This window comes from Sciurus vulgaris (genome assembly GCF_902686455.1).
Source record: "Sciurus vulgaris genome assembly, chromosome: 13".
Lineage (NCBI taxonomy): Eukaryota > Metazoa > Chordata > Mammalia > Rodentia > Sciuridae > Sciurus > Sciurus vulgaris.
This window is the reverse complement of record NC_136474.1, coordinates 85529910-85674088: the sequence shown is the minus strand read 5'-3', so window position 1 is coordinate 85674088 and position 144179 is coordinate 85529910. Positions and strand designations below refer to the sequence as shown.

Below are 144179 nucleotides of genomic sequence, written 5' to 3'. Positions count from 1 at the left end.
GGGGGAGGAAAGCGAGGACCCCAGGGTTTGAAACTAGCTCCCCAAGCAGACGCAGCCACCAGAGTACCAGAGTCTTGCCAGCCCAATCAGCCATAAACAAACTGAGGTAAATATGACTGTGGCCTTTTGTTCCATGAGATTCTAAGTCATGGGAAAGCAAAGAAGGCTCATGTACATCTTTAGGATCAGCTAAATACCTACAACGCTGTCTTACACCTGACATCAGTAAATAGGCTCACCAATTTATAACCAGAGGGACTTTCCACAGTCTCTCTCCCTTCTGAGAATTTGAAGCCACTAATGAGCCAGTGAGGGGGGATTTACCCAAGTTCTGTCCTCAATTTCCAACTTCTGTTTGGGTCTTAAGAGGTACCAACCGGTACTGCTCCTTCCCTGCCTGATCCATGGCCAGGGAAAGACAAACCAGGCACTGAAGACTGCAGTGTCCACCCTACCACATTTTTGAAGAGTTAGCTTCTATCTGCGAGCAAATAAACCTCCCAATGCCGAGTCCCTTTCTCAGCAGCCTGGGTGGTGGCAGCATCCCACCTGGACCAGCCCCGCTCTGCCCCAGCCCACTCCAACTCCTGCCCCCAGAAGGCAGTATGGCTGAAAGAGAACCGAGAGAGGCAGGGCAATCACACCAATCGGTTCTCTAAATTTCCTGTTAGCCAAATCACCTGATCTCTGAGCAGGGGACAGCAAGCCAGGATGTCACATAGATCCCCTCCTCCCAAAAGAGCCCACAGATGTGGGAATGTTCCCCAAATCCAATCCAATGCCTTACTGCCCTCACCACAAGCCAGTCCCTCCCCATTCGATATGCAGTCACCCTGGGCAAAATCCTCTTTCTTGGGAATGCTAATGTGTGTGTACTCGTGTGTACTTGTGGGTACATGGGTGCATATATGCAAGGTGCATGAATGCATGATGTACCTTCATGTGCATACATATGTGAGATTAATATTTGTGTGAGTACACATGTGTGAATGTATATGTAGGTTTGCCTGTGATGCAAGTGTGTGTCCAGGTACATGTGCATGAATTGTCTTTAATGTGTGCCCATGAATGTGTACAAGTGTGCAAGGATAGGTCATGCATGTGTATACATGAGTAAACACACGTGTCTGAACACCTGCATGTAAACAGGTATGCCTGTTCTACAGGTATGTGTGTATGTGTTTGGAACCAGTTTTTTGGGTACATATTTGGATATATTCGTTTTTTTCCTCACCTCAATATTTATTTTTTCCCATATTTTTATTCGTGCATTATAGTCGCACATACTGATGGGATTTGTTGCTATATATTCATACTTGCACATAATACACAAAATAACTATCATTTTGATTAATTTTGACAAAACACTTCTGAGTACTGACAATTACCAATGACTGCAGTGACCGTAAAGAGAAGGATTACATTTCTCTGGACTCAAGATTTATAAGCTGATAGGAAAGGTAGACACATAAGCAACCATGTCCATTTTGAGACCAAAGGCACCAAACGCCATGATAGTGCAAAGAAGAGGAGAATTGTCCTGACTTGGGGGATGGCAGGAACATTTGAGGTCAGCTTGAGAGGAGATGCGAGGTGACAGACAGGAAGTCCAGGCAAAGGAATTGCATGAGGTGGAAATACAGGGCATGTTTAAGCAATAGGTCATTTATTGTGCCAGGCACAGAATTTAATGAGAGGTGCAACATCAGATCAGGTCGGGGACAATGCTGGGCCTTTCTTCACCAGGTTTCACAGGGAACGTGGTAGTGAATGATCGGAGATGGCCAACTAGTGGAGAGCTCTGGCTGCTGTGCTGGGAAACCAACTCTCCCTCTTGAGGCAATGGGAAGGATAGGGCGAGAAGCACAGGGTGGAATGGGAGTTTCAGGGAAAGAGGTGATCGCGTTGGTCTAGGTGAGACAGAATGAGGGTCTGAGCTAAGTGACAGCACAGAGGGACCAAAGCAGTGACACAGTTTTCAGACACACTTGGCAGTTTTCTACTAGGACGAGGAGGGTAGGTGTTTTCCCGATCTGGTCACTATCTATAGGTCCCAATAAGAGATGGGAGGAAGAGGATATGGGCAAGGAAGAGGAACTCAACCCTGAATGACCATGTCTTCCTGGTAATCTCTCAGGGCCACACTCTACAGCCCCAGTGCCCACAGTGATGTTGACTCTTGGGAATTGTGTCCTCTTATTAGCTAGGCACCAAAGAATGGGTGTTTCTCTAGTCACCAACCTAGAGAAAACTGTTCACTTCTGGGGGAGGTCGATTCCTGCAGCACCCGGAACCTTTGTCTCTAATGACTCCACAGCCCTGACTCAAGAAAGTCTCAGTGTGCTTCCTCAGAGGGAGCCCTGAGGCAGCAGCCGACTCAGCACAAAGGGGAGATTGCTGCGCTGCTGGTCTCTGCTGCAGACACAAGAATGTCGCAGGCTACATTCTGGACATGATGGTGGACATGTCCAGCAGCCGATGACCTGTCAGAGTGAGGAAGGGACTAAAAGTCACATCGAGAGCCGAGAGAGGACAGGCTGCAGGGTGGCTCTGGGCAGCAGGTGAGGCCCCCCTGGGGTATCTAGGATGTAGAAGTGGAAGCTCCAGTGTGCCAAACCAGCCTAGAGGGTCTGGGGCTGCAGAGCACAGCAGAACCAGGGGCTGAGGACAGGACGATGTTGGAAAGGCCGACAACAGCAACAGAAGTGGGTTCCAAGAATGAAGAATGGTTAGCCAGAAATACGTCAGGGCCCAGGCAGCTTCCAGCCAACAGGTAGATCCCCAAGGAACTACAGAGGTTGAAAAAAACCCAAATGTGGAATGATGCAGAGACACCTGGGTTGGGAGCTGTGGCTGCATCTCAGCAGGAGTTGCGGGCTCTGGGTCCCTTGCATGAAGGGAGGGTTCCTATTAACAGTGTTACAAGCTACTAGAGAATGTAGACATGATGTCTTGACTAGTAGGTAAGCAATAGATACTGCCTGTTGTTTACTTAAAGCCTCTCAATGATTCCTTTGGAACAGCTTTGATATTCTGGTTCCCCTGCCCCATTGGCAGCAGATCCTGCCTCGGCAAGCGAAAGCTATTGCTATTTCAGCCTTGCTTGTTCAGAAGGGCATCTGAACGTCTTTGTCAGGCTGAGCTCACTCATCCCGAATAATTCCTTAGATGTTCAGCATAATTTCTGGTAAAGTCACCTTTTAGTCTAAACAAAAGCAGATAACTCTCTTTATCTGTGAGTCTTTTATCAAGCGAACAAACAAAAATTCTCATCCATTCAAATTTTCATGGCAATTCAAGAAATTGCTAAAAGAAACGTGGGCTTTGGAAAGACATAGTAAGCTGGCACTTTGCTCCCCACTATCACACGGGTTCCCAACATCCTTGCAATTTCTGATTCAGTTCTGCAGGGATTACAGAAGCTTGGTGATTACTGTGTTCTCTAAGCTTCTTGCTGGTTTTAAGGAGGTGGCTGATTTCCACTTTTATTTATAGAAACTTCAAAAATGATCTCCAGAGACCAAGAGTCCAAGAAGACATTCAGAATCTTAGAGTATGAGAGGACATTTGGGATTATCTAAACCCTTCCTTTGTCAGATGAGTAAACTGAGGCTCAAAGAAGTGTGGCTTGCTCAAGGTCCTTCAAACATGTGGAAAGCTGGTACTTTGAACTGAGTCACCCAGGTTGGGCTGACAGAAATAGTGGTAGTGGATCCAGGTATTAAAAATGCATGCATAAGAAAGAGGGATTAAAATACAACAAAAGCCATCAAAACAAGAAATGCAAAAATGAAAAAAAATCATAAACAAAGAATGCTTATTATACTTGCTCCTTGGACCAAGTAATCATTCTGCTGAACACATGTATGCATCCACGAGACAAAGCACTCTTAAACTGTCTAAACATGCATTCCTTCAAAGGTTCATTATATTCTTTTTCATTATATTCTTTTTGCAAAAATGGCAAGCAGTTATAATCCTTTTCTGAGCAAGTGATTACAACCCGGAGCACTCAACATTATAAAAATTCAGGTATGTAAGTGTAGCCTTCATCTTTCTCAGTTTTTATCCCCCAGAACAAAGGAAAATTATAGTCATTGTGCTGACAGAGGATTGTAAGCCTTTTACCCCTCTGGTTTTTCGTTGCTAGGGTGTAAGACCACGTGGGCCATAAAACTCTCTCCCATCTGGCTGGTTTTTGAAACTTCTCTGGGACCCAGTTTTTACAGTTGAGCAATTAATTCTCTCTAACACTTGGGAGCTGTTGAAATAAAGGAGATTTCGGAGAGAGTAGTTCATGACCTTTTTTTGCCTTTGTGTGTTTTACTGAGAACTGACCTCTTGCATTCACTGGGAGGGAAAGATCTATTAAAATCTCTTGGGTGAATACTTCAACAGGCTGATTTCATTTTAAAACTAGTCATTTGGTGCATTTTAGAAAGCATGATAAATGATGTCATCTCAAGTATTAATATCACCGGATAACAAGCTTTGTACACAGATTCAGAGTTTTATTACAACATCTCAACTATGCCATTAGTCCACATCTCCATCATTTGAAGTCTGGTGAAATGCCAGGGGTCGGGGGAGCAACTGTGTTGATATAGTTGAATAAATACCACCCAAACTGTAATGTGTCTATGTTTAACCTAGCCAAAAAAAAAAAAAAAAAAAAATCAAATGGAATTATAGACTAAAATAAAAACTCTAATAAGGAAATATAAAAGACCAATCAAGTAATAGAAATACATATATCATGTTTGTGAATGGGCCAACTGAGCACAGAATAGATGTTAAATGTCTCCAAATTAATCTCTAAGTCAATGCAATTTTCACCAAAATCTCAAGATGATTTTTAAATTAGAAAAATTAACTGTAACATTTATAAGTAAAAGCACACATATGATAGCCAAGGGAATTCCGAGAAAGAAAAGCAAAGAAGGACTAGCTCTAACAGATAGTAACCCATATTAGAGAGCCTAAACAGGGGCTGGAGTTATAGCAGTGTAGACACTTGCCTAGTATGCCCAAGGTCCTGGGTTTAATCACCAGCACTGCAAAAACAAAACAACCACAGGAAGAATCAACAGACTAATGGACAGACTAGGAAGTTCAGAAACAGAACCAAACATATGTGCAGAATAGGTATATGATAAAATCGGCATCACGAATCAAGGGGAAGGTTATTTAGTGATAGGTCTTGGAAAATGGGACTTGCTCTATGAACAAGATAGATTTGTTTGAAAATTGAAATATATTTTAATAATTATAACTACATGAAGATATCATGTACCAAATGTAATTATATAATCATATACCAAATATTGAAAGATTTGGATGATTTAAATAAATTAAAAATCACAATGATATAAAGAAAGAAATACTGAATAATTAAAAGATCACAAAATTCTTAAAAGGAAACATAGGAGAAATAGCAACATGGGCTGGGAATGGCCCAGTAGATTGGGGAAAACGGCACTACCTTTCAGCTTCTCCCTTGAGGAGGTAGACTCTCTTTTTCCACTCCTTGCCCTTGGGCTTGGCCACAGCTTGCTTTGGTCCCTGGGTATTGGCAAATGAAGAGGAAGGGCCTGGAAAGTGTATACACCAGGGCTTGTCCTCTCCAGCTGAGGGAAGCCCTGAGACACGTATGCAGCATCCTGGGCACGCCTCCTGGAGGCGGAGAGGTCTGGTCATCCCAGGTTAGCTCCCCACCCTGTGAGTGATACCACCAGAGACTGCAGCCCTAGCCCATGAGGCCCAGTCCAGAAGAAGCACCAGCCAACCCCAGTGAGGCGTCAGAGTTGGTGTAGGCCACCATGCCTTAGAGTGGAGTGTCATAGGGCAAAAGCTGGCCCATTCCAACAGGGGCACAGAAAGAATAGATCTCAGAGGTAAAATAGATGGATGAGATTGCCATCAAAAGTAAAGTTTTCTCTCCAAAACTAGATACACTAGATAAAGGCAATAGATGGGCTGGAAGATCTTTTGTAAAAATAGGATAAAGGATTAAAATCTAAAATAACAATAGAATTCTTACAGATCAGCAAGAAAATAGAAAAGTGGGCAAATAAATGAATAAGAAATTTGTAGAAGTAAAAACTAGAGCCGGGTGCAGTGGCGCATGCCTGTAATCCCAGTGACTCGGGAGGCTGAGGCAGAAGGATCATGAGTTCAAAGCCAGCCTCAGCGAAAGCAAGGTGCTAAGCAGCTCAGTGAGACCCTGTCTCTAAATAAAATACAAAATAGGGCTGGGAATGTGACTCATTGGCTAAGTGTCCCCGAGTTCAATCCCTGGTACCAAAAACAAAAACAAAAACAAAAAACAATAATAAACACAGAAACGCAGATTATGTTTAACATGAAATACTACCTTACAACTATTTTACTGGCCAGACAAGGATGTGGGAAGTAAATGCATTGCACTACAAACTGGCAGGAGTCACCTGCTGCCGCCATTTCTGAGGGTGAGCTGAGCAGTATTTAGTGAAAACATGTATATGTATATTCTCCGTGTGACCCAGCAGTACTGTTTCTTGGTGACAACTCAGAATCTTTATGACAGATGCTCAAAGAGACTTATGTCACTGTGTTTGCAGTAGCATTAACTGCCAATGTAAACAGTTGGACATAATCTGTCTCTTGGTGGGAGTTTGGATAAGTAAAATGCAGCGTATGCATAGGATGAAAACACTAGACTGCAGCCAGAAGCAGTAAATAAGACACTTCTATCCACATGGCTAGATCTCAAAGCCATGCTGAGAGAAAAAATAAGTGAAATGAGACGGCTAGCACAACCAAGTTGTGTAAGTGAGATCTACACGGGGGAGACTGCAAGGGGACCCCGAAGGACTCGCATTAAAACCTGGAACAGTGCTCACGGGAACAGAGCAGACCTGTGTGGGTAATTGAGGGACTATAAGATGAAGTCAGAAAAATAGTTTTATAAGTGCACTTAATGCTTAAGACTGCATGGGTTTTAATGAGAAAGCTGCGATTTGAAAAAGGAGAAAAATAATGAACCGGACATGTCTCCTTCATATAGAGAGAATATGAAATACAGAGTGATCTCAGTAGCTCTGCTGCCTCTGACAACACTATGACCCCCAGCTCTAAAGAGATGTCAGAAGAAAATTAGACAAAGGCACGTTTCCTCTCCTTAAAGGAGGAATCCATGTGGGGCAAACCCTGGCTTGTTGCTAAATCTTGTATTACCAGGCTAGTGGTCTTCCCCGCTGGCTCCTGCAGGGTGTTCTGCTCTCTGGCTCTGGGCTGTGAAATGATCACCTCTTTAAATACGAAATCAGTGTCTCTGCAGGGTCTCGTAGTTTATACCACCCAAGCATAATTTCTCATCTAGTCTACATCGAAAGGTAAAAGGTAAAATTTTATATATATATATATATATATATACACACACACAGATATGTTATATATAATTTCAGATAATTTTTCATATCTGAAAAATGCATATATTTCATGTAATTATATATTAACATATATATTTACCTATATAAAAATATATATTTCATGTATATATCTGAAAAAGCTGTTCATAGAAGAATCTAGGTGTTGTCCTTTAAGTTAAGGACTTTTCCTGGCCCCTGTCCTATCTGGCTTGTGAACATGTAGAGCAACCCATGTGGAGACTATAGCAGTGGACTTGGGTGAGGGCAGCACCAGGGTTAGGCCAGGGAACCACTGAACTCATGAGGATAGAGCCCAGGGCAATCTGAGTGGGACGGTCGGGAGATTAGCCAAACAGCTCATTGATCAGGCAAAGGTCTGCGCCAGTGGTCTCCATCCTGGGGGCGGATAAGTATGACACCGGATGTGCGAAGTGGAAAGAGGCGCTGCTCAATTTCCAATGGACCTACTTACAGAAGGGGGAAATCCCTAAACAGGAACACCCCACCAACCCCAACGCCCACCCTTTTAACCATAATTCAGTTGTCTTAGCTTCATTTCCCAGAATGTAAGACAATTCCACGAGGGAAAATAAGCTCATTTTTAAAATGAGAAATAACTTAATTAACTAAAATTTTTAAAAAAAGTTTGCTCTGCCTTTTACTTTAATTCCTCAATAAAGTCCAATGGCCATAAGGTAAGACTCCTACACGGGTAAAGCTGAATGGCCAGGGTAAACATTATGATGTCCTGGGGAGTCTCAGGGCATTGGATGGGAAAAGAGGTTGGGTCTCTTCCTCAGTCCCAACAGTCGGATGTAGGAAATTTTTCTCCCCGCTTAAAATTTCCAGCATTGCTGTCATTAAATTGAGCGACAAACAACATTTTCTAAATATAAGCACTCCTTAGGGAAAAACAAAGCAACGTTCTAATCTCTCCTCCCCATCACGCTCTGGAGAAGCGTGACTGGTTTCCCAAGAGATCAGGATCCTGGTAAGCTCCCCCACCCCAGCCACCCAGTCCTCAGAAGCTTTAACTACACGCACAAGAGGAGAGGATAAATGATCTGATCCACAGTAGATGGGGAGATGGCCACCAATCCCGGCTTGGAAGGAATCTTGGAAACGCCTTTTGTCCATCCTCTGGGTTCTTGAGTCACGCCCAAACTCTTAAAGCCCTCAGGAATTTTCTGTGCTGAAGACCTCTGAGGACAATGCCTAATCTGTCTTAGAAACTCATTCTTGTGTCTAAGAATACTTACTGTCAGGAAATTCGGCTTTGTGAGTAAATTTGGGCTCCTCTCACACCCATTTCCTCTGATCTAGGGTGGAGGTGGATCCCAGCTAGAAGGTCGTGCACACTCAGTAGACGTGTGGAGGTTCTTACCAAGACAGCTGCGGCCAGTGATCCTGGCTTCTTTCATCTCTCTGGGTGGCATCCATTCTCTGAATTTAGGTCTACCTTGACTAATTTTTTTTTCTTGGAGTAACAGAAATGAATTTATTAAAAGAATAGGAAAAGGGAAAGGAGACACTCAAGGGAGAGAAGGGGTCCTCTTGGAGAGGAGATGGACAATGTGCCTCTCCTGTATTCCAGGTTTTTTTTTTTTTTTTTTTTTAACCAGGGATTGAACTCAGGGGCACTTGACCACTGAGCCACATCTCCAGCTTTATTTTGTATTTTATTTAGAGACAGGGTCTCACTGAGTTGCTTAGTGCCTCACCACTGCTGAAGCTGGCTTTGAACTCACCATCCTCCTGCCTCAGCCTCCCAAGCTGCTGGGATTACAGGCATGTGCCACTGTGCCTGGTCCTGTACTCCAGTTTTACTGGGGGGTCTCTGAGAAGTTTCCAGAGAGCCCCACCCAGGTCAACCTCTTGACTTTCGACTGACAGCAGGATGACATTAGACTTTCAAGACCCCACTACCATGACAACTCTAGGTCACCTTGGTCCATGCTGACTGGTTCTAATTGAAGTCTTAACCATAAATTCTTACAGTTTTTGTGGTTAGGAGGAATTATCCTGGTCCTCCTGAGTTCTAGGATCTGGTCTGTGGAAAGGGCCTGTGACTCATCTTTGACTAAGAGTTCTGTAAAAGCTGGTCACCCTGGCCATGGAGAGACCAATTGACCCTGTTTGCCAGGCACTTCCTAGCAAGGATGCCAGGACATGGGGCTTTCAGTGACAAAACCAGGGAAGTCCCAGTTTTGCTGGGACAAGTGGCCCCGCTGGCTCTCTCTGGGGAATAAATGCTGCCACTTCAGGAATGTCCCCCCAGTGCCAAATGGGAACATCTCGTGAGTGACTTGTCACTCACGTAGAGACAAGGAGCCCAGTCCTGAGGACATGTTGGTCATTCTGTTCTCAGCCCAGGCCTCGCCTGAAGGGGCAGACGGTGTCCATTCCACCCTGTGTGTCCTCCACCGTTGTCTGCTGAGTAAGTGGGAATGCCTGGGGACGTGGTGCCTGAGGCTGCAAAAACAGAGATCTGGAACAAAACCAGGAGGAGAAATGAAATATGTGAGGAGCAGGAGAACTGGGACCCCAGAAGGAGAGAGTGACGGGGGGGGGGGGGGGGGGGGGGGGGGAACACATCGCCTAAGGGGCACAAGTACCAGAGAGAGAACGAGGTGAGAAACCCGGCAAAGGGAGGAGGAGTTGGCTCAGCATCAAAAATATGAAAAGGAAGAACATGAGAAGCCACTGGAGGCCAAGAAGCAGAGGCCACCGCTGCCCGTGCCTGGCCTCTGAGCATCGGGCAGGATCACTGCCCCCCACCCCCTTTATACTTCTATACGACCTGCAGAGTGGTGTCCAGACCCTGGGGTTTCACGGAAAAAAAAAAAAAAAAAAAAAAAAAATCAAGGACTAACTGAAAGCTGCAAAGAACATGCAACTTTAAGTACCTTCCACCCTGACAGTCACTTCCCAAAGCAAGGACACGGGATGTCCTCAAGGTGAAGGGCACTTTTTCCCAAGACATTGGCAACTGAATGCCCCTGTGTGACACAGCATTGTCCTTATTTCTCCTGTTTGACCAAGTGCTATGGTTTGTCCCCTCTAAAACTCATGTTGCAATCCCAGTGCCGCGGTGGCTGTGGTGGGAAATGGGACCTTTCAGGGGTGACTAGGTCATGAAGGGGGATTAGTGATCTCCTCGAGGGAGTGGGTCCTGGTTCTCCAGGGACAGGAGTCGTTACCTGGAGATCAGGTTGCTACAGAGCAAGGCTTCTCCTCACATTTCCCTCTTCTTCACGCTCTTGTTCGCCCTGCTGACTTCTACCGCATTATGAAGCATCACGAGCCCCTCACCAGATGTAGTCACCTCATCTTGGACTTTCCAGCCTCTAGAATCCTAAGCCAAATTAAATTTCTTTCCTTTATAAATTGCCAAACCTCAGGTGTTCTGTTATAGCAGAAAATGGACCAAGACACTAAGGAATGCAGGAAGCTTTGTTAGATGTTGGTGCCAGGTCTCACCATGCATTTGGGAAGCGAGCTTTAGTCAGTCCAAGAACCTAGTCAGGCATTTCTGTTCCCAAACGGTAAAAAGCTAACATTTATTGAGCACTGACCAGGTGGCAGCCCCTGTACTCAGTCACCATCTCATGAAATTACCTCAATCTGCAAAAGTACTCGGGTCTCCCTGGGACTACCTTTTCTGAAGTCTGGTCCTGGCCGAGTTCATTCTGGGCTCGGCCACCCCTGCCCTGACTGATTGCCAGCTCCTCCTTCATACCCAGGGCGGAGGCCTCTTCTCTATGCTGCTATTCATATCTGTATTTGTTCAGAGGCTTCCTTCCTGCTGCCTGTTCACTTCAAGATCTTCCCTTTCAGCAGCTTTTGCCTTGATGTCTAACTCCAACCATAACTCCAAATCAGAACCACAGGACGATAACGTCAGGCAGGAGTTTCTTTCTGATTTTTCTTTATTGGAGACTTGGCCTCCGCAGGAAGATTGCTCAGACAAAAGCTGGTGCCTCTTAGGTCACCCACCTGTAGGATGAAGTGACAGGTAAGCAAGAAACTGAGCTTTCCTCCTCTTCCAACCAAGGCCTTAATAGTGTGTTAAGTTTTATCTATCCACCACTTGCTGATTCTGTTTTATTAGCAGTCTGCTAATAGAGGAAGCTTCCATCGTTGCTCTTTTATAAGCTTGAGGGACCCAGAGTCTATATTAGTTTAATATGCTGTTGTGGAAGCCTGGACATCCGAATAGTTGCTGGAAGGGTGTTGAAATGATTTCTGAGCATCATTTCAAGGAGATGACGAGTCATCCTGCTTTTTAAAATCTCTAGCAAAGAATCTTCTGGAGTCAACTATTTTAGCTCGGTCCAGTGTTTAATAATCCATATTTCCAATACAGTTTCCTTCCTTTACTGCAAATCCTTTCTGCTACAGTCTGAACACATTTCTTAAGGGTGCCCTCAGTAAAGGTGGAGACCCCGTTATCCACATTACCTTTTAGTTTAAACCTCTTGTCTAAAGGAGAAAATTCTTGAATCTTTGCTCATTTCCCAAATCTTAGGAACTAACTTTCCATTCTCTTTTTTACAGTCCTTGAATTTGGAAAGAACATCAAATCTATCTGGCTTAGCAATTCTCAGATCTGGGACTTCAAAATCACCTAAGAACAATGTGATGTCAGGTCTTGACTTTTAACAATCCCGGGTGATTCTGAGACAGACATGGTTCCATCAAGCACCTGGAAACCTTTGACTCCCTCTAGGTCCTTTGTGATTCCCTTGGGACAGGCAGATGGAACATCTTAACAAGAGTGCACTCACCACATTTCAGGAAAACCCTTTAGGGACTAGGAGGAAAGGGGCAGGGGAGAGAGGGGAAATACTAGGGAGTGACATTGGCCAATTGATATTGTTATATTGTGTGCATGTATGAATATGTAACAACAAATCCCATCATTATGTACAACTATAATGCACCAATTTAAAAAAAAAAGTGTATGAGTATGCGTGTGGGGGGAACTCTTTCCATGGCCAGAGCTATTAACATTATTAACATTATTCCCCAAATTTGCCTCTTTGAAATTTCTATCCACTGTGCTACCATGACAATTATGCCTAGCATAATTGATAGCATACCAGAGTACTTCTAATTTTCTTCATTAACTTTTCCATCCCCAGCAATAAACCACATTTCTAGGACAACAGAAAGAGAATGAAGAGTCCCTTTCTCCAGTAACTGGTCACAAACATAGTGCAAATGCATAGGCAATTGTCCAAAAGCTCCATTTAGACACCAGCATATCACTGAAAAGAGTTGTCAAAAGACCTAGCTCAGTGGTTCTCAAACTTTAATGTGAATCAGAGCCACACAGAGGGCTTGTTAAAACCAGGATTGCTGGGCCCCACCTCCAGAGGATCTGATTCAGGAGGGCTGGGTGGGGCCTGGGAATTTAGTTTTATAATTAGTACCCTGGTACTGGTGCTGGTGCTGCTACTGCTGCTGGGGGTGACCCCACACACCATACTTTGAGAACCCTTGAGCTAATTAATGCACACTTAGGGTGGCACTTATTAGCCTGTGGAATGAGAACCAACTGTGTCAGAATCTGCTGGGGAAACTATACAAATTTGTATAGGGCTTAGGAATCTGGAATGGCAACAATTTGAGAACCCCTTACTACAATTTATTAAACTTTGAGAACCCTTTGGGTAAGGTTCTGATACTTTAAAAGGATTTAGATAGGCCAGTGGCTCTCAAAGTGAGATACCCAAATCAGCAACGTCAGCATTCAATGAGAACTTGTTAGAAAGGAAAACCGAGCCCATGTTTCGACAGCCCTCTAAGAGATTCTGATGCATGCCAAAGTTTGGGACCCCTGGCACAGGCTAAGTTTATAAAAGTGCCAATCCCTATTTCCCACACCTTCACCTCTTTCTAGTTTTGTCTTGTCTTTTCCACCAGAAAATGTGCTTGTTTATTCTTGCACATTTCCTAAGCTTCAAGGAGTTGACATGCCAGATGGGAAGACAGCCTCAGAAAGAGGTCTGAGTTTGAAGGAAACTTCCTTGCTATACGATATTTTCTTAAAATGTTTTTCAAGTAGTTAGGGATTGTGTTTATTTTTTACTTTATTTTTGTAGTTGTAGATGGACAGCAGACCTTTATTTTATTTGCTTATTTTTGTACACAATGCTAAGGATCGAACCCAGTGCCTCACACATGCTAGGTGAGCGCTCTGCCATGAGCCACAGCCCCGGCCCCTAAAATATATATTTTTTTAATTGTGGTAAAACACACACAACATGAAATTTACCATTTTTAACTGTTTGGTGTATAATTACATGGCCTTAGGGACATTCACATCATTGTACCATCGTGCCGTACCGCAGCTTCCCAGAGGGAATGTCTGTGCCCTGTAAGTGGGAGCGTCCCCTTCAGTTCAGGGTGTTAAGTGCGCTCGCGTTGTGGTTCAGCTGGTCTCCAGAGCTCTTTTTGGTCTTATGCATCCGGAACTCTGTACCCATTAAACTACACCCCATTCCCCTCTCCCATCGGCCCCTGGCAACAACCTCCATTCTACTTTTTATCTTTGCAAAAATCACTACTTTAGTTTCCTCATGTAAGTGGCATTATATTGTCCTTTTATGATTGGTTTATTTCACTTAGCATAATGAGTTTTTTAAAAATTTCATTTTAGGAATAAAACTGATTTTTTCATAAACACATGATAAGAAAAAATGATTAAACACTTTGGAGTGGAATCATTTTTCCCCAGTCTACTTTAAAGGTGTAAAAGAGTAAAATAAGTTTAAGATCTAAGCAGTAAGCCAGGCATGGTGGCACACTCCTGATTTCCCAGTGGCTTGGGTGGCTAAGCAACTCAGTGAAAACCTGTCTCTAAGATGCATAATAGGGCTGGGGATGTGGCTCAGTAGGCTGGTGATTCCAAGTTCAATCCCTGGTACCAAAAAAAAAAAAAAAAAAAAAAAAAAAAAAAAAAAAAAAGAAAGAAAAAAAAAGAAAGAAAGAAAAAAAAAGAAAGAAAAAAGATCTAAGCATCATAATAATACAAAATGCATGTAAAGGAACTGTCTCTTATTGGTTTGTTTTGGGTAAAAATCTTAACTTTTTAAATATTCTAACTTATGCTCTAGAACAGGGAAAAAAGAGACTAAGGATAATGGCTACAAAAGCAAAGTATCACAAATAAATGCCAATTAGAAAGGTCAAACTGAGAGGTTAGGATATATGATTCATCTGACAAATGCAGTAACCAATTTCTAGAAATTTGACCGAAGTCTAAGGATGGCTGGTAAGATCACACAGCTAATGCAAAATCAGCACTTGTTATTTTCTTCTCATCCGGGGTAATGTCGTTTTGGGGAATAATGAAAGGCTGAGGTCTTCGATGTTCATCCACGTTATAGCATGCGTCAAAAGGAATTTCCTTCCTTTAAAAAATTTTATTAATGTATTTTAGAACTTCCTTCCTTTTGTTTTTGTTTTTGTTTTGTTTTTGTTTTTGGTAGGGCCAGGGCTTGAACCCAGGGCCTTGTGCCTGCTATGCACAGGCACTGTTTCATTAACTCTGGGCTCCTAACCCTGGGATGGTGGAGAGGGCCAGGCACATGTGAGTTTGAGTGAACTGTAGTTGGAGCCAGGATTTCCCAGAGGGGAGTGCTGGGTCACAGCATCCAGAACCAAGCTTCCAACTCAGCCACCTCCGCTCACCTTATTGGCAGTCCAGGATGCCTAGAATTTCATTTTATTAATTTATTAATGTTTCTCTCCATGTGGAGCCCTTCATGATGTCCCAAGGCCCAGACTTTTCTTGGTCACACATGCCACCTTACCTGAGCTCCTTGTCTTGCTCTTCCCCATCCTGATGACAAGCTGGGGTTCTGCCAGGTGTAGGGAGCTTCCTGGGGGGCATATTCGTCCATATTTGTCACCTCCATCCTTCAACAGCAGCAGAGTTCCCAGCAGGCTTTTGCTTTGTCCTCCAGGAGCAGTGGTTCCAGGTTAGCACGGTGTGAGTTCCCAGCAGCCTCCATTCCGCTCTGCTTCGGGTCTGGAGCTCACATCTAGTGCAAGGTTGGGAAAGAAGACAGAAAACAGACACTTGCTGGTTGATCTGCAGTTCACAGCCTTCATGCAGGCAGGAAAGACTGACTACCAGGCGGCAGAGGAAAGCTACGGCAGGTGGAGTCTTCTAGACTCAGGAGGTTTGGGTTGTGGCCAGGTGTGACAGAGCCGGGCACGGGGAAGGTGTTTATACTCTCCTAGATTCACACCACCTGTTCTAGGAACTGTAACTGACAATGGATGTCTACCCTCCAAAGGATACTTCTTCATTTGTATTGAACTTGTGGATTGAATTCTTTTAAAAAATCTTTTTTTACATATATATTTTTAGTTGTTGATGGATCTTTATTTTATTTATCTTTACGCGGTGCTGAGAATCAAACCCAGTGCCTCTCACCTGCTAGGCAAGTGCTCTACCACTGAGTCACAAGCCCAGGCCTGGTGGTTTGAATTCTTTGGTGGAGAATTAAAAACGCTAATGAATCATGAATGATAATTCCTACCAAATGAAACTCACTGCCCTGTGTGAGACCTTCTCCCCCACTGACTAAAGCCATCTAGACGTTTCAATCTAGCAGCAAAAACTTGACCTTGAGCCCTAGATCGAAGATGGCCACAGTCTCCCTGCACATTGCCAACACAACAAGACTGGCTTCTGGAGAAAAAGAAGCAGAAATCCAGGAAAAGTACTAAGTGTTGGAGGCTGTGATAAAGTCAGTAGAATGTGAAGGATTTGGAATTAAAACATTTGCCAGAATTATCCTTTGGATACCCTAGAGGATTTTCTGTGGGATATACCAGACTACTATGTAATTCCTGCAGGAGCGATTCTTATTTTCATTTATATTTATGCTATGCATTCACAGCACTGAGCTGAAAGCTCTTCATATGACTGACACACATAGCTAGTGTCTTTCATGGCCATGCCAACTTTAATTTGTACACTAAGCAAAAGCAGGGAAGTTGGTGGCTTCCAAACACCGCCCTTCAGTTGTTTGCAGGACAAAGGAATATTCTGAATTTGTCCTACAGTCGATGCTTGCTGAGGGTATTATTGCCTTTAGCTTCTATTTTGTTGCATACAATAATTATATTTTTGGAACCCATTCTCCCTCTCTGGTGCAGTTTGGAGGAGAGAAAAGTGAAGGTGCTACTTTAGGATCTGTATTTTCAAAGATTGGTACGGCACCTCTTAGTTTCACGTTTGTTCTACTTGCTGTCCTGTCCGTAGTGAGAGAACAAGCAGGAAAAAAACATTACCAGGCCATGGCGTAGGTAGTAGGAGAGGGGTGCTATAGGTTTGGTGCTATAGGATGGCTGAAACATTGCCCTTACTCTTAGGAGGCTTGCATTCCAATGAGGAGGGAGACTGAAACGTCAGAATGGTAGTGACCTTAGTTTCCAAATCCAAATTTGGGAAGCATGGTCTCAAAGGAAAAAAAGGGTAGGGACAACTGAGCCACATGTTTGCAATGTCAGGACATGGAGTGGCCATACTTAGAACAGAGGCTGGAGGAAAGCCGGCCCCTCTGGAGGTGTGTGTAGGGGAACCTAGCTTCAGCGAGGAAGGCTCGCAAGCACACTCTCCTCAACACTCCCAGGGTACATCAAGTTCAGCCCCTGCTCAGGAGCTGCCCTTCGACAGGCCCTGACTGATTAGTGGTTGCTGTGACCGCTCCATCCAGGTCAGCTACACGCTTCCCTTTTGACTTGTCATACACATTCATGAGCCAGCTCTCTGGGCTTAGGACTTGAAGACATTTCCCTGATTGAATTCAATCATGTGCAAGGAAGCTGCCGGGGAAGAGGCTCTGACACTATCAGAGGGCATCAGAAGCACGAGCTGTACCCTTAAACTTCTAAAATACAAATCTATAGCAATTCTTGCCTGGTGTGGGGTACACACCTGTAATCCCAGCTTCTGTGGAGGCTGTGGCAGGATCGCAAGTTTGAGGCCAGTCTGGGTAACTTACACTCGGCCTCAAAATAAAATATGAGATATAAAAAGGGCTTGGGGTGTTGCAACTCAGTGCTAGAGTGCTTGCACAGCATGTGTGAGGCCCTGGGTTCCATCCCTGGTATCACAGAATAAGTAAATAAACACTAAATAAAACAATTCTTTTAAGAGCTGGGGATGTAGCTCAGTGATAGTTTGCTTGGCATGCTCACAGTCTGGGTTCAATCCCCAACAAACCCCAACCCCCAACCCCCAAATTCTTTAATCTGTTATACTTAAAGGGAAACTAGTTACTTATTTATTACCAGTGATACTAAAAATTGTTCTTAGTCTTCTAGAAAAGGAATCTGATGCAACGTAACCAAGTATTAAACTCTATATCCTTCCAGTCATCAGGAAACTACCTCAAAATGGAAACAATTCTTTTTAAAAAATCCATAGCAGCTTGATTTATATGATGAACAAAGGGAAATAGCAGATACATCATAATAGTAAAGCATTAATTAACAAAATACTTTTAGCCACTAGATGTTGCAAGAATATACCACTAAATGGGAATGTGGAGATGAAATAATTAGTGAACAAAAGTAGGACATGAAATTATATGGTCACATATTGGTCACAGCTTTGTGAACTGATACGTGTACATGTATTCAGAGGAAAAAATTGTGCAAGAAATAGCTGCTTATTAGTGTTTATTAGACTTTCCTGTAAATTGCATGATTCTTAATTTTTTAAAAGGGAAGGGTAGGTATATGGGAGCGTTAGATAAACCGTTTTCAATCTCTGTGACCCTGAATGCCAGGACTGTGGACTCTCTGAAACCGCCCCTGCACCCCGTTTGTGCTGACTGGCATCTGGGAGATGCTAGCACAAAAGGCCAGCAAAGGAGGGGCTCTGTGGAGGGCTTCGCCCCCCAGAGCAGCTGGTACTTTTGCATTCCCCGGCCTTACAGTCACCCTGATCCAAAGCAACCGAAGGGGTGTTCAGACCCCCAGAGGGCTGCTGGTTTCCTGCCAGCCCCAGCCACCCTGTACCCCACCAAGGCTGGGCCCAGGAAGGGGACTGAGGGGCAAGGGACTCGACAGTGTGAACTTGAGGAAGCCGTCAGCCCCAGCCAAGCACTTCCGTCTCACCTGCGCGTCCCCTCCTCCACCAATGTGATGGAGCAGACAGTGGGGTCTCGGACCACTCCTCTGTGCGCTTCACGTGGAGCCAGGCCAGTCTGAGGATAGTAGGGCACCTCCTCCTGGAATCACCTAGCTTCCATCAGCTAAGTGTGACATGGGCAGAAACATTGCTTGTCTTCCGAGGACAGATAGGACAGAAAAGTGGCCTTCCCAGCTTCTCAGAGGGCTGCAGGAGCCACCCAGTGGGCAGCAGACTGGAAAGGTGCAGGCAGCCGACCCAACACTAGGCGCCATCTCCCAGCAGCATTGTGGGTTGCCATCCTGCCCTGTAGTCGAGGCTGGTCACAGCTGCCCTGGTTCAATGGGACATTCTGAGTTCAAACAGGCCAGTCCAGCAACTATGGCTCGGGATCTGGCTGTCCTCCCTAATTCCAGGGGCCGATGGTGCCGTGATCCATGAGGCTACTCCAGTTTCGGACCCGGAGGGGAGCCTAGGCCTGCTCCTACATCTGACTGTACCTGAAGCCTTCTTTCTGTGACGAAGCAGAGGCTTGTCCCAGAGTTTCTCTGTTGATCCTTAACCTGCAGGAATGGCACTGGCCAAAATTTCCCATGAAACCCTGGTTTCTCCGTGGCTAAGAGATGGACTTGTAGATGGTGGTGACAAGGAACACCTGGGACAGGAAACGGAATGACAGGAGGGAGAAGCAGGTGTGTGCGCGTGTGTGTGTGGAGGAGGGTTGAGGACACAGCCTGGCTGACTCCACAGCTGGGGCAGGAATGTGAGCCAGGGCAGCTGCAGGCCCTGCTGTCCCAGGGGAAACAGCACCTTAGCCTCACGGGCCATGCACCAGCTGTCTTGGGACCCCAGGAGAGAGCGAGAGTCACTTTTCCCATGGCTGCGAGCGGGGCCGAATGCTTGCGGACAGGCAGCCGCAGAGCAGGCCAGCTGGCCCTGCTTTCGCTTCTCACCTTCGCCTGCTGATGAAGCCCCGCTCAGCTGCCGGAGAGGGAGTCAGCCCAGGCCGGGCCTGTCTGCACCTGTCTGCAGCCTGCAAAGACAAGTGGGGACCCAGGGACTCCCTGTGCGATGGCAGCAGCTGCCCCTCTGAGGCGGCTCTCACCATGTTGCCTAGGTCAGTCTTGCGCTCTCAGGTTCTAACCGTCCTCCCGCCTCAGCCTCCCGAGTAGCTGGGACCACAGGGGTGTGATTCTGATCAGCACAAATGGCTGGAGAATTTCCAGATCCTGGGGAAGAGCCTGACTGGCATCCAGCCCCTCCACCAAGAGCCCTGTGGTCAGCTCCTCCCTTTCTGTCTTTTCCTGGGATTTCTCTGCCCCGCATTCACGTCCTTACCTCACCTTTCTCCCACTCTTGAGCGCCTTTCCTGCTCCTCTGCTTCCTTTTTCCTCCTCGAGTCTCTTTGCTCTTTCTCCCGCCTGTTTTCTGAGGTGGAAAACGCCTAACTGAGCAGACTGTGGTGCTTGTGGCTTAAGGATGTCCAGCCCAGGGAGCCTGGCGAAACGCAAACCCAGTGACGCCCGAGCCCCCTCAGACCTCGCAGCTGTGCTCCGGGCTTCTGCAGCCCGGAACGGCTGCTTCCGATCGGCTGCACTCCCCTTTCTCCAAATGACATCTTCCAGTATCAAAGACACTGCCAGCTGTCAAAATAAGGCTTCATATTTTCATATATAGGACAATTACTGCTGAAAACAGATTCCGCAAACAAACAAACTGAGTGGGGGATGGGCGGCCTTTGGGTCGCCTCCCTCCACATTCATTCTTTCCACAGAAGCAGGAACCGAAATGACCTCCAAGTCTTTAGAACAGCAACTGACAGGCACATCCTCCCGGTTGTGAAGCTTGCATCAAAGGAAAATGAAAAGGGGATAAAGGAGTTTGATCTCTGGAGGAGGAAGGCTGGGAGGATACACAGGGCTTGAGACAGGGAAGCTGGCATCCCCCAACGATGTGCAATGAGCACAGAAGAAAGCAAAGTGCATTTCTAATAAAGACAATGAAGAAGAGAAGACAAGGGGCCCAGGGGACTTGCAGGATTAAGCAGGGTGACCTTCTTAAGCGTTTATCAGTGTTGTCCTCCCTCTTGACAAAAACACACACATTGGCCTGCTAAAGTGGTACAGGCTGTTACCCACCAAACCAAAGGCCCAGAACAGGGCGGCAGTTAGGAAATGAAGGTTCTTAGTCTGATTGTATAACCTTGAACCAATCAGTTAAATGGCCTCTGCCTCAGTTTCCCCAGTTGTTAGGTGAGTCCCCTAAAACTGACTTGAAGATTGTTTTGAGAATCAAGTGAGATCAAGGAGCCCCCAGTGGAGGTGCGTGGTGCTTTGTATGGAAACTCTGGCCCACGGCAGCTTGCCAGCGTGAATGGTTTATTTTTAAATGTCCTTGTCCACATGACATAATGATAGTCTATAGCGTGTGTTCACAGTGCCCCACCCACAACTCCCAGGAGAAGCCGTCTAGCCCATAATCATGCAACAAGGTCAATATCAGATCAAGGAGGAAGAGCACTCAGCTTCCAAGCTCTTGTGGGTGTGCAACCCTCAGCAACGGGGAGGCACCTGTCATGCGAGGCAGTGAAGGCTTTGGGACTTGGGTCTCTGGGAGCCAGCTGCTGCTATCAGGAGCTGGCCTTTCCAAAGAGTGAGGCAATCCAGATGAAAGGAGATGTGAAGTCACTTACTGGAAACCAAGACTCCATCCGGGGAACAGGTGGACAGTCCCCAGAAGTTCTGCAGGAGCTGTGTCACCATACAATTCCCCAGTCTAATAAAAAGGGCTATGTCACACTAGGAAACTCTTACAGTCTTTGCCTGTGATGTGGCCGGGTTCCAAAAGCTAAGCAGAACTGCCATGGGTTGAATTGTATCCCCCAAATTTAGACCTAGTAGTCCTACCTCAGGACCTCAAGTAAGACTTTACACTGCAGATGTAATAAGGTTGAGGTGAGGTCATCCTGGAGTAGGGTGGACGCTAATCCAACATGACTGCAGTCCTTTCATAAGGGGGGAATTTGAACATAGAGTTGGAGGCACAGGGAGAACGATATGTGCAAAAGATCAGAGAAGATCAGAGTTATACATTTACAAGCAAAGGAAAGCCCAAGATTGCCAGCCAATCGGCAGAAGACAGAGAGGAGGTCAAGAGCAGATTCTCCCATGCATCACTCAGAAGGTGCCAACCCAGTCATCACCTCGATCTCAGACTTCCCAGCCTCCCAGATCCTGAGACAATATATTTCTGTTGTTTCAACCATTGGTGGAGCTTTGTCATGAAGCCCTAGAAAATGGCTACAAAGACCGGCCCAATTCTCTCTCTGGGGATGAGAATCATGAAACACCAGAATGAGGCCATTTGTGGTGGAAGGGGAATCTGAGAGGTCAAGGTGTGCAGAGAGCCAGAGGCTGCAGCAGTAGACAGAGGAGGCTGGCAGAGGAGCCCGGAACTCCACTGCGGGATGGCCAGGGTCAAGTGGAGACTCACAGAGGGGCAGGACCTGCTGGCCAGTCTGCAGGTCTGACAGTGCCTGCTCTAGTTATTAGTCCTCACGGAGGTCCTCAAAACACCCTCTCGCCACCCTGCCTTTTTGAGTAACTTAAGACTCTGTGAAGAGGATCTAACTCAAATAGCATGAGTCCTGTTGTTGCAGGAAAAGATAATATTCTCTATGCCTGACAGGAATCTGGTGACATTGGGCCTTCTGTGTTGTCAAAACACACGTCCTGTTTTCTGAAGATATCCAACCTGATGCATCTTAACACCCTGGAAGACAAAGGCTTTTCTTTGATGTTCCCTGTTCTTGTTATCATTAGTAAGATTAGGGGTGCTTTTATCTAGGCTACTATTCAGGAGAATTTCCAGTTTTCTAAGGTGAAAAGTGGCAAAGGGGAGAAAACAAATGGATTGTTTCCTTTACAAGGAAATAATCAAGCTTGAGATGATGGCTGGGTCTCCCAAGTGTTGAAGAAAAGACAGAATAAGCCAGGCACTCCCCGGGAGCCAGAGAGGGGGAAGTTTTGGCCAGCCAGACAACTCCAGGATCTGCTAACTTCCCAAGGGATCTTTGCAGCTAGCTCTTTGCAGAGACCTCAGAAGCCCCGTAGAATGCTGCAGGTTCTCTGTGGGCAAGCCCTGTTAGCTGGTAGAAGCCTCTCACCTCTGGTGTCTTAACACTCTCAGAATGCTGGCTTCCTCGGACAAGACGCCTTTTCTGCTCTGTTCACAGCCTAAGAGTTTATAGTTGGAGACCGTTGTTCATGTAGAAATTGGACAGCAGCCCTGGTTCCCTTCTTGGGACTTGCCCGCCAGGAGGGGAAGGGCAGAAATTCTAGCTCTACCTCAAGTCGGGCCTGGCTTTGTGGAATTAAGTGTCCACAAAAGAGGAGCCCTGTGGAGCTTCCCAGACAGGGCTAAATAGCTGGACTGATGACACAGTTCCCAAGGGCTCATCAGCACAACAGGTGACCCAGTTAGCTGCGTGGGGGCAGCAGGACACACCTTTAGAAGCCCTACATAGGGACTGAGCAGCACGTGGCAATGCCCCGTGGTCTGCTTCCCTCTCAGGACCTGGCTCACATCTGGTTTATGTCATTTCCAGTGGAACGGTGGAGCCACTTATGAACTGGACATGCTTCTGCAGCCCACTGAGGTCTGCAGGAGTGGTCAGGTGCCAGTGACGAGGAAACCAGTATTGTTGCCCATTGGTTGAGGGTTCTTTTATCAATTTGGGTAGAAATCATCAGTAGGCAAAGTGCAGTGCTCTTGGTGGGTCTGAGCTTCAAGGGCCAACATCTCTGGACTCTTAGCTATGGCAGCCCTGAGCCTCAAGGGGCAGACAGTCTCAGCTCTCTGGGATTCCTGCAGCCAAAGCTAGCCGCTCTCCTTTCCCCTCTCCCATTCTCTAGCTGCTAGCCATCCTTGGTGTTACCAGCTCTTGGTGTAACTAGCTCAGCCTGCTCTACTGAGATAGAAATCACAAAAAGCAAAATAAAATCCACCCAAAAGCAGTTTTATTAGGAATCAAGCCGCAGCATCAGGGGAAGTAGTACACGCACTGTTCCAATACAGGTGGGGCAGTGGGAGGCTGCTCCTGTACATTTTAAAAATGTAGGAGCACACATTAGCAGTATCCTACCCGCTACCACACCTTTCTACTTCACCTGGGTAAGGGAGGAGCACCTCCTGTCTTGGATTGGGAACAGCTAAAGTGGTGGTGTCACCTGGGATGGACCTATGACTCAACCTACAAAGCAAAGCATCTCTGTGCAGCACCCCCTGTTGAGGTGGGGGTGGCAGCTGATGCAGTATATTGTGGGCAGCAACAGCTGTCAACGATGGATGGAAAAAGAAAAAGTACCTCTTGGTGAGCATTAGGCCCTTCTTTCTGTCTCAGCTTGAGGTCAAAAAGGTGGTGAACTTTTGTGTGGTAGAAAAAGCTTGATAAAACTATTGCCTGAGGGGCAGATCATGTGCAGACTGAGCTGTGGGCTCTGGGGAAAAGTTTGGAAGACAGAAAGTGGATAGGATGGTTGGCATTGTCAGGTATTTGGTCAGGTGTTACAAGAAAGAGATAAGGCCAGGAAGGATTGGCCCATTTGCATGCAGTAATGAGAAGAGGAGGCGGGAGAGGGTCCAGAAGTGTGGAGCTGGCAGGGTTAGAAAAATTCATTGCTTCTATATTCCAAACTAGTAGGAGAGAGGATTGAAAAGAACTTTGAATAGCAAAGGACAGGAAGACATCTTAGCTGCCACTGCAATGTTGAATCCTTAGCTGATCCCTCTGACAAGATCAAAGAAATGATCTTTCCACCTATTGTTCCCCACGGGCCTTGAGGTAGCTGCCATTAAAGTGGAGAGGGAGGATGTGCAAGAGAAGAAATAAGAAAAGGGGAAGCTGCTTCCAGGAAGGTTACTGGACAAGGTTTTGACTGGGAGAAGAAATCAGAAGCCTACTAGATTTTTGAGAAAATTATTGCCAGATAAATCATGAAGTTATCCACCTGAAATTGTTGACTCTGGCAGACTTAAAACAACCCTTTGAATCCCATGAAGAGGACGCTCCAAAAACAACAGTGTGCCTAGAGGAAGGGTTTAGGTCCCCGAGGAATGCCTCCAGTGCAGTCGGGAAGATAAAGAAAGACCTCAACCTCCTGGAGGTGGAGCCAGTGGGTGTGGTGGAAAATGGACAGGGAGTGCGTCAGGGGTCAGGTCACAACCTAACCAGGGAAGGGACCCTCCCAGGGACCTCCCAGTACCTTTCTCACAGGGAGGATTCGGTCAGTTCCATGGATGGGGCTCCCCAGCAATATGGGGATTGTATTATTTCTACTCACTCCAGATGTTGGGTGTGGGGGTGCAAACAGATAACACATCCCTGTAGCTTATTGGTTGGTGGGAGGATAAGATAGTTAGCTGGTCCTGAGGTAGACATCTTAGATGCAATGACTGAGGGGACTCTGGGTGTCTCCCTAGAGAAGGGGATGAGTGTGTCTGTGTGTGCCAAGGAGAATGAAATGGCTTTGTGAACACAGGGTGCACAGGGGCACAGACAATGCCACTGTATTTCCTTCGGTCACTCAGGAAGATGCTTCCCAGTTTCCTGTGTAGGTGGGTGGGGCTGTGCGTTACAAGTTCGGGTTGATGTAATACAAGCAAACACGGGTCCATAAAAATGACTTTTCATCACCTCCCATGGTGACCTTGGATGGACGTGTAAGGATGTCAGTGTCACAGGCTGGAGGCAGCCTAGGTCCCTGAATGACTACATGACTCAGAGCCCTATTGTCCTTCCAAAACTCCCACCCCTCCTCCACCTCCGCCTTGAACACGCTGGACATGAAATGAAGGAGCAGCACTTTATTGTTTAGGTCACTGAGCTCTGGGGGTTGTTTGTTAGTGGTTAACCTACCCTGACTTATACAGTGGGTGCTCAATAATTATGGTGACTGAATCTAATTTCAAAGTCCAATCTTTTAACCACTACACCTTTCTTAATTGGCTTTCTGCATGTTTTCTCCCTTTATCCATAAAATAAAATTATTTTATGATTTCAAAAGTAATATATTAAGAACTCAGCAACAACAAAAAATAACAAACAATCCGAATTAAAAATGGGCAATGACTTAAACAGATTTTTCTCCAAAGATGTGAATATCACGAGTCACTAGGGAAATACAAATCAAAGCTAAAATGAGATTTTGCCCCGTGCTCATGAGGAAGGCTAGCGAAAAAATAAAGAAACCCAGAAAATAAGTTTTGGTAAGGATGTGAAGAAAATGGAACTCTTATGAACTGTTGCTGGGGATGTAAAGTGTGATAGTCACTATGGAGAACAGTATGACTGCTCATCAAAAAATTAGAAACAGAATTGTCTTATGATCTAGCAATCACACTTCTAGATATATATCCAAAAGAATTTTAAGTAGGAGCTGGGCACAGTGACACATATCTTTAATTCTAGCTACTCCAGAGGCTGAGGCAGGAGGATTGCAAATTCAAGGCCAGCCAGGGCAACTTAGTGAGATCCTGTCACACACACACACACACACACACACACACACACACACAGAAGTGGGAATGTAGCTCAGAAATAGAGCACTCCTCTGTTCAATCTCCAGTATCACCCCGCCACAAAAAAAGAACTGAAAGTCGGGTCTTGAAAAGATATTTACAGTTCAACAACATTCATAGCAGCATTATTCCCAAAAGCCAAAAGAGTGGAAATGACCACTGATGGATGAATTGATAGACAAAATATGAAATATACATACAATAGAATATAATTCAGTCCTAACATATAAGGAAATTCTGACATAGGCTACAATATAGATGAACCCTGAGGGTATTATCTAAGTGAAATAAACCAGGCACAAACAAAACACTGTATGATTCCTCTCCTGTAAGGTACCTGGAGTAGTCAAATTCAAAGAGGGTGTAGAATAGTGGTCGCCAGGGCTGGAGGAAGAAGGACCAGGGGAGCTGTTTAGTGGGTATGGAGTTTCAGATTTGAAGGATGAAGAGTTCTGGAGATTTGTCCCACAACAATGTGAATATAAATACTATGGAACTGTATGCTTAAAGAATGGCTAAGATGGTAAATTTTGTGTTATGGGTATTTTACAATTAAAACCTGCTACAAGGACATAGCCACATCAATGTTTACAGCGGCACAATTCACCATAGCTAAAATACGGAACCAACCTAGATGCCCTTCAACAGAAGAAAGGATAAAGAAAATATGGTGGGTATATATATATATATATATATATATATATATGGTGGAATATTACTCAGTTTTAAAGAATTAAATTATGGCATTTGCTGGTAAATGGATGGAGTTAGAGAATATCATGTTAAGTGAAATAAGTCAAACCCAAAAAACCAAAGACCGAATGTTTTCTCTGATATACGGATGCTAATTCACAATAAGGGAGGGGGCGGAGAGGGAAGAATAGAGTTACTTTAGATTAGCTGGAGGGGAATGAAGGGAGGGGAAAGGGTATGGGGGAGGGAAGGACAGTAGAGTGAAACAAACATTATTACCTCATGTACATGTATGACTGCACCGATGTGATCCTGCAATATGTACAATCAAAAAAATGGGAGATTACATTTCACTTATGCATGATCTATCAAATGTATAAATGCATTCTGTCATGTACAGCAAATCAGACCAAATAAAACGATTTTTAAAAAAGTTTTTAAATTTAAAAGTAATATATACTCATTGTTAAAACATGACAAAGAATAAAGGCATTAAAAATATCAGCTCAGTAGAGATGATATCTGTTGAGAGTCTTTTTATGTAGCCACAGTGAAGTTCTTTTATAAATATTTTTTCAATCTTGGTGGCAAAGCCAATCCTCTTATAAAGGGTGAGAATTAGCCCAATTTTTGCTTCCAAGCAGACTGGAATAACTCCAATATTTTTGCTAAGTATTTCAACTTGAATTTGCTGAATATTTTCTTTGTAACAGGAAGTGCAGAGCCTCAGACACAGGGCAATGTTTGGACAATTATAATCAGTTTTAATTTAATAATCAGGACTGTACAAATTAATACCTGGAGAATTTCTTCCTTTCAGTCATTAAATGTGTATTTGCTTAACATCTATCTCCAGTGTCAGATGCTGCAGTAGGGGCCCAGGAGACAGCAGTGAATAGGACAGGGCCCTTACCTTCTAGAGGGGAAGGAAAACGGAAAACAGACTAACACTGGAACTGCAAACTGTGAGGTGTCCTAAAGGAAAGGACCAGCACGAATCTGTGGAAAGGATGGGACAGGAGGTGACATTGAGCTGAGACCTGGAGGTTGGGGATGAACTGTCACAGAAAATACTAGAGACACAGGAGAACACTGGGTCTTTTATATGAACAGAGAAGATAAATCTGCAGAGACGCAGGTCGGAACAGTGGTTGCCCTGGGAAGGCAGGAGCTTTCAGTTGAACTTGGAATGTTCTAGACCTTGGTCTGGGCGATTATGTGTAAAAATGGAATGAGCTGTGCAGTTAAGGCATGTGCACTTTCATGTTATACCTTAATAAGGACAAAATCCCTCCTCTTGAAATAGAAAAGGGAGGCGAAGGAGCCTTCCAGGGCCAGGATGATAAGCACCAGGCAGGACAGTCTGGAGCAGCAGGAGCCCTGCAGGTGGTAGGCTGGGGGGTCTTGAGTGAGGTCGCCACACAGCAGGCCACAAAGGCTCTCCCTAGGCAGAGAACCAAGACTGAAGGTGGGGACAAGGCGTTTGAATATGCTACTTTATTTTTTTAAATATTGTTTATGAGCACGTCTTCATGTTTTACGTGTACTATTTTAAAAATAAATAAAAGCAGCCATCTGCTTTTGCTCTGAGTAGTGCATCCTGCCTTTCCTATCTGCTTGTTAAGGAATTAATGGCTCTGAAGGGTCCCCTGCCCCCATGGGGGGAAGATCCCTCACAGATCCCCTGTAATTTCTCTTCCTCAGGGTCGTGGTCCGAAAGTTCAGTGGGAACACAGTCATTTCTTGGTAAGAGAAAGAGCGACAGGGATCCCTGCCAGAGGGCCCTCGTTTCATTCACTCATTTAAGGGTCTTTGGGCGCCTGTGGGAAACCAGGCGCCGCTCCCAGGTCCGAACATCTGTCTCAAGTCAGGACGAAACAAGTCCAGACGTGAGGCGGAAGGGAGTGGGGTCCTGAGGAGATGCGGAAGGCAGGAAGACGCCCAGAGGGAGAGGGGTTTGCCGTCCTTAGGAGTCTGCCTGCCAGCCCGGGCTCGAGGCCGCCTGGGCTGAAGGGAGCAGGGGGCGCACTCTCCGGGACACCCGTCCCGGGTTGGCATGGACCGGGCGCTCGGCCCTGAACCTTTGGAAGGAGCCCTTTCTGGCCTCTTCCAGACCCAGTATGCTGGACGCTAAAGGCAGGGCGGCGTCCTGTGCCCCACTCCTGGGGCAGCCTGCAGGCTCCGCGGGCGCACGGTCGGGGTCCGGGCGGCGGGGAGCTGCCTGGACAGAGGAGCGCGGCTCAGGCGGAGCCAGGCGGGGACTGGCGGATGCCTACTTGGGGCGTGCGAGGGTCAGGGGCCGCACCCCCTTGTCCACCCTGTTTGCCTTTGAAGAGGGGCCGCGGTAGGTGGCGCCGTTTTCGGACTTCAGCATCCCGGGCGCTGGGCAGTAAAACGCAGCGCGTGCACCTCCCAGGCCGTGCGCCCCGGGGACCCTCTCGGCGCCTCTTGGGTTCCTAGAACTGGTTAGGAAGGGGCCGATGCGGCGCGTCGCAGAAACGGCTCCTCCCCACACCCCAGTGCCAGCTGAACAGTGGGGCAGATGGATCTTCAGCCCCTTGCTGTTCCCTGGCTTGGGGGCGCCGATGACAGCTCATTTGCAAGCAGGGAGCTTTCGGCGGAGGACGCGGGCTGCCAGATGGGCGCCCGAGGCGAGCGGAGGCGAGCGGGAGCCGGCCTCAAGGACCCTGCGCCTTGGCTTGGCCGAGGGGCCTCGAGGGACCCACTGGAGTCTTGCCGCCAGCTCGCCCAGCATCTGGGTCACCCCGACAACCTCCCCTTGTTGTGTGATTCCCAGTCCCAAGAGGGTTTGAGACGACCTGTCCCAAAGCAGCATTGAAAGGCTGGACGCCAACACATTTTTGTTGACTGGATAATTTAAAGTTGTGTGCACACACAATTTGGGGAAGGGTGCCTTAGAGGACGAACCTGATTACAGTACAGGTGAGCCTGCCGTCAGAATCAGCCCCTACGGCTTTTTTTTTTTTTTTTTTTTTTTTAAGGTAAGAGGGAACAAATGACAATTTCATGGGAGCCCCTCTTACATTACCACAATCAAGACAGTGAAGAGCTGGGCGCAGTGGCGCTCAGAGAAACTCCAGAACAGCGCAGTTCCTCCCTGTCATGTTTCCCAGCGTCGTCAGAAATGGGTATATATTAATACCGAACTACAGGAAGATCAGCAGCTATTCTGAAGCAGGAGGACATTGCATCAAGTTGTCGGGAGTGGGTGGGGTGGAGGAGCCTCCCGGAGTCCCGCAGGAAAAGCCCTCTGTGGGCTGAAGTTCCTTTCCACTCCCACATAATGATTTTCCATCCTGTAGGACACAGACAGGATTGACGGTCTGGGACTATTTTTCCGTCATGGCCCTGCCAAGGTCTGGTACGCCTTCCAAAAAAGAGGTGTATCTGCACTGGAGGGAGAACAGTCAACACCCGTAACCCTTGCTTGAAGCCTCTGGGTTTAAGGAACCTGAACACCGGTCCTTCTAATATACGTGTTTCTATAAATACACTGGGGAGGAACTCAGTCATTTGTGTCACAAATAAGGTTAAAGGAAGCTACAAGGGGAAGTGCTACAGGCCTACAATTTCTGTCCCCTGGTCAGGTAACAAAAGGGGGTCAGCATTGGTTCAGTTCCTGGGTAGTACCTGGTTGTCCCTATAGGGAGGGACTGGGAAGTCCTCAGGATCCATGTCCTCTGCCAACAAAGCCCTGCCAGCCCTGGACTGGGGACTTGGCAATCATTGAGGAATGTCACTTTTGGCATGTTGCTGAACACACAAGGAAGCACCACTAGAGACTGCTTGGCATTGTACCTAGTAAGAATAAAGACAGGATGAAACCCCCTGGTTGCTTTCTGTTTCTTCAAGTCTCCACATTTCCATTTGTTTATTTATTTATTTACTTATTTAAATAAAAAGAACAAAGCATTATGAGAATGAAAAGACAGGCCACAGGCTGGGAGAAAATATTTGTAAAACACACACCTGATTAGGATTGATATTCAAAATATACACAAATGCAGAAAACCCAACAATAAGAAAATAAACAACCCAATCAACAATTCAGCAAAAGATCTGGACACCTCACCAAAGAATCTGGCAAATAAACGTATGAAAAAATGTGCAACATGGTACATTAGGGAATCCCAAATTAAGACGTACTATTGCTACACACCTATTAGCGTGGTTAAAATGAAAAACACTTAGAACATCACATGCTGGCAAGATGTGGAGCAACAGGGACTCAGCCATCACTGGTGGGAATATAAAATGGTACTGTCACTGTAGAAGACGGGTTTCTTATGGAACTAAGCATCCTCTCACCATGTGATCTAGCAGTTGCACTCTGTATTTACTCAAAGGAACTGGAAACATATTTACTCAAAAACCTGCACACAAATGTCAACAGCAGGTTTATAATTGCTAACACCTGAAAGCAACCAAGATGCCCTTGAGTCATTGTTTGGATAAGGAAGCTGTGATGCCTCCACACAACAGAATATTATTCAGCAAAAAAAGAAGAAAAAAAGAGGGATGAAAAAAAAAAAAGAAAAAAAAAAAAGGGTTGCCAAGCTCTGAAAACATACTTGAAAAGGCTACTATTGCTTGATTCCAACTACAGGCCATCTGAACCTATGGTGATCCAATTTATGATTTTTCTTTAGAATAATGCAAAAGTGATACAAATTTAGTAGAAGCTGCACTTTAAATTTTGACTGGATCTTTTTCTGGGCTAGTGATGTGCAGCGTTATTCCCTCGGGATGCTGGGCACCAGCAGCAAAGTGAAGCCCCCAGAGTGAACCATAGTGATCTACCGGTTGGTCTGTGACGTTTGGTAGGTTAGGTGCCTTAAATCCGTTTTCTACTTATCAATATTTTCAGTTGATGGTGGAATTATCATGCTGTCACCCCACTGTAAATGGAAGAGAAGCTATATATGACATTCTGGAAAAGGCAAATCCAGAGAGAGAGCAAAAAGATCTGTGATCGCCAGGGGTTAGGTAGGAGGCAGAGATAAATAGGTGGAATACAGAGGATTTTTAGGAGAGCAAAAGCATACTGCATGACATTGTAATAGTGGCTAGATGTCATTATACATCATCAAACCCAGGAGAACTATACAAAAGTGAACCCTAATGTTACTATGAACTTTAGTTAGTAATAAAGTTATCAATATTGGCACATCAACTGTACAACAGAAAGAAAATGTGTAAATAGGATTACAACCATGTAAAATGAAAACAGCTAACACAAACAAAAGAACAAGGCACAGTCTAATCCAGAGAATGGCATTCCTGATTTTGACAGGCCCTAAAATAGGAAGGCAGGTTTTGAATAAGACATTTTTAAAGGAAACAACCATGTCTTAGTGTTCTGTGTATGCTTGGCACCACATGTAAATGCATTGTTTTATTAAGCACACACAGCTATAAGGTGGACACTACCCTTTATCCTGGTGAGTTCAGGTCTGGTGCCAGCTCTTAAGTGGCAGCCTTAGTGGTCAAACTGTTTATGCTGATATAGGGGCGAAGAAATTATTCTTTCCCCCTCTAATGGTTCAGTTTTTGAATCTATGAAATAAACAGACACTAGTCAGATTTGCAGGAGAAAAGGCATCCAAATACATCATGAGCAAGTGCACAGGATACCAAGCAAAAATGTGAGACTCAAAGAAAGGCTTGATGAACTTACATTTTTATGCCAGACAGGGACAGGGCTGTGGGGCTCCTGGAAGGCAGGAGGTATGTGAGGTGGGGGAGGTCACACACTGAACAAAGGTTTTTATTATGCAAAGTCTCCTGGGTTAGAGCCCTCAGAACATGTGTCAAGACATCCTGTGGTCATCTCTGGGCAGGGGTGTCCACATACAATGAGGGAAGGCAGAGAGGGGGTGGCAGGAGCAGGCCTGCTCACAACCCTATTTACTTCTAGACTGTGCATCTGCTTTCGACACCCATTTCTGTTACAAAAGGCCTTCTCAGAACTGTTCCTGTGTCTGCAGTTTCTCCGAATAGCCATCTCCAAATGTGCAGAGGAAGTGTATTTTGGGGTGGCATATTTTAGCCTCCCACGCCAATGACTTCCATACTATTTTGCTGCTTAAAAAATGTAGCAAGCAGGTGGGGTTAGAGAAGAATTGCAGGGTCACTTATTCGTTAGTTCCTAGATCCTTGTGAAGTGCTTGGAAGTCACTCATTCCACTGGCTCAAACACCCCTGCCCCCACCCCCAAAGTAGAATTTATGCTCCTATGTTTAGCGAGCTGCTCTTCCCTCACACCCACCAGCCGAGGGAGGCTGACTTCAGACACTCACCTTCTGCCGCCTGCGCACCAGCCAAGCCCAGCTGCAGCACTCCTGCAGGCTCTACCGCCATGCAGAGCCTGCAGATGTACCACGATCTCTCCTGCAGGCTCTCAGTGCGATGCCTGGCGCATGCACACTGCAGAAAGACAGCTCCCCACCAGGGCCTGGGACTCTTCTTCCCCCGGTTTGACGTGTAACCAGGTTTACTGACTCATGGACAGAGCTTGGTTCTCCTGAGGTAAGTCTCTACTTATTTTGGAACAATATCCTGGAAGCTGGGACAGGAACCTAAGCTTGAAAAAGTGAAGGCTAGAGAGGTGGGAGGTAGCAGGATCCTGGGCCCAGGGTGGCTGTGGAGAGAGCGGATTTCTGAGTGTGGGAGCCAAGCAGGAGCTGGCCCCGTCTGGCAAGGCATTTGGGGCTTGTAGAGGAGACAGAAATGGGCTCTTTGGAAGAGTGATGGAAAGGACAAGGAAAAGTCCAGAAGAGGTGGTTGAAATGAACACAGAATCTTCACAGGGAATCTGAAGATCTCCAGCCTAACCCTTCTCCTTCTCCAGCTTCTTACATCAACAGGGAAAAACAAAAAACAAAACAACAGAAAAAACTATGCTGTGTGGTCACACTCAAAGCACTTGGTTGTGACCTATGCTGGCCCTCAGGGCTGTTGGCCTTTGGCTCAGTGCCCCTCAGCAACTTGCTCTATGCAGCAGTCAAAATTCCTCCCTCCTGCAGATCCCACTCCATTTAACTAAGGAAAAAAATGGTCATCAGTTCATTTTCCTCCTCTCCCCAACAGCAGTTAATTCCCCCTGCCTGGAGGCTTCCTCCAGGTCTGCTCAATCCCCTTCCTGGATACCGTCCCTTCTGCAACTGTCTTCACCAGTGACAGAGTATTCCCCAGCCAGACTGCATATGACAATGATAGCCAAAATCAGGGCACATTCTCTTGATCTTCTCCAATGTCTCTGAATTATCAGTCTCAGTTTTGAGGCTTTCTCTGAAACCCCTTTCTCTACAACTTAGCGAGATCCTGTCTCAAAATAAAAAAAGGACTGGGAGGTGGGTCAGCACTCCTGGGTTCAATCCCTAGTGCTAAAGAACAAAACAAATAAAAAACTCCTCTGGCTCCTCTGTTGGTTAAGGAGGATCTGCAACCACTTCCCCCGCTCACCTGTCTGGCACCCACACCCAGCCCTGCTCCTTCCTGGCTCTTCCAGTGCTCTCTGGATTCTCATCCCTCCACTGGATATATCCCATGTTTTTCAGAAACACAGCTTTGATGATGCCATCTTCCCCCCTTGTACTAAGGAAAAAATTTTCCTTCTTCCTTTTGGCACAAAATGTGTCCTTTGGAAATCCTTGGCAATTTTCTGCAGGAAGCACTGACCTTTCACCTTGGCAACCCCGGGGCATGATACTATGATGCAGCTAGCTGGCTGTGCTCCTCATTAGGCTGTGCTTGCAGCCCATGTTTGCCAAGTGACCCAAAGTGTGTAAGTACCAGTAACTTAAGCACCAATGCTGTTTTACTGTGCTAAGAACCCTAAGAAGGGAGCAAAGGAAGATGCCAGAGATTGGCTAGTTTTTTTTTTTTTTTTTCTTTCTGTAAAGGGACACACAATAAATATTTTGGGCTTTGAGGGCCACACTGTGTTTTGTCATATCTATTCAACTTGGATGTTACACAAGGCAAAAGCAGTACCTGTGTTCCAAAACTTTATTTGTAGACATTGAAATTTAAATTTCATATATTCTCACATCTATTATTTTCTTTTTCAACTATTTAAAGATGTAGGAACCATTCTTAGCTTGCAGGGCCATAGTTTGCCGTGGTAACAAATACGCTGGCTATCTGTTGTCAATCCTGAATCCCATGCCCTTCAGCATGATTTACATCTATGAGTATTATTTGACTGAACCCCCCCCCCCCCCCCCAAAACTACATAAGCATAGAAGAGCAAAATCATGGAGCAGAAACTGGTCCAGCTGACAGCCATGTGTAGCGAGCACTTTGCTTGTGCTGCCACCTAGTGACTGACTGACCTAATTTCAGCCTTCTCTCAAGGCCTCAACACTGTCTCGTATCAAGCTGTTAGGAGTTGAGGTTTGTGCTCCTGACCACACCAGAGGACTTCAAATCCGTTAAAACAAAAAGAAGCTAAAGAATTATAAACCTTGAGAAATAATTTAAAGTGAATAAGCAAGCTTCAAGTCACAGCATTTGTAACTCAAAGGAACTACACAGATCATATAACTCAACTTCTACCACTGTTAGTGACAATCTGTGTAGCTTTCAGATGAGATGAAAGGCCCAGGAAGGCCAGTTGTTCCAGATGGTGATGTCCAAGTCAGGACCTGCCTGATTCCAGTGCAAGGCTGACTGTACCTCAGTGACAGACCTATAACCTGACACAAAGATGTGGAGCAGCATCCTAAAGCCACACTACCTGGGCTTAAGTGCTCTGTGCCTCTTAGCTTTTGTGCCCTAAGATCCCTAATTGTAAAATGGGGTATTGGACCTACCTCACAGGGATATTGTGAGGCTGAAATGAGTCAAGTGTATGGTCTATAATGGGCATTCGAGTGATACCTACTGTTACAAATTTACTGGGGAGGCTGGGGGGCATGACTCAATGGTAGATTCCTTGCCTAGTACATGTGAGGCCCTGGGTTTGATTCCTGGGGTGTGAGCATGCATGCGCATGCACACACACACACAAAGAGCCTACTCTCTCTCTCTCTCTCACACACACACACACACACACACACACAAGCCTACTGTGTGTCAGGCATTTAGTGCTTATATACTTCACAGATTTAATCCTTGCAACTACTCCACCAAGTGTTATTATCCCCATTCTGTAAATCAGTCTGAGAAAGGTCACACGCGGGTAAGATTTGGGAAAATCACAGGTGATACTGCCTCTTTGATCTTATGAAGGCGTTCAGAGTGACTCAATTTCCATGTACCAAATATGCCTAACTTCAACCTAACAAGGAAGAGGAGCTTTCCGTAACTACCGCGTCATCTGTTGGCACTCTTAGTACTCAGCAAAGCCTTTGGGTGATTTTTCCTGTTTCTGCATGAGAGCTAGTTTGCCACCATCATTCTTTGCCTTCAGAGTGTTTTCTTCGGTAAGTGGGTGCACAGAAAGGGACAGTGTGTGTGTGAATGGTGGAGCTTCGAGGTTATCAGTCAGTACTTTTCCTTTCTGCTTGCACCACTGCTTCATTTCTGAAGTCTTCAAACTAATGGAACATTCACTTCATGCTTAAGACACACAGGGATAAGACAAGCCTTCGTAGAGCCAAACTGTTTTCCAACAAAGGGTATTTATGCATGTTTAAACCTTCAATACAGACAAGCACTGAGACACCTTGGATTTATCTGAGATGGATATAGGCTTAAAGGTTAGTTCTGAAAGTCCTAAGGTTTCCTAGTTGTGGAAACTTTTCCCCATAACCATTTGAAGAAACCCTTCAACAGAGACACCCTACTTGATTAGGACATGGCCTATGTGCCCGGTAGGCCCATGATGTGGCCGAACCCTCTCAGGAATCAGAAGCTGCAAGTTCTGTGGGTTCTATGTCTTTAAGTCTCTGCACTTGTTCCAGCAGAGAAGCAGCTGTGAGCATTAATCTGGAGTTGGAGTCCAGCCTTCATCACTGGCGTTATCTGCAGCATTTAATCTCCCTGAACCCTGAATTCCTAACCTGTAAAATAGAGAGGAAGAGCCCATCCCCTTCACAGCTGTGATGAGCACATGAACACAGAGGAAAGTGCAATGCAAACTGTGAAGTACTGTTAATGCCTTTAGGATATTTATAGGCTTTCTACACCACTGGGATAGCAATGGCTGAGACTATTCAAATTGATTTTATGGCCAGCTGCCTGCATTCTTTAAGGGTTGGGGCACAGGCTTATAATCACAATTTTTTTTCTCTCTCTTGTTTAATTTTCTCTAAATTTGGTCAGTAGGAAATACCATCTGCTTGCTTGCACTGTCCTTGTCTCCCACCAGGTGTCACTGCTTTCCAATCAGCAATTTCTTCTGGTGAGAGGCTGGCAGAAATCTTCCACAGTGGATCAAATTGGAGCTGCAAGAGTGAAAAGAAAAATGATGAACCACCACCCCAGCCCCACCTCACCCCACCTCCCACCCACCAATTTCAAAGAGCAAACAGAATTTTGGGATGAAGAGCTTCTGGTAAACAAGTCCCCCAGTCACTGCAGATGGAGGTGTGATTGTGGGAGGGAAGAGTCTTTGGTCCCCAGGAGTGTATGTGCTGCATTTTCCACAACAGGAGAGAACTCTAACATCCCTGTGTTCCAAGATTGATAAATGTTTACGTTAAAAAAAAAAAAAAAAAAAAGAGGCATGTGTACCTATGTTCTAAAAGAGAGGGCTTGTTTTTCAAAAAAAAAAAAAAAAAAAAAAAACAGCACTTAAGAATTACAAAGCTTTGCATGTATAAACCCAACACCTGTGATTTATACACAGTGATAACACAAAATACCTTAAGAATACAAACTGTGCAAGTGAATGTTAATGGGGTACCTGGAAGACAAGGATGCCCACCATGGTGTGCCCTCTGCGCTCAGGGTTGTGTTGAAGGGTCAATAGTACTGCAGCTGAAACACACCCTTGGTCCCCAGGTGACACCTGCCACTCAGTTCAGACTACAGAGCCCCTCCGTCTCGTCCCAGCTGGCCTCACTCATTGAAGCTGAGGGTATGCAGTGACCATGTTTCAAGCACACACCTCAAAAACTTCTCCTAAAATAAATGGGATCTTTTTTGTGGGGTGGGGAGTTGACATTTGCTTCTTTCCAGAAAAGATTACAGAAGGGTTGTGGGGTTGAATTACTGCCACAGCTTGCCTCCATGTGGCTTCATCGCCTCAATCTTAGAATGCTTCTGTCATCAGTATGCAGAATTGGAAACAGGTGTCTTCCAAGCTCAAATGAGGATGCTCACAAGTACCAGATGGTCCCTGTTGAAAAGAGAAAAAAAGATATTTTACACCAAGCTTTAATCTCTTTAGAACCTTCTCAGAAAAATTTGATTTGTAGTACATACGTTAAAAAAAAATTGAATGTGGATTTGCCTTGTGAAGGACTTATTTTACTTTGGTATGGAGTAATCAGGATGCCACGACTTGGACATGTACGTATGTAAATACAGCCATGTCTGCCACTACTTGGTAAATTAAACTCTGACTAGATTGCATCTTCGTGGATAAGGAAGTTTTTTAATGAGTACATGGAGCAGAATTAACTAACCCTAACAGAATGAAGAAATTTATTTATGAGGTCCCTCCCCGCCCAAAGAACCATTATCTTTACCCCTGGACTCACACATTCTCTTCTACACTCTTTCCATCTTATAAAACAGGAAGTGGATGGAACTTTCTGTTCATCAAAATTGGATTTGCCTCCTTGGTGCTATTTCATTATGTTGGGCCTTTCCTATCTACTATCACATTTAATTGCCAGACAGGATTCAAAATAAGTGATCTCATTTTACATCCAGGGGAAATGAAGCTCAGGCCCCAAGGTCCCTTCTCCTTGTCTTCAATCCCTTTCTAAACTGGCTTCACTATGCCAATTCTCACTCTTGGATGGACCTTTCCCACTGCCAACACTAGTCTAGACGACTATCTCAGGCTACCCATTCTCTGAAATCTCCAGGCTTTCTTTCCTCAATCAACCAACTTCCCTCAAATACTACAGTCAATGTTTTTCCACCACTTACAACTTGGTAACTTCCAATTTTTTATTCTATAAATTCCAAATTTCCATTCTAAGTCTATTTTATCAACTGCACCCAAACATCTTGTAACTTTTAAATATGTTCCCTTTACTAATGTACTGCACTCTCTCCCCACCGCCCCAACCACACACTACTGCCATGTGTGTCTGTGTTACATGCGCTTTCTGCCTATTGTACATCTCCTTCCCCACGTGGTGACCATTAACCCTGCTCACGCTGTCCTGGCCTCAACTCACCTCCCCTCTGGGGCCAGCATCTTCTGGCTGCACATCCCTGGCCTTGCCTTCCATAGCTCTATGACATCTTCTTGGGAGGGTGTCAGGACATGGATTCAGGAGCCTCTGGTACATTGCTGGTATGACTGTGAAATCACTTGGAAAACAATACAGAAAATCTTGGAAAACTGAGTATCTGAATGTCCAGCAATTGCTCTCTTAGATGTACACCCTAACAAACTTGCAGGAGATACAAGAATGTTCCCAGCAGCCCTGCTCATAATAGAGAAAAAATGAAAACCATCCAAATGTCAGTTGACAGAATAACAGATAAACTGTTTATCTATATTCTCTTCCTGCCACCAAAAGAACATTTTAAGGTAGTGAAAATGAATACACGTGAGGAACATCACATTGGAACCATAAAACCAGATAACAGAGCCAGATCCAGAAGACTAGGTATGGAAAGGCACCCCTTTTATAAAGCTCAAGAAAAGCAAAAAAAAAAAAAAAAAAAAAGTTGTATATTTTAGGGAAAACATCAGAGGTGAGAAAACAGACAAAAGCAAAAGAATATACAATGTAGAGCAGCCATTACCTTGGTATAGTGGGGAGAGAAGGGACAGGCAAGGAACTGAAGTGAGGACACTGGAGACATTCTTGTTAATTTGAAGGTGGGCTGAAGACACATCTGCTACGTACAGGTGCACATTTATTGGCTAAAGGGAAAAGTTGGTGCCTGTAAACAATCAAATCCTTTCAAATGCCCTGGACACAGAGGCAACTTTCACCAGGTGGCTATAATTCCCTGGGGCTTTCCCACTGTCCACCCTATGCTGAACGCTGGGGCTGGGGCGGTACTGAGGGCTCAGGCAGAGCAGCACTGGTTCCCACCAGTGCCTTAGACATTACTGACGGTTTAGACGCTGACTGAGACTAGATGATAGGAGAATCAATGATTTTGATATTCAATACTGAGCCAAGGTAGTTGCCTGAATGAAAAAACAAAACCAAAAAAAAAAATCTGAGGAAGTAAATTAGGTCCTTCACACTTCCAGTGAGGGAGGGCCTATGCCAGAAAGCCAAGCTCAAGGCCGAAGGGACTTTGCTGTTCACCACTGTAGCCCTGGTACACAGCGTGAGCTCAGCAGAGGCAGGAGGAAGTCTCCCTTCTCTCAGGGACACAAAGATGATCTACACAGTAAGGTCATTTGGGGGAAGAGTGAAGAACGCCCAGATAATAAATGACTGAGATTCACTGCCCATGTTACAGGGAAATGGGTTGATCCTAAAACAAAAACAAAAATAAAAACAAAACAAAAATCCCACCATGGATGATCTCCTACCTTTAATTTTTATAAAATTTGCAATAAGGCACAATTCTTAGCTGTTTTTCATTTTTTTTATTGCTGTTAATTCAAGGAAAAAAGGTTGCATAAAATCCAATCTTTTCTAGAAATATAAGTGGCCTTTCCAGTACATAACATTTCAAATATCAAAGTATATGGTAAACATACAAATAAGGAGAAGGTAACACACCTCCTATGTACAGTACAGTATTTTAAATCATAAAATAAGCTCCATAAAGTACAACTGGCGAGTGATTCCCAACGCGCTCACACATGGCGTATCATCAACATTCTCACCTGAACAACCCAACTGCAGCTTAACAATTAATTTAATAATGTGGTCCAAAAATACCCAGATCAAATAAAATATATTTAATCAAAATAATTTCCTTTACTTGAACTTCTTTCTTTCTAAATTAAAGCTTTCTTCTACCCCTTTATAACCCCTTTCCCTTCCCCATAACTCCCACCCCTGAAAGTTTCAAAATGTACATTGGTGCTATAAATATAAATGCTACTTATGAAGCATTAAATTAAGCTTCTTTTTTCTTCAAGTTTTTTCTTTTGTCTAGCAATCTGTTAGGCTTCTGAACCAAGACCAAATATTTTAAGTTCCTCTGCTGCATACCAATGTTATTCCACACACAAAAATCTATCATTTCTGCTCTGTACTGAGGAATGGGAAAACAAAACCCCCAACCCTTAAACCTATGACTGTACAGTGGTAGCTGTTCATTGCTGTTGAATGCAGCAGTCACCAAAAAATACACCCAATCTTCCAGATAACCTCAGTGCACTTTAGGAAATCAAAAATTACCTGGAAGCAATTTAGTACATAGATTGGCTTTAAAAAAATTTTTTTAAACAGCAGCATTAAACTTAGTGACATGACACTGACATGATTAATACCATCTTAACACACTCAGAATTCAGTCTTTCACATTATAATCAAGCTTAGTGGTAAACGTTTATAAAAGTGACTTTGCTACGAGAGACAGGTTAGGGAACAAATACCTGACTTTTTTGTAAGAAACCCATAGCTTCTGTTCGGATTGCAATAAACCACACACATTTTAAACACAACATAACACTGTAACAGTTGGTATAGTAAAAGAAGAGATCTTTACTCAAGTAGTGTCTTTGAGCAGGACGTGGTAGTAGACGACGAGTAGAACTGGCTGTTGACTTTCATCACAAACACAAGCACACAGAATGACATTCACACCAGTGTGTTCACTTTGTGTCTCTCTGAAGCAACAGGCTAGAAAAGTATGATGGAAGGAAAGAGTTGTTTTTTCTTTTCTTTTTCCTAAGAAAAAGCTGTCTGTCCATAGGTCATATCTTTTCAGCTTCATATGGTTTGACTTCTTCCTCTTGCTCCCACTTATTTTCATGTTTATTTGGACAACAAGCACTGCATATATGTATTTGTGTGATGCTGTTTATTACATATATACATACTATCTTGGGAATTTAATTTCTCCTGTAGGATTAAGGTGAAACATTTTACCCTCACTTTATATGCAGAGCAGTTTACAGAAAAGTGGACAAGTACACTGCCAGGCACTCCTGCCGCAGGCCAGGGAAAGGGAGAGGGTGGCTGGCCAGAAAAGTGTAGTTTAGGGTGAGAGTGAGAAAAGCCAGGGAAGAAGCAAAGTTTTGTTTTGTTTTTTTCCAAAACCATATGACTGTCACCAGTGTTGTAAAAAAAAGGTCAAATACACAGTTTTAAAGATTCAGTAAACATTGCACACAGCAAGTATTCAGTGTAAAAAAAAAGCACGCATCAACATTTTCCTTTTGATAGTTTGTCTGAAGTTTAAGTTACATGTATCATACATATAAGCCTGTTGTTGAACCAGGAGACCAGAGGCTCAGAAGCATTGCATTCTTTCTTATTTTGGACATTGGTACAAGAGAAATAAAAACTCCCAACTGCATAGAAATCTAGGAAATGTATAGACAAAGAAACAAACAAAATACCTTTCCTTTCCTCCCCTCCACACCCCATGACTCCCCACACTTGAGTGTATTAAGTAGGCAAGCTTTACTTGTTTCAGTCTGCAGAATCCAACGTATCATTAGAAGGGGGGAGGGGAGGTGCGTATCTCAGTCTGTAAGTGCCTAAAACGGGAAAGAGAACTGCTAAGTCACCGCTTACAACGACACGCATCACAAACCACTACAAGATATCAAATGGGCATGCTCTTCAGAAGGCACTTTTCTAAACACTAATACCACTCCAAAATGGCAATAAATTATTTTTTAAAAAGTAATATGAAGTTTGTGCTTTAAGTTCAACCTAAAGCCATCAAACTTGATCTTGCTTTAAGAATACCAAATAGATAGATTCCCAATTCAAGACTTTTTCTGAGTAAGATATGGTAAAATGACAAGGGTCAAATGCAAGTCAAAGTACTGGAGGTCAACATGAATTTTCTATCTTACTCATTACTTGAGTAAGCACATTTTCATTTTGGTGGTAGTAACAATAAACTTAGATCTAATTCCTTTACTCCTAAACTGATGTTTATTTTGTTGCTCTAAAATGCAACAGAAACTTGGATCTCTTTTTCTTAGACATTTGTTGGGCATACACACAAGGTCAGCTGGTTAGGCACAGATACTGAACAATTACTAAAAACCTTACATGTCAGATAGACTAGCTTAACGTCCAAGTTTTTTAATATTAAACATTTTTGTTTACTCTTTGAAACAGGATTGTAGTTTTTTAAAAAAGTGCCGTAAGTAAGAGATTTAACATTATATAATTCAAATTCCCTCTATATTCCATGAAAAGTGCCTTTAGAGTTTATTCCTTAATTGGGAACTAAATTCCTCTGACTTTCCTTGTGCTCTGTGGGACTTGGGTCTACACTAGGTTTTTCTGGTTGCACTGAAAACACATCTGTAAATGAACACACAAACAGATCCTTCTGCTACAACAGAATCACATGATCAAGAAAAGGAAGGAAGGAGGAGAAACAGGTGAACTCAAAAACAAGTCCTCTGGGAGTTATTGTGATTACCTTGTTGATTGGCCTCCATGGATGACTGCTTACAGTCCTGTGCATAGTGTCCGCTTACACCACAATTGTAACATGAGACGTTCCCATTCTTCTTGGGCCCCGAACCACTGGTGTTGGCAACTACATTAGGTGCTGGATATACGGGATAGAATCTCCCAAATCCTGCCATTTGTTGCATGCCATAGTTGGCTTGGCTCCCCATGACTGGGTCATGCACCAGTCCATTTGCATATGGAGTCTGAGGCAGAAAAAAAGGAAGTTGGTTTCCATTGCTCTGATGTGCTTGGTTGAGGTAGCTGCCACTGCAAATGGATGGCAGAGTGAAGAACGACGGGACTCGGTACATTGGTCCAGGCATTGGATTGGGATAATAGTAACTATTTAGCTGAAGGTTTCCGTTGGTCCCACAGCTGCACCTTCGCCCACAAGAACCACAAGGACCTGAGCCCATCTGCTGTGGTGGCACTATCGTGCCATTAGAGTTCGTGTTCCCCACAGCACTGATGTAGGATGTGCTCTCGCTCTGCGCAGTACTGTGTGTCAAAGCAGGGCTTGGGCTTGGGGCAGGGCCTGGGGTGTGGGTAGGAACCGCAGGAGGAACAGTGGACTGGGCCTGGCTGATGCCTGCACTTGCTGGCTGGGCAGAAGTGGCTGCTGTGTTGAGCACATTGGAATTCGGGGTGGGTAACACACTGGCAGCAAGGGGAGAGCCTGGCAAGGTATAGGAAGCTGGTGGCTGTGCAGCTGAGAGACCAGCTGCTGGAAGAACTACCTTCACATTGGTAGGCTGAGGGACTGTCCCTGTGTTTCCCTCAATTTGAGGCACCATTTGATTTAGTCCTACCACTTGGGATGCAGATTTTGTGATGGGGTCCGTAGTAGCCACAGGAGATCCTGGAAAACTACCTGGGTTATGAACAGGAATAAAGGCAGTGTTTGGTGATCCGATGCTCAGACTTCCAGTTGGTTGTTGTGGTATATTAACTGTGCAACTCTCAGAAGATCCCTGTGGTGGTGGCAATTTTAGCCTTTGAAATGTTAGGTGCAAAGCAGGAGTACTACTATGTGGGAGGAAAGTTGATGGAATTGGTAAAGGGGAAGCCAGCAATTCAAGGTGCTTTTCTGATTCTCCAGTAGAAGCTGTTGGCCCAAGGATTCCAACAGGGGTTGAATTTGTGGACTCCCTTATTGCAGAAATAGCAACAGGACTAGGAACAAGCATCCCTATTGTTTTGCCATCTGCAGATTTGGGTGGAGGAATGACAACTTCAGACTTCTGGGCACCGTTGTGCATGACACAGTGTAAAGTTGGCATAAAAGGAATATGTGGATACTTGGGCGAGTTCAAGGGATCTTCTAAAAGGTTTCCACTCTCATTTCCTAGTGAAGCAATCTGAACAGGTGGCTTGACAGTGACAGTCTGGTTGATAGAACTATAACCTGCAAACCTGGTTGTTGATGGATTCCCAGAATCCTCAGAATTGCTGTCTGTGTCTAAAGAAAACAAATACAAATAGATATTAACCCAAGCATAACTTGAATCTTTTTTTTTTTTTTCCTAAGTATTTTTAGTTGTAGATGGACACAATTATCCTTATTTATTTTTTTATGTGGTGCTGAGGTTCAAATCCAATGCCTCATATGTGCTAGGCAAGCACTCTACCACTGAGCTGTAGCTCCAGCTCATTGAATCTTTCTTGACAGAAATAAAAATCAAGTGTATCTAATGTTAACTCTGAAGTTTGGAACATGTCCCTCTATTGCCTTTCCTGACTGTCCAAAATGACCTTTTAAAAAAATTTTGGCTTTCTATGGATCATTGTATTCATGATTTTATTCATGATTTCTAAAATATGGGGATATAAGCAAAATAGTAAAACCAAAGGTTATTTGGGGACTGAATGACGCACAGTAAAAAATGCAGACATTTTTCTTAGTAATATCACCTTATTACTAAGAAAAATATCAGCTATTTTAAACCTTAATCACTTTTAGGCAATCCACTTGATTCATATTCTGTACTGTCAAACCCAATATCTTCAGTTTGTCTCAGATAAATGATTATTTTTTTAAAGGACCTCATCAAAACAATATTTAACTCAAATGTCTAAAGGTAGAGAAAGGAAGAGTTTTTAAAGAATACTCTTACTTCTGTATTTCTTTGCAAGATGTGTGTGGCAGGGGTACTAGGGATTGAACCCAGGGGTGCTTTAACACTGAGCTCCATCCCCAGTCCTTTTAATTTTTGAGACAGGGTCTTGGTGAGTTGCGTAGGCCAGCCTTTGAAATTTCAATACTCCTGGCTCCAGTCTCCCAAGTTGTTGGGATTACAGGCATGGGCCACCATGCCAGGCTACTACTACATATTTCAATGGAGGAAAGAAAATTTAAAGACACTATTAGTAAAAAAATGAAAATTCTTTATATATTTTTTTTTGTTTTGTTTTGTTTAGTTGTAGATGGACTCAACGCCTTTGTTTATTTAAGTGCTGCTGAGAATTGAACCCAGTGCCTCACATGTGCTAGGCAAGCACTCTACCACCGAGCCACAACCCCGGACCAACAAAATGAACATCCTGTAACACAAGAAACAAGCGAATACGGAAGCACTGCCATTTCCCCCAAACTGAAACAGCAAAATGGCAGATATGACTATATTGCATTTGTTTTCACTACAGCATCACTTTTCTACCTACATACAGAAATATTTGGTCTAGATTCCTAGATTTCCAGACTTTGGTATAAAGGGGGCAAAGATGATATTTAATTTACAATGCTTAAACATCATGAGCCCAGATATTGCATTGATGTGTACACATATCATTCAGTTAAATGTAGTGTCCATTTAAAAATCTTTCTGCTCGTAAATATAAACTGAATTGCACTTGATACTTAAAATATTTGCATTTATTAAGAAATGATGATATTTATTTAGCCTAAGATGTTAATTTTTGAAACAGAATATTAAAAACGAATGAAGAATACATTTCCTGAAGAAAGGTTAAATGAAATTGACTTAATGACAGAGAATGTCAACAGTGTTATTAACTGAACTATTTTAATTTATATTAGAGAAGGCAGTCAATTAGTGAATGAATGGTCCTAGCATGAATTTCCCTGAATTGGTTAACTATTGGGGTATTTCTTACTAAGCTTGCAAAGTAAAGTGTATCCCTAAATCAAGAACTTATTTGAAGCATTATGTCAATGTCATAATATTAGTGTAGAGTTAAGGGCAAAAATAAAGTCCAAAAGAAGCTGGAACATTTTTCAGATGGTCAGTAAAAATTCTGTATGAACTAAGCTTTGTTTAAATTTTCTTAAGTCATAACAAAGGGCCCCATGCTTTTAAATAATCCCAAGTAGTTTTCTGAGCATTGTAAAGACTCATCTAGACATTTAGAGTAGGTCTTATCTTCTTTTGTATTGACTTTGGAGAACATAAGTCTCAAACAAAACTCCACTATGACCAACAGGAGGAACAAAGGTACAAAATCTTTAAAGCAACCTTTGCATGTACTTAAAACTTCCAAAAATGACCAAAACTCTCTACCACAATGCATATTTCCCCTGGGTTGAGAGAACCCTAAGTGATTCTTTCATTTAAGGAAGGCTCATTATTTTATTTGTTAACAATTGAGCCTATATGAAAAAGGGCATGTTCCTTCACAAAAGCCACTGACTTTGCTATTTGTTGAAAGGAATGCTGAAAACCAGGTCAAATCTGATGGGTGGGCTGAAGAGTCACAAAATTATTTATATATCCGATAGAACCAAACATAATATGCAATGAAATATACTAAAAGTTTGTCTATTCTGGGGAAGGCATAAAAATTCTCTTGTAACTCTGTGAAATTATTTTCCTTCTTTTCTTTTATGAGGAAGCTGCAGAGCAGAAGGGCATTACTGACTCAGATCAATAGAACTGTGATGAATCACTGCATGCTACATCTGGTTGACTACAAAATAACCACAAAGCAAAGGCTGACTTCAGTTATCTGTAAAGTAGCAACACCACAGCATAGCTCCCTAAGACATGACTCGACTGGCAAGGTAGAAGTGAAGGTGCTAGAGAACTTCACGCTGCCCAAACAAGAAAGGCACACTAACTAAAATGGTGGATCTACGGATCTCCACAGAGAAGTCAATTGATATTTGTCCCCCACCCCAGCATGGGTACACTCTGACCACGATGCTAACAATCAGATGGTGCCAGCATGTATAAAAAGAAGAGCATCCTCAGCTAGGTGTGGAAGTACCCTTGAAATCCTAGCTGCTCAGGAGGCCAAGGAAGGATTGCCAAGTTCAAGGCCACTTGGGCAACTTAATGAGCCCTTATCTTAATATAAAAACTAAAAAGGGCTTTGGTGATGTAGTTCAGTGGTAAAGCAACCCTGGGTTCAATCCCCAGCAGCCTCCTTTCCCAAAGAATGAAATCCTCTATTTAACATGTGCCTTTTTAAGATCTTACTTTCAAACCAGAATGGCAGACTAAGAAATTCCAATGATCCACTACATAAAAGCAACAAGAACTACTGTAAAAACTATTAAATCTTTTTAGAACCATGGAAATTAATTAAAAGGCTTGCAGCAATCTGAGGAACATTTATCCAAGAAAAAAAAGCTGAATCTCACAAGAGCAGAGAACCTTATGGCCTTTTACTTTGTCCTAACCTAATCCCATCTCTTTCTCCAGTTCTGAAGTAGCCCTGTAGAGTAATAGGCCCTCAATTATGGTAGCTAAGGAAACTAACAATATAGCAGTCTCTAGAAAGAACATATATTTGGAGTTCCTCTGGAGCCCCATTACTAAAAAACTGTTGATGTGTGACTTGTCTGGCACCTAGTACTCACTCTGTGTTGATGGTCTCTTACCCATAGGACATTTGTCATAATTAATTAGTGGTACCTATTTAAAAATGTGGTTGCCTGAGGCAGTTATCAGTTGGGGATAACAAGAAGCTGACCAAAAAAGGTCATTAAAACTGAAAAACTAAAAAAAAAAAAAAAAAAAGAAAAACTGAAAAACTGGGGAATGAGATGTCCACAGGAGGTTGAATGGCAGAAAGCTATGCTTATGCTTAGGGCTACATATATTCCCAGAAAAGACCTAAGAAGATTTCAAGTTCTTGCTGCTGGCTGGCTGAGTATCTGCATAAGGAGGAAATGAAGACATAATATACAGAAAAAACAAATGGCAAAATGGCTGTTGTAAACTATCTTATCAGTAATTACATTAAATATAAATGGCCTAAAAACTCAGATCAAATAACAGAGAGCAACAAAATGGACAAAAAACCCATGAATTAGCCTCTGCATTGTATGCAAGAAACACATTTTAGATTTAAAGACACAAACAGGGTGGCATACACCTGTAATCCCAGTGGCTTGGAAGGCTGAAGCAGGAGGATCACAAGTTCAAAGCAAGCCTCAGCAACTTATTGAGGCTCTAAGCAACTTAGTGAGACCCTATCTCCAAATAAAGCATAAGTGCCCCTGGGTTCAATTCCTGGGGTGTATGTATATATGTACATATGAATGAATGAATAAACACACACAAATAGGTTTAAAGTAAAAGAATAGAAATAAGGTAATAGGCAAGCAGTACCTCAAAAAGACCTGGAGTGGCCATATCATTATCAGACAAGAGATTGTGACAAAACTATTATAAGAGACAAAGGAGGACATCTTATAATGACAAAAGAATCAATCATGAGAAAATCAGAAGTATAAATACATATGCATCTAACACACAATTCTAATCTTTAGACACTAACTACATGGTGTTATCCTGTCTTCTATTTAATTTCATATGCAGTGAAATAAATTTATAAAATCAACACTGCTAGGAAATTCTAAGGCAATGGTCTTTAATATATCCTTCATAACAAATTTAAACTTGATAATGGGTTTATAGGAACAAAAAATTCTTTGACTGTAAGAGAAAACAAAAATTTCCCTCCACCCCCACCTCTCTCTATATCCCCTCCAAAAAGCAAACCTCTGTCTTTTTCTTCTTCACTTTCAAAACTTTCTCTTCCATCGTGTCGTGGACTAGACGGAGAACTGTAACTCTCTGAAGATGTTTCTCCACATGTGTCATGTCCAGATCCAATGTCCAAATTCACATCTAAAAATAACAATTCTATTTTAAAAAATCACGTTAAGTAGTTACATTAAGTTTCAAATGAACCATTAGAAATAAGGTGTAGCTATAAATATAAATATTTTTTCGGTTTTCCTACTTAAAAAGCTTATCTTTGATTCAGGTAAAAATTTATTATTAAATAATCATTTTAACTGAAAATAACTAATAAACACACTCTTAAAAAGGCATATACTAGTATATGAATATACATTCATACACTAGCTGGACTTAGGGAACTGTCCTGATCATTTCTATAAACCCAACAGCCTGCATAGTTTCTACCCTACAGCAAACACTCAATACATGAATTAGTGTATAAATCCCCATATGAGCAACTCCAGGGTGTTCTTAACTATAGATGAGTGAATCATTTCTGTGGCAACCTGGCAGAACCAAAGGTAATGGTTTTTAATCACTTGGCAAAATGTGTATCAGAGAAAAGACACTATTTGTGTAAAGGGCAATTTAGTTAACTAACTACCTTGTGTCTTTTTAAGGAAATCCTTTATAACTCTGTTAAGACTGTTCAAGATGACCTAGTAGCCTAGCCACTCAAATGCTGGATGAAGACTGAAGAAAAATAAGGGCATTATGAATGTACGTGCTGCTAATTCCTTCTGGCAATACATTAAACAACAAATTTGACAAGGGAAAAATTTATAAAACTTCATGAGGCTACAAGGAAAGTGGCAGAGGAATAATATGGGCAGGTAATAATTTTCCAAAAAGCAATCTGACATATATTCATACATAATAACAAGCTCTCTGAATTACTAGTTACAACATGACTAAAGAAAGGGATGCAAGTCAACAATAAAGACTGAAAGACAATCCAATGTGCCATAGTGGCTTAACAACTTGGCATTAAATTGGACTCATGGAAATGAAACCTATAAAATGGTGGCACATATGGAAAATCTGCATATAAATACTGCAAAGTCAGCACGTAACAAAATGAAGAGTTCATTGTCTTCAAATAAGACTTATAATTTCCTTTACACTGTACTAGCTAGTGAATATTCTAATTACCAAATTGCCGTATGTTAAATGGCAGTTTTCAAAGAACTAAATACAGGAATCCACTAAAATGGAAGTATTTTCTCTTTCTGATGATTCAGAGAGTACTTCAGACTTGTGCAGAACTTTGGAAACTTTTATGATCAGAAATTAATGTGATCCTCCAGTGATTCAGAAGGTCTACAGAAGGTAAGAATGAAACAATTATATCAAAGAATATGCCACAAATTGCCCTTTTAAATAGATACAAACTTTTAAATTTGTTATCATATCTCAAATGATAAAAAAAGGTCTTGCATATGATTAAGAAGACCCAAAAAAAAAAAAAAAAAAAAAAAACCTTGTTTAACAAATTATTAAATTATTACTCTAACAAAAATCCTGGTGGTTATTGGTAATTTTGAACAGCTGGTTTGCTACAGAGTTAAGAACCACTTTATAGAAATCACAGGCATTAGAACCACATCTCTCCTCTGGATTATTTAAGAAGTTGAAGACCTTTAGATCACTCTAAAGCTTGTAAAAAGAAACTGAGAGGCTAACCACCTTATTTACCCCCAAACTTCTTAGTGCTGTAATCAGCAACAGAGTGAGGTAGGAGAAACATTGAGAGGAAGATGAACAGAAGGAGTTCTCAATGGTCTCTGTGAGGTTAAGGAATATATCTCTTGAGAAGAGAAACAAAGTTTAAAAAAAAAGAAACAGTATAAATAAATAAAGACAACTAATAGCCCTGATTACTTTCTGGGAGCAGACTACAGGGAAGAATGCAGTGAGGAATCTTTACACTGCTCTAAACTGTACTCTGGGAATTAGAGATGTGAACATACTATTACTCAAAACAGGAATTTAAATTTTAAAAAATACGTACTTTAAGTTATACTGCTTTATTTAAAGATATAAACAATCTACTAATCAGAAGGGACCCAATATTTTCAGCTCCAGTTCCAATACAGCACCTACATTTTATGATATTAGCTCTTGTTCCATAAGGGGAAAATAATTTCAAATATATCTTGAGTTTACAGAATGCCTAAAGACAATTCCTTTTTGGAACCTTAATATTTCAAAGGGAAATTAATAAACGGTTGTTTTTTAAGTCTGAGTTGGCATACAACTGACATCAATGAGGTAAGCTGTCCAAAGTATGTATTATTCATAGTAACACTGATAAATGTAAATACATAGGAGTCAGTGACATATATACAGGCCAAAATGAAATAAGGTTTAGCTTATTCAAAAGTCCTGAGGTTGGATAAAGGGTTGTGAAACTCTGGATATTGTTACAAATTTCTTAATAACCTATAAAATGTATATTTTCATCTAACTTATTAGCAAAGGAAAAAAGGAACTAAAATCACTGAATACCTAGGTATTCAGTACCAGTGAAAAGCTTTAATAGATTATTACATTTAATCTTACAACCTGGTGAGGTAGGCATTACTTCCTATTTACAAAAGCAAAAACTACTGCTTGAGAAAAGTCACACATTTAAGAAACAAGGGGCATGAGATACACAACCACAGTTGTCTCTGGTCAAGGTCTATGAGCTTCTTCTCTGGAAACAGGAGGCTAAAAAGGCAAGAAGCAGCAGCTCTCTTTCAGTCAGCAGGAGTTCTCAAACCATGAGAACTAAGGCAGCATGACCTTGTGGAGGGGCATACATCCGACAGAAATTTCATCAGGGGAATGAGCAAAAGTCTATTCTCCAAAGGCAAATGTGGCAGCAGTGTAGCAAACAAGCTAGACAGGAACACTGACAGGGAGACCTAGCAGATTTCCAGTCATCTACTGACACATCTTTTGCCTTCCTTATTTAGCTTGTTCCGCCTGCCCTTAGCTGCATCACTGGAGGGAATCTCAGAGAGTAAAGAGATGCAGTGTGCTCCTGGAATTGGAGCCTCATAAAGACAAGATGGGCTTTTCCCATACCACTTTTGTCCCAGTTCGGCTGATTCAATGAGTTGGCAGATGGCTGTAGACTCAAAATGTCACTATTTTCCTTTCATCACTATTCACTCTGTCTATATAAATATCTATATGTCTCACTTAAGAGTATCTTCTTGTTATTTATACTGCATCACAACTGAATGTATTAACATTAGGATAAATTTAAATACAAAAATTCTCATTTGTGGGATCAGTTGGCAAATGTGTTAGGTGTGCACATGGACAAAATATTCTTCCAGTGGTCTGTGGGCTTTTCTTCTTTTTCCATCTTTATTATTAATAGTAAGGATAAGTAAAACACAGAAAAGTAATCAATGAACCAACAGAAGAGGCACTTCTCAGTAAAATGAACCTTGAAACTAAAAATAAAAAGACTGTAAAATATGGTGAGTAAATGGAAACCACAATAAATCTAGTTTTAAAAAAATGAGGGTCCCATAGAGGCAGTTATTAAATCGTGAAAAAACAACAACAATATTCTAAAAACTAACTTAGATAAGAATATGCCCAGACTTTGTTGAGGGGGGCCTGCAAAGCTATACAAAAGACCCTCTCTGATGAGAGGGACTTCTGTCTGTTCTGGTGTGGGACTGGCCTGAGGAAGAAATAAGCTGGGTGACTGCTACCACCAAAGGAAGGGTAAATGGTAAGTGCTTATAAGGCAGGAAGGAAATGCTTCCCTCCATGGCTGGCTTACAGTCTCTAAATTAAGCCCAGTAATTTCAGAACAGTTTAATTTGGAAATTGCTGTACACATCAATGCAAGGTAAATTATAATATCAGGATCTGACACAACAGCTGAAGACCTACTAATACAGTATGTATTAGTGCTGAAAATATTTAGATGAGTATTTGAAAGAAAAAACCTTTCTTACCTTTCACAGTACCACCATGGGCATGCTGAGGAGCAGACAGCCTAATACCATTTATTCTACTATTCAGCCTGTTGTCCGTTTTCTTAATTTTCTCCCTAAGTCAAATGTACATATTACTAACATTTTTATAAGGTTCTCTATCAAATACATTAAGTACAATATTACTAAAATTCCCCGAGATTTTTATAATTGAAAGAAATTTTAGTAAGGAAAAAATCTGTCAGTAAAAAGGACCGTTAGTTCTGAGAGTTCTGCCCCTCCAAACTCTACATAGTTTTTTTTTCCCCTGATACTAGGGATCAAACCCAGGGCCTTGGCATGGCTAGGCAAGTGCTCGACCTCTGAGATATACTCTCAGACCTTTTAATTTTTTTAGATTTGAGACAGGGTCTTGCTAAGTTGCCCAGGCTGGCCTGGAACTTATGATCGTCCTGCCTCAGCCTCTCAGGTAGCCAGCCACCATGCCTAACTTCAACATAGTATTTGACAACAGATTTACTTCTATCACCTACACACGCTGATATTTTCAGCCAAAAGAATTAAGCCCAGAATTTAAAATATGAAAAGAAACCTAACAAAAAACACTATGTAGATTATCTAAATATGCCCATAATCAAATGCCACCTATCTTTTCATATCAATTCTATTTACAGTAACATTAAATTGAACCTACTTTTCTATTTGTGGCTTTCCTTTCTTCTTATTTAATGAAGATAAACTCCGTTTTTCTGCAGAATGCTAATAGAAGAAAAAAAGACATACGAATGTAGGTATCCTTTTATTGGGATAGCAAACATTAAAATGATATGTTTTCATAGTTACATATTATAACAAATTTTGACTTCCAAACTATTTTTGAAGTTACCTACCAGAAGCACTAAAATGGACATATTATTACAAATACTTTGTATTAATCATGAGAAAAATACCTATTTTTTCTTTTATGGATCTCTATTCTTTTCTTCTGATTATAGTAGTCCCTCCTCATCTGTAGTTACACTCTGTGTGATCAATCATGGTCCAAAAATATTAATAGAAAATTCCAGAAACAAACATGTCATAAGTTTTAAGTAACTATTTTGAGTAGCATGATGAAATGTCATGCTATCACACTCCATCCCTTCTAGGACACAAGTCATCATTCTCTTTGTTCAGCCTATCTTTGCTGCATTCACTACTCACTCCATAGCAGTTGTGAGGCTGACCATGTTAATATAACATCTATTATGGCATACTGTTATAATTATTCTGTTTTATTACTACCATTAATTTCTTACTGTGCCCAATTTACAAACTGAATTTTATTATAGCTATGTACCATACATATGAGAAAAATAACCTATATAGTATTTGGTACTATTCACAATTTCAGACATCCACCAGGGGTCTTGGAGTGTACCCCCTGTGGATAAGGAGGGACTACTGTACAAAATAAAACAATCAAGTGACTGGTATATGCTACAGATTTATTAGTATTCTCCTGAAGTTCAGGTTTAATAAAACTAACAACATACAATTTGGTTAACTCCAAGAGAGCGCTGAGACACTGGAATGGACGGGATGGGGAAGTACAATAAGAAGGGCTTAGAAAAGGGGTCATTTTGTAAGTATGACTGAGATAATGTCCAATTTTTTAAAATGTGCCTTGGTTCATAAAAACACATTCCATGAAGAGTTAATATCTGGATCTGAGTATGGCCAGAAAATAGAAATCAGGCTAACAAATCAATTTTCTAGATAGAACAAAGACTGGTCCATACTTACAGCATGAATACTTCCCTCCAAATCTGTGGTGGTACAGTACACTGAACACACTTGAGAGCACTCTGCTCTGTGATCACAACCTTCTAGGAAAGCAAATGTTCCCTAATTACACTCATGAGTGCCAGTAAACTAGACCAACTACTCATGAGAAAGTTCAGATTGAAAATTCACATCACCCGTAGCAAGAGGGTAATTGAAATGTGAATAATTCTTTAAAGACCAAAAAAATCTGGCATAACAATTTATGTGTATCCCTAGTTAGAATAAACATTTTGGTTGTCATATTACAATGTATTACTTTTATGTAATAAAAGTTTTCTAAAATATACTTTCTCAAGTATCATAAGAGCTTAGACCATATATAAAAGCATGAAGTCTGTAACAATGAAATCCTCCTTAATTTCTTCCTACCAGAATGCCATCTGCCTAAATGCTTACACGCTCTTTTTTAAAAGAATACAGGGTAGCAATACTTCATATGGCACTAAAACAAAACCCCCAGGTACCTGCTCAGCTAAGGCCACACAGTGCTCTGGGTGCTGACTCGTGGTGCAGCCTTGCTTCCTCCAATCCACAATTCCATTCTGTTCAGAATACTGCATGGTAAGCCCATCCAATGGAGAGCAGCTCGTACCAATACTGCTATCAAAAGAAGCGTTTATGAAAGCATAACCTTGTGAAAAGTTTATGAAATTTATCCTCAATAATTCAACCTGCTATACCATTTCAATGAAGAAGCTATAGTAACCCTTTCTTTCACCTATTAGTTTTCATTTTTTGAATACCTAGTGATAAGTCTAAGGGAAAAAAGGTATTATGAGAAATAAACAGGTATACATCTAGTTTATTACTAATATCTGTCTCTACAAATGATAGTAATAAAAGTGTGCTCTGCCTTGAGACATCTTGCAATGAGGTTATCTTGTACCCCTGAAAGCTGGGAACAGAGAGACTACACAATTCTATATTGAGAAAAATCACTGTCCTAAATATTGTGTATAACCAGGCGTAAGAAGGGATAGGAAAAAATGACTGAAAACCAAAGACACAAACAATAGAATGAGGCCCATAAAGAATCCAAAAGATGAAGTTACTGGATATGAACTTTTAGTCTGTATGTGAAATGGTGCTTCACATGGTCAATGAACAGAACAAGGTTGAGGATTTGGAAGAGTACGAGAAAATATAAAGAACCAAATTTAAATTCTAGAACTGCAAAATAAACTCAATGGATGGGCAACAGATGAAGAAATACTAGTTAAGAATAAATGGTACGGATTTAATATTTTTAAGTACTGAGAGGGAAACAATAAAAATACGGAAAACAAGTATAAGTAAAAAGACATGTAGGACACAGTAAAAAGTCTAATATACAAGGATTTGGGGTAAGTCTTAGAAGATGGAGCAAGAGAACAGGGCAGATCCAATTTGAGGAGGTAAGAGCTAGGAGTTTTCAAAAAACAAAAGATATAGAGCTACAGATTTAAGAATCCATACAAAGAGAACTAAATATCATAGGAAAAAGTATATTACCCTTAAAAGAGCAACAATAATATATTAACTGAACACTGAAGGCCAGATAGCATGAGTTTGGGTTCCCCTCAAAAGCAAAGTCTAGAATGACATAATTTGTCTGAGAGGTGGTCCCAGAGAATAAGAGCAAGGGAGTAGGAAGAGGGAAATAGCAAAAGACTCCAATGAGGTTTCCACGATAAGCAAAGGGGGCTCAAAGCTACTGGAACCTTCTAAAATTATTTACTAAAGAATAGGAAGCAAGTATACTCTATACTGAATCAGCAAAGGCCCTGAGGCAGAAAGTACAAAGTCTGTGGCAGATAGCTGAGGAAGACAGTACTAACAGGATGTGAGTCCGAAATTCCATAAGTGATTTCATGTAATCTGCAGGAGAAATCAGAGGTGGGTAGAGAGGATAAGAGAGAGACCAAAGGTATTTGACCAGAAGACAATGAAATTATAGTTTCAAAAAGCTAACAGAAAGTAACTGCCAACCCAGAAATCCATATCCAACAAAAAGATATTTTAAAATTGAAGGCAAATCATACCCTGTCCCCTGGTAAAATCTAACTGCATGCATCACTGGTAGGTGTAACTATAGGAAATACTTGGTGTTCTTTAGTTAGAAGGAAAATAAATGGTCACATGTGTGTGCTTAGAGACACAGGAAGAAAAAAGAGCAAAAGAATGATAAAGTCCAAGTGAATACTGGTTAAAGACCTCATGGGGCTTAAAATAATAAAGAGAATTAAAATGCATGATAACTATGATTTATAACTCAGGAAAAGAAATATGGCTACAGTGATCTAAGGTCCTCAAATTGGGAAATGATACAAGCACAAATTTATACCAGACATTAATAAGTCAAGATATATAATACAGGTTCTAGGATAACAACTAGAACAGAGAAAAAATATACAGCTATGAAGGCTAATGGAAGAGAAAAACAATAAAACAAACAAACAAACAAACAAACAAAACCGCAATAACCCAAAGGCAACAAGAAAGGAGACAAAAGGAAACACAGAATAGGTGGTCCAAATGAAAAGCAAACAGCAACATGGCAGAATTATAGCCAAACATACCCATAATCTAATTAAATGTTACACCAATTTAAAAATGTACAAAGGCATTTGTATTTTAGAAATTAGATACCTACTTCACAATGGGACTTTTCCCAGTATGTTTCTTGTGGATTATGGTGTGCTGCAACACATCTAGAATAGAAGAAAAATTAATTTATTATACTAATGCTGCAGCAAATATCCAAAAGGACAATGCTATTAATTTATGCCATTGAAACACTGTTGATAGACAGCGCATAGCACTTCTAAGCATTTCCCACTAAAGAAAAATATTTTAAGCAATTTTTCAAAGACATAATAAGTGAGCCAGGCTCAGTGGTGCCTGCCTGTAATCCCAGTGATTTGGGAGGCTGAGACAGGAGGATCTCAAATTTGAGGTCAGCCTTGGTAACTTAGTGAGAACCTGTCTCAAAATTTGAAAAAATAAAAATAAAAAAAGGAAGGGTTTGCTCAGTGGTAAAGCACGGTTGAGTTCAATCCCCAGTATCCCTCAACCCCACCTCCCACACAAAAAGATGTAATAAGCTACTGAATTACCTTAAATATCCTCTCAAATGTGTTTCACCTAACAACACATCAATCTTGTCCAAAACTACAAAAGTCTAATATGGACGTGCTACTTTAACTACAACATTCAATTTCACAAAAAATTTGTTTAACCAATAAAAAATGAAGTGTTTGAAAAAAAGTGTGTGTGTGTGCATGTATGTATATGTTTATGTTTGTATGTGTGTGTATATAACATATATATATATATTTTAAATATACTGAGGGCAGAACCTGGGATGGGGGGTCAGTTCTAACACTGAGCTACATCCCCAACCCTTTTTATTTTGAGACAGGACCTCACTAGACTGCCAAGGATGACCTTGAAATTGTGATCCTCCTGTCTCAGCTGGGATTACATGTGTGTGCCACTGCACCTGGCTGTGTTTCAAATATTAAAAAAAAAAAAATCTATTAACATAATAAATACCCATGGTACAGCCACATCCAGACTTCTGTCTAGTTGCCTTTTTTAAAAATTAAACAAAATATCATAGATGGGCTATGACCATTCAGCTGCCTTCATCTACAGAGGTTAATTAGTACCCAACTTCTTGGAATACTCTAGTGAAAGTGGTGCTGCATGTTTGAATATACTAGAAATATCTTTTAACTGCAACCCAGAACAGATATATCACAATTTATAAGTTCACTAACACTTGAGACATTAAGGTAATTTCCTGGTATTTGCTCTTACCAACAGTGGTGCCATGAATACTACTGTCTACATCTCCTTGAGCACACATACAACAAATTTTTATAGATAATCATAGGACAACAGCAAAAAATTAACTCCAACTTTATTATATTATTCCAAATTTCTGTCCAAAATAGTTGTACTCATTTACATCCCCATCAGCAGTACAAAGCCCTTATTGTTTAATATACATGATAAGGTCAGACCTGAAAATGCTTTGACAATCTGATGAGTGTGAAATGATGTATCACTGTTTCATTTTCTCTACTACTAGTGAGGCTGCACAATGTTTAATGGCTGTTCAAAGTCTCCTATGAATTATCTACTTATATCTTTTGCTCATATTTCCGTTGGGATGATTTTCTCAATCATTTTTCAGAAGGGTCCTTATATATTCTGCACAGTCTTTTATCTTTAACTATCCTGCTAACAGCATCTCCTCTTCTGTGGATTATTTTCTAATTGTACGGCTTCTCTGATCATTTGTAAGCTTTTATTTAATTAGTCAAATGTATGGTAATGTTCTATCTTGTTCAAAGAAAGTCTTGTCTTTTCAGATTAACATTTAAAAGTTTAAGTTTTACAAAACCAAGTTGTAACTCACCTGAAAGGACATGATGTAAGTAGGGATCTCATTACATACATACATTTTATGCTGAAAGTCAATTGTGTGTACACCAGTTCAGCGAACACTATTTTTTACCTACTTGTTTGTGATGTCACCTCTGTCACATCCCAATTCCCATTATGTCTGGGTCTAGGATCCTTAACTGGGTTGTCAACATCAGGCATAATCCCTTATTCTAGTAAACCTACATTTACCTTCTTCTTGACTTGAAGCTTCTGAGCTGTCTTCTTTTAAATGTTCTAGTATCTTAGAGGTCTTCAGAGAGGATTGTAAGTTACCTACGGGTAATAATTCAACACTATTAATTCCTCAGGAAATTATAAAAACCAGATAAAGATGACAAAAACAACGATTATTCTCCCTGCCCCAACAAAGAAGTGAGTAGAGAATTAGTAGCGAAGAGAACATTTCTACTAGTTAGAACCCCTAAGAAATTAAGTAGACATGGCACAAAGCACCAATCCTAAGAGGAGTTGTGAAGCCAGCTATCTCCTTAAGTACCACACAACCCAACCTAAACACACCACAAATATTGTGGTGCTCCTGTGCAAAACGAGCAAATGGACAAGAGGGATGCCTCTCAAACATATGTGTTCTTTTTTTTTAAATCTCGGCTCTGTTGTAATTTTATGAAACCAAATCACACTGGGGCACTGATGAAGTTCTACAGAATTCAGTGTCCACTATGAATTTCTGTTCTATCACAGAGCAGAAACAAGCACCAGTGAACGAGTACTGACCAAGAGCACATTTCTGATAGCAATATGTTCCAGAGTTCAACATTTTAAGTCACCCAGGAGCTGAACATTGTTTCCTTAGAGCTAGTTGTCAGGATTATGTAGTCTGCTCTCTGGTACGGGTCGGGGTGGGGGCAAAATGGTAGAGCTATCTTTAAAACTGCAAGTGAACCTTGACAACACGTTCAGTAGTAAGACATGAAACAGCACAAACACGTACACATATTATGATGACAAGATACCCACAACAACAGTATTTGTACTTTCAACAAGAGTATTTCAATTTTATAACCTTAAAACAACATCTGCCAACCTCATCTGCATTGTTTATGTGATTCAAACACTGTCAAACCCTCATGATGAGCTTTTCCTTATTTATACACATCCTCCTCCCTCTTCATGTGGGTAAGCTTCCCTGGGCATCATGTTAATCTGAAATTAAGTTTAAAAGTTTAACTGTGTGTTTTAATGACTTTTTAGGATTTAACAGATACTACTGATAGATATTTATTAGAAGTACTTACACCTGGCTCAGGGTGAAAACACTGATCATTAAATCTATTTAGCTCTAGAATGACCAGAACTTTAAAAGTCATTGCCACTATTCACACACAAATTCAACATGGAGTTGGGCATCTTGTCTGAGGCAACTAGTCAAAAAAAGAGTCGTACTTTAAATCTAATTATGTTCTAGAATATTTAAAGCACAGGCGCATACACATACACTCAATTAATGAGACTTTAAAAATCATCCCATATGTTGTAACATCTAATCATATTTTTCACCCACCTCAAACTGAGGAAATGTGAGTTTTCTCTCACCTTTAGAGGTACTGGAAAATATAATTATTGAAAGCAGAAGGAAAGATTTAAAGAAAAAAAAAGTTCCTTGATTCAATGATTGCACTTAAATTTAGCAGAAATTCTCTAAAGCACCTATCAATATTCCAGGCAAAATATTCATTTAAAAGGCAGGCTGAGGAAGATGTGTACACAACTGAACAGAGTAGACTGTGACGAATGCTGGAACATGAGGGCAAAACCAAACAGAAAAATAGAAGAAAAAACCAGGAAAGTTTTCTGGAAGAAGTGCAGTCGGGTCTTAACACAGGTGTGATTTTAGTGGACAGTGATAAAAGATGGATGCGCAAGCAAGGGTACGAATGAGCAGAGATGCCGGGCAGGAATGGCAGGCATGCTGGACAATGCAGACTCCATGAAGCTAGAGCCTGACAGATCCAAGGCAAGCTCAAGGAAGTTCAGAGTGGGCTTGAATTACACACCCAACTTTTAATGTTTTTTAATAGGAGATTAACAATCGACTTTATCCCGGTAATAGCCCCGGCACAGGAGAGAGTGAGAAAAGGAATGTAGACAAAGAGCTGGGTTTTACAGATACAAGCTTGCATGAAACAAGACCTGGCTGAAGATACTGGAATGGTTGGCCTTTAAATGGCTGAACATGAAGAGGAAGTGAGACAGTGAAGCTGGAAGGCTCTGAAGGTCACAGCAACAGGTAACCCAACACACCCTACACTGCGTCTCCACATCTCTCCAATCTGTAAGCCAGGTCCGGCAAGGCACGTGGGCATCTGCCAGAGTCATAGATTCTTAGGCTCTCCCTGGTAACCAGTCTGTGTTGTTGTATTCACTTTTTATACTACTTTCTTTAAAAGTGCAGTGTAAAATTCATTAAAAATGACAAATATTTCTTACTTGTATGTCACCATTCCTCAACTTTTAACTCTAGGATGACATGGTAAAGCATGAACACCAAACCAAAAAATCCCTGGGACTTCCACAGAGGAATGGCGGATGCTTACTGAGACTGTGTAGAGAGTCTGACGATATGGACCGAAAAAAGCTGTGTACTTTTTGACTCTGTAGAAAAGCTTGTGATGAAGTTGAAAATAGCTGCCTGCATATAAAGAGAAAAAAGATTTGTTAATTTAAGGCATATACATAAAAAAGAGTATTTAGTATAAGGGGCAGAAAACTTTTTTTTTTCTCCTTAAGTAAAGAATATTTTCTAATAAATTTCCTATGGAAAGAAGTGAATAAAATTTAACAGGACTAATTTGCAAGAATCTACTAAACAGGTTCATTTTTAATGGTCAAGTTTCAAATCTGGCAAAAAAAAAAAAAAGTATTACTTCATTCTTTTGCCCAAGTGGTCCAACAGGTACCTTTCTGCCCAGAATAAGAACTGCAATATCTTTATCATTACATTTCTTCATAAGTGTTATTTTTTCTCATTTGGCTGTATGATTAAGGGACCTTCCCATACTCTGAATGTAAGAGCTTGGGAAGTTTGGGATGCTAAAAGTCCTGGAAAATATGGAACACATCAAGGCAGTTTACACATACTATTCAAGTGCTATTATATCCTGAAGCATGGCTACTGCTGAAACTATCATACCATGATTCTAAGTTACCTCTGAAACCCAGTTTTCCTTTTATTAATGTAATTAAAAGACTCCCTATACACTACAGGTTTTCTCTACAGTGGAACCTGTAAAACAGGTCTTGAGCACATACTCGAGCACAGTCTCATGGAGGATTCACCTGGATCTGAATCCTACTTCAACCACATATAAATAAGGTGTATTAGCTTTTCAGATTCAAATTCCTTAGGATTATGAGATTCAAATCGTATATGTAAACAAAACAGTAACACTGCCAACTGCATAGGTACTCAAAATACAAATACACCTCAGATACTGTTGAACACTTTAATGCTCATTTAAAATTAATTCTTAATTTCTCCCCAAGATTTTTGACCTATTATTTACTTTTGCAATTCAATTATTAACTACAATAACAACAGATGGCCTTTATAAGTCAAAGTTGCCTTGCATATTTAGGCAAACGTGCTTTTTGGTACCTCCAAAGTAGAGGTAAACATTCAATGGGAAGACACAAAGGGAAATGAAGAGAGGGGAAAACCACCAAGATCTGAAATAAGGAGTTAATCTAAATTTTAGTTCTACTTTCTAGTTCTGAATGTACTGCCTAAGCCTGGGTTTCAAACACAGAAGCAGTGGTGGAACCCACACCTAGCTACATTCACAAATCAACTGGTCCAAAAGCACAGACACACCTTAATTCAAGGCCTGAGTCCACGGGACAACCCAGGTGTGTTTCCAAATACTGAGAGTATAGCCACCAAAGGAACACTGAAGTATATATATTTAAACCACTCACGTAAAAGCTGAAATTACTGCAGACTAAAGCCCAGGGCTCATCAGTGTATAACCACAGATGCAATTACACCTATATTTAAAATCAAAGAGGTTCGAAACCACTTAAAATTACATGAGTAAGAAAAACAGGATTACTTTTGACATGACAGAAACCATCTGGACCCAAATGTACATTTTAACGTCATATTTCCATTCATCTAGTTTACAGCTCATCTGGGACTAAACATAGTATATCCTGTATCAACCAAACTAATCTCTATTGCACTTATAAACTCATTTCCTATTTACCATTTTCATTCATTTTCTCCCCACCTCCATCATAATTGTTACATTTCTTAGGGGACATGAATAATGATATACTATTCTAAAATTCACAAACTGAGAATGAAGTTTCCTAACATCTTGGTGGTGTCAAGATCAGATCGTCCATTTAGGAGAAGACAGAGCATCGTTTTTGGTATGGGGACTAAACCCTGGACACTTAACCACTGAGTCACATCCCCAGTCCTATTTTGTATTTTACTTAGAGACAGGGTCTCACTGAGTTGCTTATGGCCTCACTAAGTTGCTGAGGTTGGCTTTGAACTTTTAATCCTCATGTCTCAGCCTCCCGGAATTACAGGCATGTGCCACTACACCTGGCCCCTTCCATGCATCTTACACCAAAACCAACTATAAGTGAATCTAAGATTTTTTTAAAAGAGGAAGTTATCAAAGAAACCAGACTTTATAATCTTTCAAAAGTTTTTCTAAGGATGACATAAAATCCTGAAACATAAAAGACTGATAAATCTGTCTCTATATACTTTTAAAATATCTGTATGATTAAAAAATAAGGACAGGGCTGGGAAGTAGCTCAGGGGCAGAGTCCCAGCCTACCATGAACAAGGCCCTGGATTCAACCCCCCAATATCAAAAAACAAACAAAAAGAAAAAAGGACAAACAGAGCTTGTTTCTTTAATTCAACAAGGAACGTTTATCAATCAATAAGGCTAATAAAAAAGTGAAAAAGATGGGTAAAGCCATCCAGGAATGTGTGAACAGTCACCAAAGTACAGATTAAAATCATTTTTTTTTGAGACCGGCAAAGAGAAGAAATTGGGACTGTTTTGTTTGTTAAAGTGGGAAACAGATACAAGGCTCCCTTCGGAGGATACAAAGTGCTATTACCTCTTTGGAAGTAACAGAAATACTACATCTTAAAAATGTGTATAACCTTTGTAATTCTACAAATTTATCTTACAGATAAATGTATCCAAATGTGTTAAAACATATCCCTAGACACTGAAATATTATTTGTAGTAATTTAAAGAAATCATGCAACAACTGAAATGGCCATAAAATACACCGATTTAAGTAAGATCCAGTTAAAAGTGGATTATGTAGGATAAAAAATGAGATCTTTTACATGTACTGATGTGTTACCATGTCCCAAGCCATTTAATGAAAACAGGCAAAAAAGGATTACTGCTAAGATGACTCCTTTAAATGCAATCCTGGTATAAAGTCAAATTCTATGTGGAAATTAACTTTTTTCCTTCTGAAAAATCTCAAACTTACAGAAAAGTCACTAATGCAGTGCAGAGATTTTTTTTTTTTAAACCTAGACTGTAAATAGTTATTCTGCTGCCTTAACACCTGGGATGATATCAACAAGCATTTCCTACTTTCTTCCACAATCCACGTTGGGTAATTAACACTGATCAATTATTACCTTCTAATCCTCAAATCCTGATGAAAGTCTTGCAAACTGACTCCAAAGGGTCCTTTTTATCTCAAAGACTAAGTTCAGATTCCTGTGCTACATCCAGCTACCATGCCTCTCATGTCCTCATCTTCCCTGAGGCTCTTCGGGCTGTGAGGGAACAGGCTAGGTGTTCTGGGAGTGTTCTTAATTCAGGTGTGTCTGGTCCGATTCATGAAGGATGATCAGAGCAGTGAGGGCTGCTACTTTGCTGCAGCTGATCATTATGGTAGACGATTTTGACTGACATACATCTGATTAAATTTACTTGATTTAAGTAGTCTCTGTCAGGCTACTTCATTCACTCTAATATCACTTTCTCCCTTTATAATTAATGAGCATTATTTTGTGGGAAAACAGTATGAGAGAACTTTGATAATGTCAATATGCTACTCATCAAATGTTCAACTGATTCATTTATTATTTATTTGAACATGGACTCAGTTTCCTATTTTATTTACTGTTACTATTGTTATTTGTTGTGATATTCTCTTTGCCCCAGATCTGACCACTGTTCTGTGTTCTTGTGACAAATCCATATCATTCTTTGAGCACTTCCTTGCTTTTTGTACAACAGGATCACCTTGTATTTTCCTGCCTAATCCCTTAAAAATCAGCTTGTCTTCCAAGATGTCCAAGTTTCCTGTAGTGGAGAATGGTAGGTAAGTTGAGATCAGAGCATCAGTATGTGGGTAGTTATTAGTGTTGCTGTTTCCAGACCCTTTTGATGGGCAGGGCTGGGGAACATGTGGGTGCGCATGCACGCGCACACACACACACACACAACTGCATTTCTATAGATACAGATAACTGAATAGCTTGAATTCAGTAACTTCAATTTCAATCACACCACAGGGTTCATTCTGGTTTTCTACATTTCTATATAATTTCTTTTGGCAAGTGCCATGGGGGTGGGAGAGGACAAAAAAAAAAAAAAAAAAAGGGCAAGCTGAATCTCGCTATCCTTAATGTATTTATTCAAATCTTCTGTACCAAACTACCTCCCACTGTCATCACTACTCCCTTGCAATCTCTATGGAGAGCCCTGTGCTCCTATTTAGGCTCCAGCACCCTGCTGGGTTATCCCGTGGCAGCTTCTCACATTCTGCCAGGCCCCCTCAACAGTGACCCAGGAGTCAAGGCTTCCTCACCTCTTAGGTCCTTTCTCCAACCCATCACCCTTCCCTCACAATGCTGCTGCATACTTTGCTCTGCCCCATGGACTGGCTTTAGGACTTAACTATTCAAGAAGGATGGGAGAAAGAGGACAGGAGCCAGCAAGGACTTTTAAAAACTGAGTTACACAAAGACAGTAATACTAAGACTTGAACCACACAGTGAGCATATCTCCTAGAAAGTGTTACATGCATCAAGTTTTAAAATAACTATTTAAACTAAAGAATAAATACCAGAGAACGGGTAACAGTATTTGAAAACAGAACCAGAAGTAGGGAGAAAAAAACAAAAACAAAAACATTTATTTACCAGCTATTAATAACTATAAATCTCTAATAATTGAAATGTGATCCTGGAACAAAAATGACAGACTGATGGAATGAGAACCCAGAAACATGTTAACATAACTAGGAAAGTATGATAAAGTATCACAAAAGAAATCAATACTACAGGAAAAGAACCAAGTCATTATTTAAAAAGAGAAGTTAATTTAGAGCCTAACTTCATTTGGAGTAATAAAATAAATTCCAAAATGGTTAAAGAAAACAATAAAAACAGTAACCAAAGCTGTTATGCATACAAAATGTAAACTGAGTTTCTAAAGAGGGATAGCTTTTTTCTAAAAGTGAAGAATATATATGATCCAGACTCAAAGTTACAAAGTGAGCAGTTATCAAAGTGAATAGTTACTAAATGAATACTTATTACTACTTTCCAGACCCTCTTCTCTTCCCCTACAACATGTCCTTTACTATTTTACTTTCCCTCTTTTATTGTAACCTGTCTGTATCAACATTTGGTTGTTGTCTTTTCAAGCCAAAATATACCACAGTAACCATCTCTGAACATTCATCTTTGTATGTAACTGGAAATATAGCTGTGAGGTAAATATTCACAGGTTCTCCAATTTAAATTTTGTACTGCCCAAAGCTTTCCTAAATTTTTACCAATTTATGCCCATCATCACCAAAGAGTATCTGCCAAGCTTTTTGATCTTTGCAATTCAACAGGTCAAATAAAAACTTCATGCCTTTTGTTACATTTCTGATGATGAGCACCTTTTCAAGCTTAAATGCCACTTCAAATTTTAGGTTCTTTGTTCTATTTGTTCATAACCGCTCCCACTTTTCCCTTTGTTGTTTACTTCTATGTTCACACTATGAAGTTTGTCATACCATGAAAATATTCCCCCCCCCCTCCCAGTTTTTGCTATTTCCACGGAGGACCAAATCTTCCTTCCTTATCAGCCCCACCCATCCCAAGAATACTCCCTGGGCCCAGCTCCCTTCCCATGAGGGGAAGGGCCATTACACAAAGTGATACACACCTCTGTTCTCTCCCTGCTTTATGAAGTCTGCTTCCTAAATCAGGACGTTTTAGGTTCAGAGAGCAGAGAAAAGGAATTTCATGTAAGCCCTGACCCTAAGCCATATGGGTTCCAGCAGAACTTCTATTTAATTTACTTATTAGTAAGTTTCCAGTAAAACAGTATTTGCCTCCTTGGCCATTATTCCTGAATTTCTCTCTTTTACAGAGAAGCCCTCAGTGAGGGATAAGCACAAAAGCACACTCCAACCTCCAACACCATAAGCAACTGACCCACCTCAAGATCCATTCCTCAGACATCTCATGCTCTAACCCCAACCAGACTCTGCTTAATTAAACAATCACTCCCAGAACAACTATTTTCCAAGCATGGTACACTCCACTCTATCAGACCCACCTATTTCACACTTCCCAGCCCAGCTTAGATCTGACTGTTCATCATTTGTTAGAAAAATGAACATTCTCCCTCAATTCCCTTCCCTCATCTAGGACAAATCCAACCATGCGCTTTCCATATATACCTGGATCAGAACTGCTGGAAAGATTTTAAAAATATGCAAATGGGGTAGAATTGATACCATTACAAAGTACTGATCTTTCTCTGGATGCCATGCCTTGTTGAGCTTACTAGGTTTCTTTCACCAGGTTGTCCTCCAGATCCCTACAAATGAATGGTTTTAAGTCCCCGCAACTCTCAAGCATTTGATCTCTTAACCTCAGCCCATCCCTTCTTAAGCAAAACCTCTTTAGAGAAAACAGAAACCATTAGGCAAAACATCCCTTGATTTCCCATCATGAAACCCCCACACCTCTGCAGGAACCCTGTGCCACCAACTACCTCACTCACCTGTACCTTCGAGCTCTTCCTCTCTCTAATGGCTCATCTCACCTAATACCCATCTTTTCCAATGGTCTAACAACTGCATGAGAGCAAAAACCTGACCTCAACCAGCACTGGGTTCCAGAAAAGAAAAGGGCAGCCAGCGACAAAGGGCTAATTCCTTTCACTTCCCATCTATCAGCCCAATCTTCTTGACAATTTAAAGCATTTCCCAAGTTGAGCGTTTGGACAAGGGCCTCTTCCAATAAATATTTTAGAGAAAATAAGAGGCTTTATTTAATATTTTCAAATTTTGGAAGAAACATTTTATGATATTAGAGAAATGAAGAGTACAATTGCAAAGTACATTTGTTATTTCACTGTTAGCCTACACCTAAATAGCACAAGGATTAAAATGTCCAATTTACAAAGTACTCCAGAGAAAGAATCTCTGTAACCTCCCTTAAAAGCTGACTCTCAGCACCCCTGCCTGTCAGACTTGAGAGGCTGCATGTGTCAGGTAATCTGATACCTTAGGATGGGCTCCAGGTCAGGGTGTCGCCTCTCCTCCCTTTTCAAGGAACCCTGATTCAGGGCTCTTAAAATGGTCTTGTCAAAGGTCTCTGAAGACAATTCCTTTGGAAGCTAGAAAAGAAAAACAATATTCAATGTTAAGTTTCTCATTTATTGGCAATATGTTACAAATCAGAAGTATAAAACAGAGATAAATAACTCCTGCTCATTAATCATCCAAAAGCAATTCTTTTTTTCCAAACCTTCATGATTTGGGACCCCATACTGAAGCAGCACAGGTCTTTCCCTTAAGACCCACAATGATTCTTTCTGGCCACACCTCGGAGCTTGCTGAAGTGCAGAGGAGCTGCCTGTGTCTCTACTCATGCCACACTGCAATAAACACCCACACTGAGGTCTGAGGTAAAGTGAACATTTTGCATAGCATAACTGTTATTATTTTTATCCTGGAAGAATATTCCAAAAAGTGTTATTGCTGCCTTTATAGTTATCACTTTTGGGTCGCTCGGTTTTACATTTTAATCTCAGCAATTTCAGAATGCCAACAGTATGCACCAAATAACCAAATTATGACAGTTGGGTGAAACTCTCTCAGCATTATTTACATTGAAAGCACTAATTAGAGGGGTTTTACTCAACATGATGGAGATGCCCTCTGAGCAGTCTGCTAGAAACCACACACAGACACAGACACAGACACAGACACACACACACACACACACACAAATCACTTGGCCAAGAAAATTTTAAATTTAAAAACCAAATTCAAATAATTTTGTCATTTTATTTAACTAGTTTACACTTTAAAATCCTCAGTAAACCAGTTCTTTGTAAAAACTAACTTTTCAAGTCTTTCAAGAATTTAATGTATTAAATTTTAGCGGAACTTTCATTAAAATTGAGAACCTTTAACACATTTATCTAAGGAGCCACAGGTATAAAATTTATATAAATCAATTTACATATTGAGTTTCAATTTGAGAAATCCAAAGTAATTATTCTTTTGAAAACCAAGTATTCTGGTGAACAACTGAGAAAGGGGATCTTTAACAAAGGCAGCATAAAGCACTACTAATTTTTAGGCACAGGAGATCTAGAATCAAGATGCTCCCTCAATGAAGCTCCTCTTGTTAATTAACCTGGAAAAATGGCATCCACAACCCCATTGAAACCCCATTCTCTGAACACTAATGGACGAAACAAATCCTGGATGGACACATTTTCCAAAGAAATCACTATTCATTTCAATATTTATACTCTGATATTAGCATTTTAATAAAGATTTCTGACACTCGGCCTTTATCATGTCACTAATTTTAAACACAATTTCTACTAACTGTACACAGCCAAAGAAAACCAGCTTTACTAGGGAAGTCCATTTCAATTTCTGGATCTCTGATGGTTGCTCTAAATATTGAAGGCAAAATTACATAAAATTTCCCCAAGGCACATGACAGTATGTTTACTGGGCAGAGTGTGGATATGCAGTCATCAGTCTTTGCAAACTAATGCATTTTCAAATGTTTTTATTCAATTTCCAGGACCTGTTTCCAGTCCTAAAGGAAGCATATTGGCTAAAAACACAGCTTAAGTCATGTCTTTATATTCTAGTTCCTTGTTTTGGATTTTCTTCCTTCTCAATTTCAGCTCTGGCATACCTAGCCTCCCACCTCTGGAGCCTGGTATTAGCTTCAGCACAAGCTCTAAGTAATAAAAGGTTGTTGTACCTCGCTATGCAAGTTTATGTTTAAAAACACTGAGGCCTAATGTACGACCATTTATAAAACCTCATTACAGGATCTGTGGCTGTAGCTCAGTGGTAGAGTGCTTGCCTAACATGTGGGGCACAGAGTTTGATCCTCGGTACCACATAAAAAAAGTAAATAAAGACATTGTGTCCGTCTACAACTAAAAAAAAAAAAAAAAAAAAAAATTAAAACTAAAAAAACCTCATTACAATTCAGATTCTCTAACACCTCTCATCAGTGACATTTAAAATCCTACGCTGTGCCCAGGTACTGTTTCAGGCACCGTAGATACAGTGGTAAAGGAAGACAAAAATTCCTGCCCTCACAGAGCTGACATTCTGGTAATAAGAAAAACAAAACCAGTGAAGGGGCCAGGATGTTGAGGACAGAAGAGGCTACTTCCACGGGGAAAAGGAATCAACAGCCCTGACCTCAAACCCACACTTCCACATTACAGCAAACTGGAGTACAGTTTAACAGCATCCACACAGCTCAAGGGTGTTGGTTTGTGCAGGTTGTCAAAAGGGCAGGTTCTGCTCTTGAATTTTTGCAAAAGATATTAAAATAAAGGTAAAAAGAAAAACAGAAAAGGCAAACCTGGAATACTTCTTTTACAATAAGCAATTTATTTCTACAAATAACAATGTTGCAGATTATTTCATGTAATTGAGAGGCATATCTGCTATTTCAGAAGATTAGTATTTCAAGTGTTAGCTAAGCAGGAGGATCATTATCATGATTCTGAAGAGTGAATTACATACTTAGGGCTGTTTAATTTATTTTTTTGTAAAGCATATGGCTTTCACAAAAAGTGTGTGATTGAAAAACTTTAACCTGTCAAGATCAAAATAGACAACGCTTAGAAAGGGAAACCCAATAAGAAAGAGGAGACTGCCTGGGAACTAGGCCTAAGGCTGGGGTGGGCTGTGTGCTGCCTCACTGAATTCTTGCAGTGAGATGCACGAGTAGGCGGTAACCCCACCCACAAACGGGCATCAAGTAATAAGGCCTTGACAGGTGACAGGGCTGGGCCCCTATTCTAAGACTTCTCAGCCTTAGCTCTGTATCACCTGCAACTCACCCTGCAGTATTAGAATTGTGTTATGGAAAGGACAGCAGGAGAAGGGAATGAGAGTATGATGTTTCCCCAGCCCCAGAACAGCTGCTCATAATTAGTTGCCCTTAAAATTTGATACATTTAGCTTTCAAGAGTCAGAAGAGGGGCTGGGGCTGAGTGGCAAAGTGCTTGTCTAGCATGTGAGAGGCACTGGGTTCAATCCTTAGCACCACATAAAAATAAATAAAATAAAAGGATTCTATTCATCTACAACTACAAAATAATAATAGAAGAGTTGGGAGAGTTAAAAATAAGTAGAAGAAATTTTAAAAGTATATGTGGAGGTGGGATGGGGAAGTTCTGCTTAATTTCCTCAATAATCTGAATGCCACCTAGGAGCTCATTTTTGTGCTGCCTTATTGACTGGGATTGGCTGGAACATGGCCATTCTTCTCCTGTGCTCTCTATTAGCTACTATGAACACTAAGTTCAGCAGGTGAATGCCAGAGCTCACAGGCTCACTCCTTCAACAACTCCTTCTCCCTCATCAAGGTGTTTTAGGTCATAGGAGGGACAAGGCCTTTGGTGACTGGAAATAAACAAAACTCGCCCCCATCCTTATGTGCAGGCAGGTCACTAACTTGAGCGGGTGAAGGAATACTTAGCTTTAATTGAAAGAGCCTGGTTTAAAATAAACCACAGGACAATGGAACTACTCAAATCATCCCTGGGTGCTACTTCATTCAAAGGGACTAACAAGAAATTCAGGTGAACAAACTGTGTACTGAAATATGGGATCATCAGAGAAATAGCCTCTTATCTGCTGTTCAAAGTCCTATACACTGATGAAAAACAGTCTCTTGCAGATTTAAGAATGAATAGACAAATGATCTGAAAAAAAACATGCTCTGAAGCAAACAATTTGAAAAACAGCATTGGCCTGAAAATTTCAGATGATTTAGGTTCAGTAATTACAGTTTTGTTTCTAACTTTCTGCTTTATCTATATTAATAAATTAAAAATGTTTGCTTACTGAGAAATAGTAATTTACTGATCATTTACACTTATTCTCTTAATATTTATCTTTACCCATACATTTTTTAATAAAATCAAATTAGCATAAAAGAGGTAAGGGTTTGAACAAAACAACCCAATATATCTTTCACTTATACAAATCTGCATAACATGTTACTATTATCTTCTTATCCCCTACAGTTTAAAGATTCTATCACATATGGGAGGGATAGGAGGAGCTGGAACTCAAAGAGGAAATGGAGGAATATTTAAAGAAGCCCATAGAGAGGGCTGAACAGTTGTTAGGTACTAAAGAAAACAAACTCCATCCATCTCATTTTGCATACACATCTGTCAAGGGCAGTATCCTTGCAAGCAGCCCCCAATGTGCATCTCTGCAAGGAACTAGGAATAAAATTTCATGGGGCGGGGGGTGCTGTTTAAACCCAGAGGTGCTTTACCACTGAGCTACATTGCCAACCCTTTCTGTATTTTTTGAGACAGGGTCTTGTTAAATTGTCAGGGCTGGCCTCGAACTTTCCATCTTTCTGCCTCAGCCTCCTAAGTCCCCAGGATTACAGGTGTGTACTATGGTGCCTGGCTGCATTTTTTAAACATGGAAACATCTTTATCATTTCCTTATATGGTTTATGTACGATAAGAAAACTTACATTTAGATAACATGACATTTTCTATAGCTCATGTGCAGAGTTCAGAGCCAACCACGATCTAGGTATTTTAATTTTCTTGGTGATTCTTTTGACACGGAAGTTTTAAAATTCTGGCATATTATGTAAAAATTATTTTAGCATAAAATCTGTAATTTTTACCTTCAGTAGGAATTCCTGTAGTTCTTGGTGAGTTTTTGTTACTGTTGTGACCGAAAGATCAGACCAATTTACCTGATTTAAAAAAAAAAACAACACATGTTGTATGGTTATTGTGTAGGCAGGAAACTGGCCAGAAAAAAGCCATGTGTAAAAAAAAAAGGGCCCTAATTAAATTTTATTAACAATTAGAAATATAAAAAGTTCATCTACTGTTGTCATAATTTCTTCAGTTTTTAAATTAATTGTACATTGACACTTTGCCCCAAAATTTTCCAATTTGCATGGTTCTTTCTTTTTGAAGCAGCCTTAAAATGTGACTGCTTTAGTAATTTTTCAGAAAGGAAAATGTCTTCCTTTTTTGTAACATAGGACTCTAAAATGACATTCTTACAGTGTAAATCTATGCTTCTAAAGACAGACGTTCTATCAACTGAAACTTACTAGATATACATTATTAAGAGAAATAACTGGAGTATACTGCCCCTTTTTGGTAGTACCACTTCATATTTTTAGGAGAAGCAGGATTTCTGAAGTGACTTCATCATCATCTCATATCTTTAAAATCCGAGTAAGATGTCTGAGGCAGCTAGAACACCACCAATTTCAGATGGAGAAAGAAAAAACTCAAAATGATGAATTTATTGAGGAATGCTCTAAGGAAGCACAAGAACTAGAACTGGAACCTCTTGCACTGCTTGACCTTTGAATTACTTTTACTTCAGTGGACTCCATTGTGGCCCATTAATAATTTCAAACCTATAATTCTGAGCTGAATAAAAATTTGAGCCAGGCTTATATATAAGTCATACCAACTAATCATGTCATAATTAATCTGATACTTAAAAATATATATGAAACTTGATCCGGCAACTCTCAAAACAATCTGTTTTAAACAAGTGTTTACTACACAGCGTCCTGTGTGAGCACTGTCTGACTCTTGTGTCAAGGGACATAGGAATGGAGAAGAAAGTGGATGTTTCCACAGGCTGGAATTCATAGTCTAGCGACAGGCAGGTAAATCAAGTGAATCCATAAGAATTTCCATCAGTAGTCAGTTCTACTGAGAAGAATAGCGCATGGAACAAGGGAAGCTAAGACGTCAAGAAGACCCTCTGAGAAGGAGAGTTGAGCTGAATGTAAGTCAGGCCTTGGTCCAGAGCAAGGTGACAGTGAAGGTTTGGCAACAAAAGGGGAGCCAATGTGTTGAGCATCCAGGGCAAAGAGTGGAACACTGCCACAGTGTGACGAGGAGACTGGACACCTGAACATCAAGCTAGTTCTCTTTCAGAGTAGAAGCAAGGGTTCTGAAATTCATTCAACGAACATACCGAGCAAGACAGATGATGAAGACACTTTCTCTACACGAGATAACTTATTGGAAGGATCTGTGAAAGGTGTGATAGTAGAAACCTCGGATAAAGGAGGAAACTTTCTGTCAGAGGGTCAGAAGGGACTCAGAGAGATATACAGTTGAAATGAGGCGAACAATGCCTTCGGGAGGGGTGGCAGGGGAGGGGAACCGGGACTGAGGCAAAGCAGCACAGAAACATGGCCTCATTCTACCTAGTTTCAGAGTATGTGTGGTCCAAACTTAGAGGAAAGGGCAGGACAATGAAGCCCCAGCAGGAGGAATTGGGAAGATGTAGACAAGGAATCCATGTCATAGTCGACAGGCAAAAAGGAGACGTAGAAGGCTGCATCCTGGGAGTAACAGAGCCGAGCTTCACGGTTATTCAGAGAGCTGACTGAAGGACAAACGACTGAGAGCAGCCACAGGAAAGAGGACAAGGCAACACGCAAGGACTACACACGTCAAAGAAAGAGAGAGGAGGAAACGTTAGGAAAACAATGCCGGGAGAGACAAGGTCTGTGGTCTTGATTTCAGAAATACTGGGGGAAATGTCTGCTTTTTAACAGTATCTCTTATATCTTAATTGTCTTCCTAAATCTAAGGCCCTAATTTCTTTTTAATAAAATTGCCACTGTAATTTTAATGTGATACACCTTTAAAGAATTGGCAAACCATGCACTGTATAGTGAAAATAATATATTCCCTTACTTAAAAAGCAGATATATACATATGTGTGTGGGAAAAAAAGATTTTCCCTTAAATTAGCAAAATTGCCATAAGTTCTTCCAAAAACCACTTAGTAAGTATATGAAATATCTTTTGTGGGTGAGAATAGCTTACTTTGAAAGTATACTCCCAATATTTGTCAGCCCTTTTTCTCTGGACTCCTTTCAACATTATCTTCTCGATGTGTACAGCTGAAAGAAAAAACACACACGCTGACTTGTGCTACAGGGACTAGACATGCACTTCAGTTACCCAAAGTAACCCTACAATATGACAACTCTTTAGTAATTAAGCTATTTACTTTATCTTTACTACTGGCCATAAATCATGAAATAAAACAGAACCACAGCAATATGACACTCATCTACAAAGTAATTTTTTTCTACAAAAAGGATTCAATGTGCTAAGTGCCTACCCAGTGTCAAGCACTCAGTTAACATCAAAGATTCAAAAAAAAAACAGAATAAGATGCTTGCACTGAAATAAAAGATGTTTTTCTAAATGATAATCTTGAAAACAGTTATCAATATTACTACAAATAGAGCCTTTTAGGATCAACTAAATATGCTTTCAATTATCTATACACAGAAGGTGTAAACTAGAAAATATTTTTTATTTTTAATAAAAAATACTTCATACATAACAAGTTGACAAAAATTTCTACTGAGGAATTTTTCACAAATGTGACCCTTAATATTATACACTGTAAACTATAATCTAAACTGAACATTATGTGAACTATGAAGGTTTGGTATAGCAAAATTTTGCACAATTTGTAGTAAACTAGGGGACATCAGTGATGCTAAACTTAAAAATAATTACTCTGAATTCAACTAATAATCAGTTTGTTCATGAAGAAAGTAAATATACAAACTCCCAACTACTCATTATATACCTGCTTTGGTAAAAGCATCCCCTCGAGGAAATAAATCAAATAGAAAAAAAGCCTATTTGCAAAGGGCCAATCTACTAAGTGGAAAGTAAGAAAAACAGATTACTGTTCAGTGTATAAACAGAAGAAGCCCTTCATCAGTAGGAAGGTAACACCAGAGGCTGACAATAATGAATATGTAAAGGTCACAAGGCAATGTTAGGAAGGCAACAATACAATATGGTGGGTTACTGCTGGATTTAGGGGAGCAGGCATTGGGGAAGGAAAGGGGGAGGATTTATTTTTGCTCTAGAAAAAGTTAAAATAGATGAAGTAGATAGAATATACACAGTGACAATAGAGCAGAGGAGGGGATAAGACTGTCACAGACTATGGAAGGTGGGCACTGAGAAGGCACAAAGCATAAATATGCAGGAAAAAGCACTCATGGTAAACACAGGGAGCATGACCAGGGCTTGGTGCCAGCTTCCAAACACAGTGCTTGGGGGCCTGCTTCTGGGCCAGGCATTTTGAGGATGGAGATAAAAGAAATCTTAAAAGCCAGATGAGAAGTCTGTAAATCCTAAGACCTGTGCAATATTACAAAGACCAAGGTGGGGACGGGAGAGTCTGCTGTTTCCAAAAGCTGCTGCATTAAATTACTTAAAGAATGATGCTATTAAATAAAACCCTTGGGAACTAATTCATGTTCAGAAATATAACAGCTCTACCTCGGCACATCACTGGGTTTAAGGGTTAGGGAAACTTTTTTGGTCAGATTTTAGTTCAGTTTAGCAGAAAAAGACATGATGGCATTACAAGACATGGGAACATGGTGTAGTTTCAGCTTGAATTTCAAGTTATACTTGCTGTTATCTACCAGAATCAAGATAATATAAGACAGGAGAGTATGTGGCAAGGGATGGCTGAGAATGCCTTAACCCTCATAAATTGAAACTAAACAGCATGTATTATGTTTACTTTTTAAAAAGTTGGGCATGTAAGAAAAGTCATCTATGCCACCTTATAGTTAATTGCTAGCATTTGGATACAGTGTTTGTTTTTCTAAAATACTTTATTAAAACAAAGGGACCTTCACTGGTCATTCATATGTTCAAAGAGCTTAACTGAAGAAGTCTTATGATTAAAGTAGTTTAGTTACAGGAGTACTGTGATAGTGCAAACAGAAGTGATAATTATGGAAACGTTTTTATTAGTAAACATCCAGACCTTTTTCCTCTATAAGGAAAAGTGAATTACACAAAAGGGATTATTACTGGAACTGGAAAAAGATATACTGACATAAATTCAAAGTTGTTATAACCAAGTATAGTGCTTACTGTGTTCTTGTTTCTTCTAGAGCCTAGATGGCAGCCCACACTTGAACCTTTCTCCCAATACAGGCTAACAGACTCCACAAATGCAAAGAGAATATCCAAGCTTTTCTTTTTTACTTTTTTTATGATAATGTCTTCTCATCTTCCATCCCAGCCTCCTTAAAAACGTCATATTGCAGGAAAAACGGATTTGTAAACAATTTATTCACTCTCACAGTGAACTCTGCACAACTTTGTTTTCCCAGTAGACAGTAAGTGCATTCTGTAGATGTAAAGTGCTATACTAAATATTTTGGGACTAGGATAGTCTTTGCCCTCTGGAAGCACATCACCAGGTTTGCAATACAGCCAAAAAGACAACTGACTATGAGACAGAACAGATAAGAGCATGCTTCAACAAGCCATGGCTGAAGAACAGGGAGGAGTCCAGAATGCAGAGGGCAGCAGTGGGAGGACTGGCTTTTAAATGAAACCTAGGACAAGCAGGATTTTGCTACTCTAAAAAAGGAAAGTGAAGAATCAATCGTCAGTGTAAACAGTACTTCATTTTAAGTTTTCAGCAAATAGAGGAAGCATACCTTCTCGCTGAGCTCTATGAGGTGCCATGGTAAGTCCGTCCTGAGGTATTGGGGCTCGTTCTATCAAACCAGTCTCATTACTTTGCAAGTAATCACCATGAGCAGTGTCATTCTAGAGGAGAAAGGGAGGGACATGTTACTCTACGCCACAGAGTCATCCCATAAAAATAAACCAGAGTAATAAAATCTTGCAGTTTTAATAATCACTTTAATAGCAAATTTTAGAGATCAAATAAGTAATTATACACTAAGGGCAAAAAGGCACAAAGTGTCAGAGACACAAGTATAAGAAGTATCAATATTTATCTCCATTTAATAATAATATCCTATCACTTATTTACTTTCCCAGCTAGCTATTATGGAACATAAAAAGGGCATATTGCTATTCAGAGTTGCTAGTATGACAATTCTATACCACACTGAACCAGAATCAAAGGAAGACACAGAATAAAAGATACCCTTCATGTTAATCACCCAGAACTGAGGGCATTTGTACTTTTACACTAATCATTACAGAATATTTACTCATTGCTTGGTTTTAGTGACAGTCTAACAAGATGTTCTGTTAGGAAAAAGTTTTACAAAAGTTATTAATACATACTAAATTTTTTAAAAAACAAGAATGTGAAGAATATTTATAAACAGTGAGTTTACTACTAAGGTCAAGTCATCTGTTATGGTTTGGATATGAAGTGTCTCCCCAAAAGCTCAGTGTTGGAAACATGATATTCAATGCAGCAACGTTCAGAGGCAGAATGATGAGATTATGAGAGCTGTAACCTCACTGATGGATTAATCCATTTCGTGGGTCACTAATTGGAATAGACTACTGGGTAGTAACTGCAGGTTGGTAGGGTACGGCTGGAGGCAACAAGTCACTGTGGGCATGGCCTGGGCCTATATCTGTCCCTGGTCCCTTCCTCTCTGCTTCCCAGCTGCCATGAGCTGAGTAGCTTTCCTCCACCATATTCTTCCACCATGATGTTCATCCTCACCTCATGCTCAGCGCAATGGAGTCAACCAACCTTGGACTGTCACCTTTGAGTGACAGTCTGAGCACAAAATGAACTTTTCCTTCTCTAAGTTGTTCTTGTCAGGCATTGTGATCATAGCAACAAAAAGCTGGCTAACCCATCTTCTAACAGCAAACCTAATTAAGTTGGCTGGGCCAATCAATAGCAAACTAGTTTATGCCCAGGAGATCAGCTGCTTGTAGTAATGCTAACCTGACAGCTTTCCACAATAAAAGCACTATTATGCACATACTATTATTATGAAATATTAAACTAAAAAATTGCACTGTTAAAGTTCCCTCTTACAATTCACATCTTATCTCTTTGGAATCGAAAAAACACCACTCATATCAAAATTGCCTCAGTTTCAAGAACCAATCACATTTCTATATATTGCATTGCTTTCTTAGTTGTGTAAAGAAATGAAGTGATCTGAAAACCTTAAACTTCCCAGGAATCTCCATTTAAGGCATTTTGCTCTCCTATATAGTAACGCTTTCTGATCTAATGATGAGTATGGGCTGCCAGCTGCCAGCTCTATTTGTGGGAATAAAGCACCGCATTAGATACTCTTGGGAACTAAGCTTCAGCCTAACTGTGTCTTCTGAAAACCCACAATAAAGATCAAACATCTGTGAAGACCCATCTAATGAGAAAGAGAACACAGACCTCTTATTTCAACATCCAACCTCTGAATCGTTTAGTTTGATAGCATTTATCAACTTTCAATATCACCGATTTTTTAAAATGTAGGTATGAATTCTTTTAACAATAACCAAATTATTATACCCTAACCCAGATCATACTATCTCTTTCATTACAAAGTTGCAGAATCATATTTGCCTACAAGGGGCTTTGTTTCTCAAAAACTCAACATAACAATATACAGTCATGCATGTATAAAGTTACATGCTTGAAGCATGTAAAAAGTTGACAGAAGTATGAAGCCAGGGGTATCGCTCAGTGGTAGGATGCCTGCTTAATGTGTACAAAGTCCTGGGTTCCAAATGCCAGAAACACACACACACACACACACACACACACACACACACAACCACCAACAAAACCCACAGAAATAAAGTGCCATAATCCTCTCTCGAATTGTTGGGTTAACTGAAAGAAGCTTCTTGACTAGGGTCAACCATTTCTTCTATTGCTCATAGGTGGTACAAAAATTAAAAACAACACTCTTTCAAATACAGATGAATGCAAAAATATGCAAAACAAATCAAAACCACAATGAAATACCACTTTACACCCACTGGGATGATAGTTATTATCTAAACACAGAAAATGAGTGCTGGTGTGGATGTGGATATACCCTATAAACCCTGATGCACTGATGGCAGGAATATGAAATGGTACAGTCCCTGTGGAAGACAACATGGCATTCCTCCAAAACAAACATAGAATTACCATATGATCCAGCAATTCTATTTCTAGACATATGCTCAAAAGAACTGCTTTCCCTCAAACATTATTTGTACACCACTATTCAGAGGCACATTATACACAACAGTCACAAGATGGAACCGACTCAAATGTCCACTGATGAGTGAACAGATAAAATGTGGTATATACATGCATGACTGTATATTGCTCAGTCTTAAAAGGAATGGAATTCTGATACTATGACAAGGTTGACTCTTGAGGACAGTGTGCTAAGTGAAATAAGACACAAAAGAACAAATATTACATTATTCCACTTAAAAGTTACCTTATCAAACTCATAAAGAAAACACAATAATGGGCCGGGTATGGTGGTGCATGCCAGTAATCTCAGTAACTTGGAAGGCTGAGGCAGGAGGATCACAGGTTCAAGGCCAGCCTCAGCAACTTAGCAAGCCCTAAGCAACTTGGTGACACTGTCTCCAAAATAAATAAATAAATAAATAAAAAGGGCTGGAGATGTGGCTCAGTGGTGAAGTGTCCCTGAATTCAATCCCTGCTACCAAAAAAAAAGAAAAAGAAAAAAAATGAAAATACAATAATAATGGTTACCATGGACTAGGGGAGAGACGGAGGACGCTGATAGCTGCACAACAACATAAACGGACTCAATGCCACTGAACTATATACTCCAAAAGGGGTAACATGGCAAATCTCATGTATATTTTCACATAATAAAAATCAAAACAATCATACTGCCTCCAAAAATTGCTAAAGTGAGGAGAAAGTAGTTTGCTTCAGAATCAAAAATCACAATTTTAAAACCTGAAGTTAATTTTAAGAACACGATTTAACAGGGCTGTGGATATACCTTAGTGGTAGAGCACTTGCCCAGCACATGTGGGGCCCTGGGTTTGATCCCCAGAACCACCAAAAAAATTTAAAAAATAAAAAAATAAAAATAACAACCAAGGAAAAGCTTCCTGTTCAATAAGGTAGGGAGAAAAATGGGAGTCTGAGCTTCTATCCAATGACCTAAATGCATTAACCCATGAAATTGTTTCTTTTTGTCCCCACGCCTTAGTATGTACCAATGCTATAAAACCATTCAGACTACATTTAAAAGCTATTTATAAAACTCACACAGGAGTGAGAGATCAGAATTATGGCATTTATTAGCCCCAACAGAGAGTGGCTATCAGTATTCTCAGAGCTGGGAAACACCGTATTAGGATTTGGCATTACCTGCACCTGTGAGAACAGGCACTTACCCTAAGATAACCAAATTACTTCCCTAAACCAACAAAATTACACTACTCATATCACTGGGCAGCCCCTCCACAGACAGGATGGGCTCTTTCTCAAGAAGATGCTCCCAAACCTTATAGCATATGGTCTATTCGCACCATTCTGTCCCCTCTAAAACCACTGAAACCAAAAATCAGTTACACTGTGGGAAACTATCCCAATTAAGACAGTCTTAACAAGAAACATAAAAAGTCCCCAACACATGCTATTATACAGTGCTCACTCCTGTGATCGAAGTATTTAACTTCCATAAGCAAGGTACTATCCACAGGTACTAAAACAATCAAGGAACTATCTGAACTTCACATCAGACTCACGTCACCTCTGAAGCAAATCACAAACTGAAAACACTGAAGGCCACACCCTCAACTACCCAAATAAGGAAATCGTAACTAATGACTTTTCCATTCTGTCAAACACTACCACCAGGTTGGTACCAATTTATGCATCCCACACACAAAAGCTTACTGAGGGAGTACAAATGGTCAAATTTTGAAATAGTATTTAATAAACACAACTATTCAGCACTGAAGATTCATTTCAAATCTGTACCATACCACACTCTTTATCTAAAGAAAGAATTCTTTTTATTATTTTCAAAGCAAGAATGACTATACTATATGGCAGCAAAGATTTTTATAAAGTACCTGGGTAAGTAGATTTCAAAATAAGCCCCCCCCCCCCCCCCGCCCCACTGCTTGATGCACTTAGTCTTAAAGCAATATTGGTATTTTTGGAACAACATTTGAAAAGTGTAAGTATAAGAAATTATGATTGAGCACTTATATGCAATCTGACAAAAAATGAGACAAGATGCATAGCCTTCGGGAACTTAAAAATTTAGTAGGGAAGGTCAAGTTTCTATGTTAAAAAATACAAAGATTATATATACATGGTACAAAAACGAAAACAAATGGTGCTGGGAAAAACGGAAATCCATACGTAGTAGAATAAAATTTAACCCCTATCTCTCACCTTACACAAAACCCAAAGTGGATCAAAGACCTAGAAATTAGACCAGAAACCCTGCACATACTAGAGGAAAACGTAGGCTCAACAACTGTAAACACCTTGGCTCAGGAACTGACTTCATTAATAAGACTCCTAAAAGCACAAGACTTAATCAATAATCAATAAGTGGCATGGCATCAAACTAAAAAGCTTCTTCAAAGCAAAGGAAACAATCAAGACTGTGAAGAGACAGCATACAGAATGGGAGAAAATCTTTGCTACCTGCACCTCAGAGTGTTAATTTCCTGGGTATATAAAGAACTCACAAAACTTAGCACCAAAAAACCCTGAACAGCTCAATCAATAAATGGGCAAAGGAACTGAATAGACACTTCTCAGAAGAAGAAACACAAAAGGTCAATATATGAAAAAATGTTCAACATCTCTAACAATGAGATAAATGCAAATTAAAATTACACTGAGATTTCATCTCACTTTAGTTTAAATGGCAATTATCAAGAATACAAGTAACAATAAATGTTAGCAAGGATATGCAGGGGAGGTACACTCATGGGGCTGTGATTGTAGCTCAGTGGCAGAGAACCTGCCTAGCACGTGTGAGGCACTGGGTTCCATCCTAAGTACCACATAAAAGTAAATTTTAAAAAAAGGTATTTAAAAAAAAAAAAAGGGTGCATTCACATTGCTGGTGGAACTGCAAATTGGTCCAACCACTCTGGAAAGCAGTATGGAAATTCCTTAAAACACTAGGAATGGAACCACCATTTGACCCAACTATCCCACTTCTCGGTTTATATTCAAAAGATTTAAAATCAGCACCTACAGTAATGCAGTCAAATCAATGTTTACAGCAGCTCAATACACAATTGATAGGCTATGGAACCAACCTAAATGTCCTTAACAGACGAATAGATAAATAAATTGTGGTGCATACACACAATGGAGTACTACTCAGTCATAGAGAATGACTTCAGGACATTTGCAAGTAAATGGATGGACCTGGAGGCTATCATGCTAAGTGGAATAAACCAGTCCCAAAAAACCAAAGGTGACTGTTTTGCTGATATGTGGAAGCTAACTCACAATAAGGGGAAGGACAGATATTAAGCGGATTAGACAAAGGGGATGAAGGTAAGGGAGCTGGGATTGGAAAGGTAAAGACAGTGGAATAAATCCCAAATAATTTTCCTATGTACTTATATGAATACACTACAGTTAATCTTCTATCATGTACATTCATATGAATGGGGTCCTAACTAGAATATATATTCCATGCTTATACAATTGTATCAAAATGAATTCTGTCATGTATAACTAAAAACTACCAATTAAAAAAAACAATAATACAATTACAGAAGTACCAAAACTCTAACAGAATACACATGCTACTAGAATTCAGAGTTGGCAAAGAATCTGATAAGACTGCCAAAAGGATAATTAGAAAGAACATCATGCAAGAGGTGATGGCATGAACCCAGCCCAAATGATAGGCAAGATACGTGAAGAAAGGGTGGGTAAACGGGACGTTAAGTCAAAGACCTACTAGAGGCCAGGGTCCATAATCACTGAAAGAAAATGTAGTATGATTAAATACTGATTTAGGAAGATGTATCTAGTAGTAGTATCCAAAACAAAGAGGTGGAAGGGCTGAGACAAGGGAGTCAGGGGACTACTGTGAGTGTCTAGGCCCAAAGTCCCAAAATAGAGTAGAGTCAGCAAGAACAAAGAAGGGCAGTCAGGATGTGAGGGGAGAAGAGGATTAAGGTGAACAAGCAAACCTAGGTGACTAAAATATAATGGTACTACTGAGACAGATGAATGAGTCTGGAAGATTCTTTTTAATCAATGATGTGTTCTTTTAATACAGATTAAGTTTAAAGTGACAGCTGACCTTCAGGGAGATTACATAGGCTTGCGCACACACAAATGTTTTCATTGGCTCACATGTAACCCATTGACAATCTAGTCCTTTAATTGGACCCTCAAGGCCCTCTGTAGCCCAACCACTATTATCTGTTTAAACATCTCTATTTTTATTTATCCACCACAGTCAAATTGTGCTAATCATTCTCTGAATCAAGTATGTATTTCACTCTTGTTTACGCATTTTCATATACATTATCACATTCTCTTCACAACAGTTGTATAAACTAGATGAGCATGCTATCCCTATCTTACACTGGGTGTTCAAGCCTGGAAAATGACCTTTCAAAACCTAAATCTCACCTCAAATAAACCATGGGAATGAGCATCAGACAGTTCTAACGAACCAAGACAAGTGGAAGGGAATTAAAGGTCACATATTCCCTGGAGCATAGGAACAGAAGGAAATGAACTACCAAGGGCCCAAGGCTTCTCCACCTGTAACAGAAACACCTGGTGAGGCCACAACGATTTACAAACAGGAACCAAAAAAAGTTACTGAGTGAAGGAGGTTTCTGGAATAAAGAATTCTTGTTAAGTGAAAGTATGACTACCACACAGTCTCCCACAATGAAAAATAGAGCCTCCAGTATTAAAATCCTGTACACTGAGCATAATACAGGCCTCTTTCACTTGTTTTCAAAACAACAAACTTAACAATTCAAAAAAAATTAAATAGCCAATATCATAGCCTCTATAAAGCATAAAGTTTTTCTTTAATTATGGATTCCATTCTGTTCTGTGAACTAATGAAGAATTATGTAACTTAGCAAACATGCAAAACAGCTTAAAATTACAGAATAGTATCCTAGTTAAATATGAATACTGGTTAAAGACTTAAGTAGATTGTAATTGCATGGTAATTCATGATATTCCAAATTCAAAATATGTATTTTCCCCAATCTCATTCCCAAACACAATACAGGAAGAACATATTTTAATGATTTATAAACCAAATGATTGCTTCATTTCAGGTTTTAACAGGTTTTTGGTATATCAAGAAAAATAACAACCCCAAACATATGTCTCAAATATTACCTTTTCAATAATTAATCCTTTGAACATCAGTCTGTCCAATAGCAATAAAAAAAAACATATGAAGTACTCCACCATTAAGTTGAAAAGCAAAGGGAAAAAAACCTCACATTCTTGAAAATGGGAGGCTACATCTTAGTGGAAAAGAAAGCTTGCACTGAGCACTAATTTCAACTGAGAATGGGTGTTCATGATAGCATATGAATTATTTCATAACTTATTAATCCAATCACCACAACCTCAAAAAGAAGTTACCATTCCCATTTTACAGATAAGACTGAGGCCTGGGGACTTCAGTGGCCTGGTTAATATCACAGAACTCATGGCAGACCTTGAATTTAAACAAGGGCTCTACCAAACATGGCTATGGTTCTTCAAGGCCTTTTGATAGCCTCTACAACATATTTTCAATCCCTTCACCCCTACCAAAAAAAAAAAAAAATCAGAAAAAATAGTAAGGAAAAATGTGTATGTAGATAGATATAGACATATCTTAATTAACTCAAAAGAACTTGCTTCCTTTCCAGCCCCCTTAATAAGACACTTGCCCTCAGGGTTTTTATCTGAGAAAACCACCATACAGAAACAATGTACTTGGGGAAAGATACACAAAATTTTAGTGATTACTTGCTATCAAAATAATCACTACTTAACTTGGATATTCTAAAAAACCTCTTCCAAAAGTCTTTTATAACTAAACTGCTGCTTTCTTTGCTGCAGTCACATCAACCTAAAATTTCCCATGAAAGGTAAGGTTATTCTTATTCTCAACTCTTGAAAATGTTATACCCACAACTACCTGCTACTGACTTCGATGCAAGGCTGACCTACCTAAAACTGCTAATATATATTGAAGACCAAGTAAAAGACACTAGAATAATTGGTTACTGAATTCTATCAATTCAAATATAAGTACCACTGTCACACCCAATGGTTTAAGTGAGGAAATCCTTCCAAGGGGCCCACTGCTCCAACGATACATTTTAAAATATCAAATATTCTAGCAATGGTTGATGAATTAAATAAAGGTATCTATCACCAGTAAGAATTAAAACTATTCTTTTAAAGTCATTTTTTAAAGCATCTTTTTAGTGTCTATACTGCAACAAATATTGACAAATTTTCCTTCTCATTTTAAGTAGATGCTCCCTCTATTCTAGTTGGCAATCAAGCTTTCTAGAAGTAACAGCATTTGTGTTCAAATCTTTCAGTTTTCTTTTTCAGGCCCTAACACTACTAATACACTATCTGTATTGCAAATTTAGTGAATAGTATTTGGTCTACCAAATATGATAAAAATAATTTATACCAAGAAAAAGGAACAAATTTGTATTTTTTTTTTTTTTTTTTTACTAACTTTGCTTATTTTAATAAGAACCTATGGCCACTGAATTTTTAATGTTCAAATAATCTGAGTTCAAACATGGTTTGTAGGCTTAAATGACATTAAAATACAGCATTGTGTATCTTAGTATTAGATGTTTTTTTTATCCTTTATTCAAACTTTAGTACTATTTGCTAAGTCAGTCAACTAAGATTTAAGAAGCCTGAAAATTCAAACATCAGAGAATGGCCAAACCAATAATACTGACCACTAACCACTATAATATCTATTCATTTTATGTTTTTACATCTTTTTATTGCTGTTTGGGGATAAAGCTCCAATGTTGGAATATCCATGCTCATGAATAGCTGAGTGTCTGTAAGCATGCAGATATAGGAAGCTTGTCTGTCTCGGTTGGTGTCTTTTCAATGAAGCAGCAACAATACTAGTATCCTTTAAAATACTTAAGCAGTTTCTTGTTCCTAATACATACTTTATAATGTAGCTTCCTAGTAAAATAAAAAGACCCATTTTTGAAACCAGGTGCTTTCAGCTATGCTATCCATGCAGTCTAACAGAACTACACCAATCATACGTATTTTCTAGGGTACTGTTAAGAGTATTTTCACTACTGTTCATCGACTTACTGCAATTTATACAAGTTATTAGAAGTAACATTTACCAAAACATCATCCAAATCACACTAAATATAAAGAACCTCTGGAAATGACAAAATGTAAACATACTCGTTCAATCTTTTTGTTTTCTAATGTGATCTAGTAAGTGTATTCTGTGGACTTGTCACCTCAACTGTGAACATTGTAACCATGACATGACACTAATTTTGTGCTGAACATGGTCAACACCAAGGCTTGTAACTAATATAAAACTGGCACTGAAACACATGGTCCATGAAATCTACCAAATTATGCTTGGTCCATGTGTGAATACACCACAGTGGATCCAGATTATGTAAATATTATAAAATGCCATGGGAAGGGGAAACACAGGGAATGAGATTCATCAAATTATCTGTTAGAATATGGCACAACGAATCCCATTATTATATTTAATCATAACGCACCAATAAACTTTTTTAAAAAATAAGAAAAAAAAGCATGTTCTACTTGTAAACTTTTTTTTTTTTTAAAGAAACTGCTTCATATTACAGGAAACAAACCTTGTTGAGAGCTAGGAGCACTATTTTGGTCTAATATAATTTTTCTTAAATAGAAAATTGGAAGGAAATTAGTTTTTTATTCATTTAGTACAGGAGAAAACATGCTGCTTGGGGCACGAAAGAGCTTCACTTGAGCTGCAATAAGAAAAAACACGACTCCTAAGCAATTAGAAGTTGCTTGTGGCCACAGGGCTACTTCCGGGGCAGTAGCGGGCCGCCCCGCGATTTCCCCTTTCCTAGGGTACCGACCCGGCCAAGCGGTCCCAGAGCACGCGGGGCGCAGCCATCGCCCCCGCCGCGGGGCAGGGGCGCCGTGGGCGCCGCCCGCCCTCCCGGGCACCGGGCACGAGTCACGTGGAGGCGCGCGGCCGCCATCTTGCGGGGGTGGTGGAGGGAGGAGACTGCGGGACAGGCCCCACTCCGCCGCCGGCTGGCCCACGCCAGCGCGTGACTGCCGAGTCCTCCCGCGGGCTACGGCGCCTGGACGCGAGCAACGCGCAAGCCCCAGGCTCCTCCCTGTAGACTCCGAGGTAGGCCCTCCCTCCCTGGGGGCGCATGGCGGAGCAAGGCAGAGCAACAGCTGGGTTGGACTGCAGCGAATGAGGATTTAAATCAGCCCACCCGCACCAGCAGCCTCGGGAGTGACAGCCCAGGAGCAAAAAGATCCGCTAAAATGTCTTCAAGGCCAGAAGGAGCCACAGCGGGAGGGTTCGGAGGCCACTCTGATAAGCAGAAAATGCGGGGTCGTAATAGTTTAATGAGACATAAATGATCTGTTGCAACCCTAAACTCCTAGAGGGAAAAAAAAGTTCTTACCAAGCGTCTAGAAATAGCCTTCGGTGTCACCTGTAGTAGAGTGTACCCCCTATGATTTATTCCCCCACTCCAACTGATGGCCACAGCACCGTACTTCCTGAGAAGTAATGTGCTGAAATTAAGGGCAGGATGCCCAACCTGCTTTGTCCACTCCTCCCAGCACTCACTGGTTGCCAGAAAAGGCCATGCACTGCAGTCAAGATGAAAATCTCATTACTCTGGTTAGCATACACGCTCCCCTTAGTCTAGTTGCTTTTACAATATTCATATTAAAAGCAAAATTTAAAGGAAAAAAAGGTAAAAAAAAAAAAAATTAGAATTAAAAATCCGAAATCAGCGTTGTACTTTGTATCCTTATTGCATATGAATGGAATGATATAAGCGGTTCCGGTTGTGAAATATTTCATTAGAACTAGAATTCAAGGTTATCTTTACAACATACACTATTACAAGAACGAATGTTAGGATATCTAAGCATTGTGCCTGAATTCATGCTTTCTTTTTTAATGGCTGTACCGCATCTTTTCAGATATGTTGGTGAGTAAGCTTAGGGTGGAATGAGCTTTTACATCATTATACACATTTGTATGCTAGTAGAACATAGTCACTGGAGGATGGTAAAAATTGACATTCACCAAGAAAATGCTAGGTGCTAGCATTACTATATCTGAGTTTGATAATTCTACAACATAAATTTGTCACTTCACAGAATCCTGGCAGTTTAAAGGAGGGACTCAGCCTAAATTCTCTATTGAGTTCATGGGTATTGAGTTCACAAAGCCATTAGTGAAACATAATGCCCACTTTTAGCACTAGGATAGTGAATGACAGCAAATATAAGTTGAATTAACTTTGAAGCGAGGTGGGAAATCCCCTTTTCCACTAGAGCATCCTGGGGATCACTTAAGTCGAAAAGCATGACATCCAAATCAATACTTTGAAAAGTCTGATCCACAAAAAAAAAAAAAAAAAAAAAAAATGCTCTTAATGTACATGGTTTTCACTCAGAAACCTACTCCCCCCCCCTTTCTCCCTTAAACTGTCACTTTCAAGGACTTTATTAGGCCTAAATAAATTTACTTCATGGCTCTATAAACCTCATTTTTTAAGGTTTGTGACAAGTGGCTCATCTAGATTCTCGTCTATCTCATTTTGGCGTTTAAATAATTCCTTTAGACAATATTAATGCCTATAGCAAAGGCCAACAGATATCCTGGTCTCAAATCTGTAACCCGTTAGAAAGCTGGTTACACCAGAGGTAAAGGGCATAACCAGGTCACCCTCGGGAACGTTTCTCATCCAGACCTTACCACTTAGTTCTGTCAATTCACAGGTCTCCACTTCAGGTTTCTTCTAGGAGTACAAGTTCTCTGAATAGGCGCCAAATGACCCATACGACTCCTTTGAACACACTGAGCCTTAAAAAATAGTCCCTTTATGCCAAAAACAAGGGCAACACCTCTGGGTCACCTCCCCCAGGAGTAAGGTACAGCTTTAAGACGAGTAAGCCAGAAGGGGAAGGCAGACACTGCTCGGGGCTAGACTGCGGTTAGCAGGCTCCTCCAGCGCTCCGCTTTTCCCCTGCACCTAGTGCGCAGAGATGCTCAAAGCCAAAAACGTCCCGAGACCCTCCATCCGAAAAAGGGCCCTGGGCTTCTAGAGCGTTCTGTTAATGGCGGGTGGCTATGTGTGCATGGGGTGGGGGGAGGGGGAGGGAGTGAAACTGAGCGGCCCCACAGAATGAACACGAGGCTGTGAGCCGCGGGGTGGGAATCCCAAGCCACCTGCGCCAGACTGGGGCTAGGTCAGGGGGCGTCGGAGGGCGAGGCCGGGGAGGCCACCGCTGCGGTGACTGCACCGCGAGTCCTGGGAGGCTCCACGCGCCTTACCTGGGCCCTGGAGCCGGCAAAGTTGCACGACTCCACCTCCGCTTCCTCGGGGCCCCCGCGGAGCGCGGTGCGGAGCCTCTCCAGGTGCTCCCTCAGGGTGACCCGCTGGTGGAAGGAGAAAGCCGGGTGCAGCGAAGCCATGGTGAAGAGCAGCAGCAGTTCCTCCTGGGCCCTGAAGCCGAGCCCGCCTCCGGCTCCGGGCTCGGCGCCGCCGCCTTCCGGGCCGGAGCCGTCCTTCTCGGCATCCTGCTCGCCGCTGCCGTCCTGGCCGCCTGGCTCGTCCTCCGCGCCGCCCCGCGAACCCTCGCCCCGGGTCGCGCGCAGGCTCTTGAGCACCGAGTCCACCTGGGGCAGGAGGCGGTGAAGGCGGCCGGCAGCCTCCCGGTTCTCCGAGCCCAGCAGCGCCAGGTAGACGATGAGGCGCGAGCGCACGGCGGGCTCTCGGAAGTCAGCCAGAGGCCCTGGGTCCAAGAGGCCGTTGGCCTTGGCCTCCGAGTCGCGCAGGTAGTGGTAGTCCTTGCGCGCCAGGTCCTCCAGGCACGAGCCGAGGAAGCGCAGCTCCAGCGGGTTGCACAGGTCCAGCAGCCCGCACATGAACTCCAGGCGCTGCGCCGAGCCCAGCACCAGCCCGAACCACTCGTACACTCGTTCCTGCTCGCGCAGCGCCGCCGCGGGTCCCCCGCCGCCGCCCGGCATGTCCGCCCCCGCCGCCGCCCCGCCAGCAACAGGCGGCCCGAGCCCCCGGGGCAGCGGCGGCTGCGGCGGCTGGGGGCCCCGCGGCGGGCCCGCGGGCGGCGGCGGCGGCGGGTGGCGGCGGAGGGCGGCAGTCCGCGGCGACGGCGCGGCGGCGCCTTCGCGCCCGGCCGCGCGTCCGCCTCGGGCTCCTCCACCTCGGGCGGCGGCTCGGCAGGGTGCGTCGGCTTCAGCGGCAGCTTCATCCTCAGCATCCTCGGCTAGGGCGGCGCGGACATGCGAGCGGGGGCGGGCGGGAGGGGCCGTGGGGCGGGGCGGGGGCCGAGGCGGCGGCGCGGCCGTCAGGAGCGGGGCCCCTCCATGCCGCCAGGGGAGGGCCGGGGGTGGGTCTCGGCCGGCGAGGGGGGCGGCGGCCGGCCGGCGGGGTCGCTGGCGTCCTCTTCCCGGGCCGGAGGCGGGGCGTGCCCGCAGCGGCTCCTCCCCCTGGGCTCCGCGCCGGCAAAGGGAGCCCGGGTGCGGGTGGGAGCGAGCAAGCGTGTCCTCCTTCCGCCTCCCCTCTCTGTCGTCCGCACTGGGCTGGGGCGGCGGCGCCTGAGCGGTTCCCTCGCGAGCCGGCGGGGACCCAGCGGCTGGCAGAGGAGGAGGAGCGACTGGGCCGGGCGGAGACGCTTGCGGGCTCCGCGCACTGCAATTAAGCCAATCAGAGGCTAGAACTGACGGTTACGTAGATCTCCCCGCCCCAGGGACCGCCTTTCTCCGAGAAGCCACGCCCAACTGCTGCCCTGCCGGCTTTCCCTGAGACTTCCGCGAGGTCCTAATGTCTGTCGTTCCTGTGGCTGGAGGATACCGGGTGGGACTGTGGGGCGAGGGGAGCTAGCCGAAGTGTGGCGATACACGTGAGAGGCCCACGTTAGAGGCAGAAAGTGGGCGACTTCATTTTTCCCGAGGATCCTGACCCGGTTTTGACTGCTGACACTCCTCTGCTTTGCCACCTCGCGTTAGCCGCCTACCCACCTCCGCCAGCGCGGTCCCGGCGTCCAGAGTCTGTCCCGGGAACCGGCATTTCACCCAAGTGAGCGCGCAGACCCCGAGACGAGCCTGTTCAAATCCTCCACCGCCTGATGGGCTTCATGAAAGTCGGCAATGGGATCATTTCCACCTTGTAAAACTTTACAAGGATCATTTGTGTTGGCTCTCCGTGTCACAGATCAGAGAATTGGGCCGGAATGCAAGACTGTGGCGGTGACTTGGGGGCCCGTACATTTGGACCGCGAGGAAGCGACCAGGCCCAGACTGACTGCACTGTGCGCAGGTGGGGCTGGAGACCCCACCCGCTCTGGCCCAAGGGTTGCTTCTGGTCTGTACACTCTTAGAAAATTATTTTTGCGACAGTTTGGGGTAAAACTCTTCCCCAAGCTTCTTTTGAGAATCATTATTTGCTAAATAAGGTTTTGGTGCCCAACACTGACATTTTGAATCCTTGTGCCTGTATGAATTAACTATGAGTCAAGGAATTTAATAAGGTACCACAGGATTTAAATTGTTTTAAGGTTTAAAGGCTTCCAAAATGTCTTTCACACTGTTGCTTTTTTAGTGATACAGTCCAAATTTTAAAACCCAGCGGGATCTTTTGAGGGTTGATATTTTAAAAGGTGGATTAAAAAAAAAAAACAAAAACAAAAACCCTAAAATGTTTTAAGTCAAGAAGTTCTACTACAGCTATATAATAGAAGTATGGGCAAAAATAAAAATCCGATTGTAACTCCAAGATGTTGGGACATCTGTTGGGAGAACATATGTTGAACCCTCTGTATCTCACAACTTTATGCTTTATAAGTCAGTACAAATCTGAATTGAACCCTAAATCAGATCATGATAAAACTGGGAGATGGAAAATTATTTTCAACACATTTCAGGTTGGCAAATATATGAAAGCCATTCTTTCGTGTAACTTGCTATTTTCTTAAATTCTTTGGGTGTAATTTATATTCAGACAGAAACTTTATGAGGACTTTTATTAAACCATCCTGGTGCCATTTTGCTATGAACCTCGACTGCTCCTGTCTTAGGTCCTATTTCCACATTTCTAAAGCTTAGGATGGACTACTTTAAGCAACCAATAACAGTAATAACCTTGCTAGATATAAACATGTCCTGTCTAGATCTGGATGCTTATGTAGTGAGCAAATGTTTCACTTCCAGGTTGATTTTTACGTGGGACCCAGTCAAAAGGGTCTTTCTTTTCTTCTTCTTTTTTTTTTTTTTTTTTTTTTTTTGGCAACAAGAATCCTCTTGGTATGAATATTCCACAACACTGGATGCATGAATTTTACATCAGAATTCCCATTTGTGAATTCTTTGTCTTTCTAGCTTTGACCAACTTTAGAAAATGCAATGATAAAAGCTCCTAAGCATAAATGGCATATACTGTGACTTAATGACTTGGGTCATCATCCATAAGCTCACAGTTTGCTCTTTATCCCTTCAGTGAGTTGTTTCAGGGCCCTTTCTCCACACTGCAACCAGACCAGCCCTCAGTGCTTTCTCTGCCCTATCATAACTGAGCGGTAGAACACATTCACTAGAGTGAAGTACTAGTGCAGTGCTTTTAAGGAAGGGGCCTCGATGGGAATCCTAGAGTGAGATGGGAGTGTGTTTAGTTGGAGAAAACTACCCTGGTGGTTCTGATGACTCCCTAGGAAGGTATTCCTCCCACCTGTTCTAGATTGTCTGATATTTTATATGTTCCCTGGATAATCCGATTAGATGGGCTGAATAGTCATGGTGTGTGTGTGTGTGTGTGTGTGTGTGTGTTTTATCCTAATCTTGCTAGAGGAATATATCCCATAAAAAGCATCTTTAAGCAAACAAAGTGCAATTATCTTTTGTCTCTAGATGATGTTTAGTGCATAGTGTACTGTTTTATGTGCCTCTTTAATAATGAAATAGTATTATTATTAATGTCCAAGTATGCCTGTGTAACTAGAAAACTTATCAAGCCAAGATTGTACTTTGGATTAAGACACTAGCCAGTGATCGAGGAGACTTTTGCAATTAGGTTACTGTGAGAATTTTACCAAAACCCCAGATAATTTGGTGGCTCATGGCAGAATGATAAATTTAATAATATCAACTCTATAAAAGAGTGCTCAAATCATCCACTTCTACCGCATAATATCCTGAAGCAGCCAATCTGATCCATCCCTAAATTTTTTTCTGTCAGTCTTTGTTTTCCTGTTTAATTCCTCTACCATCACCCTTCCTGTTTCCTCCATTACAATATAAATGTCTCAATGGCAATGACCATGTCTTATTCAACTTTGTATTCTCCCATCTGGCACATAGCAGATGTTTGTAAATGTTTGTTGAATAAACAGATAAATGAACAATGGAAACAGAAGTAAAGACCAGAAGCTCCTGGGGCATTCATGTCCAACGGAGAAGAAATAGACATGTGTCCCGCATTGTCAGACTTGTGCTGAGTCACTCCAGCTGATTTGGCTGAAGTCACATGCCCATTCCTGATCAATCTCTGGGTCCAGAGAAGTAGAGTCAGCTTTATCAGAACTATTAGAATTCCCACAGAAGAAATTCAAGGCTGTCAGAAAGAAGGAAATGTGGAAGTTGGGGAAGCAACCAACTTGTTCCAATATCATTGCATTTCATCTATGGTTTTGATCACTCAAATTGTCCCGGATATAAGATATCTCATAGATACATATTTTTTTGTCTAGTTAGATCACATATATCATTTAAAAACAGTTAATATTAAATTGTTTTAAAAGAGTACACTCAAAAGGTTGATCTAAAGGTCTTGAAAACAACACAGGTAAATTATATATTGATAATATAACAATGAAAAATTTCTTATTAAAATTACAAAGAGGGGCTGGGGTTGTGGCTCAGTGATGGAGGGCTCACCTAGCACATGTGAGAACTGGGCTCGATCCTCAGCACCACATATACATAAATAAAGGTATTGTGTCCACCTACAATTAAAAAATATTTTTAAAAAATATTTTTAAAAAAGATAAGGTTTTTGTAAGGGTTTGTAAATACCTTATAAGACAAAGTTGAGATAAAAAGATATCATTGGTATTATCACTGTGACAGTATTCCCATTGGTAACTGGGACTCCATGCCCAGCATAGTGGTGTATAGCAACTTTTCTGACAGAATAGCCTTGAATTGAATTCAGAGTCTCCCTAGAGCTTTGGATCCCTTTATCAGAAAGAGTCCTAGGGACTAGACTGAGCAGGCTACCCAAGCTCTCATTGAACTTGGAGAAACATACATTGGAATTTTTGGAGAAACTGAAATCCACCAATCTTTAGAGACAGTCCAGAAATAAACATGATTCTAAAATGGTTTGGTTTGGAAAATCCCTAAGCTGCTGACTTGTGTTAGAAATTAATGAATTGGTTGATACTAGGCACTTACCAGGACAGAGGTCCTTAAGTAAACCCCTTGTTTTTTTGAGACCTCTGCAAATTGTTTTGTCCAACTATTCAAAAAGATAAGGACTGTCAACCAAAGAAGACAACATTGACTTCTAGGGACCTATAGAAAGGTGAAATTGAAGGTTAGCTTGATATATAGGAAAATAACCCCTGCTATTTACAGCATTGTTCTCTGGGAATGAACTTTGCTGAATCCATGTACTTCACAAAATAAGTGGTTACACCAAATCATTGGTGAGCTGTTAATCATCAAACGAGGTTCAACCCATCATCTCTTACCCTTTTGCCTTCATGAAAGTCCTGAATTTGTTCCAAGTATCTCACCTTTTCCCAAAGAACCTGTCTGGCTTAGGGGACCCTTTCCTAGTAATACAGATAGACCTTAACCAGTAAATCAATCAAAAATCCTGTACTTCTTATCAGTTGGTTCATGATGGGCACTTGTCAAAAGGACCCACAGGCCAATATGAAGAGGCTCTTACCAGCCAAATCTGCAAAATTTGGGTATTGAAAGGAGTAAGACAGTATTACTGATGTTTAAAAAAGTCAGGAGGGATTCTCAAAAAGGGACGAGGAATGATAGTCAGAAAGCTCTTTGTAGAAGAATTCCAAAACATATAGAAGGAATGAATTTTTGTGCAGTGGCCAAAACCAATGTAGTTGTTGGTTCAGGCATATGAGCTGTTCACATGTTCTTAGAGTATCACCTCAATTAATTAAAAAAGGAAAAAAGATTCTTTTTACCTGCATAAATCCAATGGATACCACTTTAATCATGTGAGCATCACCAATAATGGGACAATCTAGTATTATATTCTTCCCTGTGTCATGGATGTCATTGGAAATACACATTATTTGAAATATTTTTTGCCAGAATGTTTAAAGTGAATCTGATCATGAGGAAATAAGATGAATCTGGACTTGGAATATTATATGAGATGACCAACCTGAATCTTCAAAAGTATTAATATTATCAGAACAAATAAAGGCAAGGAACTGTTGTAGATTAAATAAAACTAAAGAGATATGACAACTAAATGCAATTCATGATCTGATTGGATCCTGGATTTTAAAAAACTCTAGAAGACATTTTGGGGAAAGTAGGTAAATTTGAATATGGACTCCTTATTAGACAAATATATTAATGCTTACTTTCTTAGGCAAGATAATGGCATTATAGTTGTATAGGAAGATGTTCTTGTTTTCAGGAGCTACACACCAACCTTGAAAGTTGAAATGTCCTGGTATCTACAACTTATTTTCAAGTAACTCAAAAAAATTAATAGAGAAGTAAAGCAAATGTGATAAAATGTTAACAACAAGTAAATCCAGGAAAAGGGTACATGGGCACACATTATACTGCTTTATCTTTTTGTAGGTACAATTTTTTACTTTTTCCAAAGTAAAATGAAAAAAAAAATGAAGACCACGAGTATACATCTAGAATAAAAATGAAATAATACAGTGATGCACATGTAACAGTGTTTTGGTCAGTGATAGACTGCATATATGACGGGGCCTGGTCGTACTGCATGGCAATGACATGGCCATCAATGCCTGCTATGCAACAGTGTTCTCTGGAATGGAATTTGCTGAATTCACGTACTTCTCAAAATACATGGTTGCATCTCTTATTGGTGACAATGCATGATTGTCAACCCAGCTTCATCCCACCATCTCTTACCCTTTGGCCATCATGTAGTGCAGCACATTCTTTGCAAGTTTGTGGTGATCCTGGTCTAACAAACCTACCACACTGACAGCTATATAAAAGTATAGCACATACAATTATGTATAGTAAATAAAATTTGAGAATGATAATAAACATCTATGTTACTGGTTTATGTATTTACTATTATCAACATTTTGGAGTGCACTCCTTATCAATAAAAAGTTTAGTGTCAAACAGTATGCCATTGTGTAGCTTCTGCTAGCAGCCTCACACACCACGTCTCTTAATGGCATCCAGAGGCCACACTGAGTGAGCTATACCATCTAAGTTTGTGTAAGTACATTCTGTGATGTTCACACCACAATGAAGTCAGCTAGCTGGGTATGGTGGCACACACCTGTGATCCCAGCAACTCCAGAGGCTGAGGTAGGAGGATTGCAAGTTGGAGGCCAGCCTCAGCAATGTAGTGAGGCCCTAAGCAATTTAGCAAGACCCTGTCTCAAAATAAAAATAAAAAGGGCTTGGGATGTGGTTTAGTGGTAAAGCACCCCTGGGTTCAATACCTAGCATCAAAAAACAAAAACAACAAAACAACAACAATAAAAGAAATGTCTAACAATGCATTTCTCAGAACATATTCCTGTCATTAGGTGTGTAAGCAAAAATAACTTCAACGGGAGCAGACCTCAGTGGAACAGCAAGCTACCTTTATTAAGCAGTGGTGGAATGGCACATTTTCAGGGGAGAAATGGCAACTGGTTATAAGAAGGGTCTGTTTTTTATAGGTTTTAATAAGAGTTAATCATAGCAGAATGTTTAGCCTGAATCATCAGAGTCTTGGGCAGTCAAGAAACTAGTCATGCAGGTCCAAAGCCTAAATCAGGAACAGCTGGAAAACTCGAAGCCCACTGATGCTAGGATGAAAAGTCCAGAGCCCAGAGCCCAGAGCTCACCGTTTGCTTTCTCCACCCAGGACCCATCCATTCTCCAGGGGGTTGTTATTCCATATCCTTCAAAGCGACGCACGACTGCAGTATCAAATACATGAGTGCAGTTACCGTGTTTTAAGTTGTGTAATTAATCTGCTTTGTAAATGGGGTAGAATGCTAACCATCATCCCCTTAAAATCACATCTACCTGGGCATGGTGGCCCAGGCCTGTAATCCCAGCCTCTTGGGAGGCTTGAGGCAGGAGGATCTCGAGCTCAAAGTCAGCCTCAGTAATTTAGCAAGGCTCGAAGCAACTCAGTGAGAACTGTCTCTAAATAAGATACAAAATAGGGCTGGGGATGTGGCTCAGTGGTTGAGTGCCCTGGGTTCAATCCCCGGTACCAAAAACAAAAACAGCTCCACAACTAAATAGTATATGAAGTATAAAGGGAGCTTAAAAGCTTTAATGAAGAACTGTTTTCTGAATGTGTTATCTCAAAATATTGACATTTCAAAAAATTAGAGGGTAAAACTGGCTAGAATCAACTTGTCACGGCTTGCAGAGTCAGGAGGTTGTCCCAGAGTCTGTTCCTCTGCGTGTTTGGAAGGAAACCTGAGACAGCCAAGTCCAGGCCAGGTCATCTCAGAAATGTTCTGAAAGAAGGCAGCAAAATACTCAGACTGAAACAAAACTACACAAAATCACATTATAATTAAGTTCACTTAATCAGCTAAGTTTATTTATCATCTGCCTTCTTCAAAGAGATTTAAAGAGGTTGCTTGTAATCTAAAATAGGGAAAATGCACACGTTAAGGTGGAGGCGAGGCGAACTCTTCGATGTAAAGAGATGTTGTATCTGGTGGACATGACTTTTCCGTGACTGGGAAGAGTTCGTTCTTTGGGTTTGTCCCTCACCCTCATGAAAAATCTCTGAAGACCATCAATTTTCACACTGTGATTCTGCTTCAGGATCAAATAACCTTTTGATTAGCAACCCAATTTCCCAGTGACTCCCTGCTGGGACAGAGGATACTCCAGAGAATGGAGATACTTAACTCAGTCCTAAGAAAAAGGTCCTACATTCTGGTTTTCCAGGTCCTTGCAGGTTGAGTGAAAGGAATCACTCTCCCCGAATCTTACCAACTTGAGATTACAAGAAACATGACCTACGAATGATGACTTGAACAGCGTGTTGGTCTTGTATACCATTTTAATTTATATATCAAATAAACAGTTATTTAGTTCCAAACATTACCATTTCAAGAATATTATTATCTCTTATTAAAAACTAGCTGGAGGCCTGGAGTTGTGGCTCAGTGGTAGAGTGCCTAGCATGTGTGAAGCACTGGGTTCGATTTTCAGCACCACATAAAAATAAATGAATACAGTAAAGGTCTATCAACATCTAAAATTTTTTTTTAAAAATCCAAAAAATCAGCAGGACAAAATTTAAAAACTGAACGCTACAATTTAAAATGTTACTTATGAACTTTTGAGGGTTGGTTACAAACCTTTATGTAAAATAATACATACTAAAGTCTTAATTAAATCCCATAAACAACCAATTACTTCTCTGAAAATGTACTTTTAGAACAAAAATGGTGTTTTTATTAAAATAAATGGTAAATTTATTTAGTACATTTTTAAACTTTTTGATTAAAAATCAGCCAATTCATTTTTGATGTAGAAATTTTTTTTTTCATTTTTTCAACTGGTTGTGATGGAGCTATGTGAATGTAAGCTAAGCAGATATAATCTGCATTAAGCCACACTCTTGCCACATCTGCTCAGAGCTTATCTACCCAGCAGTACACTGATTTTATAGTCTGACTACAGTTGAAATACTCAAAAATATTTATTTTGCTGTTAAGCCTCAAATCAAGGCTTAATTTTCTTACATGACATATTTGTTTTTAAAATGTTCCATCAACATTTACAACTTTGAAAGGGTGTTTATATAAGTCAAAAACATCTTACTGATTTAGTAGGCATGAGAATAATTTCATTATGCAGAAATGGAAGTTAAGTCCATATATTAAGATTCTACTAGCTAGGTGTGGTGGTGCACACCTATGATCCCAGCTACTCAGGAGGCTGAGGCAGGAGGATTGTAAATTTGAGGCCAGCCTGGGACATTCAGTAAGACCCTGCCTCAAAAACATAAAAAGGGCTGGGGATGTAACTCAGTGGTAGAGTGCTTACCTAGCATTTGTAAGATCTTGGGTTCAATTCCCAGTATCATAGGCCTACCTATGTTCAGATATTACTGTGCTTGTGTGTGATCAGTGAGGTTGTGATGTATATCATCGCTGCCCTTGGAATTTGGTGACCTGCAGAACCATTTTAGTTCTATTAGTAGGCTTTGGGTGATGCCAGAAGGGTTAAAGTGATCAGAGAAATTTGACTAAATCATCATTTCTTGACCTCTAACCTCTGAAGAGTCTGGGACTTCTGTTTATGACTCAGGCAGGCAGGTACATGGTTGAGAGGACTGCATGGTGCAAAATTCAGACATGCACATCATCAGTTCTCAAAAAACCCTCCCCAGCACACTTTCTCCTCCCCAACTTACTCCTCTAGTTGCAAGTTCTCAGACATTTATAGGAGGGAAACCAGCCTGTGGCATCCTCCTAGACTCTGCTCCCTGCTGGGGACAACTCTGGTTATGGCCGCACCACACCTACCTCTTCAGCAAGCATGTGTGCACACATATGATCGTGTACCTACACACACACACACACACACACACACACACACACACACACACACACACACACATTCTTGGGTTTTCAGTATGTGGGATCATAAATCCGTAAATGAAGACAGTTTTTCTTTTTTGTTCTCATCAGTATGTCTTTTTTTTTTTCTTTCCTGATTGCACTGGCTAGAATTTCTAGGACAAAACAGATAGAGGTGGTGAGACATGACAGCCTTGATTTATTCCCAATCTTAGGGGAAAATTCAGTCTGGCATCATTCTGTATTTCTAGTTTCCTGAGAGGTTTTTTTCTTTCTTTCTTTCTTTTTTTTTGGTTTAGTTTTGTCTTGTTGTTTTATATCATGAGCAGATGTTGGATTTTTTTCAATGCTTTTTTTCTGAAGCTGTTGAGATGATTATGTGTTTTTTTGTACTTTACTATATGGTGCATTAAATAATATTCAGATGTTAAACCAACCTTGAATTCCTGGAACAAATTCTACTTGGTAATGATGTAGAATACTTTTTATATGTTGCTGGATTTTCCTTACTGTTATTTTTCTGAAGGTTTTTGCATCTATCCTCATGAAGAACACTGCCCTGCATATTTACTTTGATGTCTTTGGTTTTAGTATCAGTTAATACTGGTTCTAATGACTTAGGAATGACTTAGGAATGACTTAGGAAATGTTCCTCCTACTTCTATTTTCTGGGAAAGTTTAAGGTATTATTATTTACATGATTTATAGATACTTCCATGGGAAAAGAACTGGGCCTGAGATTTTCATTGTGGGAATATTCTAAATTACAAATTCAATATCTTTATTTTTCATAGGTTTATTCAGATTTTTCTCTCTTTTTGTTGAATCAGCTTGGTAATTGTAGTTTGTTTGGTACCAGGGATTGAAATCAAGGGTGCTTAACTACTGAGCTACATCTCCAACCTTTCAAAAATGTTTTATTTTGAGACAGGGTCTTGCTAAGTTTTTAGGGCCTTGCTAATTTGCTGAGGCTGGCTTTGAACTTGTGATCCTCCTGCCTCAGCCTCCGAAGCTGCTGGGATTACGGGCATGTGCCACCATGCCTGGCTCAGCTTGGTGATTTTTATCTTTCTAGAAATCTGTCCATTTCATCTAAGTTATCTAGTTTGTTAGTATAAAGTTCTTCATAGTATTCCCTTATGTACTTTTAATTTCTATAAGGTCAAATAGAGATATTCTCTTTTTCATTCTTGTTTTTGGTGATTTGTGTCTTCTCAAACTTTTTCATCATCAGTCTACTTAAAGTTTTGCCAATATATATATTTTTAAAGAATCAACTTTTTATTTTAATTGGTTTTTCTCTATTGCTTTTCTGTTGCTCATTTCATTGACTCCCCCTCTCGTCTTTATTATTTCCTTCTTACTGATTGGTTTGGGTTCAGTTTTCTTTTCTTTTCTTTTCTTTTTTCTTTTTTTTCTTTTTTTTTCTTTGGTTTCTTAATGATGGAAGTATAGATTATTGATTTGAGATTATTCTTTTCAATGAAAGGTGTGTTTAAAGCTATAATTTTTCTTCTACATATTACTTTAGCTGCGCCCCATGCATTTTGGTGTTTTTCTCTGTTACATGGAAAGTATTTTCCTTGAAATATTCTTCAGACTGAATCATCTCTTTTGACTTATCCTCAAATTCATTGACTCTTCTTTTGCCACATGAGATCTTGAGCCCCACTAACAAATTCTTCATTTCAGTTAGTGTACTTTTTAACTTCAGAGTTTCTATTTGGTTCTTCTTAATAATTTCTGTCAGTGTTCTCTATTTGATGAGATGCTTTTGTATTCTTTTTCTTTAACTCTTTTGCATTTTTTCCTTTAGTTCTTTGAATATGGTCTTTGGTCACTACCTCCAATATCTGGGTCCCCTCAGAGATGGTCTCTATTGACCACTTTCTCCTCCCTATGAATGGGTCATACTCACTATTTCTATGTCTCATAACTTTTTATTGAAATTCAAACATTTTATATAATATATTGCTGCAACTTTAGATTCTAATACCCTTCAATTGAAGGTCGTGATTGTTATTATTTTGCTCATTTTTTTGTGACTTGCCTGGATGAACTGTGGAGTCTGGCTTCCTTACAACATGCAACAGCTGCCATCTCTGCTCAGTTATTATTGTTATTCTTGTTTTTATTGTTGTTGCTGACTTCCTAGGGGTTAGCTCTGGGTCATTGCCTCTTAGAGGTCAGTAGATAACTGAATAGAAAGTTGTGCTTAAGCACTACATCTAATAACCCTTTAAGATGGATTTGTGTTTAAGTTGAAGATCATATGCCATGTGCAGGTTTACTCCTCTGCCCTTGCTTTTGCTATTTGTGTCACAAAGCCTTAAAGGCTCATGGTCTTTCCTGAGCATGTGCACATGCAGGCAGTCTTCCAGACTCCTAGTGACATTTGGTAGCTTATCGGGGACTACCATGTTGCTTGTCCCAACTAATGTTGCAGCTAGCGTCAGGCTAGCTACCTTCAATGCTGGACTTCCCTAGTTGTTAGCCATTTTGATCTCTATTGTTTTTGACAAGGCCCCTGGGCTACAGGTTTTTTTTCCAGGGTCTGCTCCAGATGAAATTCTCCCCCTGTGGAAGTAACTTCTCTCACCTACTCTGTGCTGGGGGAATTTAGAGCTGGAGGAAAGGGGTAGGTGGGAGCAGATCCAGGATAAGCACCAGAGATGCCCACTGATCTTACTGAAATTCAACAGTTTTTTTTTTTTTTTTTTAAGAAATTCTCCTCAACTTTTTGTATGATTGGTCAATTTACAGAGTCCTAAAATGGTAGCTCCTGATAATTTTATTCAGTTTATCATTGCTTTTTTTGGTGAAGGATTGGCCATACTTCACCCTCTTCTTCTCTTTCTTTTTTTTTGGGTGGGGGTGGTTGTGAAATCCACTGCTATACTACTAAGCTATATCCCTAGACATTTTTTTGAATTTTTATTTTGAGACAGGGTCTTGCTAAATTGCCAAGGCTGTACAGGAACTTGTGATCCTCCTGCCTCTGCCTCCTGAACAGCTGGGATTACAGGTATGTACTGCCTAGCCAGTTTGCCTTTCTTTCTTTTTTTTTTTTTTTTTAATTAGTTTTTATAGGGATACACTATACTTTTCATAGTCTAGTTAATACTGTTTCCACTTCATGCAAAATGTACAAAACCTTTGGGGAAATGCTCATGGTAAACATCTCCAACTCCAGTTTTTTATGCCTTAGTTACCATATATCCACATACATTCTACAGAAAAATTTCAAGGTTTGGATTAAATAATGATTAAGCCTGTTTTCATTCAAAAAACAGAAACTCTTTTAAGGGACAAAGAAAATTACGACAAAAGCCCTTTACATGTGTTTTGCATTTGTGAACAGCACGTCTTTTCTTATAGTTTAAAATTCTTGAAACAAGAAAGTCTTTATGTTTGAGAGACTAGTGCCTAGAATAATGGCTCTACTTATCTGACTGTCTGAAATGTATAGAGGATTATTCAGGACAAAGGTATTGTGCGTCAATTGAGTGATCCATGTATGCTTGCAATACCTTTTGCCCCTCTGCAAGCACACGAAACTGAATTTGTATACCTTTCACACAGGGAGAGAACTGGTGTCCACCATGACTTCACAACTACGTTCCCACTAGCCACTAATATCTCTTAGAAGCCTCAGAAAGTGGAAATTTTTTCCATTTCTGACTATTCTAGTCTATAGCATTATATTTGGTGAAAAGTTTTTAGGTTGTGGTTTTTGTTTAGTTGTTTTTATTTCTTGGAGAATAATTATCTACTTTTCAATGCTTTCATATTACATTGTTTTCTTTACCCTAAAATTATATCTTGGTGAGATTCACTGTTAATTTTATACTCTCTCTATGTGTGTGTTAATATTATGCTATGTGTATGCTATTTTATGCTATGTGCCTGGTTCTACCACATTTATCTATTTTGGAAAGTTAATTTTTAGCAACCAGAGAACATGTTTATCTAACTTGCCAAGAATAGGCACTTAGGTTCCTGTTTTATTCATTCTCTGAAATGTTTCTCGTCTCCTCCCAATTCTATCTTAACCGTCCTTGAGGATACAACTCAAATTGCCACACTTTCAGGGTCTGTCCCCTGGCTATTCCACCTGGACATGGTCTTTTCCTCTTCCCTTCCCCCTTCATTTAGCAAATTTGTATCAAATGCCCACTCTTTGTAAGACACCAAATGGGTAATAGAAGTTATGTAAAAATTTTCTGTGCCAAATAATTTCGCACTTACAGATATGTGTTTCTTTATCTTCTTTCCTCCTTTAAAACACGAGTTATTGGCGTACATCCTCCTCCTCATTATTATTGCCCTTCTTATACAATTTAACAGGGTAATTATATGTAGTAAAGGTTCAAGAAAAAGTTTAATTTAGAAGACACTTACATTTGTAAACTTTCCTTAAATAAGTATATGCAGACACAAATAGTTCCAATAGCTGTTCTCTTTCATCATTCCACCCAAAATAACCCAACAGAGGCATGGAAATAAACTTTTAAGCTATTCAAAACCAGGCACCTCCTCACGTCTCCATAATCACTCCCACCTGGCATCCTTCCACCCCACCCTCTCTCTGTTATTTTCCCTGGCTGTGTAAGAATTCACCACCCCCCTCACCAAATAAACACAACACCATATAAAGCATTAAATAATCTTGCTCTCTGTAGATGCCCATGTGGTGTACTTGAGTGCACAGGAATCAGTAAAGAACGCCAGACATAAAACTTTAAATCCTTCACCAATATCCATTCCTCCTTCACAAAATGAAGCCTACGGGAGGTATCCGAGTGATCACTAAGGTCTCATAGCTTTAAAGTTGCATGAGCTTACGTAGACTGCCAGAAAATGGCGCATCAGACTTTCTTGTACACACATAGTCTATACCGCTTGCAAATTTTATCCTGTATCATTCTGTCATGTTATGACCAGCGGTCTTTACGAATGTTATTCTCCCAGTCTAGAAGGCCCGTCCCACCTCCAATTGATCTGAGTCCTGTCACTCTTCCGTGTCAAGTTCTACCATTCCCAGGAAAGAATAACCCACCTTCCCCAACTCCCCTGTGCCCTGGTAGCTCCTCTCTCTGGGCCAGTGCAGCACTGGCCGCCCAGTCCAGCAACCAGTCCAGCATCCAGTTCCTGTGGATGATTCCTGTCTCTGCTATGGGACATGGGCCACACTTGACACTTCTCTGTTTGCTTCTATATCAAATAAATATACCGATTCAAGCTTGTTTTTAAAATTCAAAGATGGCTATATTAGTTGACTGCTAAAAATCTTTTGGTGGCCTGGATAAAATAAAGGATTTTTATACAAATTATACTTGTAAAAACTGCTTTTTTGAGGGGAGTGGTGGTTCTGGGGATCAAACCCAGGGCCTCGTGCATACTAGGCAACTGCTCTATCCCTGAGCTATATCCCCAGCCCACAAACTGCTTTTAAAACAGCTTAAAGGAGATTATTTTACCCAGGATATTGGCTACTTTTAGAATGTAGACTCCTGTAACCATTTTGTAAAGTAACAACAGTGGTCTCAAGAGTCTTAAAACTTTTTGTACTTTTTAGTACACTTATTTCTAGGATATATCCTAAGTAGATAAAATTAGAGAAAAGAAAAAAAACTTTATATGCAAACATATTTATAATAGATCATTTTTAATATTAATGTTCAAAAATGATGAGTGAACAAATACATCATATGTATGAGAGACTATTGTAAAACTATTAAAATGTTGTTGGCAAAATTTGTATCAACACAGAGAAATGCTGTGATAAAACACATGGAAAAAATAAGGATATGGAATTGTATATATGACATGGTCAAAACAATATGCAAATACAAGAGTAGAAAAAAGAAATGGAAAATAATACACCAAAAATATGAGTTAACTTTGTTTTTAGTTAATTTTTAATGGCAGGACTGCCATTTGAACTCTTTTCTTTTTCTATTCTGCCTTTTTCTGTTTTCTAATTCACCACAATTAAGCATATATTAATTTTGGAATGGAAAATAAAATCATTTCAAATATAGGGACATCAAGGATTTAAGTGTCAAGCAAAATTCTTCCCAAGTATCTTAGTGATTTAGTGACCAAAGCGTGTGTTTGTCAATATAGTTCAGTCTTTTCCCTCACAGGTGAAGAATGGTGTAACAACTTGGTCACAGATTTGAGTCCCTTCCTAATGCTCTCTGGTTCATGTTGTCCCGTGAAGCCCGGGAGTAGACTGGATTTCTACAGAGCTGAGGAGGAGCTGTGAATGAGAGATAGAGGCGGGACTTCCTCCGTCTTATGGCCAGAACACTCACAGGTCAGGAAGCCCTGACACAGCCTTTCCCCAGGCCCAGGCAGAAAGCCAGGGTGTGGGCTCTGCAGGTTAGGCTGATCTGGATGTCAGAGATTCTCGGTGGCCTTTTCACACCAAGGAATTACAGAGAGGGTAAGTAAGGCCAGGTGCACGTAGGTACTGAAGCAGCTCTTGGGCACATTTCTGACCTGATAAAGTAGATGCATTTCGCTCAATGCCAGAATAAATTGACATGGTACTAAACTTTGTGTCTGCCTGAAATTCCTGTTTGGGAACATCTGCCTTAGAATAACTAGTTTATTTTAACCAAGTTAAAGGGTAGAAAAGAACAATGATGACTAACAGGATCAGGTAATCCCTCTAAAATGGGAAAGAGATATTCTGAGAAACAGAACTGAAACTTAAGTGATAGGAAGAAAATGAAACTGAAACTTACCAACACAATTAAAAAAAAAAAAGAAAAAAAAACAAAAACAAACAAGATCTGACCTATATACTTCCAGCAGGTAACTTGATAATTACATATGAGCCAGTATAAGGAAAAGTAAAACAAAAGTCATGTTTCCCTAAGTGACATTTGTGCTGGAAAAGAAACTCTTTTTTTTTTTTTTTGTATTTTATTTAGAGACAGGGTCTCACTGAGTTGCTTAGTGCCTCGCTTTTGCTGAGGCTGGCTTTGAACTCATGATCCTCCTGCCTCAGCCTCCCAAGCTGCTGGGATTACAGGTATGCGCCACCTTGCCCAGCCTGAAAAGAAACTCTTAAACAATTGTGTGGCCTTCCTGAAGTCAGTTAACTTCTCTGAGTCTCAGGTTACTCATCTGTGAAAATAAGGCCAACAGTACCGTGTCAGCCTTGCTGAAATTTAGGACTTCGGGGCCTGAGGGGATCTTGGAGATGATCAGATCCTGCTGCCTGCACTGTGCAGGGTCTCTGTCTGTAGCACCGACACCTCTTGGTGTAGGTGAGCTCTGTGGCAGCTGGCTTCTTTAGAACCCACTGCAAACTCAGGCAAACCAAGTCCCAAGCAACAAAAGGGAGGCTGCAAAAGGGAAAGGCTGGGAGGACATTCAACTGGTCTGGCTTTGAGGACAGACCAGTGTTCCCAGGCAGCTCTGCACAAGCAATCGCCATTATCAGAGAGCAAGTCTGTAATGTATAAAGTGGTGGTAGGGCCAGGAACAGGAGACAGGGCTGGGGTACCACTAGGACATGGGACCTGTGCAGACAAGACCTTGTGCTCAAACTGCATATGCCACGTTTAGTTTATCCATTTATCCTAAAGACTTTCCCCTTGCCATCTTGAAATTCTTAATGATTTTTTAACAGAGGGTCCTGCAATCTCACTTTGCACTAGACTCCAAAACGTATGCAACCAGTCCTGGGTATGACACCTGAGACCTGCTCATCAGAGGGCTGGGGGAAGGCGAGGGACAGAGGGAGACTGGGAACTGCCCTGGGATGCATCTTTTCCCCAAGCACCACAAATGGAAGGACAAGGCCACCCTTGCTGCCCACTTGGGACAGGCTGGCCCTGAAGGAATCATGTGGGAGTTGTGGGGGCTACAGCTCATTGCTTCAGAGGCAGCTCCACAGGTGGCCCTGGGCCCCAGGGTGACATCTGGGAGGGCTGGGGAGGGGCTGGGGGTGACCGTCACTGGGTTTCTTTATTTCGTTTTGCTTCCTTGAAGTAAAACTTTTACCATGTTACAGTATAGAAGTCAGAAGCGTTTCCTCCACTGTGTCGTGTGACAGTCGGCTCTGTCTAGTCCTGAAACGTCTTCATCACCTGGAAAGGAAACCCTGTACCCATTCAGCAGCCATTCCCCACTAACCCCTCACCTCAGCTCCTGGCAACCACGAACTAGTTTTCTGTTGCTATGGATTGATCTATTCTGGATATGTTTTATAAATAGAATCATACAATATGTGGCATTTTATGTCTGGTTTCTCTTACTGAGCATAATGTGTTTGAGGTTCACCCACACTATAGAATTAAGCATGTAGCATTATAATTTATGGCTCAATTATATTCCATTGTATGTACAGATGCCTCTTGACTTATGACTGGCTCACATCCTAATAAATTCAGGATTGAAACTTCTGTAAGGAAAAAAAAATGCATTTAATATGCTTAGTCTATCAAACATCACAGCTTACCACCACAGGAAGTTTGGGCTGCTTCCACTTGGTCGTGGGGCTGCCTGGAAGCTGTCACTCACTGTTACTGCCCAGCATCTCAAGAGAGGATCTTACTGTATATGCCAGCCTAGGAAAAGATCAAAATTTCAAATTCACAGTATGGTTTCAACCAGATACATATGGTTTTGCACCTGTGTAAAGTAAAAAAGTGGTAAGTCAAACAATCCTAAGTCAGGGACCGTGGATGTACCACGCTTATGTCAGTTATCTGTTGATGGCCACCCTTTGGCTGCCATGAAGAACTGTATACAAGCATTTGAGTACCTGTTCTCAGTTCTTTGGTATATGGACCTAGGCTGCTGGGCCATGTGGCAGTGCTATGCTTACCTGTGGGAAGAACCACTGGCCTGTTTCCCACCATGGCTGTATCATTTTACATTCCTCCAGCAATGCAAAGTTCCAGTTTCTCCGCATCCTCCATATTTACTATTGTCCATTTTTTCCTAATTACATCCATCCTGCTAGGTGTGAGGTCTCTCTTATTGTGGCTTTGGTGTTCATTGTCTTCATGACAAAGGATGTCAGGTGCTTTTCATGTGCTCGTTGGTCATTTTTATGGAGAAATGTCCTTGCAAGCTCTTTACTCATTTTAAAATTTGGTTGTATGTCTTTTGATTATTGGGTTATGAGAGTATTTCTATATACTGGTTCATAACTCTCTAATAAGATAGATGGTTTGCAAGTATTTTCTCCCATTGTGTAAGGTTGTCTTTTCACTCTCTTGATTCTGTTCTTTTGTGCACTAAAAGTTTTAACTTTTATGCAGCTGTTTATTTTTCTTTTGTTGCTTGTCCTTTTGTGTCATTTTAAAGAATTAATTGCCAAATCCAGTGCCATGAAGACTTGCTCATATGTTTCCTTCTAAGAGTTTATGGTTTTAGCTTCTACATTAGATCTGTGAGGGCACATTGGTGCTCACCTGTAATCCCAGCAACCTGGGATGTTGAGACAGGAGGATCAGAAGTTTGAGGCCGATCTCTTCAACTTAGTGAGCCCCTGTCTCAAAGTAAAAAATAAAAAGGGCTGGGAATGTAGCTCAGTGATAAAATGCCCCTGGGTTCAACCCCCAGGACCAATAAATAAATAAATACTCAATCTTTGATTCATTTCAAGTTAATTTTTCTATATGCTGTAAAACTGGGGCCCCACCTCATTCCTTTCCACGTGGGTACTCAGTTTCCCTGCATGACTTGCTGCCGGACTCTTCTTTCCCTGCTTTCTCACTCGGCATGCCTGTCAGTTAGCCGTGGATATATGGGTTGATTAAAGCACAAAAACTGCAAATGCATATGCTGAGACAACGGCCTAAGGATTTTCCCCAGAACTTGAAATAACTATATAAACAGAATCCACTTATACCACCTTACCTGGCCAACCTGTCCTAGAAGTGATGGCTTTTATTTTCTTGGTGGATGAATTCCCACAAGTTCAAGATAAATACCTAGAGAAAGGGCAGATCTGTCAAGTTCACTGCAAACAACTCAGAACATGGCCCTCTCTGTGCTAAAGCCAGGAAGAACTTCGGATGTATTTGCTTGAAACTATTTTAAGTCATTCCTCTGTTTTCAGTTTTGGTTACGAAATAGTTGACTTTTCTTTTTCTTTAGATGGAATGGGCAAACTTTCTAGGAGGAAGTTTAATTTAAGTACATTCAATAAAATTGTTTAGTATTTTAATTGAATCAATTAATTTATTTTAATCATTCATATTTATATTTCACTTATTTGTGTATTTAAATAATTATGACACATTGATTATATTTACATTAACTAATTAGACATTTAAAACTAATTATCTGACAATTATTTATTGAGTGTTTATTTGCATACCTTGCTAGATGACAATAGTTCAGTCATTCATCAAACACTGTATGAGCGCCTCCTGTGTGTTAGACACACACCTTGGCACTATGGTGCGGCATACTTAGTCTGTGCCTTCTGGAAGCTGCTGGGTCCTGGGTCACTCCTGTGTCGGGCAAGGTAGCAGAGGTCGCAAGATATTTCCATGGCTCCACCTGCACTGGTTCTACCGGCCCTGTCCCGAGGCCCAGGACTCAGCCCCCAGCTAGTCAGGCCCACCAGCCCACCTCTTCCTTAGCCTCTCAATTTATCCAAAACATATAGGAGTTTTTCATATGGAATTTTACTCTAAGTGAAATCCCAAAGAACAAGAACAAAGAAGAAAACAGCAAAGCAGAAGAATAGACAAGTTTATTGAACATGAATCACTTATCCCAGGGAATAAGAAGTCTTCACTTTCATCTCTCCAAGAAAACCCTTCCCTTATCCCGAGTTTCCCATATACCATTCCAATATTCCTAGCACACTCCTTTGCTTGGTTTCAGAACCTTATGGATTCACTTATTAATAAACCCACCTCTGGCCCCAAGTGCCCCCCTAACCTTTGAAGGGGTGTGGGACAGAATTACAAAGGGAGATCCACAAAACCACATGTCTAAATATTTAAAATATATAAATCAATATCACAAACCATTAAATAACATGATAGAGTGTTATTCCTTGCTATATTCCTTGATAAATATAACTTCATAGTGGCATGGAGAGCAGGTCTCAACCTTGAATTCCCCACCCCTGCCAGTGGCCTAGCCACACTGCTCTTGTCGACTCCAGTAAGGGGGCTTTCGGCACGACCAATTTCTATATTTTTTCCTACAACTGCGTCTAAGCCAACTATTATCTCAATGAAAATTTAAATTAAAAAAGAGAAGGGAGCAAAGAAAAGAAAGAGGAAAAAGAGAAAGTGTGTGTGTGTAGCTCTGCAGTGTGACCCACAGACTCAACGCAAAGGCACTCCAATACTCTAATGCTGGACTCTCTGCTTTAGAGGCCTGCTCTATTCTGTCACTGCCTGGTCCCTCCTCACAGGGTGTCTTAGTCCAATTTCTGTAGCTGTACCAAAATACCTGAGACTAGAGACTTATAAGAAAAAAGGTTTAGTTAACTCACGTTTTTTTTTTTTATTGTAAACAAATGGGATACATGTTGTTTTTCTGTACATGGCGTAAAGGCATACCATTTGTGTAAGCATAAATTTACATAGGGTAATGTTGTTTGATTCATTCTGTTATTTTTTCCCTTCCCCCCACCCCTCCCACCCTTTTCCCTCCATACAGTCCTTCCTTCCTCCATTCTTGCCTCCCTCCCTAACCCTAACTCTAACCCTAACACTAACCCCTCCCTCCCCCCCTTATTTGTCCTCATCCACTTATTAGCGATATCATTCAACCTTTGGTTTTTTGAGATTGGCTTATCTCACTTAGCATGATATTCTCCAATTTCATCCATTTGCCTGCAAATGCCATAATTTTATCATTCTTTATGGCTGAGTAATATTCCATTATATATATATATATATATATATATATATATATATATATGCTATGAACATTGATGTGGCTGTATCTCTGTAGTATGCTGATTTTAAATCCTTTGGGTATAGGCCAAGGAGTGGGATAGCTGGGTCAAATGGTGGTTCGATTCCAAGTTTTCTAAGGAATCTCCACACTGCTTTCCAGAGAGGCTGCATTAATTTGCAGTCCCACCAGCAATGTATGAGTGTACCTTTTCCCCCACATCCTTGCCAACACCTGTTGTTGCTCGTTTTCTTGATAATCGCCATTCTAATTGGGGTGAGATGGAATCTTAGGGTGGTTTTGATTTGCATTTCTCTTATTACTAGAGATGTTGAACATTTTTCCATATGTTTGTTGATTGCTTGTAGATCTTCTTCTGTGAATTGTCTATTCATTTCCTTAGCCCATTTGTTGATTGGATTATTTGCATTCTTGGTGTAGAGTTTTTTGAGTTCTTTATAGATTCTGGAGATTAGTGCTCTATCTGAAGTATGATTGGCAAAGATTTTCTCCCATTCTGTAGGCTCTTTCTTCGCATTGCTGATAGTTTCCTTTGCTGAGAGAAAGCTTTTTAGTTTGAATCTATCCCAGTTATTGATTCTTGCTTTTATTTCTTGTGCTATGGGAGTCCTGTTAAGGAAGTCTGGTCCTAAGCCAACATGTTGATAGATCTGGACCTACTTTTTCTTCTATAATCTGCAGGGTCCTTAATCCATTTTGAGTTTAGTTTCGTGCATGGTGAGAGATATGGGTTTAGTTTCATTCTGTTGCATATGGATTTCCAATTCTCCCAGCACCATTTGTTGAAGAGGCTATCTTTTCTCCATTGCATACTTTTGGCCCCTTTGTCTAGTATGAGAAAATTGTATTTATTTGGGTTTGTGTCCGTGTCCTCTATTCTGTACCATTGATCTACCTGTCTATTTTGGTACCAATACCATGCCGTTTTTGTTACTATTGCTTTGTAGTAGAGTTGAAGATCTGGTATTGCGATACCCCCTGTTTCACTCTTCCTGCTAAGGATTGCTTTAGATATTCTGGGTTTCTTATTCTTCCAGATGAATTTCATAATTGCTTGCTCTATTTCTGTAAGGTACGTCATTGGGATTTTAATTGGAATTGCATTGAATGTGTATAGCACTTTAGGTAGTATGGCCATTTTGACAATATTAATTCTTCCTATCCAAGAACATGGGAGATCTTTCCATCTTCTAAGGTTTTCTTTAATTTCTTTCTTTAGTGTTGTATAGTTCTCATTGTAGAGGTCTTTCACCTCTTTTGTGAGATTGATTCCCAAGTATTTTATTTTTTTCGAGGCTATTGTGAATGGGGTAGTTTTCCTGATTATTCTTTCCAAAGATTCATCACTTATGTATAAAAAAGCATTAGATTTACGTGCATTGATCTTATATCCCGCAACTTTACTGAATTCACTTATGAGTTCTAAAAGTTTTCTGGTGGAGTTTCCTGGTTCCTCTAAGTATATAATCATATCATCAGCAAATAGGGATAGTTTGAGTTCTTCTTTTCCTATTTGTATCCCTTTAATTTCTTTGGTCTGTCTAATTGCTCTGGCTAGAGTTTCAAGGATGATATTGAATAGATGTGGTGAAAGAGGGCATCCCTGCCTTGTTCCAGTTTTTAGGGGGAATGCTTTCAGTTTTTCACCATTTAGAATGATATTAGCCATGGGCTTAGCATAAATTGCCTTTACAATGTTAAGGAATATTCCCACTATCCCTATTTTTTCTAGTGTTTTGAGCATGAAGGGGTGCTGTATTTTATCAAATGCTTTTTATGCATCTATTGAAATAATCATGTGATTCTTGACTTTAAGTCTATTGATATGGTGAATTACATTTATTGATTTCCTGATGTTGAACCAACCTTGCATCCCTGGGATGAAACCCACTTGATCATGGTGAACTATCTTTTTAATATGTTTTTGTATGCGATTTGCTAAAATTTTGTTGAGAATTTTTGCGTCGATGTTCATTAAGGATATTGGTCTGAAATTTTCTTTCCTTGATGTGTCTCTGTCTGGTTTAGGTATCAGTGTGATATTGGCTTCATAGAATGAGTTTGGGAGGGTTCCCTCCTCTTCTATTTTTTGGAATACTTTGAGAAGTATTGGAATGAGCTCTTCTTTAAAGGTTTTGTAGAACTCGGCTGAGAACTCATCTGGTCCCGGACTTTTCTTTGTTGGTAGGTTTTTGATGACCTCTTCTATTTCATTACTTGAAATTGGTAATTGTGTATGTCCTCCTCATTCAGTTTAGGCAATTCATATGTCTCTAGAAACCTGTTGATGTCTTCAAAATTTTCTATTTTGTTGGAGTATAGATTTTCAAAATAGCTTCTAATTATGTTTTGTATTTTAATCGTGTTTGTTGTGGTATTTCCTTGTTCATTCCGAATTTTAGTGATTTGGGTTTTCTCTCGTCTTCTCTTTGTTAGTGTGGCTAAAGGTTTATCAATTTTGTTTATTTTTTCAAAGAACCAACTATTTATTTTGTCAATTTTTTGTATTGTTTCTTTTGTTTCAATTTCATTGATTTCAGCTCTGAGTTTAACTATTTCCTGTCTTCTACGACTTTTGGTGCTGGTCTGTTCTTTGTCTAGGGCTTTGAGCTGTAGTGTTAGGTCGTTTATTTGTTGAGTTTTACTTCTTTTATCAAATGCGCTCCACGAAATAAATTTCCCTCTAAGTACTGCTTTCATAGTGTCCCAGAGATTTTGATATGATGTTTCTTTGTTCTCATTTACCTCTAAGAATTTTTTAATTTCCTTCCTAATATCTTCTGTTATCCATTCATCACATAATAGCATATTGTTTAATCTCCAGGTGTTGGAATAGTTTCTGTTTTTTACTGTTTAATTTATTTCTAACTTCAATCCATTTTGATCTGATAGAATACAAGGTAGTGTCTCTATCTTCTTGTATTTGCTAACATTAGCTTTGTGGCATAATGTATGGTCTATTTTAGAGAAGGATCCATGTGCTGCTGAGAAGAAAGTGTATTCGCTCTTGGTTGGATGGTATATTCTATAAATGTCCGTTAAGTCTAAATTATTGATTGTGTTATTGAGATCTACGGTTTCTTTGTTCAATTTTTGTCTGGAAGATCTGTCCAGTGGTGAGAGAGGCGTGTTAAAATCACCTAGTATTATTGTGTTGTGGTCTATTTGATTTCTGAAATTGAGAAGGATTTGTTTGACATACATGGATGAGCCACTGTTTGGGGCATAGATGTTTATGATTGTTATATCTTGCTGATTTATGCTTCCCTTAAGCAGTATGAAATGTCCTTCTTTATCCCTTCTGACTAACTTTGACTTGAAGTCCACATTATCTGAAATGAGGATGGATACTCCAGCTTTTTTGCTGAGTCCATGTGCATGGTATGTTTTTCCCCATCCTTTCACCTTTAGTCTATGAGTATCTTTTTCTATGGGGTGAGTCTCTTGCAGGCAACATATTGTTGGATCTTTCTTTTTAATCCAATCTGCCTGTCTGATTGATGAATTCAGGCCATTAACATTCAGGGTTATTATTGAGATATGATTTGGTTTCCCGGTCATTTGGTTCATTTTTAAAATTTTATTTATTTATTTGTTCCTCCTTTATTTGACAATTCCTTTAGGATAATTCCTCCCTTTGCTGATTTGCTTCTTTGTTTTTCATCTCTTCCTCATGGAATATTTTGCTGAGAATGTTCTGTAATGCTGGCTTTCTTTTTGTAAATTCTTTTAGCTTTTGTTTATCATGGAAGGATTTTATTTCATCTTCAAATTTGAAGGTAAGTTTTGCTGGGTATAAGATTCTTGGTTGGCATCCATTTTCTTTCAGAGCTTGAAAAATGTTGTTCCAGGCCCTTCTAGCTTTTAGGGTCTGGATTGAAAAATCTGCTGATATCCGTATTGGTTTCCCCCTGAATGTAATTTGGTTCTTTTCTCTCACAGCCTTTAAAATTCTGTCTTTATTTTGTATGTTCGGTATTTTCATTATAATGTGCCTTGGTGTGGGTCTGTTGTAATTTTGTATATCTGGAGTCCTATAAGCCTCTTGAACTTGATTTTCCATTTCATTCTTCAGATTTGGGAAATTTTCTGATATTATTTCGTTGAATAGATTGTTCATTCCTTTGGTTTGTTTCTCTAAGCCTTCCTCAATCCCAATAATTCTTAAATTTGGCCTTTTCATGATATCCCATAGTTCTTGGAGATTCTGTTCATGATTTCTTACCATCTTCTCTGTTTGTTCAACTTTGTTTTCAAGGTTAAACATTTTGTCTTCAATGTCTGAGGTTCTGTCTTGCAGGTGTTCTATCCTATTGGATATGCTTTCTATGGAGTTCTTAATTTGGTTTATTGTTTCCTTCATTTCAAGGATTTCTGTTTGGTTTTTTTTCAATATCTCTAACTCTTTATTGAAATGATCTTTTGCTTCCTGTATTTGCTCTTTTAACTGTCGATTGGTGCGATCATTCAATGCTTGCATTTGCTCTTTCATCTCATCGTTTGCTTTCCTGATCATTTTAATTATGTACATTCTGAACTCCTTTTCTGTCGTTTCTTCTGCCATGCTGTCATTGGGTTTTATTGATGTAACATCTAGATTTGTTTGGGGCATTTTCTTCCCTTGTTTTCTCATATTGTTCATGTATCAGTGGACCGCTGAGATATTGTAGGTTTCCTCTATTGACTTACAATGTCCCTGAAGATTTCTATATATATCCCCTCTTAGCCTTCAGTAGGCTGAAGTCTTGGAGGAAGTTGATAGTGTGGTGCTCCACAAGGAAGCTGCCTCTCTAGGGGTGGTGGCCTTCAGGTGGGGTATATTCCCTGCTAGTGGGCAGAGGTGCCTCCACTTGTTGACCAATGGTCATCCAAAGGGGAACTAGGCTGTGGGCTGAGGCAAGGCCTGTTTGGGCCCGTGTCTCTGGTTTTACCATCCTTGTGGGAAAACCTCACCCGGCAGGGAAGACTCACCCGGTGGGGAGGTCTCGCTGGTCAGTTCCCCTCCTAAAGGTTCCCCTCAATCTACAACTACTACCTGGACTTGGCTGCCTTCCTCTGCAACGTTCCCAGGGGCCCAGATCTACCTCCTGGGCCTGGGAGCCTCACCCTTCGCAGACGAGTCTCCTTAGGCTGCCTCTCCTCAGAGAATCTGCCCGCAGGCCTGGAACCTTCGCTCTGCCCCTAAGCGTGTCTCTGTGCGGCTCTTCCACCAAGAAGCCTCCTAGGTCCTGGGACCCTGCTCTGTACCTAATCGCCTGGCTATGCGGCCCCTCCTCTGAGCAGCCACCTGGAGCCCCGTACAATCGCTCCGAGTCCCAGAGACCCGCCACACGCCTCTTCCTCCAGACAGCCACCCGGTGTTCCGGTGCGGTCACTAGGAGTCCAAGCAACTCACTGCGTGCCTCCTCCTCTTGCCAACTGCCCGTAGCCCTGGGCAGTCACTCCAAGTCCAAGTGACCTGCCCCGTTCCTCCTCCTCCTCCAGGTAGCCCCCCAGGTGTTCAGGAGCGGTCACTCTGAGTCACTCTGAGTTGCTTTGAGTCCACGTGACCTGCTGCATGCCTCCTCCGGGCAGCCGCCTGGAGCTCTGGTGCGGCCACTCGAGACCAAACGACCCACTGCGCTCCTCCTCCAGGCAGTCCCCCGGTGTTCAGGAGTGGTTGCTTTGAGTCCAAACAACTCACCACTCGCCTCCTCCTCTGAGCAGCCACCTGGAGCTCCAACGCAGTCACTGCAAGTCGAAGCGACCCACTGCACTCCTCCCCCTCCTCCTCCTCCAAGCAGGCCCCGGTGTTCAGGGGTGGTTGCTCTGAGTCCAAACAGCTCTCCTCGCAGCCCCTCCTCTGGGCCGCCGCCCGGAGCCCCAGTGGTTGCTCCGAGCCCCAGCGCTGTGCTGAGCGGTCTCCTCTCCGATGGTCCCAGTTGTCCGGGTTCACTGCTCCAGCAGGGGGAGGGGTGTCTCGCCGGGCAGCTCTACTTCACAAAGTTCCCTGTGTTCCGGGACTACCGCCCCATCCGGGATGCCTCCCCAATGGGCGAGACCCACCTGGCGGCTTTGAGTTGGTCCCAAGTCTCTCAATATCTCCTCTTTTGAATCCTGAAGTCCTGGAGCAACATGAAATGCAGCCACCCTCTAGTCCGCCATCTTGAAACCCCCCTAACTCATGTTTTTGACGGCTTTAAAAAATCCAAGCTCCAATGGCTTTTATCTGGCCCAGGCAGCCTCATGCTGTGTCCTAACATGGCGGGTGGTATTACATGACAGGAGAACATTTGGGAGTATGAGCAGCAAGTAAGAAAGAAGCCAAACATGTGGAGTAGGCTTTGCTTTATAGCAATCTGCACTCGTGGTGATTAATCCAGTCCTGTGGGAGCAGGGACTCATTCCCTTGAGAAGAGCATCAATCCCTCTTAACGGCCCTAATGCCTCTCAACACTGTTCGGTTGGACGTCAAGCTTCAGCGTGGGTGTTTGTGGGGACAAGCCATATATAACCAAGGTGCAGGACAATGGGCCGTAGGCCAAGGTGTCTTGCTCTATCCAGAGGCTGGAATCCTTGCTGAAATGGCTTCCAGCACTTCCAGGGCCTGTTGGGCCTTTCCTTTGGGCCCATCCTTCCAAGCGGGTCTTGCTGCACTGATGGAGAGCAGACCTCCAGGCTTTCTGTGGGGAGCATGAGCAGAGCTGGACTTGGAGGATGACAACCTAGGTTGTTAGTGACCCTGCACGGCAGTGACCCAGAGGGCATGGAGGGCAGACACATCATATCTTTTCCTTTTAGTCGTAAAATTCCAGAAATGGGAGCTAGAGGAAAGTGGAGCTAGCCCTAATACACTCCCTGAACACTAGTGAATGGGGTCATAAAATACACGAGAGGCAAAGATCAGCTACTCCACTCCAATCAACCACATGCCATTGTGACATCAAACAAAATGTCAGGCGCCAATCCACAGATTAAAACATATAAATCTGACATAAAGCATGGTCTGCTTCATTACTTCACTCTTCACCACAGGCTGTTTATCTTTCTTTGGAAAAAGGGCCCTTGATTTTGGCATCCAACACCCAATGGTTCAAAGTTCAGTAATACTTTCTGAGTTCATCTGGCCAAGCCAGGACGTCTGACCAGGCTACAGCAGAAAGTCACTGATTCCTGTGTCAAGCCCTGTCAGATGGGGGACTTCCTGGTGTGTGCCACAGCCCTACTCTGGGGAAAAGTGACCCTAAGGCCTAGGCTCTGAAGGTACAGGAGCAACAGGACAGAGGGGTTAGCTGGTTTCAGAGCACCATTTAGAAGACTTTTCTAGACGTTTAATATTAGTAACAGGCTCATTTCACAATTACCAAGTGCTGACCATTTTAGAGTTTTGAGCATTTTTTTCCTATTCCAGTCTAATTTGTATCTGTCTCACAGACAACTTCTGGAATTGCCATCTTAGGCATTTATTAGGCACTGCCTAGTTCCCTCCCAGAGGGATTTGCAAAAGCTTGTCTCCCTTTAAGGTTACTGTGCTTGGGCCCTAAAATTCTTTAAAATGCGTTAAGTGTTACACTAGCCAGCCACAATTTCTCTTGGGAAATCAGAGAAAATGCAGTGGGGTGGGAGGTGGTTGAGGGGGCACTGGCTTTCAGCGTACCCACAATGCACTTCTGCTGCTGCTGCTGGGAGTTGGGCTCGCTGAGCACCTCACAGATAATTCCCGTGGAGAACAAGGCCCAGCACAGAAAAGGTACTCAATACATATTTGTTGAGTAGAGCAGTCTCCTGACAGCATGCCTCGGCCCTGTGAAAAGGTAGGGGTGGCTGGTGTCCTCTGGCAGAGTGCTGGCTTTGTTTTTTTTTTTTTTTTTGCAATTATCCCCAGTTGCTCTGTGCGCCACACTGGAAATCACCAGGTCCAGTCCCACTTACACTTCTCACTCTGATCATTCTGATCTGGAGCTTCCAGAGGGCATTAAGCATTAAGGCCTGCATCTCTGGTAGGCACTGAATAAATGTTGAGCAGAATTTGCAAGCATGCTTTTTATAGCTTCCTCCAAGTCATCTATTAGAATGTTGAGCAATAAAAGATCAAGGACGGAACTATTGATCCTCCAGGTGCCAGGTTGACAATAGTTTACTAATTCATACTGCAGGACGTTAAGTCTAAAAAAGAAGGCTTTGAAGGGACATGACAGGTTTTTCAAACACTAGAAAGCTTATGCCAGGAGCAAGCTAAGAACCAATGAGTCAAAAACAGAGAAAAGGCAAGGTTCTCCCAAGAATAGTATCAAGAGTAAGGGCTTGGGAGGAGGGGCATGCTCATTACTGCTGGAATTAGGGTAAATGTATGATTTTTCTGAAATGAAATTTGCAATATATACAAAATTTTTTAAAGAGGTACAGAAACTTTAACCCAAGAATTCTACTTCTAGATTTTGGTCAGACATTCAATCAAGTTCACAAAGATGTACGTACACGAATATTTAATCCAGCCTCAAATTGTAATAATGAAGAATTTAGAATGTAAATCTTTAACAGGATAAAGGCTTAATAAATCACGATATATTCACCAAATAGACTATCACACAGATATTGATATGATGGTTTATAGCTATTCTATTTGAATGGAAACATGTTTTTACTACATGATGAAGTAGAAAACAGAATATTAATGGTATAACTTTGATTACATATATACACATTTGTTACATGTAGGTACATTAATATACCACACATGTACATACATGTGTGCATATGTGTACATGTCTATATAAAGAGAAAAGAAAGATAAATTCTTAAAGAAATATGTCAAATGCTATCTTTCTGGGTAGTGGGAATACAACTGCCCTCAAATGTTTAGTTTTTATCTGTTATTTCTAAATTTCCAAACATGGACATGTGAATTAGTAATAATAAAGTAAGGACTGGTGGAAATGTGCCCTACTATTCATTAAAATGGTGCTCTTTCTGCCATTCAAAGTCTCAGCCATGGACCAATTACCTGGCCGGAGGTTGAGGAGGAAAGCCGTAGCAGAAGAGGTGAACGTCACTAGTATATGATTGCATGATTTCACGAAGGCACATGGTGACATCGGAAGATGTATCTAAGATCCTTGCACACTCTTCAGGTAAATAGGATTTCAGAAATTGATTTAATTATCCAGAAATAATATTTTAGAATTCTTTGCAAGGCTTTGTTATTGATAACGATGAGAATGCTTTTAAAATCAGAAATTATATTCTTAATATTTGCATCTTTCTATGACCTCTTAGTGAGCAATAATTTAAGAATTGAAATAGTCTCATTTTGTTGGAATGAGAATTGGAATATTCTTACATCTGCGTGCCTTGATTTGGCACAATATCTTTGTATATGGTACTGAAAATAAATCATGTTTACCTCTCACCCCATTGGGTATAGTGTAAGCCCTATGAGGTCAGGAAGTTTTATTCATTTTGTTTCAGAGACCAGAAATTTTCCTGCCATAGAGCAGGAACTCAATATATGTTTTAAAATGAATAAACGAAGGGCAACTTGGAAGAATGCTACTATGCAAATAAATGCTTTTGCTGTATTCATGTTAATGACTTTAAAAACATGCATTTGTTAAAAGAATTTCAAAACAAAGAACTCATTTTTCCATGAATTAAGTTTTTAAGGTATTAACATTCCTTAGAAATCAGGTATATCTTAATACAGCCAAATATTTTAAAAATTAGAACTGCTAATTATGTTCTAGATGGCCACTGTTCAGTCCAACTTTGTGCAACTATTCTGTATCTGCACTGACCAACATGGTGGCCACTAGCTACATGGAATGATTGAGCACTTGAATTGTGACTAATGAGAATGAGGCTGAATTTTAAATTAAATTTTAATTAATTAAAATGTATGCTTGAATAGCCATGTATGGCTGTGGTTGCTGTATTGGACAGTGTAGTCTTCTATCAAACATTTATTTATTTAAGTATAGGGGATTGAACCCAGGGGTACTCTACCACTAAGCACAGAACTACCTCCCCAACCCTTTTTAAAAACACTTTTTGAGACAGGGTCTGGCGAAGCTGCCCAGGCTGGCCTTGAACTTGTGATCCTCCTTCTTCAGTCTCCCAAATTACTGGGATTATAGGCATGTACCACCACTCCTGACTCAAACTTCTTACCTTAGTATATATGATGAGGTAAATACTGTGTGCTTACCAAGATATTGTATATAATCATGAAATTATTACTGTAATCTAGATCAGATTGTTTTTGTTGTTGTTGTTGGTAGTGCTGGGGGTCAAACCCAGGGACTCATGCATGCTCTGTCCCTGAGTCACATTCCCAGACCCTAGATCAGATCTTGTATTGAAAGAAGAAGGTAGAAATAAACCTGTGAATTATATGTTTTAGTATGCATAACAGCGTACTGAGTAACTTTCAAAGGTGTTTTGTTTTGTTTTTGAGACAGAATCTTGCTATGTTGTCCAGGTTGGTTTTGAACTCTTGGACTCAAGGGATCCTTCTACCTTTCACTCCCCAAGTGCTGGGATTATAAGTCTGTGCTATCATGCTCAGTTGATTTTCATAGATTTTAAAAAAATTTCTTTACCACACAGCTTTCGAATTTCCAATAATCTTGTTAAAACTATGGACATTCCACTGACTTATTTGTGTCCAACGTAAGTTTTGTAAAAAGTTACAAAATCCAAAGCGATGATGATCCGTGCATCCTGCAGTTCATTGAAGTGAAAAGTGTAATTTGCATGGGATGAATTACTATTGTTCTAGAGCAACCTTTCTATTGGTCAACTATTATGTAATACTATTTTGGTAATGCCAGTTAACAATAAAGACTTGCACCTTTGTTTTTGTTTAAAGACCCCTTGATGTTCTCTCAAAAACAGATAAGCAAATTAATTAAATGTAGATCTAAGGCAATCCTTCAAGAAGAGCCCCCCCCCCTTTGCCTGACATGGTGGTGTGTGCCTGTAATTCCAGCAGGAAGATTGCAAGTTCAAGACCAGCCTAAGCAACTTACAAAAAGTGTTTGGGATTTGGCTCAGTGGTTAAGTTCCCTTGGGTTCAATCCTGGTATCAAGAAAAAAAAAAAAAAAAAGAGCCATCCCAAGCTCTTCCTCAATAACCTTCCAGGTACTGTCCTTGATATTAACTGAGTATCTCTCTTAATTCTTAATCACCTATGGCCATTCTTGGTGATTTAGAAATCTCTACAGGTCAAAGAACAGAAAACAGATTGTTGTTAAAAATAAATGTATTTTTGCAAAGTTAAAGAGAAAAAAATTATTTTTAGATTTATTAAAAAAATAATAACCAGTTGCTAAAAGGGTACAATCAGAAAATGGCTTAGCTGTTTCTCATCACAACTACCTTCTAACATATGTTGTCAGGTCTTCTTTCTGGGAGTCTGGAGGCCTGGGAGGTCATCTTAGAGTGCTTGAATACTTTATTTCAGTTTCCAAACTGTCACTAATTCCTGTGTATCAGATTTCATTAGTCTTCCCTAATCCCACTGCTCTCACCAGAGTTGAGAACTTCAAGCTCGGATTATAGATTTTCTACCTGTCTTCCCCAACTTGAAGATCTTCCTGCATTCCTGCTGTGGCAGAATGTTCCTGAAACAATGCTTTGCTCATTTACCCACAGTAAATAGAGACTGAGTGAATGCCACTCTTCTGACTCAGGGACCATCATTGTTTCCACTGCTAATTGCAATAGGTCATATATATATGTATATACATATACATATATATATATATATATATATACACAATGGAATATTACTCAGCCATAAAGAATGATAAAATTATGGCATTTGCAGGCAAATGGATGAAATTGGAGAATATCATGCTAAGTGAGATAAGCCAATCTCAAAAAACCAAAGGTTGAATGATATCACTGATAAGTGAATGATGACACATAATGGGGGGTGGGCGGGGTTAGTGTTAGGGTTAGAGTTAGGGTTTGGGAGGGGGGCAAGAATGGAGGAAGGAAGGACTATATAGAGGGAAAAGAGGGGTGGGAGGGGTAGGGGAAAGGGAAAAAATAACAGAATGAATCGAATGACATTACCCTATGTAAATTTATGAGTACACAAATGGTACGCCTGTACTCCATGTACAAACAGAGAAGCAACATGTATCCCATTTGTTTACAATAAAAAAAAAAGAATGAATGAAAGATTGCCTTTCCCTGGAATCCAATAGTCTTGTCTACCATAGATAGATATGTGTCCGTAGGCACGTTACCTCATCTCTAGGCTTAAGTTTTCTCATCTCTAAAATTGTGAGATGAGATTGGATGATATTTAAGTTTCCCTCCAGCTCAAATTTTAAAAATTATTTGTATTCAACCATCTAACTTTTAAGTCTTTCATAGTTTCATCTTATTCTCTCTAAGCAAAAGTCTTTCCCGTTTCTCCTGAATATGTAGATTTTGGGATTTTCTTTGCTTTTTTTCTTCCTAGTTCAAACCCCAGCTCAAACCCCAAGGTGATCACACTATCACATTGATATGACCTTAACACCCAGAGACTTTTGTATATCATCATAAACATCTTGATAACAGAGATCATATTTCATGATTTGAACATATGTTTCATAGTTTCTAGGCTGGTTTAGATAACTAAGAGCTACACAATAAATACTTGATTGCTGATTGTTAATCATGGTGTATAAAAGTTAGCATGATGATCATTCATTTTTTAATGCAATAAATGTCTATTGAGAATCAATTATGAGCTAGGCATTATCCTAGACATGATGGGACATCAGTGAACAAGACACATCTGGTCCTCCTGCCCTTTGTAGCCCATGTCCACTTAATCATTCATCTTAATTCTCGTCTTTTTGACACCAGTAATGTTCAGTTTTCCCTTCAGATCTGTAGGCCTCAAATACAACTAACCTAGCACTGAATATATTTAGAAAAAAATTATATCTATATTGAACACGTATAGTCTTTTTTTCTCTAATCACTATTCCCTAACGATATATTAGAATGACCATTTAATTGTACTTACATGGTATTAGGTATTAGAAGTAATTTGGAGATGATTTACATAATGTGGGAGGATGTGTGTAAATTGTGTACACCATTTTACGTAGGGGTTTGAGCATTTGCAGATTTTGTTATCCTTGGGGTCCTCAACCGAACAACTGTGGATAGCAAGGAATGACTGCAGTGGTCTTGAGTTATTTAATACATCCTTTAGAGTCTATATGTGGCACATCTGGTATTTAGAACTACAAATGTGTGAACTAGCTCATGAACCCATGAGCTAAGGTACACAGTGATGTAGGCCATCATAATGGCCAAATGTGTCCTGCTGGTGGTCTGGTTGATACTTTTGCTCAGTTAAAATTTCTTGTAATTTCAGTTAATTTTCTGCTGCATTCCACATTCCACAGTGGACCTTATTGGTAGAGGTTGCATGTTTACAGCGAGGCCCAGAGCCCTCCAGTTGCCAAAGCTATGAGACACTGTGCAGCAGAGATCAAACATTCTGCCCCTTCCAGTCTCCAGTGAGCAAGCCCGGGTGGCTTATGCACCAGTCTGTAGCCAAACACACCTCACTGGGGTTTCCACTATAGTTACTTCCAACAGCACTCTGGATATTGGTACCCACTTGATGTGAGGACTCCTTCCCAAGGTGAACCTCCTGAGGTATATAGTGAGGTGACTAGGGCTCTGCATTCCAAACTAAGGGTGAATCATTTTCGTCAGTTCTGCCAAAGTCTTAAATACTTTTCAAAAATGCTTTCTAGTATTCCTTTCATTTAGTTATTCATAAACTGTTAATTATTTCCATGTAAAAAAACATGATAATCCTTTCAAGATGAAGAGATTTTATGAGTTAGGTGTGGTGGCACATACATGCCTATAATCCCAGTGACTTGGGAGGCTGAGGTAGGAGAATGCAAGTTCAAGGCTAGCCTAGGCACCTTAGGAAGACCCTGTCTCAAAATCAAAAGTAAAGTGGGTAGGAGGTATAGCTCAATGGTAGAGCACCCCTCTGTTCAATCCTGTATGTGTGTGTGTGTGTGGGGGGGGGGTTGTATTCTCTGATTTTCCCTGGGTAATAACATTTCCCTCTTCCTGTGCTTTTCATCCTTCACTCCCCCAGGAAATCACTTTAACATATTTGCTTACTTTTAGTTCTAAGATATTTGTTGCAACATTCTTGTGGGTCTTGGGTCCTTAGGCAGTGGATCTCAGTTGTTTTAGCCTTATATCTTCAGCTTCACCTTGACAGGGTGGCAGAGGTCTGCATCCCCTGAGAGAGGCACTAACAAGACCTCTCTGGCTTTGTAGGCTCTTTCTCTTCTCTCTGTGGTTGGAGGGGAAGGTTTTCCTCTTCTTATTCATTCTGACTCATTTTGCCATTCCTTTCTCCTAAGAGCCTGAGGCACATTTTCCAGGACCTGTCTGACACAACTGCATTATTTTGTCTCAGCCCTCAGTTGGGCTGCGGGAATCTTAAGACCAGCCAGATGCCACCGTACCACTCACTCCAAATCCTTCTCTCCCTGATTTCTATATCCTCAGTAAGTTCAAATGGCACAGTGAAGAGTTATACCTCCAAAGGTGAGTATTAGAAGATGAAAAAGATATGCCTTGAAAGCATAGAGATTTAAAAAGAAGATGAAATAAAATAAGAAGGAACTCACCGTCAAGTACTAGAAAGTCATACATGGTAGAAGAAAAAAATACAACCTTCTACCTGATGAGTCATTCCTCCTCCACACCACTCAGCTCTATTCCTGTTTGATTGTGTTGTAGATATTTCTTTACGTGGCTTGTCCTCCATTAAATTTCAGTTACTCTGGTATTAAGATCAAGCTGTTTATCTCTGTGTCTCTAGTGCCCAGCACAATGATTAGAAAAACAGTTGGTGCTCCATAAAGGTACATTAATGGGAAAAAGAAAAAAAAAAAAAAAAAAAAAAGGAATGGTTTCTGAGAGAAGAGAGAGATTATTGAAAGAGCAAATTGAAACCTAATGCATCTACTATAGCGACTCCCTGGGCTATAAGAGAAGAGTGTTTTCTGCAGCCATCAGGTCTGCTTTTGGGAAAGATACTGAGGATTACACACTGAATTAGGAGGGGAAGCCACTGGGTAGGGATGGGGAAGACTCATGGCAGAGGGTCAATTTTAGAACAGTGTTTTTCACAACTACACCACCCTAGAGGCTGTAAGACTGCAGGCAAGCTCAATGAATCATCAAGTGTGAAGAGCCTTTGCATTTACCAGGCATGATTAGGGGATATTTTGTGAATTAAGGTTGTGCAAATGAATAAACTCAAATGGGTGATTTAATGATCTCACATCCAAAGAGGCAATTGAATAAAGTCACTAATAAGAATTGGAAGAACTTCCCCCATGATGACCATCTGCCTCCACTGCAATGCCATCATTAAACAGGCAGAAAACATACCAGTGTCACTACAACTACTAGGGAAATATCCACACCATGAGCTGCATTTCAGAGACAGATGCCCCTCTCACGGCTATTCAGGAGGCGGGTGAGGCAGACACGCAATGGACTGGACCTGGGTGCTTGTTTTACACTGTGATCCCACCATGGATGTCCTTGAGCACCTCCATCAGAATAGGGTTCCCCAAAGGGTTAGTATTCCGTTAACGTGGAAGAAGATGGAATTCAGGATTTTTATATCTTCTGAAACAGATGGTTGCGATTTAAACTTCATGAAATACAGGAAAGAAGCAATGCAATCAGAAACCTGAAAGTCCTAGTTTCTTATTTTCCAGGCCAAAGCCTGCAGGATAATTGTATAAATAGTTCTGCAATTCTCTTCTATTTTTCTTCCTTCCTGGAGATAATCTGCAAAGTGTCTGTCTGGACACATCTAATGGTGAGCCAGATGGCATCCCAAGAATCGCTTTTCTAAAAGTCTGAGATCTCATCAGATACACTGGGATGATCTCGAGCTGGTGGAGGGGATGAAACACCAAGTATAAAAGCCATGGAATAAAAGGAAGGATAAAGGATGCCACAGGAGAAATATCGGATTTAAAAATTGAAAGCAACAGTTGAGGATGAAATGAGAAAAGCCTTACATGTTTTAAGCCTGTCACCGCAATTACGATGCAGTGTTGCCCTGAGCTAGTTTCAATGCTATCAACATATCTCAACAGCAGTGTATATACTATATTAGGGCTTATAAATATTTCACAGTCAGGCTTGTTAACTGCAAGATTTTTTTTCTAACTAAAGCTGAACAGGTTGGAAAGCAGCTGTGGTGTAAGTGGTTCCAGGTACAGCTCATGCTGGCGACAGACCTCAGCGTCATCCATGTGATGCTGGTTTTGCAGGCATGCAGAATACAAGAGTTATGGGGTGATGGCAGCTTCCACGAGATTTCAGAGGAAGGTTGAGAGGCCAGGCAGTGTACTGTGGGGGCTGAAGCCGCTGTAAGCAACCCCTATTAAGAAGATGTATAATATCGCTGTGGGAAGCCAAAGCGGCAAGGGAGACCCCAGGAAGATAGAAAGGTCAGCAATGTGTGACACTGTTCAGGGAAAGCTAGAGACAGACTGCAAAGCCAGTCAGATAGAGAGGCCCTGTGGCTGCAACCAGCAAAGCCACAGGGACAGGGCTGCCCAAGTCTGTGGGAGCCTGCACCCTCTACAGCATGCCCTTGATGCTGGACATGAGCTTTAGGCTTTAAAGTTTCTCAGCTGCATGTTAGTCTTGTACTGAGTTGAGCAATTCTTAGTATTTTCCTTTTCCTCTCTTTTGGAATGGGAATGTTACTGTGCACTTGTCCTGCCATTGCATCTTAGAAGCACATAGCTTTTCTTTTCTTTCCTTGTTTTAGGAGCTTATGGTTGAATTTGCTTTTCGAATCTCACAGAAGACTTTGGACTTGGACTTTTGAGCAATGCTGGAACAGTGGAATTGGGGACTCTTGAAGATGGGATGGATGTATTTTGCATTGTGAGATAGATATGAACCTTTGGGGATGAGGTGCAGACCACTATTGTTTGTACGTTGAATGTCCTCCAAAGGTCTCTGGCTTAAAGGCTTAGTCCCCATGTGGTCCTTTTGTGAAGGACCATAGGCCTTTAGGAAGTGGGGCTTTATGGGAGGTACTTAGGTCACTGGGTATGTATTCTTGAAGCAAATCATGGAATTCCAGTTTCTTCCTCTTCCTTCTTATTTCCTGACACATGTAGTAAGCATGATCATGCCTCCTGCCATGGTATACTTTCTTGCCAGAGGCCCAAAGCAACAGGATTGTGGATAGAATCTCCAAAACTGTGAGCCGAAATACTTTCTCTTTATTGGTTATCATGGGTATGTTGTTATAGTAATGCAAAGCTGACTAACACGAGGGACTTTATGTTAGTCTTTCCATTTTTTAATATGTTTATATTCATAATAAAAATTCTTATAGTAGCTCTGAAATACTTTTTTTTTAGCACCTAGTAGATCCTTGATCTGCTGTATTGATTAGTATTTCTTCAAGCATCAAACAATAATTTCTTCCAAAAAGGCAAAAGTTTTTCTTGAGAATAAATTGCTTTTAAAATTAATGCTGAATCCATTGTGTGCAATAAGTGGAAAATGTTTGAATTGAAAGAAAACAAAAAGACAACAAGTCAAATTTTATGAGATGTGGCAAAAAATGTGCTTAGAAACTTATAGCCCTAAATGCCCATATGAGAGATGAAGAAAGACTGTAAAACTGGTAACTAACTAACCACCTCAAGGAGTTAAAAAAGAAGAGCAAAGTAAACCCTAAGATAGAAGTAAAGAAAAAAAATAGCATCAATTAATAAAATTAATGAATGAATATGTAATAGGGAAAACCAATAAAGCCAAAAGTGATTCGTTTTTTTCTTGCTATGATTAATAAGTGTAAAAAATTTACAGCAAGACTAAGAGAGGAAAAAGAGATGGGCACAAGAGGGGAAACTGCTTAAGGTCTTATGACCTTGAAAAAGACAACGTAAGTATACCATTGATACCTTCACACTAATACATTTTAAAATTTAGATCAGATGGGTAAATTTCTAGATAGACATAATTTATCAAAATTGATACAAGATGAAATAGTAAGTCTGAATTCAATATTTATTAAGGAAACTAATTTTAAAAACTTGTTCAGGGCTGGGTTTGTGGCTCAGTGGTAGAGCACTTGCCTGACATATGTGAGGCACTGGGTTTGATCCTCAGTACCACATAAATAAGTAAAATAAAGGTATTGTGTCCATCTACAATTAAAAATAAACACAAACTTTTGTTCAAAGAAAACTCCAGGATTTCACCAATGGGGCCATCCCCATTGGTGAAATCCTCTATATAATTAAGAAATAAATAATATCACTATTACACAGACTATTCCCAAGAATAGAGAAAAGAGGAAGCATTTCCCAACTAATCTTACAAAACTGGCATGATCTTGATACTAAGAGCAAACAAGGACACTTTTGTAAGAAGGGAATCTTACAAATCAATCTTTCCCAAAAATATAATGCAACCCCCCAAATTAAGGAATTAAATGCAATAATACATAGAAAGGATAATACATCCTAAACCAAATTGATCTTATACCAGGACTGCAAGATTGGTTTGACATTTGCAAACCAATTACTATAAGTCACCCTATCAACAAAATAAAGAAGAAAAATCACATCATGACCAATAGATGGAGAAAAAAAATCATCATAAGATGCAACACCAATTTATTTAAAAACTCTTAGTAAATTAGGAATGGAAGGCAGTTTTCTTTGTCTTTTTTTTTTTTTTTTTAATTTGAGGAAGGGTTTTACTAAGTTGCTTAGGGTCTCACTGTTGCTGAGGCTGACCTCAAACTTCCACCCTCCTACCTCAGTCTGTTGCATACCTGGAATTACAGGCATGCACTACCTGACTTGGAAGGCAATTTTCTTAAGAGAATTTGGAGTGTTGAATTGTGAACCCCAAAAGAATATATCCAAATCAATTTTCCAGAACTTATGAATGTGATCTTATTTGCAAAAAGGGTCTTTGCAAATGTAATTAAGTTAAGGTCCATAAGATGAGATCATCTTGGAATTATGGAGTACTCTAAATCCAGTGAAGAGGATAGTCACAGATACTCAGAGTGGAACACCATGGGAAGATGGAGGCGGAGATTGGGGTTAAGCCCCTATAAGCCATGGCTTGTTCACAGGCAACAGAAATCAGGTAGATGAATGAAACAGATTCTCTCTCAGAGTTCTCAAAAGGAATCAACTTTATTGATACTTGATTTTGGACTTTTGTCCTACACAACTGTGAAAGAACAAATTTCCATTGTATAAAACCACTAAGCTGTGGTTTTGTTTTGTCAGGCTTAAGAAATAAATACAAAGAATAACTACAAATACCCTATTGCAAAAATCATACTCAGTGGAGAAATATAGAATTCCTTTTTCCTAAAATGGGGAAGAAATCAGGGATGACCACTATCATTAGTTCTCTTCAACACCAAAGGGAATGTTCTATCCAGTGTAATAAGACAAGAAAAATAAATAAGTTAAATAATGTAAAGAAAAAAATGAAATTGTCATTTTCAGATAATATGATTATGTACATCAAGAAATCCAAAAGAATCTATAGATAAATTATTAGAAATGATAAATAAATTCAGCAAACTAGGTATAAGATACAAAAATCAATTATATATTTATAGACCAACAACAATTAAAATATTTTTAAAAAATTTATATCATTTATTTTCATCAAAAAGCTAAGGATAAATCTAAGGAGTTACATGCAAGGCACAAAAATACATAAGAAAATAAAAAACACGAATGGAAGAATTTTTTAAAAGACTTAAATACCTAGAAGTATAAATCATGTTCATGAAGTAGAAGACTCAATATTATAAAGATGTTGATGCAATCTCAGGGAAAATTCTGTTGGATTGACAAACTGCTTTTGGATTTAAAGAAAATCAAAGAGTTGGGGCTGGGGTTATAGCTCAGTAGTAGATCGCTTGCCTAGCATGTGTGAGGCGCTGGATTTGATCCTTGGTACCACATAAAAATAAATAAAATAAAGGCATTGTGTCCATCTATAACTAAAAAATGTTTTTTTTTTCCAAGAAAATCAAAGTGTCAAGAGTTGCCAAGACAATCTTGAATAAGAAAATTGTTAGAGGACTTTAACTGTAAAATATCAAGATGTTTTAAATCTAGAGCAATTAACCTTGGTGCAAAGACAGACATAAGATGAGAGAGCTGGTCTGTAGAGTACAGAAAGGGACTCATGGTATATTTATGATTCATGACAAGGTTACATAGTAAGATAGTAGGAAAATAACGCCATTTTTAATAAAGGATGGTAGATAAATTGGATATTCATAGGGAAAAATGAATCTTGATTCCTAATTTACACAACATACAGTAATCAATTCCAGGTAGATTTTAAATATGATAAAACAATAAAACTTCTAGATAATATAGTAGAAAACCTTATGACTGTAGAGTAGACAGACTGTAGAGTAGACAGAGATTTCATAAATAGAAAATAAAAGAGCCTACCCATCAAGGTAAGAGGGTAGTCTAAAGCCAAGTACTTCAATTCATCCCAGAAGAAAAGGCAAGCTACATAGCAAGAGATGATGCATGTCATCATATATCTTACAAAGCATCTTCTCATTTCCAGATTATATAAAAAACTACATATCAAAATAAAAAGAAAACGCTATTTTAAAATGGGCAAATGACTGATAAGCATATGAATAGATGACTAACCGCATAAGTCTGTCATGGAAATGTTAACGAAAACCATCATGTGATATCATATCATACCTATAAGAATGGCTAAATAGAAACCAAACCAAACCACTGACAATATCACAAGCTGGTGAAGATGTCTAGCAACTGAAATTCTCATATACCGTAAGAAGGACTACACATCACAACTACTTTGGAAAATGGACAAGTTTCTGCTACAGTTAAAAATAAACATATTCTATGACTCAGCATTTTCATTTCCAGGCCCATATTCAACATAATTGCATACATGTGTGTACTAAAAATACATGTTCCAGAAAGGCCATGGCAGCATTATTCCTAATAGCCATGAATTGGAAACAAGTCCAAATATCCATCAACAGTAAAAGAGATAGATAAATGTGTTTTTTCATTCAAATGGAATTTGCAGCATCAATGAAAACAAACTGAAACATTGACTATCTCACAAACATGATACTGAGCACAAGAAACTAGACGCCAAAGAGCATATACTGTAGCATCTCATTAAATTTATATATGAATTAAATGTAAAATGTCCAAAAACAAGTAACACTGCTCTGTGGGGTAGAAGTCAGGATAGCGGTTCCCTTCAGAGGGGTCCTAACAGGGAGGAGAAAAGGGAGAGAATGAATTGCAAGACTTGGGGCATTAGGAGGGGTCTCTAGTCCCTATTCTGGGTAGTGGTTCCTCTAGTGTATTCATTTAATTGTGTACATTTACGGTTTGGGTACTTTTCCATATGTTACACATCTATAAAAATCTATATATTTTTAAAGAACAAACATCACTGAAGTCCTCTGTACACTGACACCCAGGACCTGAGTTTGGCAAGTTAGTTGTCCTCTCACCTAAAGCCCTCTGAATCTGTTCCTTGGCCAAGGCAGTCTACCGACAAATCATCTTGGCCTCCCTTCAGAATGTATGGACCCTTCTCTTTCTCTGTTTCTCCCTCTCCCTTTCCTCTTCCCCAACCTCTTGATTTACTTCCATTTCTCCTTCTCTTCCCCCTCTGCTTCTGGCTCTTCTGTTTATATCTATTCCCTTCTTCCTTTGCTTTCTCTCTGCAACCCTCTGTTCCCTTGTCTCTCTTCATTTTTCCTCACTCTCTCTTCACAAAATTAAGTGTGTGCAGGGAAGGGAGTGTGCTGTTTTCACTGCATAACATTTGACATTCTTTCATTTTCTGTTTAAAAGCATTTTCCCTAAGGAGCTTTACTGACTTCAGGTTTGTCTCCATTCTCACTTTCCAAGTTGAATGCTGCTACAATAAATAACTTAAGAAAGCATTGCATACATTAACATCCTGACCCTCTGGCGGTCAAGATACAGGCAACTTGTACCTTCTATCTTTCTATATTTTTTTTTTTTTGCGCTTTAAAAATTTCAACATCTAAGAATCACAGCCTCTGGGACAGGAGTCCCCTGTGTTTCTCCTTTGCTAGCAAAGCAGTAAACCTTTGTTTTCCCTTTTCTTTTCAAAAAAAATTTTTTTTCAATATCCTTTGCAAATATTACTTTATAAAAGTATTTGTAACCAATTGCCACACATTATGGGCTGAATGTTAGTGTTCCCACTCCTAATTCACTAAATCCTCATCCCCGAGATGATGATGTTTGGAAGTGGGGCCTTAGGAAGATGATTGGGTTTACATGGGGTCATGAAGGAGTGGCAGGGGGAGTCTCATCATGGGATTAATATTCTTTATTTTTTTCAAATATTATTTTAGTTGTCAATGGACCTTTATGTTATTTGTTTACATGTGGTGCTGAAAAGTCAAACCCAGTGCCTCACACGTGGTAGGCAAGTGCTCCACCCTGAGCCACAACCCCACTCCCCAGGTATTGATATTCTTGTAAGAGGAGAAAGATCAGATGTTTCTCTCCATGTGAAGGCGTAATGAAAAGGTGGCTGGCTGCAGCCAGGAAGAGGAGCCCTTACCAGGAACCCAATTTGCAGGCACCTTGATCTTGGACTTCCCAGTCTCTAGAACTGCAAGAAATGAATGTCTGGTATTTAAACCACCCAGTCTATGGTATTTTGTTATGGCGGCCTGAGCTTATTCTTTTAGGGTTTTTTTTTTTTTTTTTAACTTAAAGTTTTAGAAAAAAATACAAATTTTAACTAGTTCTATTGTTCTTCTCTGGGTGTCAGGGAATGTAATAATGAGGTTCTTTTTACCTTTTCCTTGGTTGTTAAAGTTGCCAATTAAATGTGAAGCTCAGATAAGTAATGAAATTGGAACATACACTAAAGAAACATTGTTTATCTGAAATCATTTGCCAAACCCAGTGGCAACCTTAATGCTGACAGATCTTGTTCTGTGAGTCTCTGTTTTCACAGAAAGAAACTCATTAGCCCCTGCCAGGTCGGAAACTGTTAGGCAGGAAATATGAGGGAAGGTCAAGCTTTAGGCCGAATCCTCCTGTGGGCACATCTGATGAGTCCTTCTCTTCTTCTGTTTACCAACCAGAACTTACTGCCAGTTCTAGGTAAAGAAGGAAACTTCCATAGAGAAGAGCATAGGCTTCAGTGTCGAGCACATTTGGGTTCAAATCCTCACATCATCATCTACTAGCTGAAAGCTGTTAGGTAGGTAACTCAACCTTCACCTGTAAGACAGCAAAACTATTATCACAAGCTGTTGGCGTTGCCAGGAGCATTGGCTAAGGTAGTATCTGTAAAATCTCGTACCTGCGCTAAATTAAAGTTCTCAACAAATAGCTGTGCTTGTTATCATTAGTAAAGGTGTGTGGTCCCTTTCCTTCAAGCCACCAAGGAAGGCACATGAAGTAAAGGCACAAATGATAGCAGTACAAGACAAACAATGATGTGGGTGGAAGGAGGGGTGGCACACCATGGGAGTTGAAGTTGCTTCTTGTGATAAGGTTTTCACTCGACAGATGGTAGTTGAACCTGACCTTGTTAGGTATGTTGTGGGCTACATTTCAAGTGGGCCTAGATCATGGAATTTAGGGTAATGCTATAGACTATGTTCCCCTCACTCATAAATTCATATGTGAGAATCTAATCCCCAGTATGAGGGAATTTGGAGGTGAGGCCTTTGGGAAGTGATTAGGGCGAACTTTGGGAGAGCCCTTATAAAAGAGGATTCTCATGCCCTTTCTGCAATGTAGGGTCGGAGTAAAAGATGGCCATTTATGAACCAGGAAGATGGCCTGCAGGCATTGAATCTGCAGGTGACTTGATCCTGGACTTCTCAGACCCTAGGACTAAGAAAGACATTTCTGTCATTCGTAGGCCACCAGCCTTTGGGTTATAGCAATCCAAATGGTCTAAGACATTCTAAGTGGAGAAATAGCTCTCAAGCTGAAGATGGGAAGAGGAATGCGTCCAGGGAGTGGCCAATGACCAAGTGTGAAGGGGAGGAAGGTAAGGAAGAGGGTCTGGAGATACGGGTGTCTCTGAATACGACGAGGCCCAGGAGTTAGGACTCTACTTCACCTCCATCGGGTACTATTAAAGGTGTCTTAGCAGAGCCATGACAAGATGAGGACTCTCAAAATTTCTTCAGCAGCAATGATTGAACAGAGTGAAGGAAGATTTCCTAGTCGCTGGGCACTCATTTCCTAATAGGGTGGGTCACTGAGTTCAGATCTATTAAAATAATGCTGATTTTGTTACTTTTCTGCCTCAGACCCTTCAGTGACTGCTCACTGCACAGAGGATCAAGTCCAAAATGCTTTGGGTAGTCTAAAGGGCATGTCTGGCTCCTTCCTGCCTCTCCCGCCTGGCATCTCTGTGGGATGGTCACATGGGCCTCCTTCAGCAAGTCAGGCTGTCTGAACTGTCCCCAACTTGGCCTTCATGTTTTCTTGTCCTCTGTGCCTGGCGTGTTCTCTTCCTTCTGCTGGGCCCTGCTAAACCCTACTCATCCTTCAGATTTCCGCTCACTTGACCCTTCCCAGGAGAGCTTTCCTAGACTATTTGAGTGAGGTCTTTCTGTTCCACACTCCCAGGACTCCCTGCAGTTCTCCTGGGCACACTTGCTGCTATCCATGTTTGTGATCCTTTGCTGACCGTCTCTAACCCTGTGTGGGCAGCTCCTCTGTGGGCTGAGATACCCCTCTCTGGCTTCTGAGTACTTGATATCACTGAACACTCACTGACTGATGGACATGGTGGACAGAAGTAGGGTCCTATGGTTAGGATCATGGCAATGGAAATGACTCGGAGGGGTTGGGGAAAGACAGATGTGCAAGTCAAGTCCATGCTTGGCTTTCTCCAAATTGAAAATTCTAGAACAGGGGTCAGCGAACTATGGGTGGGCCCAAATCAGGCCATCTGTTTCTGTAAGTGCAGTTTTATTGCAACAGAATCACGTTCAACCCTGGGGTTGTTTATGGCTGTTCTCCTGGTACCTTGCCGCTGTGGAGTCACTGCAACGGAGAGAGGGAGAGGGCCTACGAAGCCCAACATCTGTACCACCTGCCCTGTACTCAGTGTGCCAACCCTGCTCCAGAAGCAAGACTGCAGAGACTCTCAGGACAACAGCAGGCATTTGTGAGAAATCGCTTTGTGGGCAGGATAACAGATGAGCTTTATATTCTTCTTAATTGTCTACATTATTCACATTTTCTACAAAGAACATATATTATTTTTATAATCAGTAAAACAATAAAGGTTATTAAAAACCAGATTGAGTGTCCCACTCATTCTTTTTCATTTTTTAATTTCTAAGTGTTTCATACTTTTTTTTTTTTTAAGGGAAAAACCTTGTTATTCAGATCTATGTTCCTTGCTGACTTTGGAGAACATAGTCAGACAATTCTAAGACTACAAGGGAAGCTCTGCTCCCCGCATTTCCTGCCCCAGTGGGACCATGTCTTTCTCCTTTTTGGAATCTGGCTTTTAATTCTGAGTTCAAAGAACCAGGCAGAATGTTTCTGTGAAATATAGGTTCCAGTAAACATGTACCTGTCTTGCACTGTACATATCTGGGTTCTCCAGCTTTGTGATAACACTGGTTATTACTAGCAATGTTCTGATTGCCATTTATTTTCCAGATTTTAATAACATTTATTGATGTTAAGTTCAGGTGTAAGACAGACAGAACTCTAAAAGTGAGTGTAGATTTTAAAAACTATATTAGCAAATGACCTTAATTAAAACAGAAGATGAGTGACCCACATTTTAAAACATCTGGTAAAAGAATACAGTCGAATTTCCTATTTAGACATATTTTTTCTTCCTTTCCTCCCTCAAATTCTCAAATAATTTAAGCAAATGGTTATTATGGAGATTTTCTACTTAAATTTCTCCATTAACATGTAAGCTTTTTGAGAACAGCTTCATTCATTTAAATTATTCATGGCTGTGACCCCAGCATATACAACATAAGACGCACATGATAGGAACTCATTAAATACTTGTTGAATGAGTAACTACTGGTCCCTGGGAAAATAAATAGATAGAAAAACTGGTTACCAAGGAACATGGTCTTTTACAATACATTTTTCTAATTGTAAGAACAATGTAAACTCTTAAAAACACAGGAAATTCAGCCAGGTGCAGTGGCCCATGCCTCTCATCCCATCAACTTGGGAGAATGAGGAAGAGTAGCACAAGTTCAAGGTCAGTCTGGACAGCTTAGTGAGATCCTGTCTCAAAATAAAAAATGAAAAGGGCAGGGACCTGGCTCATTGGTAAATCATCCCTGGGTTCAATCCCCAGTACCACAAAACATGCACACAAAGGAAATTTTAAAAAGTACAAAGGAGAACATTTACCTCTGTTCTCTCCAATTTAAGCTCTCAACCTTATTTTGTTGCAATGTTTTGTTTTTTCTCCCCTGTATGTATAGCTTTTTAAATGCAATGTGAACCATGTATATATATGCAATTTTGTCCTCTGAAAATAAGAATATTCCATGTTATTCCAAGGTCTTTGTCAACATTAATTTTAATTATTTTATAATAAATTTTGTAGAATTGCATTATTTACTTAATTCCTAGTGCATTGGCTTTTCTTTGCAATCATAAATAATGCTACTATGAATACCTTTGTTCATTTAGCCATTTTTCAAAGAAAGTCCTTGACAGGTGGGAGATACATCAGTCTAGAAAGTCTAGGTCAGCTGTAGTAATAAACAACCCCCAAATCCCTGTGTTTATGACAACAATGGTTTATTTCTTGCTCATGCTATATATCCACTGCAAAAATGGAAAAATGGAATGAAGTCATAAAAATTCATCTCCCTTCAATTCAATTCAACAAATATTTATTGAGTTCCTGTGATTATAAGGCCCACCACTAGCCTTGAAGGTAGTTGAAAAGATTTTTCTGATGAGTCACAGATAAATGAAAACTGGAAACACCATTTTCATAACATGCTTTACAGTAGCAGAAAAAAAAATCAATGAAAGGCAAAAGATCATTTTTCTAGTCTCGTCATTTGTATGCCATGTCTGTACTGTTTCAAGTGGGACTCTCTCTTTCTGTCTGCTTCTCAGTGCGTAAAGGCCAGCCATGTGGCTTGAGCACTCAAGGCCAGGCAGTGGGTTGCCAGCCTTGGTTTTGCAACACACACAAAACCATGACCTCTGTTGTCATTGTGAAATTTTCTAAACAAAACCTACTTCAGTTCACTAAAACCAAATAAAACATGAATACTCTTTAGACCAGAAACCCTAATCCTAGGAATTTTCCTAATAGTCCAAAAAAGGAAAAATCAACACACACAGACATGAAAATCCTTAGTATAAATATTTGTAATAGCAAATAATGGTAGGTGAATTGTAGTATATTTACTAGATTGAATATAATGAATTAGTAAACACTGGTAAGCATGAAATTCGTACAGAAACACGAATGCTTTATGACTTCAGGTAAAACAAAATAAAATTGCATCTATGTTGTACAATCAAGTATAAAACACGCATATACGTAAAGTAAGACTGGTAGGAAATGTGACAAAGGAAATGATTGGTTTGTGAGGGGATGGGAATTTTCTATTATTTTAAAAGATTTATTATTTCTGTTGTCTTAAATATTCAAAACAATAAAACATTAAAAAATATAATAATACCCATTCCCAGGCAGGGTTGCATGTCCAATAAATGTTTTAAAAACTTGAAAGTAAGAACTTAGGTAGATACCTAATACTGGATCTGCTGTTAGGTCGTTAGCTTGTCTGGAAGCATCCATTCCTTCTTAGTCTGATATGTCCTATTTCTCATCACTCACAAATAGAGCTGTTTGGAGAAAAGTGTACCTGTTGGTATCTCTTGCTATCACTTTCTAAAACTCAGGAAATGAATAGATTTGAAGACAGAGGCATCGTCCTATACAACATTTGTGGATTTGGGGACAGAAGACATTTTTCAGAACTGACTATAACCCTGTCTCTCACTGTGCTTGGGATGTGACCCTCAGCAGACACCCAATAATTTGTTGACAGAATGAAATGAAGGGGAGGTCTGTGTCCTCCAGGTCACAGACATCCCAACATGGGAGGCAGGGAGGATGATAGGATGAGGCCAGGAGTCCTCTGGAGAGTACATGTCTCCACTGCCCCATCTCCACAGAGACCTTTAAGGGATCATGAGCAAAAATAACCCCAACTTTGGTGGATTGTTCTGGGGTCTTCAAGCCAACTTTCACACCCTTGTCAACTGCAGGTGAAAACCACCAAGTAGCTGCCTGCTGAATGGCATCTGATGTCAGGATAGGACCTCTCACAGGCTCCAGTGATGAAGGGACAGGCTCTTAGAAGCAAGATTTGTCCTTGAATCAAAAACTCTCTGGCAACATTACTGTGCTTCGCCACTTGGATCCATAACACATCACCAAGGCCGCAGACTCTTTTTATATTTTGGTAGATTTAACAAACCTCCTTCCTGTTGTTGGTTCTTTTGTGCTCTGGGTTTGCTGGGAGCAGATGCCAATTTGACTCTGGTAAGCCTGGTGACAGAGCACAGCAGCAGGAGCTGCCTAAAGAAAATGGATGGCATCAATTCGAGCAACCAGTGGCCACATGCCACCATGTCAGCTTGGCTGTGGTCCTGCAGACAGTGTGGTGGCTGGTGACAGTGGCATCTGTTTCGGCTGCTTCTCTGAGCTGTGCCTGAGCAGTGAAGAGGCCAGAGTGGATTTACCAGCACTAGGAAGTTTTCGTTGAAACAAAGACAGGAACAAGTCTTAAAGTAATTAGCGCAGTCTCAGAGGGACACAAGAGCTGAGCAACTGCGGTGTGATCACTTAGGCCGAGCTGGTGAATCAGCAGACTGGCTGATCTAGGTGGCCAACTGGTCCCCTGGCCTCTCTATCATCGTTGGTCCTATTTTGTGTGTGTGTGTGTGCCAATTTAGCAAAAACACATTTGTCTCTTGGGTCATTGTGAAGTTTCGATTCCCTTTGCAAAATACTTTGAGGTCCTCAGTAGAAATAAGAGAGTAACTGTTAAATAAGAGTACTGAATTAGAACTTGAGTCATCTCTTCTGGGTCACTAGTTTATTCTCTTTTCACACTGCAAGAATGCTGACCTCTGCAGGAGGGAACCTTGCCTGCATTCCCTGTGTTCAGTAGCTTCTGAGACCCTCTTTGAAGAAGACACTTCCGTTTTTGAGAGAGAGAAACCCACCCAAAGACAAACACCTTATCATTTAAATTTTCTGATGCTTCCTTTGCTAAAGATGCAAAAATTTCACAAACCTGTAGGAAGTGAACTTTCCACTGCCAAATTTCAGGTTGAAGAGAACTCTTTCTGAGTGGTTTTTAATTGTCTGCTGTAATAAATGATTAATTTCCCCATTATATTATATTAAAGGGATTAAAAATGATATTACCTTCTTTTTATATCCAATTTTATGAGTCACTTATATGATGGTGTGTCATGAGTAATAAAAATGGACCAGACAATTTAAATAAACTGTGTCCAAGCAGAGGCCCCCCCCTGGGATGGAAGATTGAATTAACCCTTCCTTTTGACTGGGGGGTTGGCTCCCTTTTGAAATGGGCCTCCAGTGCTGCTGATGGAACAGAGGCCAGTTCTGTGAGGCTGCTGGCCACTGGGAGCCAGTTCTACACACTTTTCAGGGTGGGGGACTTTGGGAGCCTCCTCTTACCAGCTCAGGCTCATTGTGTCCCAGAGATGCCATAATGAGCAACTAGAACCCAGTAGTTTAGAACCTCAGAAATGTGTTCCTGTAGTTCTGGAGGTCAGAAGTCTGCATTATTGTGTGGGCAGGACTCCGCTTCCTTCAAAGGCTGCAGGGAATGGTCTGCACCAGGCCCGTCTCCTGGCTGCTGGCGGTTCCCAGTCTTCACACAGCACTATGTCTGTGGGCATGTCTATGTCCAAATTTCCTCTTCTTATAAGGACTCCAATTGTTAGATTAGGGGCCGTCCTACTCCAGTGTGACGTCA

The 144179-nt window shown here is 40.8% G+C and overlaps 1 protein-coding gene and 1 long non-coding RNA gene across 2 annotated transcripts; one reads left to right on the top strand and one right to left on the bottom strand.

Annotated features, from left to right (window-relative positions):
- Window positions 1-10053: 10053 nt before the first annotated feature.
- Window positions 10054-12254, top strand: LOC306643080. The gene is made up of 2 exons (XR_013758817.1): window positions 10054-11424; window positions 11967-12254. It is a non-coding gene; the product is annotated as an uncharacterized lncRNA (long non-coding RNA).
- Window positions 12255-40531: 28277 nt separating this feature from the next.
- ZCCHC2 (zinc finger CCHC-type containing 2) lies at window positions 40532-95934 on the bottom strand. Its single transcript, XM_079109023.1, is given in 16 exon segments — window positions 40532-42613; window positions 43519-45012; window positions 49520-49648; window positions 53509-53603; window positions 54182-54246; window positions 55779-55914; window positions 57947-58004; window positions 59938-60021; window positions 62304-62398; window positions 69283-69395; window positions 73934-74005; window positions 76125-76201; window positions 78797-78908; window positions 91646-92458; window positions 92460-92474; window positions 92476-95934. Coding segments are annotated over 16 exon segments (3543 nt in total). The 5' UTR covers window positions 92593-95934; the 3' UTR covers window positions 40532-42545.
- Between the last annotated feature and the right edge of the window lie 48245 nt (window positions 95935-144179).